The following is a 144,179-nucleotide window of genomic DNA, read 5'->3' as shown; positions in this document are numbered from 1 at the left end:
AACATCTTGCAATGCTCAGAACCATCCTGAATAGCAAAGAATTGTCCTGCATCCTGTGTGACTTGACTCTCCCACAGCTCCTTCATGTAGATGAAAAACCTGTTTATATTTACTTGATCCTAGAATCTATTTTATATATAAACATAAAGTGTTTTTCACACAGTTTAAGATATATTAAATTTTCCTGGAACATGTTGATAAATCAAATGGCAATGCCGTTCTTGGAATTTGAATAACCACTACAGTAAATTTTGTAGCTATTTCATGGTAATTCTAAAGATGGATGCCAGCATCTGACTGTTTCATTGTGTCTTTTAGTTTAGGCATGCCTGAGTACTTCCATATTGAATTGCACATTTAGTTTGTCCTTTATGTTACAGTTAAGGCATAGCTTTGAATTTTTTTAAAATTACATGTATAGGTACCTTATGACTTTCCCTTCACAATGTTAAACAAAATGTTACCCCGGTCAGGGATGGGAACCTGAAACTTAGGTATGTGCCCTGATCGGGAATCAAACCTACAACTGTTTGGTGCAGGAACGATGCTCCAACCAACTGAACCACCCGGCCATGTTTAATCTTATATGTTATGTCTGTTTACATTCTGAATCCTTATCATTTGTTTTCTCTTTTGCTTTATTATCTGTTTTCTTTGTTTTTGTTTTATTATTTTTATCTTACTCTGTGTATTAGTTATCTATTGCTGTGTAAAGAACCACCCCAAAACTTAGCAGCTTAAAACCGCACACATTTTTTATCTCACAATTTCTGTGGGTCAGGAATCCTGGCGTGGCTTAGCTGAGTCCTCTGCTTCAGGGTGCTCACAAGCTATAGATAGTCAAGACTGGACTGGGCTCTTTTCTCAGCTGAAAGCCGCACTTGGGAGGAAGATTCCCTTCAAGCTCACCCATGTGGCTGTTGGCAGGATTTAGTTCCTCATGGGCCCTTAAGAGTCTCAGTTTCCTGCCACCTGGGCCTCTCCACAGGGCAGCTCAACTTTATCAAAACAAGCATGTGAGAAGTGCCAGAGAAACCATGTAAGCAAGACAAAAGTGATAGTCTTTTGTAGCCTAGTTTCAGAAGTGAAATCCATCATTTGGCCACATTTTTTTAAATCCTCACCCCCAAGGATATGCTTATTGATTTTAGAGAGAAGAGAAGGGAGGAAGTTAGGGAGGGAGGAAGAGAGAGAGAGAAACATCGATATGAGAGAGAACATTGATTAGTTTCCTTCCGTATGTGCCCTGACCAGGAATCAAACCCTCCACCCTTTGGTGTATGAGATGATGCTCCAACCAACTGAGCCACACTGACAAGGACTGCACATGCTTTTTGTTAGAAGCAAGTCCTTATGTTTAGCCAACACATAAGGCTATGAATACCAGGAGGTAGAGATCATTGGAAGCCACTTTAGAATGCCACCTACCATACTGAGGTAGTTTGGACATGATAAAGTGTATTCAATAATATGTTTACATTTATATTTCTCAATTTACCTTAGAAATGATGATTAAAAATAATGAAACTGATCTACTTAGACTATTTTCTTTCCCTATCTTTTTATTAGTTTGGAGAACAAATATGACTCTTGTTTCAGTATATTACCATCAAAATATTTTTTTTATATTTTGTAACTTTTAAAGCATTATAACAATTATATTTAAATTTTATGACTTAAGAATACCAGTTATTTAAATATAATTTTAGGCACGAGTAGAGTAAAAGCTCATTGCCAATGACTTTTCCATTCATGAATTCATTATTGTTATTCATCTGTTGATGGCCTTGAATTTGTTTTCCTGATAAAATTTTCAGAAGTGCATAAATGTTATGTTTTTTCAGTTCTTGCATATTTGAGAATTTCTTTCTATTACCTTTGTACTTGAAAGGTGATTAGACCATGTAGAATTTTTTCCCCTTTCAATATTCATCAACCACTGTTGCATTTTCTTGTAGCATCTATCATTGCTTGGAATATGTCCAATTTCTCTGTTGTCAAAGATGGCCTTTACCCCTCTGCCTAGATGACTGCAGGCTTTTTTTGATCCTTGACATTCTAAAAAAAGCTCTTATTAAATTTTCTTGGAATTTGGTGAGCCCTTTCAAAATGTAATTTTAAGAACTGCTTTATTTCAGAAAATTCTTCTTTTATGCAAATTTTTTTCAGTTCCATGTATTCATTTTTATCTTCAAAGACAGCAGTCATTGGTATGTCACTTCTCCATTGTCTGTTGGCCATATCTTTCATCTTCTCTTTGATCACCTTCATTGTATGCCATTTCCCACTGCAGTCTATGTGATCTTTCTTCAACAGCTTTGTTAGAGGCGGAAAAACTTCACCAGGTGCTGGCCTCAGGTCAGCAACCTCAGTTCTTGAGTTCTGGCTAAGAGAAGAATTCAGAGCCAAGACTCAAATTATAAGAGAAAGTTTATTTAGAAAGTCACAGAAGTTGAAGAAGTGAGCCGAAGAAGAGGGGAGAGGGGAAAGAGAAGAGGGAAGAGGAGATACACAGAAAGGAAAATGCTGGGTGAAGACACAGAGACATACAAAGGGAAGACAGTGGTAAAGAGTGGAGTTAGGCTGCCTCAAGCCAAGGAACATCTGGGGCTACTAGAAGCTGGAAAAGGCAATGAAAGATCCTCCCCTATACATGTCAGAGGGAGCGTGGCTCTGCTAACACCTTGATTTCAGACTTCTAGACTCCAGACTGTGAGAGAATAAACTGTTGTTTTAAGGCACCCAGTCTGTGGTACTTTATTATGGCAGCCTTAGGAAACTAACAGTTACACTGCATTTCGTTCAGCAATGTTTTATATATGTTAGTTCTCTCAACCAAGATTTGGTATGTGTTGGACAGTAAAAAGTTTGATAAGTAGGTTTATCTGCTGATATTGAGGATGGATCCATATGCTTTAAATGAAAAAAACAAAAAACAAAAAAAACCCTAAACCGAAACCAAAAAACACCACCTGTAAATGTTGATAAGGTAAACATTCCTTGAGAACATTGCCATCCTTGAGATTCACACCTGGAAATGCTGGCTATCACATGTAGTGTAGTAAGGGCCAAGTATATACTTGAAAACAACTCCAGGTGTTTTATTTTATTTTATTATTATTTTTTTTAACAGCGTGGGATCTGTTTTGTAATATGAAATAAATGAGCATTGCTAAAATGATTTAGTTTAGAAAGTTTACAAAACAGGTGATACCCAACTCTTTACTGCAAGGGTTGGATTGACATATGATTACAAGCCATAAATCAGTTAGAAAATGCAGGATAATTTTAGTATAGATAAGCCAGGATTTATAAGAATGAGTAGATAGCAGAGCAAATTGTCTGTTAAAACTACGCCTATTTATTAAAAACTCATCAATACAGGGTACCTCTAGTGAGATAGAAAGGAGGGGGTAAGTCTCTGGGAGTTAGAAATAATCATAAACTCCTGAATTAAATTCACCAAGTTTGCAGCAGCCATATGGCCAACTGGAGACAGACTCTGTGACAGGAGAAAGATAAATTAAACAGCTGACATAGAGTGATGTTGGTTTACTTACAATAATGGTGGTGTATAGTGAGAGCTGGGCCCATAGTAATAGCTGGACCCAGATTCAGACATCTAGGGCCAGCAAAGGATCCAGTGGTATGATTCTTACGTCATATGGCATAAACAATTTAAAATAATGAAAATATTAAGTAAAAATATATAGAGGACTTCTCTTATTCTGAAGAACTTAACATGAGTGAGATATGTGTATATATATATATATATATATATATATATATATACACATATATATATAATATCTTTTAAATTCTTTTGGAAATTTAAAAGTAAATCGAGTGTGTTTAATAAGTTAAAATAAATTATAAAGAAATAAAAATGTGAGGAAGGAGAAACAGACTATAAAAATGTCCATTACATTTGAAAAGTAACAAAATGGAACTTCTAAAAATGAAAAATGAAAAGATTGAAATTAAAAAGCCAGTGGAAGAATGAACAGTAGAAAAGACCACAGCTGAAGAGAGAATTGGGAAGTGGAAAGTATAGATTGGAGGACCCTACACAGAGTGCAATGCAGAGGGACAGTTGCTGGAAAATATGACAGAGAATTTAAGAGTCATTGAGGGAAAAGTGAGAAGGTTTAATATGCCTCTAACCAGAATTTCAAGAAGAGATACTAGAGGAAGGGACAAAGCAATATTTGAAAAGACAATGTATGATACATTTTTGGAATTGATAAAAGATAGTAACCTCAGATTCCAAAACCCCAAGGATCCCCAGTGAGATAAATCTAAACACACACACACCTAAACAAGTTGTAAACTTCAGAATACCAAAAGACTAAGAGAAAGTATTAAAATTAGTCAAAGAAAAAAAATACAGATTACCAATCAATAGGAACAGCAATGAGGCAGCTGAGTTCTCAGCAACAAAAATGAAAGGCAAGATTGTTTGGTAAGGGCCCATCCTGGTTCATACATACCTGTCTTTTTGCTATGTCCTCACACAGTAGAAGGGACGGGAAGCCCTCTCAGGCTTCTTTTTAGCGCACTAATCTCACTCATGACCTAATCACCGCCCAAAGCCCTACCTTCAAATAGCATCACCTTTGGGATTAGGATTTCAACATATGAATTGGGGGTGGGGCGGCCACAAACATTAGTATCGTGGCAACACATTAGGAAGCTTCAGTGGCATTAGCAACACTGATTTCACTGGTTTTGCTGTTATGCTTTGTGTCATTTATATATATATAAATGTGTGTGTGTATATATATATGTATATATATGTATCATGTAATTTTGTAAGTAGCAAATATTTCATATTTCAAGAACTAGATGAAAACAAAAAGAAAAAAACCTAAATGTGACCAGACTATATCTTTGTATAATAGTGCTTAAAATAATTAACTGAGCTGTTTGAGATATTACAATTAATGTTGATGCTCAAATAAATATTAAATATGTTATTTCTACATAAACTCAGTAAATGGAAATTACTGTGAGCTCACGTGGTTTAATTGGCAGCTGATTCTTGTCCATAGAGTCAAAGCCAAGAAGCCAACAAAGGTGGCCATCTCTTGAAGAGTGGCCTGGAGGCCAAACAAGCCTTCCTAGTACATCTCCACACTTAAATACTGGTCAACACTGAGTGATTGATTTTTCCATGTATTGGTCTAACCACTTACAATCCTCATAGCAACCCCTTGAGGCAGGTATTATTATTCCCATTTTACAGATGGGCAAACTGAGGTCCACAGTGGTTAATTATCTTGCCAAAATCACTCAGCTAGGAAGTGGCAGTCCTGATTCAAACACAGTTTGAGTCCAGTGCCAATGTTCTTATCCATCACTCTATATTTCATCTCAATTGTTCTTTCACTTTATTGTAAATAAGATTTACACTGAGGTATTGGATTAAAATAGAGGGTCTTCTGACATAGTTGCTCTGAAGTTGGTATTCAAATGAGCTCTGGAATGCATTAAGTGGTATCTTAAGCATTTGCCACTAGTTTGACTTTTACTCAATTTACCCCTCCCACAAATCTGACCAAATCTCTGTTCAACATTAAGGCTCAAGTATAACCCTCTTAGATTAGTATATAAGGCTATTCAAGCCCTGGCCCCTGAGCATCTCTTTTGTGCCACAGGCATCTATTCCCCTAAACACTTTCTTTACTTCCATCAGATGGACCCTTTTCCAAAACAGTGCATAACACCATTTCACACCTCCATGCCTTAGTACACTCTGCTTTCTCTGCCCAGAAATGCTCTGCCTACCTTCTTCTTCTAGCTAACTGCTATATAGCCTCCAAACTTCCGAACCTTCACTCTACACCTCCTTTGATTTAGAAGCCTACCCTCTGCTTTGCAGTAACACCAGTATTGATTTAGAAGCCTACCCTCTGCTTTGCAGTAACACCTCATGCTTTTTATATTGTGGAGCTAATGTCACTACTTTGTAACCTTCAGTGCACTCAGATGTCTCCTCCTCAGATGGTCTATAATAACAGTAATAAGTGTTACTTACGGAGCAGCCCTAGTAAATTCACATATAATATTTCTAGTTCCCAGTACAATTCGAAAGGTATCCATCCATCTTCAGCTGCCTTTTAAGGCTGAGGAAACAGATTTAAAGAGTGGGTTAGCAGGTCCATGGTCATATCATTATAACGGCAACATCACACTCACATCTGGTTTCATAATGTCTCCCCTGTGCCTGGCATTAGTGCTGACACTTCCCTGGTTAGATGGATGTGGATGGATGGATGGCCTGGAATGCCACAGATGCAGGTTTAGAAGACAGAAAAACAAAGTGAAATTTGAAGTCACTGTGCAAACACTTGCACATAGATTCTGCCTCTGCTTCTACCTAGCTGTCACGATAGGAAAGTTCCCCAACGCTGCGAGTGCCCAGAGGTGATTACTATCGAAAACAGCCTTCTGAGTAGGGGAAGGACTTGGCTCTAGAGGCTGCAGATCAACAGGGACGACAGAAAGAGAGCTTAACCCAGACGCAGGGTGCCCTTTAGTGCTAGTTTTCTTTGCGGAAGAACTGTGTTGTCGTGCAATCTTTATCTTGGTTCCTCAGATGGGGAGATAGCGATTTGCTATCTCCGTGTGCAGCTGTGACCAGAGATTGATGTGGGTTTGGTCTCAGTGCGAGTGCGTGCACACCACCTGGCTTTTGGTTTATGTCCAAGGCTGCTGTTTTCTGAAAATAGAAGCTGATACTGCCTCTGACTCAGTCCCTTTCATCTCGTGTTCTTTTTGGTACATTTGTCCTAAATGTATCAATCCATCTCTGATTCTTTGCTTCATGTCAGATTAAAATTTGTGAAGTTTGTGAGTTATTACTGAGAGATTTAAGCTTTCTTTTATTAATTCCTGGAAGTTGGTGTCACGTGAATCAGAAGTAATATATGTCTTTGTTTATGTTGCCTCTCTAATGATATACAAGGTCATAGGGCCTCCTTCACCCTGAGTCTTTGAATAAGGTAACAGTTCATTAAGGCCACTCCTTGGGGTCCATCCCACCTCAGTTGGTAGGGGTGGGGGGTAAGGTTCTACTTCTGGATTAGCCGTCTTCTGCGACTAGCTGACCCCTCTTAACTCCCTCTCCAAGAGTTCCTCTCCACCCCGTCCCCTTTAGTATCTTCCCTTGGGGCGAGCGACTGTTGAACAAGGTCTTCTCTGCACCTGTGTAGCTGCAAGCGGCAATGCTGCAGGTTCTGAGCACCTGCAAAGGCTCCCTCTGTGTTCTAGCCAGTGGTCCCCAGTCTCCATTCTGCACCTCTACAAAGTCACCCTGAGTAGGGTTCTACTTCCCCTGTCTCCACCCCCAAACTGTGAGACAAACAATGATGATCACTTTTCAGCTCTTATATTTTCACCCACTGGCTAGGCTCTGGGCATTTAATTCCCTATGATGCAAATTCTGTTAGTTTTATGTAACTAAGTCTGTCTGTTTCTCCCTGACTTAAATGGGGCAGGCAGGTGTTTGGCACATTCAGTGACTAACTTTCTTCCCTTTCCTTTTTTACATTAGGTATTTTTATTATGAAAGTAATACATGCTCACCACCAGAAAACAGTGCAGAACTATGCAAATTTCCCAATCTCATGTCCCACTAACAGTGTAATAAATGTCCTTCTAGTTATTCTCTAGGCATTTGCTAAAAATAAAATAAATAAAAATAAAATCACACACAATACACACACAAAATGCACTTTATATATACAAATAGAATGCTATCAAAGATACCCTTCGGCAGTTTGACTTTTTTCATTTAATAATTACTATGATTATTTTCAATGCCAATATATTTGTTTGTTGTTCTTTTTAATACTTACAGAATAGCGTTGTTACTTAGAACACTCTGGTTTAAAGTTACAAAACCCAACTCAAACTATCTCAAGCCCAAAAGAGAATTTACTGGTTCACAGGAGTGGGAGGGAGAAAGGTAGGGCTGGCTTCAGGAAGGGACCTGTCCAGGGACTCAGTGGTGTCCTCAAGATAGCTTCTCTTTCCATTTCTCAGCACTGATGCTCTATTTTGGCTTCATTCTTTCCTAGAGCAAAGCAAACTTGTTTATGCCATGCAGTCACCCCAGCTGACATCTTCAGGCTTACATCACCCCAGATCAAGGAACCTACTGGTTGGGTAATGCCAAGCTCACTACTCAGCCTCTCTGAACTGCAACTCTGTCATGTAAGCAGACATTCTTGGGCTTCCCCTCCTCACCTGCTCCTCATGGCCCAGCCAGACTCCTGCCAGTTGTGGAAGCTGGAAGTCCAGAAAGCAAAGTTTCCCTCTGCTCCAGTGCAGGTCCCTGCAGGTGCAGAAGGCCCACTTCTTCTGGGAGAGGAACACAATCACATCCCTGAAGGCCACACATCTTGGAATTCATCTCCTCTTACCTGGGCCTGGTCTTAGGGAACCAGTGCTGGGCCTTTGTTTTATTGGTTGCACTTTTGAGAGTAGAAGCAGAGCTACCCAGACCGTAAATCCTTGATTGTCTCTCTCAGAATGAACAGCTCAGAGCCTCTCCCATGTGGTTTCTGGGAGAGGTTGCTCTTTCTTTCAGGAATTCCCAGAATTATGCCTCATTATTTCAAAGTTATGCTTCAGAAGCCCTAACACACTTGTGTCCACAGATGGAGCTTTCTTAAAATAAAGATTCCTGGGCCTACACCCCTGAGATTGAATCAGCAGATGAGGGATAAGGCCTTGGGATCTATAATTTTTAAAAGCAGCACACCTGATTTTATGATCAAAACAGATTTGGAAGGACAAACATAAATCTTCCTGCATAATTGTCTTTGTTTAACTTCACCTTCCCAAAGGGCTGCAGGTGGGTAAGTGTAGGCTCCTTTGCTGTGGCATAAATGATCTGTCCTAGACAGGTGTGCTTAACAGACAGGTGTGTCCAAGTCCCTCCCTGACTTTCACCCAAGTCAGGTATTTTTATTTCTAAGAAAGATCTAAGATGGGATGTTTGTCCCATGTAGGGGGAGATGTAGGCTTTGTTTGTCCTGAAGTTTACACAACTTGGAGAGGCCCTCTTTAAGAAAAAGAAAATCAAAGTACGAATTCAAAATGAGCACAGAGCCTTGGAAGAGGCCCATTCAAGCGAACGACCCTAAAACTTAAATTTTATCTCCTTCATGGCAGTTCTGCCCCTGAACAGCTTTCTTATTCTGGAGCAAATCAAAAGAACTCTGTTTCTCAAATTGTCTACACCTTCCACATGTATTAGATGAACTGAATTTGTGCAAATGAAAAGGGGAAAAAAAATCATAAAAATTGTTTTGGCCTAGAAGAGTCTGAAGCTGAGTTTTTAACTATACCATGGAGGCACAGGCTTTGTTTGCTGGTAAGTTTTCTTGTTATTGCCTATATTCCCTGAAACTGTAGAGAGCAAGGCATTTCCTTTACAGTCCACGTCCCATTACCTCTCTGGCCACACCTTCTACTCCCTCCCTCCTTGCTGCTTCTCAGCCTCACTGGTCTTCTCTGAGCCCACCGGGCATGCTCTCACCTTAGGGTCTCTGATTGGGTTCCTCTTTCCTGAAATGGTGGGTGTGTTTTTTTCATATTACAGAGAAAGACACGTGGGTGCTTTGACAAAGTAATTAAAACCGATGAAAAACATCCATAATGTTTTTCTGTTGGTCTCATTCTTGTCTCCCCTCTTTCCCGCATACCCCATCCAATCAGTCAGGAGACAATGTTGGCTCCATCTTCAGAATATGTTCTGAGTTCAGTCATTTCTTCCATCTCCACCATTACCCTTGGGTGGGGGCCACCACCACCTTAGGTTACAACCACAACTCCCATCTGGTCTCCCTGCTTCTCCTCTTGCCCTCCCCCCATAGGCTATCTCAACACAGCAACCAAGGTGGTCCTTTAAAATATAAGTTAGACCATGTCACTCTTCTGCTCAAAACCCGCTCATGGCTCCCTACTTCTTCCAGAGTAAAAGCCAGTGTCTTTACTAAGGCCTATAAAGCTCTACGGTTGTGTTGTCCAAGGCGGTAGCCACTTGCTGCTGGTGGCTACAGAGCACGGAAGATGTGGTCAGTCTAAATTGAGATGTAAAATACCACTGGATTTTGAAGAATTAGTTTTGGGGGAAAAAGAATGTAAAGTTTGGTGGTTACCAGAGGTGAGGGCTGGGCAGTGGAGGAAATGAGTGAAGGTGGTCAAAAGGTACAAACATCTAATTATAAGATGATTAAGTTCTGGGATATAATGCACAGCATAGTGACTATAGTTAACAATACTGTAGTGTCTATTTGACAGTTGCTAAGGGATTAGATCTTAAAAATTTTCATCATAAGAAAAAAATTATAACTATGTGAGGTGTTGGATGTTAACTGAACTTATTGTGCTAATTATTTTGTAATGTGTACACGTTGTACATCTTAAGTGAATACAATGCTGAATGTCAATGATATCTCAATAAAACTGAAAAAAATATTCAATGATTTTTACATTGGTTATATACTGAAATCATATTTAAAATATGTTGGATAAATAAAATATATTATTAAAATTAATTTCATGAGTTTCTATTTACTTTTTAGTGCAGCTAATAGAAAATTTTAAATTACATATGTGGCTCATATTTCTGGCTTGCATTATATTTCCTTTTTTTACATTTTATCTTATTTTATTTTATTTTATTTTTTCTATCACCATTATATTTGTATAGGACAGCACTGGTCTACAGTATCTGGTCCCTCCCTGAAACCTCTTCTGATCTTGCCTTTCGCTCGCTCTTGTGCTTGCTCACTCCAGTCCAGCCACACTGGCTTTCTTGCTATCTTTTTGAACATAGGAGCATACCAGGCATCCCCTTGCCTCGGGGCCTTTGCACTTGCTGTTTGCACTCCTAGAAGACCTTCCCTCTAATTATCTGGATTATTTGTCCCTTAACCTCTCAACTGTATTTAAACTTTACCTTCTCAACACAGTGTATTCTTACCAACCTACTGGAAATGGAATTTGTCATCCACTTCCACTCCTGTATTCACAGGGTCCATTTTCTAATTCATTTTTCTCCACAACGTTTGTCACCATGCAACATACTATAGATATATTTGCATTTATTTTTGTTTATTGTTTAACTTCCCCTCTAGAATGCAGGAAGGCAGGGAATTTTTGTTTAAAGCTATGCTTCCTGCATCTAGAACTATGCTTAGAACATAATAAGTGCTCAACAGATATTTGTTGAATAAATATTGAATGAATTTTAATCAACCACTGAATTATACAGTTGAAGAAACTGAAGATAAGTGGCTTTTTCAGAGTCTTACTGTGTTAGGGACAACTATTGGGTAGAGTGAAATACACTTAGTTTAGACTAACTACAGCAAGACCTTTGAAGCATTTCTTCAGAGAGACTGGGCCCCTGGCCATAGGACAGCTCTTTTCCTTCTCTGTTGGTGTTAAGTCCCAGCCTAGGTTGAAAATCATTTTCTAGGTGCCATCTTCATATTATCATCATACTTGTAATTACCATTTTTTGGATGCCTGCTGTATACCACACTATGCTCTGCACCTTTCATTCATTTATTTTATTTCATTTTTGAGATATGTAATATTATTTCCTTTTTATAGATGAGGAAACTGAAGTAGGCACTACTATTATTCCATTATATAGACGAGGAAATAGGCTTAGCTAGTGGAAATAACTTGTTGAAGGTTACACAGTGAGTACCTGATGAACACAGGTCTCGAATCCAGATCTTTTGACTGCAGACCCTGTGCCTTAATTGAACAGCCATTCACAGTGTGTTTTATAGAATTAGAGACACTCTCCAGCAGCGTTGGGGCGAGGTGGAGTGATGATTTACAACCTGACTGATGTTACAGACAACTAATAAATACAGCAAGAACAAGGTCAGAAATCCACACATGCATTGGTGTGGAGAAAGAGTCAAATGCCCCCTCTATCTGTTAAATTCATAGAAATGTTGGCATATTGGCAATGCTTGCTAACTTCTTCCTGGGACTCTTTCAATTTTTTGCTATATCTTTAAAAAAAAAAAAGTGAAGAATTGCTTTCATTCACTTAAAAACAACAACAAATTGTTCATTTTCTTGTCATAGGAAAATACAGTGTCTTGGATCCGCCAGATGGCCTTCCAAGCTTCAGAGTGATGCGGAGGGAGTTTTATCACAGTTTAATTTTCATTGGAAAGGAGAAAGGGGCATGGGTGGATGAAAGATGTCAGACAGATCATGTCTTTTGCTTAAAGAGGTTTCCACAATGGCAAATAAATTGGTCTGGAAATAGCTACCAGCCATTTCTTTATGCAAAACTCAATTAAAAAAAAATTCCTATATTGAAGGTTGTGCTGTGGAATTTAAGAGGAGATAAAAGGAATGGCAGTCATGCCCAGCTTCATAAATGGCTCCTAGACTATTCACTGTTAAAGGGAACCAAAGTTTTGCCACCATGAGGCTACCTTTTTGGGATATGTTAAGCTGTTTATTAAAACACTAAAGACTCAGAAAGAACCTTTGACTCTCCTCCATTTCATTCCAAAAGATTAAGACAGAAAAACCTGCTTCAGGAAGGAAATCTTAGGATGTTCACCTTAGCCTAATTTTTTTCTGTTAAAAACTATTTTTAATTACAGAAGTAATATAACCATATAACAGGAAGTTCAGAGAGTAGGGTAGCCTAATTTGAATTATGGCAAATAGGAAGGCTTCAGGCAGGGGGCTGGTAGCTAGACACACTCTGTGTCCTGTTATTTCTGAGTCTCCTAGCAAGAATTTACCTGCCATGTGTGTTCTACTCTTCCTCAACTTACCTGTAAATTGCCAGTCTCACTTTTGAAATCCAATAACTTGTTTCCCTGCTTTTTTTCTTTGTCCAAAATGTCATATATACCCAATGTTGCCTCACTGTCTTTGAGGTTTTCATGTTTATGTGAATTCCCAGGTACATGTATTAAAAATTTGATTTTCTCCTATTATTCTGTCTCTGCGAATTTGTTAGCCCAGATAAAAGAGCTTAGAAGGTGGGAGAAAAAGTATTTTTTTTTTCTTAGCCTCCACACTGTCCTAGAGAAGAAACCTCTGGACCTCAAGTTTCCTGTAGATTAGAGTGGGAGAGCACAGGTCCCACTGACAAGAAAAATTTCACAGCTTCTCAGCAGTTGTCTGGAATTTCCCCATAAAGCAAAAGACAGGCTAAATATAGGCTTTCACCTTGAAACGCCACAAAGGTAATAAAAACAGGGCATGGTAGTTTATGGTAGGTTGGTTTGCAATGCTCCCATTTTACATTTTATGTGAGTTTCCAAGCAACAGAGCTTATTGAAACTAGAGAAAGAGGGAGGTGAGTGATGAGTCCGGAGGGTTCGGCCATGCAGGTGCACCAGACAACTTTGGGCACCAGACAACTGCTCATCCCATCTCCCTGACCTGAACTCCTCCCCACCGTCCTGCCTCTCCACCCCACTACCCTCAGAAATCTCCAGCACATAGTAGCTGTTCAATCAGTGCTGGTCTCCTTGCCTTCAAGGATATGAACGAACATGCAGCATACCTTTGCATGTTGGTTTACTCAGGGACCATCCAATGTTAGTAGGAAAACAGGTTTCATCGTTATTTCCTTTGATATTTTTTAGTTAGGCAAATGAAGCAGTGCAGTATTTGGGGGAGTTCTAAGTTTGGGTTGAGTCATTTTTCAGCTTTTGGGACCCAACTCTCCCTCTTGTGTATGGCCCAAAGGCCTTAACAGAATTTCTGGTTCTGGTTTGGGGTTTCAAACATTAGCACTTCATTAAATGAAATTTAATTTAAACACATCAACTGAGTTTTCTTTCTCAAATAATTTTAAAACAGAATTCTTTTTACTTCTAACTTTCATTTTTCTATTGAATGAAATGTATATTCAGTGAAAGATAGAAAATTATGAAACTTCTCCAGTCTGGGTTAACAATTTGCGATTTGGTGCCTGTAAATATACTTGTTTGTACTAACATCAAATGAGCTAACTACTCACACATGGGCCAACTACACACACATGGGCTGTGTACACACAAGTAGACTAATACACACAAATGGGCTATGTTCACACAAATGGACTAACTACACACATAAGCTAACTATACACAAATGGGCCAAGGAAAGCAAATACTATGTAAAAACTGCCTAACAGGAAACCAACCCACATCCCAGGAGGCCCACAATAATAAAGTCAATTGCTGACTATATGAAGTCTTATATCACATGTTAGCACATTATTACCACATATCCTATTATTACTAAGTCAGTCATGGGAAATCAATTCAGGGCCAGAAGTCAGTCAGTCCAGGGACAAAGCCAGCCTTTAGTTTGAAACTCCTTCGCCACAACCAGAGACCTTTCAGGCTCTGGATGGTCAGCACCTACTGGACAGTAGGACGTTAGCAAATGATGGCTGAGTAAGACCTCAGTAACAATTTTCTGTGTGTACAACTTGTCCTCGTTTTCTATATTGTCTTTATAATTCTACTGTTACAAACTTTGCTTGCTGAAGGAATCATTTGATGACATTACTGAAATGGACATTGAGAGGTTTTCAGAGAAATAAAATCCCATAAATGTATTTCAGGATGGAATCAGATGTGTTTGGTATTGTACCTCCTTTTCAGGGAGACCCCTAGCCCTCTCTAGGGAGAGGAAGCACCCCACACCCACATGTGGCAGGAAGACTCAGGCCTCTGAGGTCCCGATGGAACCGGCCACAGAAGCCTCAGCACCTATCTCTGACTCTAATTTAACTCCTATAATCTCCCTTCAATATTTCTTGTTAGTTCTTACAACTTAATAACTTTATTCCCACTGAATAAAGTTATTTATTCTTCTTTCTTCTAACTTCTTTGATATCCTCTATTTTGTCTCCTGTGCTTTTGAGTATATTGATTTTTAAGCTGGTTCTTAAGAAACAAAAGACTCAGATCTCTTACCTGCCTGAAGAAACTCGTATAGAAAGGAAAGGAGCATTGGCGTAGCATCATCACATAAGCTAAATGTGGCAGGCGGAGGAATCTAGCCAAGCCCGTTTGAACTTCCCTCTGTGTCCCACTGTTTCTGGCGGCCCGGCAAGAATTTGCTCACCACATGTTTGCTTTTTTCATCCACCTGTAAGTTGCCTGCTTTCCTTTTGAAATCTCAGACCCCACTTCCTTCTCTTTTGTCTAAAATGGCATATAAACCTCAACTGCCCAGTGCATCTTCAGGACCCATACCTTATGGTTCCCCGCATCTACATTCGTAATAAATGTTGGACTTTTTCTCCTGTTAATTTGTCTCATGTTAATTTGATTTTTAGCTCAGCCAGGAGAACTTAGAAAGGTAGGAGGAAAATCCTTTACTTCGTGCTCCACCCCACCCCACCCCCAAACTGGAAATTATTCTCCTGGGTTTCTTACTCTGGCTGGAGGAATTTATGAATCTCCAGGCTACCTGGGTCCCAGGTGAGACATAATGTATGCTGTAAATGGTCTTTCATCTGACCAGCCAGGCCCAGAAAGAACACTCACATGCAGAAGAGTATTCCTAGTATTCCTTGCTCAGAAAATAGGATGGAGCCCTGCCTGAGCTGAGACCTCTGTGCCACCGAGACACCGATACAGACACAGACACACAGTGTGGTCCAGGCAATGCTCACCTGGCCAGTCACCAGTCTTACGAGTCTTGGTAGAGAAAATCACTTTCCCAGAAATAACACCTGGTCCCTAAGCTTTGTCATTTACATCCCCTTTTATTGCATAAGTCTTTTTAATCTTTCTGAGACTCCACTGCTTCGGGGCTTCTTGGGTGACATAGTAATCTACTGCTTGGGTGTAAGCTCACAAGATCCTCCATTCAGAGGCCTCCTCTATTGTCGCGAACATGCTGACCGAGAATGTGTACCCAGTGTGTCTGCAGAGTCTTAGTCTACCTTTTTTCCAAGGAAAAATGGGTATCTAATTATTTATTTATTATTGTGATAAAATATATATATAATTTACCTCTCTCTTTCTATCTTTTTTGTAATAACTGTCCTTCTGGGTATAAGGTGGTTTTGACTCTCATTGTGGCTTTGTCATTTCCCTGATGACCAGTGATGCTGTGCAACTTTTCATGCGCTGATTAACCATTTGTATATCTTTTTTTTGGAGAAATGCCTATTCATGTCCTTTGCCCATTATTTAAATAGGATTGTTTGTTTTTGAGTTGGATCAGAAATCTGATTTGTTTAACGGTCTTACCCAAATGTTGAACATTGGTTACTAGGTAAACATTTTTTGAAAGACTGAAAAAAATAACAAAACTGTGGTGGTCAAACAAATCATACCAGGTGGGTGGCTCTGGCCTAGTGTCACCTCTACCTTAGCTGGGTGCAGATGGCTCTAAGGCGTGTTGCCCAGAAAACAAAGCATGGCAGAAAGGAGCAACTGAAGAACATTCACTATTTAACATGCAGTTCTTTCCAGAGTCCCCTTTTCTTCCTTTCAGTAACAAAGCCAGAATCCATATTCCTTACCTGTGCTTTACAACAATGAAAGCAAATGACATACTGACTTTGTTTAAAGGAGGGCCTCACCTGGTGAGGAGTCAGAGAAAACTTCCTATTAACCAAATGTGAAGCATTAAAGACTTTTGTCCCACTGCACAACTTTTCACTGACGAATATTCCGTGATAAAATATCTGTTGACTCATTCACTGTTTACAGGAGGAGAAAATAGCACATTGATATGAAAGTATATTAAGTAGATAATTCAAGGAGACGGCCACCACCTCTGTGCTGACCTCTTCCAGTACTGATGGCAAAGGTGCTTCGGGTGGGCTCTGTGAAAACATCCTGGACTAGAAGGTTCTAGGATTGATTTCTGCCCCTGCTGCTATTTTGCTGGGTGAGCTTCCACTCTGAGCTCTGTTTTCTTTCCCTGTAAGATGGGCTTAGTTATACCTCCAAGGAGCGGGTTTGGAAGGATTAAAAGCTCTGTTTTTGAAAGTGGAAGTGTTTTTTAAAAATATAATGTTCTATGCAGTACTTAATTTTAAACTCTCATTTTTCTGTGTCCTCCTGGTTCGGGGACAAGCGTGGGGGTGGCTGACACGTGCGGTGGTGTTTGGGTGGGCCCATTTGAGTGTTGTAACTGAGTGCCCATCTCCCTGGACCTTGCCCTTCGAAGGCCAATGAAGTTTTTTAAGGCTGTGATCACTATTATCCTTGACATTTTCCACTTGGCAGCTTGCATGCCTCCTCCTGGCTTTCTTGAAAGCCGCAGCCACCCCTCTCTGACACATCCCTGGCAAAGGCACTGCTGTGGTTAGCCAGGGTGGCCCCTGTCCTTTGCAACCTCCACCACAACAAGCTCACTACTTGCTCCTGAAGCTCCTGTCCACACCCACTCACGGCTGAGAGGTATCTCCCCACCAGCGAGTGCACTTCTCCAGGCCAAAGTCTGAAACTCAAGCAAATTACAGGTCTTTTAAAGGAGGAAGCAATCTCACAGGCCCTGACAGTACATTTGAGGGCCTCCAGGAATCTTTGGATCCCAGTTAGGGAGCAGTATCCTAGGAAACCCAATAACAGAAAACAGGAGGGCATGTGACAGACTAAGGCCTTTACCCACCCAAACCCTCTCAGTTGTGTCACCTTGGGCAAGTTTGTCAGCATCTTGAGCTTCTATATCCGCTTCTATAAAATTGGGGTAATAATATCCATCTTATCAATATGATGAGAGGGCTAAATGAAATATCAAACTTAAAGTGCCTGGTGTTCAGGAGAAGCTTAACCAAAGTTTGTTCTTCAGTAGCTTCGAGGTGGAGAAAAGTACCAGGGACAAGGCAATGAAGCATTTGCCAGGTACCAGCCAGAGGTGCCACCTGCACATTCTTCACCTCCAAGGAGCCAGGGACTGGGAGGGATCCAAGCTCCAGACATCCTCATGCTCTCCAGTGAGTGTCCTGTCCTTAGTTGGGTGGTTTCTTGAGAGGTGGGAGGGTTGTGTCACCTAAAGTCAGTGTCATACAGGCCCTCTCTCTCTCCTGCACCACTTCTCCCAAAAGGCTTAGAAGCCCTGGTACAAATGCCTGATAGTCAAATTGTCCCAGAATGGGGAGGAAGATTGGGCGCCTCGCTGTGCCTTTCTATGCAAATGGCCACAGCTATCATTATTCAGGGCTGAGCCTGTGGAGAAAATTGCATAACTGTGCAAATTAGGCCCAAGACAAATTCATGGTTTTCAACACCAGTTAACCCTTCATGATCCTTTTGCCATGGATCAGCTCCTTTTCCTATTTCCCCCAGCTGTGCTTTCAAACCTTAACCCTTTCCACAAGTCTCCTACCTTCCCTCTACCCCATCCTCTCTGCATGTGCACTGGCCTCCGCTCTTCCAGGAAAGCCAGTGTGCTAGGTATTGACTTTCCCATTCTCACCCTGCATCTTCAGAGTTGTCCACTTTGGCACCAATCCTTCCCTCCTCTGACCCAGTCTGAGAAGGACAGAAGCACTGCCTTCTTTTTATGGGCATTCCCTCTGTAGTGGACTCCCTGCTTCCCTTTTTCTGGCCAAGAAACCAAAATTGCTGTTTTGGAACCATTGTCTTCCTTTCTTGGTCCATGTGGTGAGTTAATATTGATCAAACTCCAACTCCTGCTCCAGAGGTGGCCATGTGACCAGTTTGGGGCCATTCAAAACACCTCACCTCCCTGATCACAGTTAATGGGTAAGGAAGGACACATAACTGAAACCTACACCAATCAAAGTCAATCCAGAGAATCTTGGCAGAGCCATTGATTGAGATGCAGTCTATTTATTTTACTGGGGCTGTGAGCATTATGGACCACATAATGATGAAGTTAGTGGGCATCATATTTGCTACCACATGAGTGCAAGCTGAGAGAGAGAGAGAGAGAAAGAGAGAGAATATCCTGACAACATTTTGTTAAGTCTTTGGAGGTAGCCATGCCTGTTTGTGTGTTTTTTCTGCTACATAAGCTACTCTTTTTCTTTTAAGCTGGTGGGTTTCTCTCACTTGCAACTAAAGAAGACTGAAGGAAAACACACTCCCTTCTAGATTGTAAATATCACTAGGAAAGGATCATAACTGTGTCTGTGTTGTTCATTCTCAGTATTTAGGACATAGTAAGACTCAATAAATATTTATTGACTAATCCTACCTGTGACTAGCGTTGATGATCCCGTCTTTTCACCTCACCTCCATCTTTGTTCCTTCATCATTTTCTCTCTTCCACAGGTAATATGTATGTTCAAATCCCCTTAATTCTAAAAATAGAACCAAGCACATAACAACAAAATTAATAATTTTCCTTCATTATGAAATTTCTTTCTAACATCCTGACCTACTTTCCCATCTCAGCTGAGCTTTTCAAAAGCATTTTCTTCACTTATTGCAACCTGGCTTCTGCCCCAACTAGTTCAACATTGTCACAGTTGTTCCTGACATCACTGAAATGAAAACACATCGTCAGCACTGTCAGTCACTTACTACGATTTAAAAAGTCGATTGACCTTCCTTCTTCCTAGGAGGCAGGATGTCCATCAGAATCTCCAGACTCCACCCATCTGGATCTCAGCTCATGGCTCTTCCTTCCCCCTGAAAGTTCTTGAATTCCAGCCTTCCTTGAAATACAGAGCATTTGGAATTCTTGTCTTGCTTTGGAACTGCAGCAGCACAACACTGTCTCTCCTTGTCCTTATTAATTTGTCCCAGATGGCAAAGTAGATCAGGTCTGTGTCACACTGTCATCCAGTGTGTCCAGGGCCCACACTGATGTCACATTTTGAACTTCAGAGTTATAGCAAGAGAAGGAAGGCCACTGTGGCTGGCTCAAGGGTGCCCAAGGTGGCACTCTTAGCTTGATGATTTTCAGAGGCTAGTCTCCTAGCTCAGCCCTTTAACTATTAACTGAGGGTATTCTCTGCAACCTCCAGGATCAGGTTAGAGATAAGTTTCATTTTATGTAGTCTAGTGTACCAAAGGCATTTCAGGAATGGACTATGAAAGGAGGTACTTTGTCACACTGATCGGCGAGCCCCCCTGGAGATTAATCCTGCCTGGTTCTGATGACCTGACAAGTAGTGGGAGATTCCAGGCATCTAAGTAAGAAATTACAACCTCACCCACATAACAAGTGAATGAATTATTTAATTTATAGAGGCTTAAGAGATAAATGATTTCTGTTCATCCTGCCAAGCTTTGGAAAACAACAGAGTCTTCCAGTGACTACATTCATTTTATTTATTCATTCAGCAAATATTTGGCAAGCACCTACTACCTCCTGCAAGGAGTTTATTATCCACATGGGGACAAAAATCATGCAGATAAATAGCTTTAATAAAATGTGCCATTAAAGTTCAAATGGGTTTTCTTCTGTTAAAAGGCTGCAAGGAGCCTTAGAAGTAAGAGTCAAGTCAACAAATGTGAAGTACTTATTTAATCTAGTAACACATCAGGCCATCTCATTTAGGGATGGCTAAATTTGTCTCTGTATCAGAGCCTAACACAGTAGCCTGGGGTGGACCCCGGGAACTGGAATTTCTTACAATGTCCCTTAGTAGTTCTGACTGCCCCTAGGTTTGGACATCACTGATAAATTTCATCCTTTGTCTTCAAAACTGGACTTCACACCTCAGTGTCATTTGTTAGCATCACCTTGAAAATGATCTAACTGCACTCCCTCTGGTTTACTCCTCCCTCTAAGGCTTTCTCCGTCTCTTTTCCTGCCTGCTCCTTTCCTACCAGCCATGCATGAGTTTTCTATGTCTGTCATAACCTTCAAACTCAGTGGCTTGAAATAACACAAATGTATTCTTTTACAGCGCTCTAGGTTGAAGTCTCACTGGGCTGAAATCGAGGTGTCAGCAGGGTTGTGTTTCTTTCTGGAGACTCTCTGGGTGAATCTGTTTTCTTGATTTCTCCAGTTTCTAGAGGTTCATGGGCCTCACTCATCTTCATAGCCAGTAATGGCTGGTTGAGTCTTGCTCACATCGCATTATTCTCATCAGGCTTTAATAGTCACATCTTTTTCTCAGGCTCTCCTCTGCTTCCTTTCTCTCTACTTCTAAAGACTCTTTCATTCCTCTGTTTTCAAAGTCAGCAACATGGGGCTGCATCCTTCTCGCACTGCTTTCTCCTCTTCTGTCTCTCTCTTCCACTTTTAAAGACTTTTGTGATTATATGGGACCCATTTGGGTAACCCACAACCCCCTGCTTATTTTAAGGTAAGCAGAAGAACAACCTTAATTCCACCTGCAACCTTGCTTACCCTTTGCCGTGTATCCTAACCTCCACAAAGTCTATGCGGATGTGCATGTCTTTGAGGGGCATGAGTCTGCAGCTGAAGGCCCCTTTATTGTGGCTCTTCTCTACCCCTCTCTTTGCAAACTCAGGACTTCAGGGGCCAAATAGGCGGTGTGAGTGAAAATGAACAGGGAGACAAAGAGGCAAGCTTGGGTGCTTTTTAAAGGGGCAGCAGTTGATCAGGCCTGGCCAGTGGTTACTATGACAACATGCTCTCAGCATTGCCAGATATTCTGATTTTTTCAGAAAATCCAGAATTTTACATTTTCTTTCTTTGTTATATCTCCAAACTTTTAAATGTTGGCAATGCATGTAAATATTTAAAAGCATTATACAAACCAAACCAAGCACATCTACTACTATATTTGGCCTTAAGCTGCCCATTTGTGACTTCTGCTCTGTATGTTCCCCCTAAGGATTCAACTCCCACCTGTACTACGCACCATGACTCCCAAAACTATATGTCCATCCAGACCTCTCTGATGAGAACATCTCTGACCACATTCTCAGCAGCCACACTGACTCATGATATCTGCATATATCTGCTTCTCAAGCTTAAAACCTGGGAGTTCCTTACTTTCTAATCTGATGATCACAAAGTCCTGCAATTTGTCCCCTCCTCTGCACTTTACTTGGGACCTTGATTGCCTCTTTACTGGATTATAACACTTTTTATTCATCTCTTAGGACCCATTCTTCTTCCTGATTCCAGACTAAGCTCTCAGATACAACTAAGATCACGTTATCTTTCTCTTCTACTTAACATCCTTCAGTGGCTTCCAGTAACCTGCAGGGTGAAGTTCAATGATCGTAGTACGGCATTCCATGCCTTTCATGCTGTGACCCTACATTACCTCTCCAGCCTCATTTCTTACCCACCTTCCTGTTGCTATCCGGAATTCCACTATTACAGAACATTAATTTTAGTTCCCCGTATACATGGTTTAACACTTGCGGTTCCCTTTGACTGGAATGTCCTTCCCCCGACAGACCTAGAGGCAGACTCATCCTTAAACCAAAGCCAGAGCTTACGCAGTGTCCCCGCAGGCTTTCTGCATCTCTGCTTCCCAGATATCACTGTGCTTGGCTTATACATTTTTTTGCACCTGTTTCATGTGACTTTAATTACTTGTTCAAGTACATGTCCCCCATCTTTGTGTCTTATCATCTTTGTATCCCGAGTACTGAAGAGAGGGCCCTCACAACTGACATGTCTAATAATAATATTTCTGAATGAACAAATGAATGAATGAAGAAGCCATGCTAGGCAGATGGCATCTGTCCTATTTATAATCAAAATTACCCGGAGGAGTTGTAATTCTTTGATGAGTTTCTCGTCCCTCTCTTCAAATAAGTTTCTATCTTCCGCCAGCTGCAGAAGCTCTTTGACTGATTTAAAATGCAGAATTCAAAACTGGCTGCCAAGAAATGCCACTTCATTTCCTTTCTAGAATAACATGATTTTCCACATGACCCAGACAAAAAGAGCAACACTTGGCTAATGTTTTATAAAAAGGCCATTTTTTTCAGAGGAAAAGAGGTTAACTAGAATGGATGTTAGCTTTGCTCTTCACCACGGTGTTCCCTATGTGTTCCTGTCCAGGTGTGCAGGCACTTTCCTGTCTAGATGCACCGAGCAAGGCCACCCTAGGCCTGGCTTTTAATCTCATGGTGACGTCACCTCAGGAAGTACCAGGACCCTGTTAACCTTGCAGGCCCCTGCACTGTGGTCATAGATCTTGGCAAGGACCACAATTTACAAGGCATTTATCTCTCAGACAGAGAGCAGATTAGTCATCTTTCTAAAAATGGAAAGAACAGGCACAAAGGGTCACTTGTCTCCACAAGGAGCTTGGCCAGCCAAGCCCACAGACTGGAAGAGTTATCCTGAAGATTGGCCTCAAGAGCAGTCCCATGGTGTCGCACAACCTGCCCAACTGTAGCAGGGCAGATGCCGTGAGCAAAAATAAAACCTAGCTCCCCGAGGGAAAGGAGCAAGGAGGAAGAGAGTAACATCCACTGCATACCTATAGGAACCAGGAAGTGTGTTGGATGCTTCCCTTTTTTAACTTGTTTTAATTTTATTTGCATTTTTAAATCTCCATTTTACATGTGAGAAGACTGAGGACCGGAGAGGCTAAGCAACTTCCTCAATTCTGTACAACCAGTGAATGATATTTTAAAGCCCTTGCTCATTCCATTTAGGATGCTGCTGACAGAGGAAAATAGCTGTAAAATCCAATTTTTGTGCTTGTGTACCAGAATCGACAGTTTATGTTAGTTCATTTAATGTATGATTTCATTGGGCTAATGTGGCCAGAGTTTCCCCAGGCCACTCAATCATCACATGTTATGTGACAGGACTGCCAGGTTGATTCACAGGGCCATACAACCTAGTCCCTGCCTGCCAGGAATTACAGGCTATCTGGTGAGATGAAGAAAGGAAGGCGAGGCACTAGAGCACTGTGACAGCACAGGAGGTGCCACAGTAAGTGGCTTGGCAACCCTGGACATTCCTACCTTGACCTCTACAATGGTGATCATCTCATGGGTGACACACTCCCGTGGGTGTTTGTGGGGCCACATCTGTCAGTTGTGCTCTTTTGCCCACCCAAGAAAGTGTGTTAGAACCTTAAGTAACTGAGAGTATGCGGTGAAGGATATCCCTTGAATCCAAGAGGATCTTTGGTATTTTCATTATTAATAACAAAATGCCAGTTGCAATCTCACAACAGAAGACAGTACCTTGTATGTTTAGAGCTACTGTGCCTGAGAGTCACTGCAGGGGTCAGCCGAGTGTCTAATGTGGACAAAACATGCTGTGAGCTGAGAGGAGGGGGGTCTCAATGAGGCTGGAACAGAGCTGGGGTAACCTTCGCAAAAGAGCAGACGATGCAGACTCAGTGCCAGCATCGTGCCTGACACGTGGAGGAACAATGCTGAAGAGCTGCAGATGCTGTCCAGCCACACCCAAGGTCCAGCACAAGGGGCAGGACCCCCCTTCCCCAATGCGATGGGAACACACCAGAAAGCCTCTCCCTCTCTTCCTGCAGACATGTTATCTGAGGTAGAGAACCAGGTGGAGGGGAGAACTCTCAGAGGGACTGAATTTTTTCTAAAGGAGCTGCTTGATTTTTTAGTCTGGATCATGCGTTAAATTGAAGAGCATAAGGCTATTTTATTAGCCAGAGGATGGGGAACTGGTGGAGGGGAGAACCAACCGGACCGATAAGGGATCAAGTAAAGGAGCTACATATTCTCAACCCCAAGTGGAGTGTGAAATAAATTTTGTGACTCCATTACATTTATATTGCTGTTTGCTCACTCAACCTTAGTAAATCAGTTATTTTGTTATTATAATTCACTACGTTAGCATCCATTCTTAATTTAAAAACTAAAAAAATAACTTAGTAAATTATAAATAGAAGAAAGCTTTAGTAATGAGATAGTGGAAATATCCAAGAACTGTCACAAACATTTACTTTACAGTACATATTAGAAGCATTTGCATTTAGGTGAAGAACACGACACCATTACTATTCAAGCCTTTCTTGGGACCTTAATCAATGCAATAACATCAGAAAGATAAACAGGTGTAAATATTGGCACTAAAGGAGCAAAACATGTCTGTGTTGGACCACCTTTGAATTATTGGAGAAAGCCTATTTCAGTGTTTTTCAAAGTGTAGTTAGAAGTGGCTTGTGGCTTCAAAAGGAAGACCTATGAAATAATCTTCATAGTCATTTCACAAGTCTGATTTTATTTATTTATGGTGAATGCCTACTAAAATATTTGCTGATTCCTTTGTTTATTATTGCTTCTTGTGTCTTACTCCTTGTGGGCTCACTTAATGAAATACATTTAAAAAGTATTTCTCTTAGTAAGGGGCTGACTTTGAAAATGTTTTCTCTGCCTCCCTCATGCTGGAGAGCTTAACTTGAAATAGTTTATAGGTTGACAGATATTTATTCTCAGCTCTTGAAGATATTATTCTGTGATCTTCCAGCATCTATGTTTACTGATAAAAAAAAGTCCTTTAATTGTCCTCTTTTATAGGTAACGTTTTTCTTTCTGGTTGCTCTGAGGATTTTCTCATGTTCTTTGACGCCCTACAGCTTCTCTGCTGTATCTAGTCATTTGCTTTTATTCACCTCTCCACGGTCCTGATGTACTTTTCAATCTGAAAACTCATGCTTCTTTAATTCTGGAAAATTGTCGGTCATTATTGATCTGAAAATTGAATTTCTACTGCTCTCTCTTTGATATATTTTAGATTTTCTCATTTTATTCTACACATTTTTTCATCTCTCTGTGCTGCATTCTGAGTTATTCATTCAGTTCTTTCCAATTTTTAAATTCTCTCTGTACCTGTGTGCATAGGTTAGTATGCAATAATAGTCTGCTCTTTCTCTTCTCCATGACTATGTATTTTGTTTCGAGAATTTTCATTTGTCTCTTCTCCCAATCTTCCCATATTCTTAAAATTTAATTTTTGAGGATGGATTGCTTAGTTTTTTGGATCTTAGAGTGCTAATTTCTCATTTTGTTGTGTTTGTCAACTCTCCCTTGTGACAGCTGATTTCCTCATGTGATTTGTGATTTTTTTAAATATCACTTTTAGATTTTTTTCTAGGGAGAATATTGTGTGGTGGTGTCATGATTATATGGTTTTTCGGTTATATCTGATAAAGATGCTTAGTCCTAGACAAGTTTCTCTATTAATTCCTCTGCTTGAGTTTCCAAACCATACATTGTGACTTCACATTTGTGTGAGTTTCAGAGTTGGGGACATGATTTCTCAAGCTGTGTGTGTGTGTGTGTGTGTGTGTTTTAATGTCCCTTCCCCTTACCCCAAATGACCATTTTCTTTCCTCTTATTGGCCAGGAATGGAGGTTGGAGTTTTCCAGTACCCTTTTCATTGATATTCAGTCTTTAGGCTCTAGGCATTCTCTTTGTATGTGCCTAAGGCCACATTTCCTCTCCCAACATTAGTGGCAGTAAAATTCCCAGTGGCCAGTCCCTAGGACCTCTAGCTAGTCCACTATTCCTCTGAGCCACCCTTGCATCCCTCCTGCTTACACTATGGCTTTGAACTCTCTCTTCATTTGTAGCACCTTTATTTTATTATGAAATCATCTGAGATTGTTCACTACTGTTGTTCTATTTTGCTTAACATTTCTATTATTTATTGACCGGGAGAGGTCTTTCCACACTGGCTCAATCCCAAAGTGTCATTTCAAAGAATTAATATGTACATTTAGTGAAGGTTTTCCCAAGAAATCTTCATGATAGTCTTTGTTCTTTTCAGTAATTATTATGGAATATTTACAACATAAAAAATGTATAAAATATAATGAATACTACTGTATATGCCTTCCAATTTAAGAAAGGAAACACTGATAATACAACAGAAGCCCCTTGTGTTTTCCTCCTGAGTTTCATCTCCATCCTTTGTGTCATGTCTGCCCCAGAGGTAATCATTATCCTGAATTTGCTGTTCATCATTTTCACGTGATCTTTTAAGTTTATAAATAATAATATTATCCAAATGGGGGCTTAAAATGTCCCAAGCACTCTTATAAGGGCTTTAAAAGTGCTAAATTTTCATAAAATCTTCTATGATATAGGTAATATTATTTTAGTTATTATTATCCCAGTTTTACTAATGAAGAAAGCAAATCCCAGAGGGGTTGGGTAACTCCCAGAGACACCCGGATGGTATATATGTGTAATTTGAAACCAGCTAGTTAGTCTGGCTTCATAATCTTCGCTATTAACCACTATGCTGAGGTATATGTGTGTATAGAACCTTGGGTAAGATGTGCCATACTTACAGATTTTCCTGCAATTACCTCTTCCCTTTGTTTTATGCTCCTGAGGTTCATTCATGTTGATGTTTGTAGCTTGAGTTCATTTTCTCTCCTACACAGAATTCAATCATGTAAATTTACCTCTGTTTATTTATTCATTCTTATTTTTCTGGATACTTACATTGCTTGAAATTTTTTTGCTATGACAAGTAATTTTGCAATGTGTATTTTTGATACATATCTTCAAATGGACAAATAAGTTCCTCTAGGCTATATTGCTATGAGTAAAACTGAGGTCACTAGGCATATGCATGGGCAATTTTACTTGATTTTGCTAGGTTTGCCTTCTACAATGGTTGACCGGTTTACATTTCCAGCAGCAGTATATGAGAGTTTCGATTGCTCTACATCTTCACCATGATTATATTTTAAGACCTTCTAGCTTTTGCCCAGCTGATTGCACACAATAGAGTCTTATTCTTAATATTTTATGAAGCTATGCCTGCTCCAGTTGTCTATTTTTGCATAACAAATTACCCCAAAACTTCATCCCTTAAAGCAACCAGTTTATTAAGTTCAGAGATTTCATGGATCACAAATTCAAACCAGTAAGAGTAGAAATGGCTTGTTTTTGCATCAAGATGTCTAGAGCCTCAGCTAGGCACACTAAGCAGGTGGGAGTGACTCCATGGAGGGAGCTGGTATCATCTGGAAGCATCTTTACTCACATGTCTGGTGGCTGCTGGCTATTGGTTTGGACCTCAGATGAAGATATTGACTCTGATATCTAAATATGGTCTCAACATGTGGCCTGGGCTTCCTCACAGCATGGCACTTCAGGGTAGCTGAACTTTTTACAAGGTGACTCAGCCTCCAAGTCAGAGTATCAGTAAACAAGGTTGAAGTTGCGTTGCCTTTTATGACTTGGCCCTTGAAGTCACACACTGTCACTTTTACTGCACAGTATTGGTTAAGAACAAGTCTCTAAAGTCAGTACAGGTCCAAAAGGAGGGGACACAGACCTCATTTCTCAATGAAAGAAATGTTAAAAAATTCATGAATATGTTTATAACTACTGCAGAGCCCCGCAAGTGCTGTTTGGCCATTTTCCCTGAAATAACATTCAGTTAACAGGGTTTGTTTCGAATAACACTTTACGTTAATTACATGTTATTGTCAAATTTCACATTTTGTTAGAAATGTATTAAAGTCCCCAAGGAGTTTATTAAAAGATAAAAGCAGTGATAAAAAAGTAGCAATAAAAATAGCAAAATAAATACTCTACCTCATAATAATTTAAAAATCTTAAATAGTGAAGTAGATTTCAGTGAGAATATTAATTGTGAATCTATGTAAATATTAGGACAAGTAAATTTCTGAGTTTGATGATCTCACAAGCAGAATAAAAATAAAACTGGTAAGAGGGAAGAGCCAGAAAATTATGAAAGTAAGATTTTGTAGGATTTGCCCCTAGCGCATGATGTTGTTTATTAGGATAATTTCTTTTTCTTTTTAAAAAAAATACATCTTTATTGATTTCAGAGAGAGGAAAGGAGAGGGAGAGAGAGAGATAGAAACATCAATGATGAGAGTCATTGATCGGCTGCAGCCCGTAACCCGGGCATGTGCCCTGACCTGGAATCGAACCCCGATCACCTGGATCCTAGGTCGATGCTCAACCACTGAGCCACGCCCGGCCGGGCTATTAGGATAATTTCTTAATAATGGTATGGTACCAGTGAAGTTTTTATACTTATCACTCTGGTAAACTCATAAAATTTTTCCAGAACACACAAAGTCATTCTTTTCCATACAATTATTGTTGCTGTTGAAAATGTAGAAGAGATTTTTGTGAGCATTAGCTGTTTCTTCTGTCTGACCAGCACGTCTTTCTTCAGAGAACTCCTCTTTCCCGAATCCGCTTATTTCTGGTGAGGATGCCAATCAGGTCCATCTTCTTTGGGTATCAATATAGTGCATGGCAGACCTTCTCCTTTATCTGGGACCACAAACTCTGGAACGGATCAGCCTGGAGTGGCTGGTAGCTTTAGTTTCTCCCCCATGCAGAGGACCTACTGAAGAGGAAGTCAACTCTGAAGAAAGCAGGGCCAAGAGATGGAGAGAAAGACACAGAGTTCAGATGATATAGTTTGATCTTTTAGATCTTATTGTGACAGAAGTCCACCCTCAGACTTCCTGGTGTGTGAGTTCTCTGCTTCTGTTTTTTTTTGCTAAAGCTACTTTACCTTGTGTGGTCTGTCACTTGCTAATGAAAGAGCCTTGACTACTATCAATTCCAAAAGTAAAAAAGCAAGATTCAGCCTTCCTTCTTATATCAAGAAATGGTACCAATCATACCATATTAAGAAGTGTGCAAAACCAGCCCCAAGCAAATGACAAGTATGTATAGAGGGAAAGCAAAACGAGAAAAAAAAAAATCAGTGGTATACAACCTAGAACAATGTAGGCAAGACCACTGACGAGTAGTCTGACATCAGGTTTTAGGTGTTGAGTAGATGTGAAGGAGAAGTGTCCAGCAGCTTTTCATTTTTCCCTCACTTGGAAGAAACCTTTTGTTTGGTTAGTGGTTGTGTTCTGAGTCATGGTATAGACAAGAATGAGTTGTCCACAGATCAGTAAGCAACAAAGAAGGACACTGACACTTCAGTGGGATGCCAGTAACCACATACTCTATTCACAGAGGTCAGTCTGCACTAATTGAGCCATGTGCTTCCTGACTTTGACTTAGTATTACAGAAATAGTAAAAATCTAATAAGTTGGTTGTGTTCATTGAGTATGAGCTTTTAACATGCCCTGTGAAAAAATGAATGGGCAGCAAAGACTAGTCTTTTTTCCCCACATGACATTGGTCTGGCTATTAAAGAAAGAGTGCTCATGAGCTTTGGAAATAAGGAATGAGATGAAAACATTTTTAAAATGACAATAATTATGCTAGTGAGGCCATTTCAGTGACTTCTGGTGGCCTGCTCAAAAACATTATCAGTGAAATAGTATCTTATTTTCAATCTTGAAAGGAAGGGGTCAGTATTTCTCAAGAAGACTTAACTGGTCAAAATGCCTTAATTGCTAAGAGTAAGTCTCATTATATTTGATGCTTTTAAAAATGCATTAAAAGTATCAATGTTCTGTCATTGGGCAAATTTATTTTTGATTAATTAATTTGCATCAATTACATTAAAATTTGAGCAACTTGACAAAGCACAGAAGAGGAATTATAAAATAACCCATACCATCAGTAACATTATTCCAGGCTTCTCCCTGTGCATATATAGAGACAAGAGAGAGAGAGAGAGAGCTAGATAGAACAAATTTTATAAAAATTGTATCATTCTTTTTAATAGAAAGTCTTCAATTTAATTTTACTTATATAAAATCCAATTTACTGAAAGAAACTGAAATGAAAATAAATGTAATTAAATTTAACACAAGAAAAAGAAATTGAAGTGAAAGTGAAAACTGCCGATAAATGCTTCTTCCCCACAAAAGAATTGCAATATTATTTTTTAAAGTCATTGAGAAGTTAGAGTCATTATCTTATTTAACCACATGTACTAATTTTAGATTCTATTAGTTGACTTCCTGCCATAAAAGTTAAGAAAATTACCAGTCTCACTTCCCTTTCCCACCTTCCAATTTTATTAGTTATTTTATTCTAATTCTGTCAAGGTTTAAAACATTTACATTTGGTTCTATAATTGTCATCACTATAGTTGCTTATAATTTAGTATGACATTTAGACAGATTCAATGTTCACCAGGGGATTTTATCACTGTTTCCCCATTATAAAGTTTTTGATTCATATATTCAGCTGGATGTAAAGGGTGTATAGGTTTTCTATTTCTTTCTTTTGGTTGTTCAAAGGAACCTGTCTTGTGACTTTAAATTAAATGCAACTTGGCTGGGTATAATACTCTTGGCTCATACTTTCTTTTCTCTAGAACTTTATAGCCATTGCTAAATTATCTTTTGGCACTGAATATCGTTGTGAAGATATCTGAGGCTAGCCTGATTCTGTCTGCACCTTGGAGTGACTTGACCTTTTTGCATAAAGTTTTAATCATTAAAATTCAAAACCTTCACTAGAATATGGCTTGATATTGAAAGCTCTGTGTCATATTTTCCTGAAAAACTGTATCTTCTTTCACTATATAAATTCAATTTCTTACTTTAACAAAAAATTTCTGTATGATATATTTGAATACTTTTTTGGTCATTCATTCATTTCATAATTCAGAGATGACAATAGAGGATCATCTTTGTTCTCAATATCCATTACCACCTTTGAATTTTCTTTAATCTCTTTATCTTTTTCTTCTGCATGTACTGTAATTATCTCATTGTAACAAGAAAACTTTTTTTATGTTAGTAAGTCTGTGGCTTCAACCCCCCACTTACCACTGTGCATTCCTATGTTTGGGACTGAGGGTGGGAGAACAAAAGGAGAGTTTATGTATCTTTCAAGTTCCAGCCTGATCAGAATTCCCTTCCAATTTTTAAAGCTCTTTTGTGTCTATCTCATTTCTTATTCATGATGATATCTTTAGATCTCTCAGAAGCTAGTTCTTCTTTCTGGGACCATTTTTCTTCTTCCTAAAATACATTTTTAGAAGTTCCTTTTTGAGTATCAGTTGGTGGAAAACTTTCACAGTTTATTTCATTGTCTTTATTACAGCATTGTTGTTTCTTCTCTTACTGTGATGATTAGGATCACCTTAGTTCTCTCTCTCTGTCTTTGTTTCTTTTTACAACAGTAGGATCAGCCTTCATTGGTTGCAAAAGGAAGTGGAAGAGGAGGGGTTACCACAGCTTGGCTTCTGGGGCAGCTTCGGAGACTCCGTAGCCGCCCTTTGGAAGCTGTCCTTCTTTTCCTGTGATGGCTAGGATCACCCTTGTTCTTCTTGTCTCACTGTGATGGCTAGGATCCTTTGGTGGAAGGTAGAATAGGAGTGGTGATAATGGAAACATCAATCAGGGTCCTGTCAGAAAGATAAAAACCATTCTAGGTATTTCAACAGAGTTTTGTTTTGTTTTTTCATTTCTTTTTTCTCCCCCAAGGCCCCCACCCTACCTTAGGAACTACCAGAGTTCATCAAAGTAACCACAACCTACTGCTAATGAAATTTTATGAAAAATACATTTCACCCTCAGTCAAAAGATCTGGGCTTGATTCCCAACTTTGTCATTATAGTAGCTGTATCGCCTAGGAGAAATTATACACTTGAGTCCTTACTTCGTTTGACTGTAAAGTGAAACTAATAACATATCAGGTCTTCATAATTGAATGTTATTTTTCAGTCTTAAAATAAAAATTTGTTCACATGCTTCCATTGTACTTAAAGTAAGCCTTTACCTAAAACTTTATAACAAGTCACAATGTTTATTCATCCTCTTTGTAAAACATTTCTCAATAACAACAACCTTGTTTATTTGTTTGCTTGTTCACTTGTTATGTTAACGTCAAACACACTAGAATATTAAATGCATGAGGGTCAACATAGGAGATTTAATAGACGAAATTGGTTACCCAGGTGATGGAAGAATAAACAGCTGTACTTCATATAACAAAAGTAAGTACCAGTCATAATATTAGGACTATGAGCAGCAGTAGGGAGCTCTATCAGCCCTAGGACTGGAGGAAAGAAAGGAGCTGGGGTTCATAGAGCTCAGGAGCTACCTGGTGGAACATGGAACCATGACAGTGACCAGAAGTTGGGACAGTGGAGGACTCAGGAGATGGTACAGATCAAAGACAGGGAGGGAAACACTCTGATTATACCTTTCTTTCTGCTTCCCTTCCGTCTTTTACCATCAATTCCCATTGGCCAGGTCTATCTAAATGGCAGAGTTAGGGTACCTGGGAACTAGAGTCTCCCCTTTACCATGAAACAATAGTTTGCCTAGGTGTATAAGTCTAAGTAAAACAATCATTTGGAACTTTGAAGACATTACCAGCTTTTTGTCTTTTCCTTTTAGAACGTTCAGACAATTATCATGTCTCTTGAAGCTAAATTCCCATTTTTTAACTTATCGTTGATATTTTTCTATCTTTATCCTTTGAATATTATTTCAGAGAGATTTCCTAGACCATATCTTCCAGATCACTACTATAATTATATCTGTTCTAAAATTGCTTTTTTATGTTTTTTAAAAAAATCACCTTTACTAAGATATATATACTCATTTTAGGTATACAGTTCAATGAGTTTTGATAAATGTATACAACCAGAATATTTTTTTAGATGCATTCATGCTGGACTTCTGTTGGTAGCCTGCTCCTTTTTGTTGGTGAGTCGTATTCCATTGTATGAATATACCACCATTTGTTGATTCATTCACCTGTTGCTGGACATTTGGATTGTTTTCAGTTTGGGACTGTTATAAAGATGCTGTGAACATTCATGCCTTTGTGTGGACATGTGTTATCATCATCTTCTGTAAATGCCTAGAAGTAGATGGCTGGTCATATAAGTGAATAATTTTGTAACAAACTGCCAAAATGTTTTCCAAAGTGGTTGTGCCATTTCATATTCCCACTAGCAGTGCATAACCGTTCCAGTTGCTCTATAGCCTCACCAACACTTGGTATTATCGGTGTTTTTAATTGTAGTCATTCTATTGGTGGGCAGTGGTATCTAACTGAGGTTTGAACTTGTAATTTGATGAAGAACAGTGATGATGAGTATCTTTCAAGACACACAGAACGGATACTGCTGCTCAGTTAAGTTCTGTGACAAAGTACTTGACTACTCACTGCATGTTAAGCACTATGCCCAGGAAATTATTTAAGCCTTCGTTCTCTTTGAATTGTGAGGATTGTCTTTACTCCTCTTTTTCAGATAATCTTATTTTCCCCCTAAACTGACATTATTAAGTGTGGTAGTCAGTATAATTTCTCACCCCAGGATACCCATGCCTGAACGCCCAGAAACTATGAATGCATAAGGTTATATGGCAAATAAGGAATTAATGTTGCTCATCAGCTGACCTTAAAATGGGGAGAGTATCCTGAACTACTCAAGTGGGCTAAACTTACAAGGGTCTTTTAAGAGTAGAAGAGGGGACAGAAGGGGAAGTCAGGGGGATGCAGCATGGGAAGGACTCAGCCAATGATGCTGGTTTTGAAGATGGAGGAATGGAGATGTGAGTCAAGGAAAGTGAGCAGGCTCTAGGAACTGGAAAACTGGGGGAAACAGATTTTCCCTTAGAGCTCTAGAAGGAGGTGCAGCCTTGAATAACCTTGATTTTAGCCCAGTGAGACTCACTTCAGTTGTCAGACTTCCAGAGCTTTAAGATAATAAATTTGTGTTGTTTTGGCCCCCAGGTTTCCAGTAATTTGTTACAGTAACAATAGAAAATTAATACATTAAGGTAAATCACTTGCTGTGAGCATTACTACCCACTGAACAATCAGATGACAAACCACCTGGGCTTTTGTCTCAACCCTTTATCCCTACTCCCACTTTCCTTTTGGCTGCTTCATTAATGTGACCATTAAGATATGGGCAGATATCCTGCCGGGTGTGGCTCAGTGGTTGAGCGTCGACCTAGGTAGGATCCAGGCGATTGGGGTTCGATTCCTGGTCAGGGCACATGCCTGGGTTGTGGGCTCGATCCCCAGTCGGGGGCGCGCAGGAGGCAGCTGATCAATGACTCTCTCATCATTGATGTTTCTCTCTCTCTCTCTTTCTCCCCTCTCTCTGAAATCAATAAAGATATATTTAAAAAAAAAAAAAAGAAGATATGGGCAGAGAGACTCTAAACTCATTGAGTCTGGTATGTTCAATTTTATGTTGTACTAGCACGGCTTCAAGAGGATAGCTTGACGCCAAGGGTAAGTCTGACCAGGGGTTAGGGGTGGTTTCAGTTACTCAGGCTTTCCCCCACTTTAAGTAGTGATAGTTTCCTGTTTGCATTTCAGGAAAAAATAGAAACAAGATAGCAGGTGCATTAAGGTTTGTGATCACACTACTGACATCCAATTTTTTTTGAAATTGTGGTTATGGTTAGTTCAGTTTTAGCTAAGGATAAAGCATCTGAAGGAAGACCAATGCAAGCCTTTCACCATGGGAATACACTGTGCATCATGGGAGTGTGCTCAGTAGATGTACTAGTTTGTTAGGGCTGCCATAACAAAGTACCACTGGGAGGCCTAAGCAATAGAAATTTATTTTCTCACAGTTCTGGAGGTAAATTCCAAGATCACAGTGTCATTGGGGTTGGCTTCTTTTGAGGTCTCTCTCCTTGGTTTGTAGATGGCTGCCTTCCTCTTACGTCTTCACATGGTCTTCCCTCGGTCTATGTGTTCTCTAGGCCCTAATCTCTTTTTTATTTTTTAAAATATTACAGATGTCCCTTTTTCTCCCCAATGACTCATTCCACCCCATTCCTTCCCCTCCCCAGTCCCTCTCCACACCATTGTCGGTGTCCTTGGGTTGTGCATATATGGGTATAAATTCTTTGGTTAATCTCTCCCCCTTCCCCCCTCCCCCTCCCCCCCCTCTGAGATTCGTCTTCTTATAAGGACACGGGTCACTTTGGATTAGGGCCCATCCATATGACCTCATTTTACCTTAATTATCTTTTTAAATAGTCATATTCTGTGGTACTAGGGTTTAGACTTTCAACATATGAATTTTGGTGGGACACAATTCAGTCTTTATCAGAGGACAGAAAAGCTATTAAATAAGGCATACAGAAAATGTTCAGGAAAGTGAAAATGAAAGCATTTAACTTCATATTCAACATTTGTGCATAAAAAAGAAAAATTAAATGGAGTTCAAATAATGATAGTTCTGTAGTGAAGGTCTGTTCCTATTTTTAAAATTAGTTATACAAAGAAATGAGCAAACTGGAATTTATATTAAGCTCTAACAATGATAAAATGAAGCACTGGTATAAAAATAGTAAGCACCATGCTTTAAAATGTATCAATATGTATAAATGTTTGTAGTAATAATCACAGCAATAAAAAATGGTAAGCTATTAAAATAATTACCTAAAAATTATTTCCTGAGGTCAAGGACAATTATAGAAACACACACTAATCAACCTGGCTAACACTGGAAGAGGTAATGTGAAGCTCAAAAGCACTTCTGGGGAAAAATGTATAAATTCACAGTTTATTATTATAAAAGGATGAGAGATCTTGTAGTGATGAGCCTTTAATGATAAGTATTTTCTTAATTAGGTTAAGAGCAATTTACACTAAAGCATGAGGAAGAACTAGAAACACTCTTTGAAGCTCTGCAATAAATTTAGTAGTTTCTTAGTAAACACCCAGTTGGGGTAGCCTGGTGGGCATTCCTCCCCGTTTCCACCACCAAAAGACCAACCCAAACACATAAAAATTAGGGATCTATAAGCATCTGTAGTATCTGCAGAAAATAAATCAGGAGAGAAGGGCAACGACTAGAATTCAATACTCAAATTGTTTTATCCTTTGAAGATACTTTAATTTTACATTGATTAATTAAAAAACACAGCTGTTTTCAGCATTTCCTAGCTACAGTAGTGCATAGGAAATTCCATTCTAAACAAAGAAGTAAATGATGAAATAACAATACACCTTAACATTTTACATTGATAGGTTACAGGTTACAAGGTGCTTTCACATACTTTATTTCATTTGATTCTTACAATAAGCAGGGGGGGAAATCAGTGGGAAAGAAAAAAAATTTTTTTCAAGCTTACAATGAGCATTTTCAGGCCAATGGGCAGTCAATATGAAAACATATTAAAAACATGATAACGATACCCACAAGCCACGATATCTTTTTTTTGGTAGGTTGACAGTTTGATATCAATTGGTATTTAGCATCAGTGAAGGAAGAGAGAATTTGAATAGACACAAAGTTCTCATGATATTCAAAGAGTTGCAAGAACACTATAAGAGATAAGATACCCTAAAAGATCACCTTAACCAGATTCACTTCAAACCATGTTATTCCTTCAAAATGTCATAAAAAGAATCTTATCACAACATGTGAAAATTAGAAGGGACCTTAGAAACTGCCTAATGGAAATCTTCCATTTTACGGAGAGAACTGAGGCCAATGTCATGCTGATGCTGACAGACCAGGCCTGAAACACAGGTGTCTTGATTTCTAGGGCTCCCATGCCATCTACTTATTATTTACCAAATAAAAACATAATTTCTTCTGTTTTAAATAATGTAATTTGAGGTTAAATACTGATTTATGCCCCTTATTTTTTATTCAAATTTTCATATTGTCCTTGGCTAAACTGTGGCAGAAAATGAGAACTTTGTATAATTTTAAGATATTCCGTGTACTTGATAAGTTGGAAATAGACTCCCTTGATATATTTAAAAGCTTGCTCATGTCCTTTCAACAGAGTAAAATGGAATAGCTAAATAGCTCTCAAAACCAATAATGTAGTGCCTATGGGTCATCTACCCAGATAGATTCTACAGCAAGTAGTGCTGGACACTAGCAATTTCATTAAAAAAAATATTTTTAGAATTCATAGAAATCTTTTGAATTACTGAAAACTAAAATGTAATCATCAAATTGTCATCCCCATGATTTATTAAAATAAATTTTACAATAATATACAACAAAGCCACCATAGAATTTGTAGCATACATATAGAATACAATGATCAGCATGTTCTTGGGTCTAAATGAAATACAAAAGAGCTAATTAAAATATTTTATACAAATGATGTTTTATAAGTTTATTAACATGATGCTATATTTTTATTATAAACTTGCTACAGCAAAGTAGTTCATATTTTTCTTGCACATTTTAAATACAGGTGGACCAAAAGCTGAAATCACTATCAGCTTATAAATGACAAAACCATGCAGAAACACTTGACAACCAAAAGATGTACAGATTGATCCAGAGAACATCTCAGACAGGCTTTTCCAATGTCTTCAAAGGTTTTACAAGGTGTGGGAGAGATGAAAAGGAGGAGAGTCAGCGACCTACCTGCACCGATAAATGAAGCAAATAGAATGCTTATATACAGTAAGATCAGTTTGATTAAAAACAACTCTTATATGCATGTAAATTGATCATAAAAAAATGAGCACAGTTTATTTTCAGCTATTTTGGTGTGTTGTTTTAAGATAGGTCACTGACACAGAAAACCAGGTGGAAAAATTTAAAAGCAAAGGAAAAAAATATTTTAAAAACTGAGTTAAGCCATGGATTTCTTAACAAACGCTAAACTAAATGTGCAAAAGTGCTTGAAATTTCCACATGACCACAACATTAAGTCAGTTGGCAAAAGAGTATATTAAAAAACCTAAACTCCAGTGCTAAAATTGTATCTGCATGATCACACATTCTGTTTACTGAAAGAAAAGAGGCTGGAGATTATTACATATCTGAAAATAGCACTGCTCAAAATTAAAATACAACCGTGGCTGTTTTACAAAGTTGTCCCTTTCCTCGCTGATGAGGCAGAGCACACAAGCCAAGGTTGCCACAGTGCCTCTACCTCAGGCCGGCGAGTACAGTGCATCGGAGTAATCGCCGGAGCAACTGCCTTCGTCCTTGACTGAGACAAAGAGCAAAGCAAGAAAGACCGGAAAGCCTCATTTAAATAAGAGCAGGTCTATAGTGTTTACAAAAATTAAGCCGTTTGTTTGATTTAGTAAAGTCCACATTACTATTCTTTTTAGTTATTTTTCTTTAAAAAGTCTACAATGAGGACTTATTTGAGAAACTTAAAATTTTGTCACTTTCATTAGTCACGTTCTATTAAAATACTGGCTAAAGCCCTCACGGAAGAGTCCAGGTCTAGAAATCTCAGGACTCTTCTCTGACACCTACAGAAATGCTGATACCAAGGGAGAGGATCTGGGTGAGGAGAATCCATGTCATTAGTTTTTCCTGTGAATGAGGCACGTCTGTCATGCTGCACAGGCTGGTCACTTAATTACTCAAGGGGGGGATGACATAAAAAAAGAGGTGAGGGGACACAGAATGTCTGATCTGCAGGAATCCACATCGCTAGGTCTAGCTGCTCTCTATTAATCTATCCAAATTTATTGCCAGAACAGTGAGTTTTAAGAAAGTTATTGTTTTAATTTGTATACATTTCCTTGGTGATAAAACGTTCCTCAAAAATTATCAAGAGTTCTGGCAAAACTGAGGCTGAGCTACTCAAAGTAAAAATAATTATTAGAAAGTATATCTTCAAGCCATTGACCAACAAAAAATACTGACAAGAACTGCTAACAGCAACAGGTATCCTTCCCTTCGAGTATCACGCAGCCACAACACTGCCCATCGGAAACGCCAACAAAATGAAACGGAGCGCGGCCAGGAGAAGAACTAATGAAACGGAAGAGGCGGATGTAGGAGGAGGGGGCAAGACGAACCCAAGAGAAGCAGGGACGCGTCTCGTCCCGCGGGACGGCACAGACGGCTTCGGAGCGGTGCCTGGTTACACAGGTGGACGCGCAGTGCACACACAGGGGACGCACCAAGGCCTCGCTCAGCCGCGGGAATGAGGAGCCGGGGAACTGCTTCAGCAGGGCGGCCTCAGCTCCACCCTTACCTCCCGACAGAGTGCAAAGGCTGAGCTCGAGCTCTGATGTCGTCTCCTAGCTCATCTTTAAAATTCACTAAATTCCTTCCCACACTTTTCTGTTATAGAGACACGGATATCTTCCTCTTCATAGTCATCAAAGTTGCTGGTATCTCCAGAGCCTCTGAACTTTGGTATGAATGGAGCTTCAACCTATAATTGAGATGAGAGAAAAATAAATGTGATATTGGCGATTTATAAGAAGAAATATATTTGGTCTTCATTCTAACCTGGGGCACAGAGGTCCTAAGACCCTTGGAAATTCCTAAGTATTTAGAGGGGTAAAGGTGGCTTTTGTTATGTTAATGAGGCAGCTTCTTGGAAGTCCCTGGGTAACCTAAGGGTGGAGGCTGGATGCCAGGGGGATCAACCCAGAGATTAGAGCACCTATTTTCAACCGGTGTGCTGCAAGTATTTTTAAAACATGCAGTACCTGACTATTTAGTCCAGGGCACTGACTTTGTTTCCCTTAGATTGTCAAATAAAAAAATGACAGCAGCCAATAGCACAATCTCCGTCCAGTGTGAATGCTCTGTCTCAAACCATAAATACACAAGTCACATAATAGAGTTACATCTTATTTCACATCACATAATGAGGCTGCATCTGATTGGTTAATTCTTGGTACCTGAAATCCTTATATACAAATATAAGCACCTGATTTTTTAAAAAGTCAATTTGGAGCAAAAAGGGTAGGTAACTACTACTACTACTATTTTTCTGTAAGTCAACCCAAATTATTTCTCTCTTTTATTGTCAGATCAGCAACAATATCATATATTTTTTGGTGTGCCCCAGAATTTTAGTAATTAGTTTATGCATGCCATGAGATAAAAAAAGTTTGAAAATTGCTGGATTAGAGGATTGGAACATTCAGACATCCAGGGGAGGGGAGAGGGGCTGAAGGTGGACTTCAGTCCTGAAAGATCAGCAATGATTTAATCATTCAAGCCTATGAAATGAAGCCTCCATAAAACCCCAAAAAGATGGGGTTGGGGAGCTTCTGGATTGTTGAACGGGTGGGGATTTGGGGAGAGCGGCATCTCCGAGAGAGCAGGAAGCTCTGAGCCCTTCCCACATTCCTCGCCCTATGTAGCTTTTCCATCTGGCGGTTCCTGAGTCATATCCTTTTACAATAAACTGGTCATATAGTAAGTAAAGTTTCTCAGTTCTGTGAGCCACTCTAGCAAATTAATCAAACCCCAAGAGGGGTGTGTGGGAACCTCTATAGCCGGTTAGTCAGAAGCACGGTGACGGACTGGACCTGAGCCTGGCGTCTGAAGTGGGGGTGGGGGTTCTGTGGCCCTGAGCCCTTATCCTGTGGGATATGACGCTGCCTCCAGGTTGATAGTTAATTGTTTGGTGGTGAGGAAAAATCCACACATTTTGGAATAAGAGGAAAAACAAATGCCGGAGAGTTTCCAAACACTAAGGAAAATAAACTTCCACTTAATACACAATGGCATCTTTAAATGCCTGTAAGTACCTAAACGATAACAGCATTAGAAAAAGCAGCCAACAGTAGGTCTGCTATTAATTTCAACATTTGCATTCAAGGAATAGTACAGGCCAGCATGACACTTTTAGAGATTTCTACGATAATTTACTACTGGCATCAAATACTGGTATTGAAGGTTATAGAATTCAAGTTTTTCTTTTATCAGTTCCTTATTTCTAAAGCCTTTATTTTCCCATCTGCTTTTCCTTAATTTCTTTCTCCTAAGGTTACAGGTTAACTCTTAGACTCACTTTTAATCTCCTTCTTTTTTAAGTTCTCAAGTTTATTTTGTTTAAAATACCTGGCTATCAAAACTTTCTGAAAGTTGGAAAAAACAAATTTCTTTAAAAATTACAGAATTGTTGAATTCTGAATATTTTTCTCCTTGCATCCTAAACCTAAAATGTCTTTCCATGATTTAAAATGTGGTCTTTATAAAGATTATGTGGAGTATTGAATATGTTTGAGGAAAATATTTTAAATGCTGAAAATATAATACACCAACTTACACAGCATTGATAGTGTTCACAAATAATCATACGCATGGCTATAGCATTTCTTCCTCAATTCAACACTATGAGAGGGCAGGACAGGTGTCCTTATTACTATTTTACAGATTATAAAACAGAAAGTTGACCAAATTCCTGTGACTAATAAGTGGCTATAGCAAGTCTCAAATTTATGGTTCTCTACTACTGGCCCAGGGTCCTTTCTAATATCTACACCAGTGGTTGCCAAAGTATTTTGATTTATATGACTTTTAATAAAAGACGAAGTATATCCTAAAGAAAATTTTACAGATTGATTTCAGGCAGATACTAAAATAATAATAGGCCATGATTAAATGGTATTCACTTCAGGGATATGAGGCTATCTCACCAATACACTTCATCATAGTAATATGTCAAAGATAAAATACAGTATACTGGGTAGGAATCGAGGGTGTTTCCTTAAATTGATCAAGAATACTTATCCAAGACAAAGAGCTAACTTCATATTTGATGGTAAAATAGGAAAGGCATTTCCGTTCCAAAGAGGAACAAGTAGTTTAACAGCACTACTGTTTTAAAATATTATTCTACACGTTCTAGTATATATAATAAAACAAAATGGAAATAAAATACAAATATTGAAAAAGAGGCAAATGATACGTCCACCCCCTGTGATTATCTGTCAATAAAGTCCAAGGGAATCACTGAAAAGCTATGGAAATCAATAATAGGATTTAGTAAGGTGGTCAATTACAATAAAAACATAGAAATCCTACATTCCACTATAGTGGGAAAGCGAACACATTCATAATAGCAGGGGGGGAATAAATGGTGATGAATGGAGACTTGGCTTGGGGTGGTGAACACACAATGCAGTGTATGATGTGTTGCAGAACTGTGCACCTGAAGTCTGCATAATTTTGTTAACGGTGTCACCCCAATACATTCAATAAAAAGGAGGTAAAAAGAAAATATTTCTACTACATATAATTTAAACTCCAGCTTTAAAAAAGCTTTTGACTTGGAGAAGGGAAAGGCTCACCTTCCTCTGGTAAATAGCAATCCAATCTGTTGTGGCAAACCACTTGTGAGTCTTTATATCGCTCACACCATTCTTCAGATTTCCAAACCGCTTTGTCAAATCCACCTGCAGCAGGTTCCGCAGAAGGTCCTTGAGGTCGGAACTGAAGTGCGACGGGAATCGAACCTGCAGAAACGCACCATGCGGTAAAACACACCTTCCAAGACCCATGATATTTCTCTTCTGATTTCAGAAAGGTTTTGTTTTTTTAAAGATAGGTCATTATATAAACAAAAAAATGCACTGATAAACTTCAAATACTTTTCACTACAAATTTCAGTCCCCATAGTAGTCTTGCAATTCTTCTCCCAGGCCCTTGTTTTGGTCATGAGCCCTCTTCTCCAGAAAAATGTGCATGACACACAGAACTTTCCCAGCAGCGTCAGAAGGTTCACCATCTTTAAGGGAGACTCTTGGATCCCATGCTACAAAGTTCTGTCTTAGAGACGTACAAATTTAAACTTGGAACTTAAATAGAAAAGGGAGAATATAAAGATGTCAGTATGCACATTTTGAAAAGAGATGATAAAAAAAGAAGTCTAAAAATGATTATAAAAACCCACACTTCCTTTCACAGCACAGGAAACCATTTTCCATGTATTTATTAGTGGGTGAATTTTAAACATAATTCCGCTATTATGCAACAAGCATAAAATGATTTAGATTGACTTAAAAGCATTTTTTACTTCCTGAATTATGAAGTTTTTACAATTAGTTGACTAGCCTCCAGCCTTAAAAACAAAACAAAACAAAAACCACCCAAAATAACAGAAGATGTTATTATATATTAAGCAATCAATGAAATCAAGTATTAGTCATAGGAGATCAAGTCTGTTTTTTGTTTGGTTTGAGCCCACTCTCCTCTAACTCTCTACTCCAACGTAACTCCCAGTTCTGACCCTTTTATCAATATGGATACTAAAAAATTAAAATGGGCACGACTAAGGGACAATATTAGGTGGAAAATTAGATATATCTACATTTTTTATTCTTTTCTTTCATTACTCCGTTCTCTTCACAATCCTTTTCAACCAGTTGCTGTCTTCTCCATCACATGCAGGCATGTATGTGCACAGATCTATGTATGTACGTGGGTGCTCACGTGCCCTTTCACTCTAATCCCCTTTCTCTATTATGAATGCCTTGGCCCCATTTCATATTCCCACCCCCACTAAACACAAACACTATTCTCTGGATTATCATGGCATTGACTTCAAACTGACAGTAGACCTCTGTAGAAAATGCTTTAAAGGGTTAACAGATCCACTTCTGAACTGCTTGAATTCTTACTTTGCTTCTCTACAAGTACCACCATCACCTTACAACTCGAAAAGTGACTCATTACATCACCTCAGTTAATTTCCACAATGCGCTCTCATTTAATTATGCTGTAGTCTTTGTATGTGTCTGCTTCTGGAGGGAAGGAACTGTGCCATTTTTGTGTTTTTATTCCCAGAATTCATTAGATCATTTCGAATGATGTAGTTCATTGATTTGACAATTAGCTATTGAGTATTTGCCATGTACCAGGCACTGTTCTAGCTGCTGGATATACTGCAGTGAGCAAAAACAAAGCCTCTGATTTCATGGAACTTACATCCTAGTTAGATACGACACGCTCAGTGGATGTGGCATTAACTCTAAAGATGGAAAAACTAAGATTCAGAGACATTCCATAATTTACCAGGTCTGGGACTAGATGTCTAGTCTTATGATTCCTAGCCTCATAAATTCTCTTTGTTACACTGTCTTCAAACATATTTAATTCTGACTTTCAAAAAGCTCAACATATTTGACCTACATTCTTATGTTCTCAAAGTAGAAGTCACGAGTATGCACAGCTAGAGTCTATGGCAGGGCTAGATCCATAGCCACAGTCTTCTGAGTGCCACTCTCATGTACTCTATAGGTAAATGTTTCCCAAAGTGTGGTCCCAGGACCCACGTCCATTGGAATCAACTGGGAGAGTAGAGGGTAAAAATGCAGATTCCTGGGGCTTACTTCAGGTGATGGGGGCACTGCACCTGAATCTCTGAGCTCCTAGCTCCCCGTGACTCATGTACAAACATGGAAGCATGAGGAGCACTATTTGCAGCTCTATTTGCTTCCTTATGCAGAAATGTTTCTGCTAGTGACAGATAAAATGTTTTTAATGCAGATTCTAAACTAAAATCATCATCATACCAGAGGAAAACTAAATAATATTTGTGGCAAGCAACCAACGACTATTTGAAGGTTGATTTGACCAGGATTCAACTAGCTAGTAGATGACCAGGATTTGGGGGTCAATTCATATAAATTAGCAAGTAGAAGCTTCATTTTTGAAAAGCCTGTATTATCATAAATTATGAGGTTTTATGTTTAAAAAAAAAAAAAAAGATGTGAACTACCACCTTCTTTAGGTTTTACTTCTGACACAATGGCTTATTAGAAGTTAAACACAATGTTGAACAGTTTATAGCACTGGTTCATGAAATCCAAAACATAGCACTGAGGTAAATATTATTATTACCCCCATTTCAACGGTGATGTAGTTGAGACCTACGGAGATTAAGCAATTTGTCCAACACTACAGAGCTAATAATTGGTAAAGCTGTAATTTCAAACCAGGTACTCTGACTCCAGCATATACACTTTTATTTATTTATTTATTTATTTATTTATTTATTTATTTATTTATTTAAAATTTATCTTTATTGCTGAAAGTATTACAGATGTCCCCCTTTTTAATTAGTCTATACTATTTCCAGGATTCAATAACCTGATGATAGTTATTGTCAGGCACTTTACAAAGACTAAAAATTTCACCTTAAAAATACTTGCTATACATTTCTTCATTTATCTTAGTTGGAATAGAGCATAGGGGTTATTCAAAAGGCACATTGTCTATTTGCAAAATAACACAGTTTATCTATATACAGTGCTTATATTCTTTGTTTAGATCCCAAAGACATAACTTATTTGAAATAGGCCTATCTTTGTTTAGAACAGTTCTCATGAACTGTTCAGTGTAATGCATCAGTTTTCCTCTCCTTCACGGTGTGCAGAACAGTGGACAGTAATGCACTACATATAAATCATCTTCAGAATTCAGGTAATATGTGATGCAACGCATGAAGAATATACACGCCTAGGTAAAGTAGTTCTTTAGTTTGGAACGCAGATAAAGAGATGGTCTTGAATTAGCGTGTGTGTGTATCTGTTTAATCTTCAGAATGGAGACTCTCAAATGGGGAGTGGGAGTGGGGGCGGTAATGGGAGACAACAATCATTTAGGAGCCGTTTCAAGTTGTGGACACACCCTCCTCACCTCCACATCACTCCCTCTTCCCCAGAGACCCTGACTGGTAGCCCACACTCTCATCTAAGCCCCGTTAGTGATGGGAATCTGTCATAGCCTTACAGTATACCGAGGGGGAAACAATGAGAATCACTGGGAAAGCATTTTTTCCCACGATTGTTCTGAAATGCAATCAGACATCCAGTTCCTTTGTTGACTGAACATAGACCCGTGTTGATTCATCAAACTGAAATTAGCAAAACTAAAACAAAACACACACCCCAAAACAAAAGCAAAAACAAAACAACTTAAAATTATGTTTTAATTGCAAGACCTTTATTTATAGTATAGGGTGGGACAAAAGTGGGTTTACAGTTGTTTGTATAGAAAATAATACAATAAGTAATTAATAACACAAGAATAAACTGTGTTTTGCTTACCTACAACTGTAAACCTACTTTTTGCTACACTTTGGACATTAACATGTAAACACCAAAGATTTCTGTAATGGGAAGAATAACTAATTTTTCCTTCAAAACTGCATCAAGAATGGTATTATTTCTATCACTATTATCAATTATAAGTGCTGTAGAAAGTGAAGTCAGAATCCTGGAATATTGGAACCAGAGGAAGCTTAAGTTTAATTTAGTCTAAACCTTCATTTTAAAGATAAGGAAACTGAGCTCCAGTGAAGCTACCAATTGAGTCAGTTTCCCTGCTGGGAAAAATAACTGAATCCTCCAGACTCTTGCATCTTCCTGCCAGGCCATGCTGGGGCCAATAATGTGGAAGCAGCTGTAAAGAGCCAGATATGGAGAAGAGACTATCTAGACCCATTAAATCACTAGATCTAAGAGATAAGATGACTGGAAACTGGCCTTATTTAACATGAAAGAGGTGTCTGTGCAATACATACTTCCTAGAGTGTCTACTTGGTCTTTTTCCCCTAATATTTTCTATTTAGGATTTTTGCCCATCCTTTAGAGACCAAGTTACTTCTGAGTTTCCTCCTGGTATATTCTTGTGAACAAATCAATTTCTACAGTGAGGTACAGACAAACAGAACACACGGCGTGTATCAAAATTATCTGTGTTCATTTAAAAGACACAGACACTGGAATACACAGGAGACCAAATGAGTCATTGTCCCTGACGGGGCACCCACTCATGAAAGCTTCCTGAAGGCAGGGACCACACTGATCTGCTGTATCCAGCACTGGTATGGCATATATGATGAGCTCGGAAATATTTAATGAATGCATATATTCAAATCGGACAAATACTCATTGAACACCTTCAATGTGCTGGCACTGATGTGCTTTGGGTATGGTGGTAAACAAAATTCCCCTCTTCATAGAGTTTACATTCTAGTGAGGAAAACAGATAGCTTAGTGGTAAGAGTGGTATTTTAAAAACGTTGCCATCCTATCACTCCTCACAAAACCTTGCATTGTAAGGTCTTTATTTTTCACTCTGAAGAAAATGGAGAATCAGTGCAAGGTTTCTGAAAGGAGCACCAGGAACTGATTTAACATTTTCAAAGACCCACTCGAGTGACTCAGAAGACGGTGGTGGAGGCAGTAAAAAGTGGTTTAATTCTGCCTGTCTTCTAAAGATAGAGTCAACATGCTTTTCCTGTGCATTGGTGAGGACTCCAGGGTGTTTTGTCCTGAGTAACTGAAGGGATGGTGTTGTCATCAACTGAGATGGGAAAGGTGGTGGGAGGAACACAGTAGCTAGGGAAAACAAAAAGCTGTCAGTTTTAGACAGGGTGAATTCAAGATACTTATTAGACAGAGTGGAGATCTCAGGTAGGAAGTTGAATACAAGAGTCTGTAACTCATGAATCAGGTATGGACTAAAAAAGTGAATTTAGAAATTGTCAGCTGGCATTAAAAGTCATGAAACCGGGTGAGACCACCAATGAAGGTGTGCAGAGAGGACCGAGCCAAGGAGGCTGAGAAGAAAAGATCAGTAACGCAAGAACACAACTAAGCTGCGAGGAGTCACTGCAGCCAAGTGAAGGAACAGTAAGTGAAGCGCTGAACCAGATTCTGTTTCTTGCTTTGCCACAAACTTCCTAGTGCCGTTGGGTAATTCTGAGTCTTGATTTACCTACATGGGGGAGTTAAACTAAATAAAACCGAACATTCTCGTCATCTCAAAAATTCTACCACGCTCTTTCTTTAGCAGAAAGAATACCTGGCTTCCAAGCACAACTCCAGTTACATCACGCTCTGTGCTGTGGAGAAAACCCCTTTACCTTTCTGAGTCTCGGTTAACTCTTCTATAAAACATTGAGAGTGTATTTCAGCTGGCAGGTAGGAAAAGAAACTAAATCACTTTTATGAAACTGCCTTGCATCGTGCCTAGCATCTTGCAGGCACTAATTCAATACATTTTCATTTTTTCAACCTTTTCATTAGAATAACATTTAATGATCTGATGCTGAATTTCTGAACCAAAGAAGGAACTTGGAAGAGAGCAGTATTATCATTACGTTTCCAGACAACCAAGGACAGTTTGTGCTGGAAGAGTCCTGTGGAGAGTGCAGGAGGTCCCTCCTCTCTTCTTGTCTCATGCTTCACCTGTTACTTTACAGAACAAACACTTTCTTTTTTTCTTATGTGCTTAAAATTTGATAGAGAGAGGGAGAAAATGGACAACTGTAACCCTGTTTAGTAAGGACAACATTGTGAATATAGCTGACATCTTAAACAACTGTCAAATTACATTATGTAATAGTTAAACCAACTATGAAACAAACTCACCCCGAACTGAACAAACTCAACAGAATATTGTTCTGTTTTCAGCACCCATTATAAAATCTTGTATGTTTTGGTTTCAGTAATGACTATTATTTCCTAAAAATTTAAGAGGAAGTTGCATCCAAAAAGCGAAGCAGTTCATGTTTTATTGTATCCACACTGGGTAATTTAAATTAAATTCACTAACTGGTTTACTGACTTTCCTTTTTCTTTTAGGAATAAAATAAAGCCCAAATCAAATCTGTCTACATGCAGCTTAGGAACAAAAATTACAAAGTTGATCTTTGACTAAAGAAGAAGGGACAACTTTTATTGCTGTTCTTCAGAAACTGGCAGGGGAAAAGATCGTTTAACTAGTTCATTAGCTTTTATGCACCAGAGACTTAAATTTTAAAATTGTAAAATTTACTGGGCCAAAATGACTCAAAAGAGTTTGCACACAGCTGACAAATAATAATCTATTAACTTCTGTCCACAAGTATGTTGGAATAACTTTAAAGAAAGTATCTCTTATAAATTAAGTACAGTTCTTAGAAATCTGCAGTCCCAGTAAAGAATTTATCTAGCAAAGATCAGTACATACAATACTTAATTTTTCAAAAGGAGTAACTTTTCATACATTAGGCTTTCCATAGATGTGGTGCCAAGTTCCACGTTGCCTCATAGGGCCCTGGGAAATTTTAATCAACATGGATCCTACCTATAAACAGAAAGATCTAGGACAATAAAAAACAAACAAACACATCAATATTGGTACCACAACTGTGGGCTCTCTGATTTGATCTCTTACCATGCGGATACAGTGGTAGATACAAAAAATCCAGATGGTTGCAGAGGGCCCTTACTCACCCCGTTCTCATTCCCTCTCCTGCCAAACAAGTTACAAGTATTTGCCCACAAGACTACACTAGAGTAAAGGGCTGTCAAAGCAGGTATTAATAAGAATTTTAAATGATCACAAAGAGGTATGAAAAACGGCCCTAGGTTTTAAGCAAATAGAAAAAATGCTTTTGTATTTTATGAAAATGACTTCTGAGTAGCCATGGACAAATAGAAAATGGTATTTTAATTTCCCAAAGAGCATGACCAATGGTGTCTTAGACAAAGTGTAATGGTATACTTGCATATGTGAATGTCACTTAGGAAACAGAGCTTGTGTAGAGAGAGAGAACACAGCAAGCCTGAGAGTGCTGTGAAAGGCCTGCTTGCAAGTTTGGTCCCTGGCAAGTACCTGGGAAATGGAATGTAACAGTCCTCACATTGATATGAAACGTTCCCTCAAGGATATGAGTGGCCCACTGTCCCTAGGCTGTTTGTACAAATGATACGGCTTATCGGGAACATGTGCTTTTGTTCTGGGAGCCTGGCTTTTCAGTATGTGCTAGGAGAGGGTGCACAGAGTCTCTGATGAGCTTCCCTGGTAGACAACATTTCACTAGTGCCGTCACAATTTGTTCCTGGAGAAATTAAGTGCATCCTTGTGACTGCATTGGAAGAGGACTTGGCTTTTTTTTCACTTCAGAGTTTTTTCTTTAAATATTTTATTTTTCAATTACAGCTGATGTACAATATATCAGTTTCAGGTGTACAACCTGATTAGACATTTATATGACTTACAAAGTGATCCCCCAATAAATCTAGTACCCATCTGACACCATACACAGTTATTACAATATTATTGTCTATACTCCCTAGGCTGTACTTTATATCCCTTCGGCTGTTCTGTAACAATTTGTACTTCTTAATCCCTCACCTTTTTCACCCATTCCCCCAACACCCCTCCCGTCTGCCAATAGTCAAAATGTTCTCTGTATCTATGAGTCTGTTTCTATTCTGCTTGTTAGTTTATTTTGTTTTTTAGATTCCACATGTAAATGAAATCACATGGTATTTGTCTCTGACTTGTTTCATCCAGCACAATACCCTCTAGGGCCATCCATGTTGTTGCAGAGGCAAGACCTCATTCTTTCTTTATGGCTGAGTCATATTCCATTGTACATTTGCGCCACTTATTTATCCAGTCATCAACTGATGGGCACTTAGGCTGCTTTCATATCTTGGCTATTGTAAATAATGCTGCAACGAACCTATGGATGTATATGTCTTTTCGATTTAGTGTTTTGGGTTTCTTTGGATACATACGCAGAAGTGGAACTGCTGGGTCCTTCTTTGTCTCTTGTTATAGCTTTGTTTTAAAGTCTGTTTTATGTAAGTATTGCTATCCCAGCTTTTTGTATGTTTGTTTCTATTCTCATAAAATATCTTTTTCCATCCCTATGCTTTTTCAGTCTCTGTGTGTCTTTCGATCTAAAGTCAGTCTCTTGTAGACAGTATACGTAAGGGTCTTGTTTTGTTCTCCATTCAGCCTCTGTAGTCTTTTGATTGGTGCAATTAATTTATTTGCATTTAAAGTAATTGCTGATAGATATGTATTTATTGCTATTCTGTTATTTATATTATTTACCTTTTTTTCTCTTCTTCTTCTTAAAGAAGACCCTTTAGCACTGGGAGAGGACTCCTGAGAGCCTGTGCCGGGCTTCCTCTGGGCTTTGCCCCATGTGCCTTTTCCCTTTGCTGATTCTGCTTTGTGTCTTTTCCTAGAAAGGCACCTTACGATGAAGGTATGCGTTACAGTGTAAGGTATCCATTCCCTGATTATCACTATCTGCTGAATTATCCGAGTCTATCTAGTGAATCTCCTAACCTGGGAATGGTCTTTGAGACCCTGGACACATAAGGAATAGCCATTTGGCAGTTAATCAATTACCCTTCCTGTGAATGTGAATTTCCCTTCAGGAAAAATTAAACCAACTCTTTGATCATTCTATATATGCATATGTTTACAACTTTATTTTTTGTACAGTGTTTCCTTGTACATTTTTGGTGTTCATTAAATGTGGAATAATATTTACTTTACATATAATGAAGCTAACAATTTTTATTAAATTACATAAGTCAAGGGCTGTAAAGTAATGGTTTCCCCAACAGCTGTTACTTGACTGCCTTATTTGCAAGTATCATTTCTGAACGCAATATTAACCTTCATATTTCTAAGAGTAATGCACTCAAATAGAGTTGCTGTGGAAACCACCACTGATTATTGTCATAAAGTATATGGCACTGAGGCATGAAATTTAAAGACTACAGAAACGCAGCACATGCATTATAAGGATGAGGCATAAAATGCGAGAATTATTAAGACTGTTCTGTTAACTGTGCATTTTTAAGCTTGAACCTTAATATTGCATGAATAATTTGACATTCAAACACTGCCTTTGTTTTTTTAAAGGCAAAATATGTGTAGGAGAGAATCTAACAAGCTGACTGATCATCTTTCTGTGTATTTAAAAATACCAGTTTGAGTTACAATATTGTAGTAGAGAAAGTACTTAACAATCTAATGTTCAAATATATGTACTTTAGTGAATTAACCACTTCATTAAATACATTTTATTTTAAGTTGGATAAGTCACTGATACCTATAATCTTTATAACATGGTTTCAGAATGGAAAATATAAACATAAAATGCTGCTACATAAAATAATAATTTCTTTTTTTTAAATGAGAAAAAAATTCTGGATGAAAGTATATTTTTTTAAATGATATACTGCATCATTAAGACCATTAAAAAATTTAACTACATATATAGGATTCACAAATAATAGGCCATAACTGGACTTTTAATAACTTGAATAATTTAAAAAAATTAAAACTAGTTAGTCTCCTATTTGGCTTTTAGCTACTAAGCAGAGGGACATTTTTAAAAAATTTATTTTTATTGTTGAAAATATTACAGATGTCTCCTTTCTTTCCCCCATTGATCCCCTTCACCCCAATCCACCCCGCCCCCAGGCATCCCCCATACTATTACCTGTGTCCTTGGGTTATGGATATATGTGGGGGTGGGGGAGTGGGTGGGAAAAGGTTAATTAAAGGGACAAAACTTTTGTAATATGGAGAGAGACACATCTAAGTTTGGATTTGAGTGTTGAAACAGGTGATTTTATTGGGAAATGGTGAATATGATTTTATATTCAAATAATACAGGTCCTAGAGATCAGTTAATGGCAATAGTCTGCTTTCATGAGAGTTCTACTTTAAATGAAGAAAGGGAACGAAGAATGAAAATAACTTTATATCCAATATGGGGAGAGACAATCTGGCACCTTCAGTTAAAAGCAAAACACCCTATCATTTTCTAAATAAATGAAGAAAAAATCAAATATTGTGATATCACAAAATTTTATGTTGCTCTAAGCTAATATTGGATCCTAAATGTTAAAGTTTGATAGGAAATAAAAACATATTCATAAACACCTGAAAAAATGTTATGCAACACAGAATGATTGGCAAACTGAGGCCAATTCACACAGGTGAAGATATATTCATTTTTATTAAAGTAATTTTTCAAAGTAAATGAAATTTACTTGTGACAGCATCCTTGTCAGATAATTTGGTTCCTTTTAGAAACTTAAGCATAAATAAAAGCAATACAGTAAAGATTCAGGAACTTTGTGATTACCAGCAATTAAATCATTTGGAATTATTACTATTTCTGCATCCTTAGTCTTTGTATTGGTAAAATATGCTTCTTCCATTCTGCAATTTTAAGTATTTTAGTTCTCTCATCATTTTTCATATGACCTTTGGTTTTGATTCTCTCTTGAGAGTTTGCATAATCACTTTCCAAATTCTTAAATCACTTCCTTATCTATGAATTTGTCTTGGTGTTTTCTTTTGTTCATCTCAAAGATTCCTTTACTGTGACTTTAACATTCTGTTTAGTGAAGACAACTACAAACATAAGCAATCTGAATCCTAGAGAGCTACAAAGATAACAAGGACAGCACTGATGCTTAGTTACTTCAGTACTGCATTCTGCCTTTCTGTAAAATTTTCAATCCTAGCTTTAGTTTACTTATCTGTAGGAGGTATGTACTTTTCATAGAACTTTTCCCATAAAGTGCATTTAAATATAACTGAAAGTCTTTTGACCCCAGTAGACTGCATATGCACAATGAGATATGGGACATACTATATTAAGACGTGGAGCCTATGGATAGACTCATTTTATTGGTGTCTTACTCTTACAGCCCAGCTATACAGTGTCCATGATTTAAATCTGGGCCTCGGTAAAAAAGATAAATGACTATATTATGGACATTTAGGTTACCTTCTTAACATTGTAACTTTTAAGTTAACACTGCAAATTTTAAGTTCACTGGTGCTGACTACCAGCTTTCACACTGAATGTAGAGTGTGAACCTGGGTGTGATACAAAGAAAGAGACTTTTCCTCTGCCTCCTTCCAGACTCTTTAGGTTTATTAGGCTAATCTCTGCCTTAAAAGGTCACAAAATACAAAAAAGTCAACTACATCACATCTCAGGGTACTGACATGTCAAGATTAAAGCTCTATTTCCTGGTCATATTCTGTGTAATCTAAAAAACAAACAAAAACGAAAAGCCCACAAATAAACAGAGCACAGCACATGTAAGAATAGCAAAAGGGGAAAATAAGAAAAATATCCCTTTTCATAAACTTTATCATAAATATAGAACACCTCCTTCTGGGAATTTTAAAAAGCCTACTCTTTCTTTGCTGTACAGTAGGAAGAATCAGGCATATATATATATATATATTTTTTTTTTTTTTTTTTTTATTAAATATATCTTTATTGATTTCAGAGAAAGGAAAGGAGAGGGAGAGAGAGAGTTAGAAGCATCAGTGATGAGAGAGTCATTAATAGAGCCTGCAACCCGGGCATGTGCCCTGACCGGGAATCGAACCCTGATCGCCTGGATCCCAGGTCGACGCTCAACCGCTGAGCCATGCCCGGTCGGGCAGGCCCATCTATATTAAAATTGACTGTAGTATTTTTTTTAAATTTATCTTTATTGTTGAAAGTATTACAGATGTCCTCTTTCTTCCCCATTGACCCCCTTCGTCTCCCCCAGACCTTCTCCACACTATTGTCTGTGTCCACAGGTTATACATATATGCATATAAGTTTTTTTTAAAAAGACCTGAGGTATGAGCCAAGGCAAGAGCGAATGACTACTTCTAAACAAATACTTTTGGAAACAAAACTGGGGATTATAAATGTCAAAGAAGGAAGGTTTATGGGGTAATTACAAAATGTAAAATACTATATGACCTACAGTAAATCTACTCATGGTCAAGAAAAATTAATGTTATTTCTATATTTGCTAAAGATCAATGGTATTTATAATCACAATGAATGTGAACAATTGTTCATGTAACTTCTATGAATTTCTATCTTAAAAAATATCTATTATATATTTACTTTCAATTTTGTAGTGTTTGACATAATTCAAACAAGAAGTCTTTCCTGACAAAGCAAGAGCAATGCATATATATTTTTTAAAAAGCCCCTCAAACATCTCTCCAAGGAGATATCTAGATGAAGTGACTAACAATTTTTACTTATTTGAAGCAACACTGAGAATTAGGGCTATGACGCTGTGTTCTGTAAGTGATAAAAATACTAAAAATGGGAAATTTTATTTTTTGCTAATTTATCAAAATGCCCTTTTTTCTTAAGAGGTTTTGATGATTTAACGTTATGCTGTTATCTTTAATGAATGCTAGATGCGAGGGAAGGAACTTTGGGTGTTCCCACACTTTTTGAATTTAGGATAATATTATGATGATATCAAATGGCTTCAATCTATAAAGTTTAAAATTCATGTACAGAAATAATGAATAAGAGAAGAATAATAAAATGTATTTCTTACCTTTCCAGAAACAATCTTTTCATAAATCTGAATTGGTTGGTCTGCAAAGAATGGGGGGTAGCCAGCTGCCATTTCATAGATTAGCACCCCCAATGCCCACCAGTCCACTGCCTTATTGTAGCCCTAAGAGAAACCAACACCAAAGGTCAATTAGTAATTCACTCAGCAGAGAATGGAGTCATAGATGACTTTAAAGCACAGGCATTTTTTAAAAAGCAGTTACTGAGTTATTCAGGATGGAATAAAAAAAATGAACAAAATGTATCAGGTCAGGTTTAAATTGAATAAGGGGAGACTGTCCAAATATTGAAATTAGATATTAGAAAATATTATTAAATCTTCTTTCTAAAATCATTAAGAATATTATGGACAATAAAATATTCCCTATTTAAACTGGGATAATTCAATTGTTGCTCAAAAATAGGAAGGGGGTTAGGACCATGTCAGGTCTATGATGTTATGAATCGGGTTTTCTAGAGAATGCTTAGGAATGTCAAAAGTTTTGAAACAAAATAGTAGATATTGGACTTCATAATAAATAGTGGAGTTGACTTCAAACTACGCTTTATTGTTAAATTGCAGGAGGGTGAATATACTAAGGATAATCCTATCCACTTCATTTCCAAACACTTAATTTGGAACTTAATATATGCAAATATTTAACTATACTTTCCGTTAGCTATCTACTATTTTGCTTCTCCTCTCTACAAGGTATACAGAAAAGATCATTCATGGGGTTTTGCGAGGACTATATCTAATGAAAGGAAATAATGTACATTAACAAATGCGTTGAATGCACTAGCTTCAGCAGCACATATACTGAAAGGGCGTTATGAGCCAAATGTACAATGCTAAGGTTATTTTGCACAACCTACTAGCACAAAATAATTTAAAAAAAGAAAAAGAAAAAGTAGCTCAATCGTGGAGAGGGATGAGCTGAATTCTTGCCAGATCTTTAGTTAAATGTATCTTCTACCTTCTCCACGCCCCACATTTCAACCTCTTCTCAAAATTTTAGCTTTACAAACTATTTAGTTTTCAAAGTATTAGCTAAAATATAATACTATAAATAGATATTTTTTTCTTTTCCTTTCTGTTCTGCTTCTGCATGTTTTTTAAAAGGGAGAGGCAAGTATAAGAGGAACAGCAATTTGTTTTGCTAATGGAAATGGGCGCATCGACTCTGCTTATCTCTTAATTTAACTCACTAATGCTGTCATTCATTACAATATTTTTATTATAATAAAGCATGTAATGTTGAACCAGATCCTTTAACTAAACTTTGATTTCTGTTTTCGATTGTACGCTAATGTTCATTACAAATGTGCCAGATGCTTTTAATGCCCTAGGTACAGAGAATGAAAACAAATCAACAAGAAAAACTAAATTACTATAAGTATATGGGCAAAGGACATGAAATAATAATTCATACACACACAAAGAAATACCAAACGGTTATAAGTATTAAAACAAATCTAACAAAGACATGAGACTTAAAATAGTATTTATTGCCTATTAAATTAGTAATGATTTTAAAACTAAGAATACCTAGCGCTGCAGAGAGTGGTAAAACAGGCACTCTCATATGCTGCTGGTAGGGAGTATAAAATGTTAATATCTTTTTGGAAAGCATGTTGGCAATATGCGTCGAGAACCTTAAGAATGTTCATACCCTTTGACCCCTAATTCCACTTCTAGGAAATTTAGCCTAAAAAATTTGAAATGCAGAAAAAGCTTATGGACCAAGACATTTATCAGTTATTTATAAGAGGGGGAAAAATCAAAAAGGAAACAACTTGAATATTCAACAGCAGGAGAAAGGTGAAAGATTCTGAGGTTACACTTGCAAATAAGCCATTAGAATGATGTTTGCATGCTTGTTATCATTCAAGTGAAAAAAGCTGAATACAAAATCGTACATTCTCTATATCCCAATGATAACATGCATATAAAAATATATAAAAGGTTTTTTTTTAAAAAAAACACATCTCTGGGTGGTGAGATTATAGGGGTTTTGATTGTTTCTTTATATTTTTCTGTATTTTCCAAATTTTGTACAGTGAACATCTATTATTTTTACAATACATATACATTTTTAAAGTTTTGGTGCTTATTCTATCATGGTATTACAGGGTGAGGCAAAGTAGGTTTACAGTTGTGAGTATGTGAAACACAGAGTTTATTCCCATATTGTTATTCATTACTGTATTATTTTCCATAGGAACAGCTGTAAACCTACTTTTGCCACACCCTGTATTTGTTAAGTACAGTTAAAAAAAAGGAAATGTGTTAACAGCAATGATATTTTGATTATAAAAGACTAAGAAGTGAAAGATTTGGTGTGAAAGATGAGAGAAAGCGGAAAGAAATCTTATGTTTTATTCTAACACTTTTATAGGCCCCATGTTCAATTATTCAGGGGGTAGGTATTCAGTTTCTAAACTGAGGCATGTGTCCTATCCCTGTCTCTTTCCCTGTGCCTTTCTGTGCCCAGTATTGTTAATGTCTCCTTTCTCGCTGTCTACACCAAAGAACGGCCGTGGAAAAGAGAAGTTAAAGCATCCTTTTAGATACGAGGACAAGTTTCTCTCACCACATTTTCACAGTTTGGAGAAGTAGAACTGTCTTCAGTAAGACCATAGTTATCCAATTGCTATACTATATTTATGATTAAACTAAAATTAAAAGAATAATTAACATAAATTTCTTTCGTGTAAGTGGTAAAGTTGAAATAAAGAACTGACAACCAATACATATCATCTTTAGATTTGTCTCTTGGTGTAACCCAGACCGAGCTTCTTGCTCTCCTGTTACTGGGAATGATTATAAAAAGGTTATGCTTTTGGCTTCAAAACATGGATCTAGAGGTCAAATTTATTAACACTATTTCTACTAGACTCAGAGTTAATATCGACAGAGTTTATGGGATTAGTGGTAGATTCTAAATAATTTTTTAATAATTATGCAAATAGATTTAAATTTATAATTCAGATTAAATAAAAATGTACAATTAGATCAATAAACTTTTTCATAAAAGTCCACATTGATTCATGCCTTATATTTCTACTCCTTATGTAATGACGGTGTAAATATACCTTGCTGAGGATTATTTCTGGAGCCAGATATTCTGGAGTGCCACACAATGTCCAAGTTCTGCCTTTAACTCTTTTGGCAAATCCAAAGTCTGTGACCTACAAAAGAAAACAAAAATTGTGAATATTATTTTTTCACAACAAATGCATTTATTGTAGCGAAGTTGAAAGTTTAAAATCAGGGTTAAAATTAAAACCAGGAAAAACAAATTAATTCAATATAATTGAGGCTAATCCACGAGGGCCAGTGTTTAGTGAATGTAGTTGAAACAACCCATGCTAAATATTTTCCTGACTCCAACAACGGAGCAAATGAACCAGAAAAACGGCCTTAATAAAAATGAAGCAGTACTAGAAGGGTCCCTTAAATCCAACATGTCCTCTGCCATTCATTGTATCATCACAAATGCAAAGCATCATTGAGGAGATCTGGTAACTGTAAAATAGGATGCTTCCACTCTACTGACAGCAGAGATGGAAAGAAAACACTGTCTCCAGCCCAGTATTGGTAGGTGGGGCTCCTCTGGCAGCTGCCTTGTGGTGTTAAAAAGCATGGACTTGGGACAGACTGTCTGGGTTCAATTCTGACTTCACCTGTGTGACCTTGCTGTGCCTTAGTTTCATCAGCCTTAAAATGAGGATAACAGCAGTATTTATACTTCATGGTGTTATCAGTATTAAAAGAGATGCTACATGTAAAACACTTGGAATAACACGTGGCACTAAATGAGTACTCACAAATTTAGCTGTTACTAATTCTTTAAGCAGGAGCCTGTGCTTAGCTCACAACTACAGATTACAGGAGATATAAACAGGGTCTATCCTTGAGGGGACTCTCTGTTTTCCTAACAGCATTGGGAATAAGTATAAGCTCTGTTTAAGCTATTGAAGAAAATTGTCTCCTTAAAGAAAAAAATATTCCAATATTGGTAGCTGTGAAATACATACAACTTCTTACCTAGTATTTTCTCAAATACACTATATATAATATATTCAGTTCGTACCTGGATATAACCTTGGTGGTCAATTAAGAGATTTTCAGGTTTCAGATCTCTGTAGATGAGGTCTAGTGAGTGGAGGTACTCGAATGTTAGCACTATCTGAGCTGCATAGAACCGTGCATGGGGTTCACTACAAAGAAACAAAACATTGGATTTCTGTAAAACAGGTTAACACAGTAATTAGTAGATTATACAAAAAATTAATATAGGGTTGAAGTATCTGGGGAGTAAAATGTATTTTTGCTTTTAAACATAAGTAAAGAATCTTGCTAGTTTTCAAATATTTAGTAAATCTCTAAATTGTCTTCAAATAATGCTTTGATACGCTTGGTGGGCATCATACATTGAAGAAAAACATTACTTTCAAATTGTCATCATATTTTAAATTATTCTTGGCTATAGTAGAAGGTACTAATATTTTTATAATTATGTTTGACCTTGAGGATGATTGAAAAGCCAATGTGCCAATTAGATTGTCTATCACAGCCATTGCTAATGTTGATAGGCTCCATTTACATTTCTCATAAATTTCAAGTGCTTGAATAATTTTACTACATACAAAAGTTCTTTAATTGCAATAATCTGCAGATCAACACCATTTTTACCTAGACTGTTCTTATTACAAAAATGATATATACTCATTAGAGAAAAATTATCATAAAATATTAATGAAAAATAAGACACCCATAATCCCATCCAGAAGCCAGAGATGCAATCCTGGTGTCTGAATTTCCAATCTTCTACAATGCATGTTTACACAGACACATAAGCATAAGTATAAGCTGTGTATTTGTGTAAATATGCACAATTCTTACACGCATAGATCACATCTACTGATAGATAGATGAGTGTGATTTTGATGCCATGTCTGTATTATTCCAAAAGGATGTACTGACTTTTTAGTTTTGAGCTTCTATTTCATCTTTTAGTGCATACACTGAATTCTGCTAATCTGCCTGACAAACTGCAATGACTTTCAGATTTGTGTCCTCAATGAACAACCTTAACTATGAATAGAATTTCCCTCAAGATGGTCGGTATGAATTTGAGCTAGTAGGACCAGAAATAGAGATTCCAAAAAAAGACGATCTATGCGGCTCCTTTTGCTTATCACTATATTTCCTAGGGCCTAGCCAGACACAACAGGTGCTCAGTAAATATTTGTTGAGTGAATAAATATGTAAAGAAAAATACATTTTGGGGGCAGTATTTTTTAATAGCCTCCCAGTTTTGGTCCCATCTCAACACTGTCACAATATGCATTGTATGTTGTATGACAAGGAATGAAAACACTGTAAAGGGAAATTGGAAGAATTATCCTGGTCATTCATCCCTAAACTTGGAAACACCTGTCCTGGGATGTCCCTTGTTATTTCCTCCATCCACCTGTAAATGTAAGACGCACTTATCATCTTGTAAGTAAACATAATTTTATCATTAAAAATACAAGATACATTCAGCATTTTATATTTATTTCCACACCCTGGCGTTTGATTGGAGGAACACAAACATTACACAGATCTATAATCAAATTGTTGAAAGGTGAAAAAATATTCTATAGGAAGCTTTAAGTCTAGACAGATGCTATTTAAGTAAAGAATTATAAGGATTCTGCTGATTTTGATTCGAGATATTCAACAATAACTCAGTAGTCTCATTGCTTCAAAGTTTCTGAGATGGGAGTTAGCAACCTTTCGAGTGTATACGGGGTGGGCAAAAGTAGGTTTACAGTTGTTTGTATGGAAAATAATACAATAATTAGTAAATAATAATACAAGAATAAACTTTGTGCTTCACATACTCTCTCCTACTTTTGCCCAATCCTGTATGTAATGTGTGAAAGGTCAGAAAAGACAGTGTCTCAATGTCAATTAACTTGCTTTCCTCCTAGTACCAAGTCAAGTATTAAAGAAATAAAAGTGCGGAGAGTTGCAATTTTACTAATTATAGAAAATGGACAAAATATTTTTTGAAGACAGGCATAGGTGTGGTTCTTTAGTGCAAAACTTCGAATTATTATAGGGCAATATAAGGATTTTGGGATTCCTTGGACAAAGGGTGGTAGGAAAGAGAAAGAGGACAGCCTGAGGTGAAAGAAAATCATTAAAGATAAACAGAAGTTACTCTGCATTAGCATAGTGCCTGACACATATTAGGTACCCTATATATTAGGTCAAAAAATGCATTTTGGCTTAGGCCTCAGGTAACTAAAATAGCTCCAATGTTGGCCATTACTGAATATAATTTCATGATAATCCAATATCATCATGTTTTTATGAATCTAATTAACATCATGAGTCCTGTTTGAACTCATACTCTTATGTGTTAGTTATGCCAATATATACTGTACTGAATGAAGCTGGACCTATTCTTGGTTTCAGCTCCATTCTATTAGTGATTATTAATGAACAGTAGTAGCTTACAAACTATTATACACAGTAAAGTTAACAATCTATAACCTATTTTAATAATTGTGTAACCTTATCTGTAATAACCTAATGAAGTACAGTACGAAGTCTTTTAACATTGTGTATATATTTTTAAACCTCAACAGAGCAACAACATTAAGGAGAATTAAATTCATGCAAAACAAACTTTCTCATCACTATGACACCTTTATCATCTGTTCTGTATATTGCGTTTTAATCTTATTCTTACATAAACCTCCTTCTTAGAGTTGTGTAATTAATATTTGCTCAATAAATATTGGTAAGTTTAAATTCAATTAATTTTTGCATTTCTGGAAATTCTTCAAATAAAGGATTTCAAACAATAATAGTGGTAGAATATTTACATTGGTATCATAGTGCTTTTATTTGATTTTTAAAACCCAGTATGTGGCCTCTTATTAATGTTTCCACCTAATTCTGCATAGAGATAAAATATTACTAAATTAAATGAAATAAATTTTTACATTGACAATAACTTAAAAATTTGGTTTAAAAAAAACACACAGCAAGATTTGAGGAGAGTAAAGTATTAGTTACCTGAACCTTCCAATTCTTCTTAGATGTGAAAACATTTCACCTCCAGGGACATACTCCATAACCATATATAAATTAGAATTATCCTATAAACAAATAGAAAGGATAAATAAATCAAAATTATGGAACCAAGATTACTTCTCAAGAAAATATTTTAACATAACATCATGTTCAATTAGAAAAAAAAATTAAAAATCCATCTGATAGATTACTACATTTGGAAATCGAGAATAAACAGAAAATGCTCTAACTTTTCTACACTGGGGTATTAATTTTTCCCCTGAATTCTTGCTTTAATTTATTTTTGCTGTTCTTGCCCTTGCAGGGAACACTTCACCCTTAAACAATTAAAACAGTGTGGCAATAACTTAATGCAATAGTGTATGCAAAGGAATAATTAGGTAAAAAAACAGTTTGAAAAAGTTAGAACATTTACATTTCATGGACTACATTAGGTCCAAGAAATTAATAATTTTTAAAGTCATCAGGAATCCATCGGTCTTTATTTGATTTAAAGAATAAAGGAGAAAAAAGAAGATTAAAATGCTTCATATGAATCAATATTGCAGAGAGATGCCAAGTATCAGTCCAAGGAGCTGAAAAGCTGCCAACTTAAAGAAGAAATCTTTTGAAAGTTTCCGAGACACTCAGAACAGAGGGCCAAAGTCTGTTCTAACTCCTATGAATGGAAAGACGAGAGCACAAATCACTCAGTGAAAACGCTAGTGAGGCTGTGGCAGAAACGGTTCAGAGAAAAGGAAGGTACGTAGGTGCACTCACTTGCATGAATGTATGATTTGCCTTATTAAAATATCACTATGGATTTTGACAAATTGAAACATTTGATTTTATAATACCATCTCATGAAAAAGTATGCATTACCTTTAACAAATTCCCCAGAGAGAACTAAAACCTTTCCAAATGCTAAGTTTATACATGCAATAGGATTTAATTACGTGGCATCTAAATATATTACCTTTCGTGTGTTTTTTTTTTTCATATTCTCCAGGTTTATCACCTGGTTTAGAATCCTATACAGCTTTATATTTTAATAAATTATGAGGCTAAAAGTACTTTATTTGGATATTAGTGAAATTTACCTTAAAAGAATACTCCAGTCGAACAAGAAAAGGGAAATTCACTGCCTGCAATATTCTTTTCTCATTCAAAGTATGCTCTATCTGCTTCAGTTTAACAACCTGTAATGGAGATAGAAATATATTAAATGCATTTAAATGAAATTTCAAAGTTATGATAATTTTATAAGAGGAAAATTAATGTTTTCCATATAATAATGAACTTGGATAAAACAAAATCTCTACAGTTAGTTAGGTAAGGAGGACAGTAATAACCACCAGCGAGGCTTATCAGACTCAAATGAAAAAAACCTGACTGAGGGTTTAAAATTTGGTCTCAAGATGGCTTCTTCACTTTTAGTGAAGAAGCAAGAGCTAAGAATCAGACTCATGATAAATTACTTAAAACATTAATATGTTAAAATACGTAGCTCCTAATGATATATAGTCCACTAAAGGAGCTGATGCAAATCACTGCAGTAAGTAGGCATTGATTTAAATCTTCAGGTCAGCAAGGGAGCTGAGAACTGAGGACAATCCAATCACTGAAAAACAGTGGGTAAAAATGAACTTCCTATTAATTTCATAATACCTGAACAAATACAAGAACAAGTCCTAAAAATTCAATTTGCACAGCCACTAAGGAGGACACATCAAATATTGGCAAAAAAATGACTATGTCTTTAGAGCAAATGTATCATTTAAGGTTAATCAAGCTGCCTCTGGACTGTCTACTCAACCACGTTCACAGCAGGGGAAAGCAACTTATCCTGACTTCATGAAGACTGATTCTACCCTACATGATTCTATTTTTAATATAGGAAAAGGTGACCTTAGGGAGATATATAGACAGTTGTCTTGCACGTGTGTAAATCATTAGAAGGTCACATTTTTCTTAATAGAGGCTTATTGTCAATGTGGGGTAACCACAGCAATCAAGTGGTTGAACATGGATAAAAAAGGTAAAGATATCATCCAGCAATTAGTATATAAAATTACCGTCTAAAAATAATTGACTAAGAAGTCAGAAGATCTGTGTTCTAATCTAAATCTTCTATTCAACCAGTTTTGTGACTTTGGAAATGTTATTTTAACTCTCAGGATCTCAGGGTTGTTTTTTATCTGTAACATGAAGTGGTTGGATCACCACTGTCTACATTGTAACTAGATACAGAACTAATGAGTCCATTTTTATCATAATACACTATATAACACTACCTGGAGAATTCGCATTGCTTGGTGTTTACCATTTTTTAGTAGACTATTTTTTTAGCAGTTTCAGGTTCACAGTAGAATTAAATGGAAGGTACAGAGACTTCCCATATATCTCCTGCAGAGCCTTCCCCATTACCAGCATCCCTCACCAGAGTGGCGCATCTATTACACTCAGCGAACCTACGGTGGTGCACCATTACCTCCTGGAGCCCACAGTTTACATCAGGGTTCACTCTTGGTGTTCTACATTCTACGGGTTTGGACAAATCTATAATGACATGTACCCACCATTTACAGTATCATATAGAGTAGTTTCACTGCCCTAAAAACCCTCTGTACTCTACTTATCCACCCCTCCATCCCCACTAACCTCTGGCAACCACTGATCTTTTTACTGTCACCATAGTTCTGCCTTTTCCAGAATGTCATATAGTTGGAATTACACAGTATGTAGCCTTTCAGATTGGCTTCTTTCACTTAGTAATATGTATTTAAGTTTCCTCCATGTCTTTTCATGGCTTGATAGCTCATTTCTTTTCAGCGCTGAATAATATTCCATTGTCTGAATGCACCACACTGTTTACTTTCACTATTATAATATAGCAGGTTTTTTAGTTAGGCATAGAAAATGTGTTATCTTATAAGATAATAGAAGCTGCAACAGAGACGCTTTCTGCATTTCAGCCCTAAGCCAACTATGCATACGTGGGGCATAACAATTAAAAATAGAAATGATTCCAAGATATATGAACTGGCAAAGCAAATATGCTTAACTTTTAAATTAATTAAAAATTTAACTAGTTAAATCTAACTTAATTTTAAATGTCTATACTACATATAAGGCATAATAATAAGTGTGATGGAGATGAAGACCAAAGAATGCCTGCCTCCATGCTGCATAAAATCTGTTTGGAAGTATGATGCACGAATATGTGAATAGCAACATAGAACAGCTGCCAAATGAGTTATCTCGTAAGTGTTCAGAGGGGAAAATGAACAAAGGGAAGTCTGAGTATTAGTCCATAGGGCTGGAGCTGAGGAAAGTGCCTCTCACATTTTGGTAATAAATACCCCTAGGCAGAGAAAGGGCAGAGAAAAATGAACAAGTACCCCTAGGGGTTTTGTCTATGTTTTATTTCAAAATTCATATACCATGCTTACTTCTTAATATTTCTGTTGGTTTAAATACATATATGTAAAAACATTTAAAAATGATTACTTATGAGCTGATTTTTTTAAGCCAAGCACTGAGGAGGAGTTATGAGTTAGGGACACGGGTTATATATCATCACATACTCCCCTGCCTGACCCAGCCTAGCTCCATATACTTCTGTGGGTCCAGTTTCAAGCAGAGAAGTAGAGTAGATAAGACTAAAGTGGAGTTTGGAAAAAAATTATGAAGGTTTTGAAAGTAGGCTACAGAGTTCTGACTTCATTTAATAAGCATCAGGAAGCTTTCCGAGGGAGCCGATAGGATACGGTAAGAAAAATGTGTTCGCAATGAAGAAGGTGAATTAGTAGACGGAGAAAACTGATATTGTGGAAATTAATATGTTACTGTGAAAGCCCAGTTAATGCTAGAGAGGGACCAATTAGGTGGTAGCAGGAAAGATCTTAGGGATAACAAATAAATTTGAAAGGAAAAATTAACAAGGAGCATCGGAATAGAAATCAGACAAACCTAGGTCATATTCTTGGTTCCTCTTACTAGCTGTTTGACTGAAAATTTACTTAAATAGAGAGGTTCTTGGCTTAAAGGGGAGATTAATGCCACACAAAGCTGTTGTGAAGACTCACCGATACAATAAAGTGCCTCACAATGCTTGACACATAGTATGGAATAAAAAAATGGGATTTCCTTAGTTTCTGTACTGATTTCTTCCCCTCACCCCATACACCCTAAGATAGGAAAAGCCAAAAAGAGTTAGTTGAAAGATCTGTGACTTTATGGACAGAAAAGAAGGTTATTGTGGAGTGCTATTTTATTAGTTTTAGGAAATTAAATAAACTTGAAAAAAATCAGAATAAAAAGTCTATGTCCTAATTCTAAATAGATCCAGAACACTGCCATAGAAGGGCAATTTTCAACCTTTTTCATCTCATGGCACATATAAACTAATTACTAAAATTCTGTGGCACATCAAAAAATACATTTTTTGCCGATCTGACAAAAAACAACGTATAATTTTGACTCATTCACACTGGATGGCTATTTGTTGTTGGCTGTTGTCATTTTTTTATATGACAATCTAAGGGAAGAGAGGTCAATGACCCTGACTAAATAGTCAGGTACTACACGTTTTTAAAAATACTTGCGGCACACCGCTTGAAAGTCGCTGCCATAGAGAAATGGCTTAAAATGGCAGCTATTCTTCTGTGAAATACTCTTTTGCCATGATTTATTCCCAAGATAGCCTTCTCAGTAATTCAATAAGTCACTGTCTACCAAAAAGGATATTTAAAAATTCTCCCTTAAACATTTTAAGGTATAAAATTACTCTCTGTAATCCTTTTAATATTTTTATGACTAAAGTGCATCTTGTTAATTCCTTAAGGAAGATGAAATATTAGGGGCTATACAGATAATAACATTTTAATGACAAGTTTAATAAAAAATACAAATTTGAAGCATTTCGTTGTTGTGCTACCAACACAAGTATACAAATCACTTATCCTCTCCGAGACCCAATTACCTCACCTAGAAAATGAGAGCAAGAACTAGGCGTTCTTCGTAAGAGCTCCGTGCTCAGATCGTACAGAGTGCAGAGCTCAAGGATGAGTTGAAGTCTGGATGAGAGTACACAGGGAGAGTGTACAGAACAAAAATGAGAAGAAGGAATAGTCCAGAGACTGGGATTAGCAATTAGACAGAAGGAAAAAATAAAACTAAACAGAAAAAGAAGAGCCCAAAGAGGCAGCAACATAATTAGAAGAGCAACGGGTGCTAGAAATCCAGGGACAACATGGTTTCAAGGGAGTAGTCAACACAGTCTTAACTCTAAAAAAGTCCCATAAGATGAGTAAAAAGAGTCCACTGGACTTGGTGATTAGGACACTGGATTGGGGACCTTTGGCTGAGACATTTTAGAGGAGTAGCAAGAGGTAGGAGATAAACAAGGGGGCAGCTAAACTGTTGTGGGTTAAAGAATCAATAGGAAGTGACTTAGTGCATAGAGTGATTAAACTATTTTTCCAAAAAGCATGGTTGGAAAAGTTATGTGAAAGAGGGCAGTAGACAAAGATGAACAATTGTATGCGTGTGGGGGGTGTATTTAATTTCAGAGGCTTAATAAGCCATTACTCCTTTCATGTCAGAGGTTAGGTTTGCTTTTTGTTTTAAAGCAGAGATTGGATTAGAACCACAGACCGATGTAGTGCTATGCTGTCCAACATGGTAGCCACCAACCACATGTGGTTACTTAACACTGGAAATGTCGCTAACCCGTATGGAGATGGATTGTAAATGTAAGATATACATCAGATTTTAAAGACTTGGTATGAAAAAAAGAATGTAAAATATCTCAGTAATTTTTATATTAATTATATATTGTAATGATAATGTGTGAATACACTGGACTAAATAGAATCTATTATTAACATTAATTTCAACTCTTTCATTTTACTTTTACAAAATGAGGCTACTAGAAAATTTTAAATTACATATGTGGCTCATATGATATTTATTAGATAGCATCATTAGTCTAGCCACTATCTGTAACCCTGACTGTTTCATCTACATTTCTTATCTATATAAAAAATAATTCTTGGGAACATAATATCTATAAGATAATATATCAAGATTTGTTATTTTTCTTTTATTTTCCCATAATTATGAGTGATTACTAAGAAAACAGAAACAGTATTTAAAGCATGAATAATTCAGATATCCTGATTCTTTATGTATACCAATATGTGATAAATGCTTAAAAATTATTGTTAATTTTTTAATGTATAATTGATATGTAACATATTAGTTTCAAGTATATAACATAACGATTTGATTTTTTAATAGTATATAGGTTTTCAAATTTTTCCTGATTTAATTGACATGTTTAATTAAGCAAACTCAATCATGTTAAACAAGAGGGCTTCTATTGTCAATTAAAGTAAGTCATAAAATAAAATCACTAAATTTCTTTTACCTCAATCTAAGGATCAAGTAATTTATTCCTGCATTTTTCCACAAGACAGAAGGTAGTAGAGAAACCTGTTCTTCACATTCAATATTTTGTTAGTAAACATATATATACCTATTATGTATAAATAATTATTGAAATAATGAACTCCTATATACTAAAACTATAACTGTATCACACAGTCATAACAACGGTAATTAAATGCAACAATAAAATCATTTGAAGGTGTCAATGGTTAAGTTGTTATGTTGCATCTATATAATAATCTAGCTGATAAAACTGAAGTTTACCCTTCAGGTAAATGACAACAAACACTAACCTTCTGCTTATCTAAGATCTTCATGGCGTAATACTGCTCTGTGGCTTTGTGTTTCACCAACATGACTCTTCCAAAGGAACCTGTTCCAAGGGTTTTTTTCCTTTCAAAATCCTCCAGGCCGGCATTATTCTACATACACAAAAAATAAAATAAGCTTTAAATTTAGAAAATCTCATAAGAAGACTATGACAATGATAATAGATTTAGTGATAATCAGAATAGATCATTTAATTTATAACCACCCATTTAAAAATAATACAAAAGACTATTGAGATTTCAAGTTATTTGTTCTATTTTTTTCCTTTGAATAAGAAAGGATTTAATAATTCAGAAGAGAATTATATTGCAAAACAAAGCACAATAGTAATGGGAGGAAGTGAGAGCCTCAGCTGAAATATTAAAGGTTATATTCCAATATATATTCCTAGTATTGGATTTCTAACAAATTAGTTCCATATTTTAATAATTACAAACTGACCAGAGGTATATTGACCAAGACAATCATGAAAGCCATAGTCTTAGTGTACTTGCAAATAACTGCAATGAATAGATAAGCTGAGGGATCAGAGTTCTTTCACTAGAGCTACCTCTGAAGAGAGCACCGTATAACTCATTTCTATCTTTACAAGAGTTATAGAACTAGAGGATAACAGCATGAGAGATTCTAATAGCTTTCTCTCTGATGCTGTAATAACCCAGTATTACCTAAAACGGTAACAATAGGAAAGAAGAGTTCCTCACTCACACAAAGGAAACCAAGAGCCAGAGTAGCAGAACAATAATCAGCCTCTTTTTCTCCTTGAATAGATGCTTTGTTACCAGCACACATCTTTGTTTGGCTTTGACTACAGCACAGAAGCAAAGAACTGGAAGCATCAATCTATTGAATTTGTTGCTGCCACAACAAAATGAAAATTACTAGGAACAAATTATGTGCTAAATAGCAATAAGTAGTAATTGCTGACCCATTTTTAATAGGTTTTCTTTACAAAGATCTCCATGAAAACCTTAGAAAAAATATTTCCAGTCTGTACCGTGTTTGGCTTGAGAAAGTTGTGATGAAATATGATTCTTGTAGAAGTGAGGAATCTGGATAGCTACGGAAGTCCACTGTACCTCTGGATGCTGTCTCTATTGAAAACCAAATCTGGCCTTTGGAAACACAGCTTAGCTTCTTGTGGAATCACAGAGAGAGCAGGCAACTCTAAGTTTTTACTTATAAAACTTGTTTACATCATTTTTTTTTGCTTTACCACATATCTCTTTTTAAAATTTACTTTCCTGTTGAGAGTATTACAGATGTCCCCATGCCTCCTCCCTTTGCCCCACTCCACCCATCTCCCACCCCACCCCGGGCTTTCGCCTGTCTATTGTCTGCGTCCATGGTCTATGTATATATGCTTATAAATTCTTTGGTTAATCTCTTCCCATCATATTTTAATTTCAGATTTCCAATAATTTTAAATTGCTATGAGATTCTATGTCAATACAAAGAAAAAGTCCTTCTAATTCTGACTGAATTACTTAAATGTATGGGTTAATATTTATTTTTTTGTTTTATCAACATAGATGGATTGAAATGTTTAATATTAGTTCCCAGCTAAATAATGAAAACGAACTTCATTAGTAGACCACAAAACATCTCTTTTTGCTAGTCACTGTTTTCATATAAATATGCCATCTTCCTCACTTCCTTACTGTTTCATGTGAGATAATGAATAACTTTTTTTAATCACCAGAATGATTATGTTTTAAATTACTGACCTAGGTCATGCTCTAAATCTTGATAATGATGGCATCTTCATAGAACATAACATTTATTTAAAATTAAATTTTTTTTTTTGAAAAAATACTTGAAAAGATTTTTGTTCTAGAAAAAGGTTTTCAAAATTTAATCTACTATTAAAGTTTGTTAATTATTTATAACTTCAAAATGAGATTGTTTTTGAAAAGTACAGATGACTCTTTTTATGTAAAGTGTTTAGATCTTAGTTAAGATCCAAAGTATGTAAATTATATAAAACTTACCCCATCAAAATGTTTATGAAAAAAGGATCCCTGTGTTTGGTATGTTATCAATAACCAAGTGTTTGTGATTAAGAATTTGAAACTGCACAATAGGATCCCTATTGTTGTAATTAATAAAAATAATAAACATGCTAGCATAGGCATAAATCAAAATTATTGTATTAGAAAATATCAAGAGTTTGTAGCAGCTGGGAATTAGTATCAAAACTTATAAGCAGGTATACTGGAAATTAGTTCCTTTTCCAATTCAGGTATACATAAAATTATTAATTAATAAAACAAAACAATGTTAAGGCAAAAATTTCCATGTTAGATAACCCTATATTTATTAATGCTACTTAAAAATTAAAGTTTCTGAAAGTAGTAAATTATTTAGGCAAGAATCATGATTTTACTTAATACATTATTTTTAAATCATAGAAAATTGTATATATTCCTTACCTGAGCAGGATTTTCCCACTTTTTTAAAAAGTCTTCTTTGGCTTTGGCTAGAAACTCTTTCACTAAAAAAAAAAATATGAAAAAAATTGTCTTAGAGCAATATTCATATTACATATAAATATACATGCTTTAAAAATACAGATTATGTCAACTATGGTTGCTATAAAACGTATATTTACAACCAAGATACACTAGAGAGATATTCAGTTTCTCCAAATAAGAAGCAAACATTTTCCCAAATTTCTAAAACTCTCTAATACCTTTCTATATGGCGATCACTGTGATCATTTCAAATCTAATAATAAAAATACTGTTCCTGAAAACAGACCCGGAAGTAATGTAAAAAGGTTAGAACAATCTAGAACAAAATACTCATTGAACAGAGCCTTTAAACATCAGAACTGAAAATATCTGGAGAATGTGAACTTGCTGATCTATGGAGTTTTGAACGTAACCAATTTTGACAAAGAGCTATTTTCAGGTATAAGAACTTATGTTATTAGATTTGTGTCTTCTCTACCACAGACTAATACATAAAGAGAACCCACAGAGACTTAAAAACAAAACACAACAAAACACCACAAACAAAAACAAATAAACCCAAAGAGCTTAAAAGTCTCATTCTAAATTTGGAGCAAAACTAAATGTCTGAATGACTAATTCCAAATGTACACTGCAGTAAAGCAATTCCAAACACGATGCTTATATAGTGATTAAGGATAGCTATATTATTTTATAGAGCTGTGGTTTGAAGTTTTAGATTTGTTAAATGATAAATCACTTTAAAAGCTTGCTCTTTTTCATTGCTTTCCACAAAGATACTAACAATCACTTCTGTTTACAAGCAATTTCATGTGTTTAAAAACAAATAACAGACAAGAAATTCCAGAGAGAGAAAATGGCATAAACAATATGTATTCTTGTTCCTGGTTATATATGTGAGCAAAACCTGACTGTACAAGAAATAATTATTTTTGTCTTTTGCTCAGAAAGTCCCCAATATTTCTCTGATACGTGAGTCTATAAATAAAGAAGAAAATAGTGGAAAATCGTATTTAAATAATGTCCAAATAGTCAAAGACTATGCAAAGTAAATGAAGAGCGGCCTACTGGCATTTATTTCAGATACACTAACAGTGATGACGACAGTGCTGGGTGACGATGATAATGAAGAGACAGAATTTAAAGCGGAAGCGAGGGGCTCGCAAATCTTTAATAAGATCATCTAATAATGTAATAGTATTAAAGTGAGGCGTTTAAAGATACACGCTATGATTCCCCTTTCTCCTCAGTTAGTACCTTTCACGAAACCCTGCTACTAACCAAAAAGGCGACCGGCATTCTAAGCCTTTTGAGATGTCAAATGGTGACGACAGGCGCCGGGAGCAGACATTACTACCTTATGTAAATGGTCATCATTATATTTTGCTGTTAAAATGCTCTCAAAATACCTATTTTAGAAAGTTTGAGAAAAATAATTTTTAGAATTAGAATTTTCTCATTGTATGACAATTTCTTATCTCATCCACCCAAACATTGAATCGAGTAATTATATCAACCTAATCTGATTCTCCCCCGGGGTGGGGTGGGTTTAGAGGTAGAATATTCTTATATTTTCTTAGAGTTTAGGACAGTTTAAGTCATCCTAATTCTAGAAGTTAATGGACTAGTTACAACTGGTATTTTTTTGGTGAGATTTTGTGTGTGTGTGTGTGTGTGTGTGTGGCATAGAGCAGACACATCTGCACATGGCAGTGACTTGGAAATGACAGCTATAAAATAAATTAAGAACATCATTTATTGCTAAATGTAACTATGGCTTTTAAGAACCAACTTGTGATTCCCAAAATATACCTCTGATTTTTTTGAAAAATATTTTTAGTTATCTCCTATTCATAGAACTTGCACATCAAGTTGCAGTACAAATTCCCCAGATGCCTGCCTGGTGTAGATAATCGGGAGACAAGGGAGAGAATCAGAGAAAGAAAGGAAAAAAAAAAAAACCCAACATCCTGTTCCAGCTTCTCCTGTCACTCGCTGCTGAGTGGATCTGGAGTTAAGAAAACATAACTGGTCAAAGGAAGAACAGATGGCAGGTTGAGAGGAAGCTTCCCTGGCCCTGCTCGGTGAATGAGCTGCGAAAGCTCCGCAGGTGCTGCTCAACTGTCCTCGCTCACAGGAGCGCAGGAAATGCTCTGAAACGCTCCCCATCCCCACCGGTATTCCTAGTTTACTGCTAAGTAGCACTATAAAAAGTAAAGAACCCTTCTCATAAAAGTCTTAGAAATGGGTATGGGTCATCAGAAATGGCGATGAATCAAAGATATTAAACTTTGTAAATTATTTCCATAATTAAAGAGATTCTCTTTTAGAGTAAAAAATAAGCATTAATTATAATGCTCACTAAAGAGTTCCATGAAGAAAACTCGGTTCCTGAAGCACTTTTTGTCACATAAGAATATAAAACACTTGAGATGTCTAGTTCATATGTGCTCTATTTACAAGCAAAGATGAACATAGTTAACTCTTTCTAAGAATATCGGTTAACCAAAATATAGATCTTAAAAATGCAGACACCAAAAACAAAGTTATTTCTCAACATGCTGGATTATGAGCAACTCTAAAACAACAGGAAGTCCAGAACCACATGTATTTGCTTCCAATTTTATTCTTTTTAGACAGTGGTGAATTTAACTTTCTAAATGCTTTTTTTCTGGTTGCTTCTAAAATTTATAGCCACTGACATCAGGTATTGACAGCTAATTAATAAAATAAGTGGTGGAAGAGACAGCCAAATTCAAACACCGCAGCCTATTTATTTAATCCAGAGTTCCCTACAAAGCATAGACGAAAAGTTCTCAATGTTTCGGTTTTCTTGTTGTGTTCTAATATATAAGCTATATCTACACTTTACCATTTAAATCACTGTGATACCCTGAAGCAGCCAAGGTTTTAGAGCTTGGAGCATCTGAATTAGAACGTTGGCTCTAATACCTCTTAGCTACACAATCATGGGTACCTTCTACAAAGCATCTAACAATGATTAGGAAAAAACATCTCAAGGGAGGGTTTTTCTGCAAATATATTTTGTTCGTAGTGATTAATAATAGAGCAAACTAGGTACTACAAAACTGAGGACACACCACATGTTAACTCAATTTCTTCTCAGATGTGTACACTTCAATTATATTTATTTTTCAAATAAACTTATTTTCTCTTCGGTTTGTATTATTTAAAGAGTATAGCACGTTGAGTTCTAAAGAAGTCAGCCTATCAAAGGAATCTCTGTTCACTCAGGGTTGGTTTGTAGGAATGTTTACCCACATTTGCGAGACGAAGCAACTAGAAACAAAGTGCCAGTTTTTAAGCATTTCCACAAGTACATTAAAAACATAATTCTTATCACCCTCAAATATTTTTGAATATGCTTATACTTAGGACACAGTATAAAAATTAGATTAAAAAGTTCATTTTAGACATAAGAAAATTTACTGAAAATGCAAGTATGGCACATCTTTGTTCCATTTTATTCAGATAATTCTACAATGAGTACGAATTCTTTATTAATTACACTTGCTAAATTTATTTATTTAGGTGTTTTTTTGGGTTCTGTGTTAAACTACATTACTACATATTATAAAAAGAGCATGTTGTTATAGTATGCCATTATCCAATGCTTAAAAGAGGTTATCATTCATGTTTTGTAAGAATAGTTTAAAAATTACTATACAGATTACAACTACTCCAGATATTGAGTTCTCCAGTCTCTTTGTAATACGATAAATGCCACCTCCACCTTTTACACCTCTTTATAATGAAAGCACAACATCATTTAACTTTCATAATGGATGTTACAAAAGTAGAAAGGATACAAACAAAAAATAGAAAAAAAAACAGAATATAAACTTCCTAGGATAAACACTCAATTAAATATCAGCTGTTTTATTCAAAACTTATAACAGTATTTCCCTTCAAAAACCATTCATTATCCTAGGTTATCTAATCTTAAGCAGTGTGTATTCATCTGTCTTCTGCTACACTGTACAATTCCCACCTCTTCATAGTGCTGTATTTGTTGTTTCTATAATACCACTCAAAAAAACTGCAATATAAACCATTTCTATAGATAAACTTAACATAAAACTAAACAAACCATTTCCTTCATTAACTAAATGTTTTATTAACTCAATATACTTTATAAAAATATAACTTTTATGAGGAGCATAACAACTTGTAAACAAACATATAAAAAGCTCTAAAGGTAATTTTAAAAATTATTATTAAAAAGTAGTTAGTTGCCTACCAGATACTTCTGAAGAGGAGCAAGCTTGTATTCAAAAAAATAAATTAAACAATGATTAAATGACACTCATAAAAACAACATAGTAGCATGAAATCATCTATGCATATTTTCCCAGAATATTATATACAGATTTAAAACAATAATGTAGAAACTCATCTATTTGACTGAACACATTCCGATAGGACATTTCAAAATTAAATGGTAAAGAAATAAAATCAATAATTACTGCTTAGTGCCCAAATCAATACCATTCTAATTCTTCTTAAAACTACTAACTACTACTACTAATAAGTAGCATATACTGAAATACATATCATGTATAACTATTGCAGTACCATCTCTGGGCTTTTATTATAATTTATTCAGAACATTACTGAGGAAAGACGCTCTGAATTATAACACTTTAACTCGCTTCTGGGAGACATTAGCGCCTTTCAGGCATTTTGCTGTCTTGGTGCTGGTTGAGCAATCTTTTCAGCAACATTTGTTGAGCACTCTTTAGTGGTGCTGGAAACTGAGCTAGACTCTGGGAAGACTACAAAGAATAAATGCATCTCCACTAGGAGATGAGACGCTGATGGGGAGATAGAACCATTATACTGGAGTGTGACAAGGACAACTAAGAAAATTATAAGGTCCTCTGCAAGCTTGAAAGGGGAAATTCTTGGGTAGTAAAGGTAAGGCAACACAGAGGACACAGCACTTGTGCTAAATCTTGAAGGACAGAGCTTCTCTGGCATACGGGTTGATGAAGAAGACACTCCAGGCTGGGACGATCTTGTATGAAAGGCATGGAGGAAGAAGCGTGGTTTACCCAGGGAATGGCCCATGGCTTCTAACAGGTGCAGCGCCGGATTTAAGTGCAGAGCAGCAGTGGGAGGTAAGGCGTATGGGCAAGCAGTGTCCAATCCTGGAGGTAATTGTTCGCCATGGTGACACTTGTCAATGTGTGGGAAGGGACAGCAGTAAACTGAGTTATCCATAGTTGCTAGGCTCTCTTTCTTCTAATAAGAGGCAAGGTCACTTGCGAAGGAATAAGGGAGCCACAGTAAGGGGGGATAACTGGGGTTAGAGGCCTGAGTATTTTAAACCTTAATGATTATCTATGCAGTAAGGGACGGGCTATTCTTCTAAATTTTTCTATTAAGGAAAGAGCAAGTATTAGGTACTAAAGCAATTATATTTCTTAATAGTATCTTTTTTGTAATCATAGTTTAAATTTTTTTTTACTGAATAGATTATCATTCATGGGCTCCCTAATTACTTTGTAATTAAATTATTTTCATCCTTTGCCTTAATAAAAGCATTATTCTATTTAAGAGTTATTTAGTGTGTATCAGAAAGTACAAAACAGGATGGTAACTGATAAACTACCTATTAAAATACCAAGTCCTATCAACAAAGAAAAGTACAATCCCTTCCAAAACCCCTGCAAAGTGTAAATCTAACAGAGGGCAATAGCTTGCTTTCTGCCACCCCTACTACAAACACCCACCTCTTCAGAACTCTGTTACTGCTAAGAATACCCGCCCCCACACATGCTATACTACAAATATGTTTAGTGAACTAAAATATAAAACATTCTCGTTGCCACAACATTCCTCATAAAAACCCAACTTATAGCAATCAAAGTGACAGAATTATTCTGTAAAAGGTGGATTCCTACCAGATGCATCTGATGATCTGCGTGCTTGATCAAAAAGAATAAATTAAACAGATAAATAATAGATACAATAACAGACCCAGAAAGTTATCCACCCATCTATGTTCATTAATATATTTACACATAGAAATAGAATGAAAAATATTTGAGCATACAAATTCAAAAGCATTTTTTTATATATGTAAGGATTACAACACGTTCTTTGGATACATATATTTAACCAGCAAAACTCTATTCTAAAAATGTGCTAATGAAATACCATATTCTGTCCCTTTACTCTGAAGAGCAATTGTGTTCACTTTATTTGCTTCGCAATACTCAAACATATTCATTCAAAGCAAGTTCACTGTAACCTAAAAAGTGCTAATGGGTAAAAAAAAACAAAAAAAACCCTTCAATTACTGCCTATGAATCTGTGCAGTTCAGTGGATGGGACTATGCCTACTTTTGTTGCTTAAGGTATCAAGTAGTCATGCACAAAGTCACGCATGAGTGTGTGGAAATTTAACAGGCAATAAAAACTACATTTCCTATTGTGATATTTATTTTACTTTTCTTTCCTCTCCTACGCTCTTTTTAGTTAATTTTTTATCATGTCTTAATTACAGGTGAACAATACATTTGACTAACTTTTGCCAAACTGTAAAAAAGCATAAAAACTTTTGGTGAAATAACATCTATTGAAATGATCAAATTATAAAAAGAAACACATTAACTTGACTAGTATGTACATGGACAGCTGGCTATAGTATGAATCCGCAGTGTACTATTCCCAACTAATTACATGTACTGGCTTCCCCTCCTAACTTGCTCTCTATTAAGAGACGCTGTGGGTTTCCTAGGCCATCCAAGCCATGTTTGACTGATCGGAGGTATTCCCTGTAGGATCTTGTACTAAAAACTTAAACTAAGTATACAGTCATAAAACTAATGACCCAGGAAATCTCTGACATTTTTTTTGAAATGCATTTTACTTCCTTAATTGTTCACTGAGGCTGTTTCTCAGAGGGATAATCTTACATGTGCTAAAGATTTTCTATTTGGTTCTAAACTGAAATATTCTGTCTTGTTGACAGGCAGTATAGGGCTAGGAGTGGATCCCTACATGACAGGGTATACACATTTTCAACTTAACTAGATAGTAGTAAGTAGATGGAGAAATGGTTATGCCATTTTATATTGCTACCATATCCTTAATGCTCCACATCTCCACAAAATGCCAGACTTTCTAATTTTTGCTAATTTCATGGGTATTAAGTCGTATCTTCTTGTTGAAGATTAAGTAAACATCTTTTAGAACCTTATAATTTTCCCTTAAAGGTCTTATTACTATTTTATTAGATTTTGGTAGGTTTTGAGAGCTTTGGTTGATACTGTAAAAGGGAGATTTAAAAAAAGAAATACTGTTTCTGTTTGTTGCTGATATACAGTGCAGTGCTGATGTTTACATATTGATCTTATATCTGGCAATGAATGTTGCCAGAATAACATCCATATATTCTTTTAAATTTTCTATATAGGCAATCACATATCACTTTTAAATAATGACAATTCTGTTCCTCCCATTTTCACTTGTTTTAATGTACAGGTTATGGCTAACACTACAGAAACAAACAATGGAGCATTCTTTACCCATTTCTAACTTCAGAGAAAATGTTTCTAATTTTCTTTTCCCACGCTTTACTTATAAAGCTATATTAGACCACATAATTAATACAGATTAAAACCTGAAATCTACTGGAGGACCAGCAATTGATTACAAACTCTCAGGAGAGGCATCCCACACACATAAATGCACAGCCCTGCCTAGGAACCCAAGCCAAGAAATACAAGCTTCCTTATTTTCTACCACTGTCAGTGGAGAGGTTTTAATTTCTAATCTCTTCTCTCACTGAGGTGGTAATCCTTTGAGGATCCTGGCTTTATATATGGGTCTAAGAAATCCCACATTGCATGGATCAAATAAATTGTCTTCTGCCTCTGTGAGGCCATTTAAAATCAAAGCCCTTTGGTTACCAAGGTATGAAAGTCTCCTCGGGGTAGTCAGTGTGCTCCCTCTTACAGTTCTGTTTTTCACTTACCATTTCACCTTCTGAACACTGGGGGTTTCTGTTATATTCTTGTAAGTCCAAGTATTCATTTAAGGGTCGCTGCTATATTTTATTCAGCATTTCTAGGTGGTGGTGTATCATCATTAATTTTTGCTCTAGAAGGATTTTCAAATTATCTAGTCCCCAATTTTTGAATTTCTTTTTCTTTACAAGACAAGCTTTGTGTTAAGTATGAGATACAAAGAGCTCTGCAAGTTTCTAAAATTCATTTTTTTAAAAATTATTAGAGTTCAAAACTTCCATCAGGATATATTTAACTGTTGTTTTCTTTTGTTAATCTTTGTCAAAACACAATGAGCTCTTTCAATCTACAGATTCAGGTTTTTCTTCAACCAAGAAGTTTTCTTGAATCATATATGTGTTTTTTTATCACTGCTTCTGTTCTTTTAGTCATTATATATTCTTTGGGAAAGCTGTTCATTCAATTAGTAGAGTTTCCTACTTTTATCCAACATGACTTTCACCCCAAAGTTTCCAGCCTCTCCATTTCCCCTACTTTCTGGTAGGTTTTATCAAGCCGGTTTTTCACATCATTAACTTCCTTTCCTGTAGTGATTATTTCAGTCTTTACTGCCTCTAATGCAGCTTTAGATTCTGCAAATGCCAGGTTCTTTTCGTACACAGCCTCACCTTATATCATCAGTGATTCTTTTCTAGTCCTGCCTCTTAACCAGCTCTCTTTTCATCTAGTCACTTGTGTTATCGCTCATGTCCAATTTCATAAATTCCACGTTCACTTGAAAAATTTTAAGAGCTCAACACAGACGCTAGCTATAATTTCTTATTTTAAAATCCTCCCCCCCAAATATTTTCTAAACATAACTTCACTCTCTTCCTTTGACTCTATCCTGTGATTTGATTCTTTAATGACGCACCACCTCTTTTTGTAGGCTCCATGTTGCTGCTCCTTTTGTTTATACATTCATAAAGAATGAGACGCCTTTCGAAACTTCAGAATGTCCCCCTAGTAAGGTGGATCCTCTCCTCTCCTATTTGGGTGTGTCAGAATCAACTTCTCAGATCTTTTAGTTGACACATATTTTCATTAACAGCTAAACAGTCCAGTGACCTTCTGAAGCAGGGATGAAGCCAGGACCACAGGGTTTCTTGCTAGTGGTGACGTCCCCCCACTTCAGGGAAGAGCCTTGTCACATCTGGATGAAGAAAAGCCACTTTTCCAGCCTGGAATAGCCTAACGCATTTTTGGTTGTCCCACTATAACTGTTTTAAATGAAAGTAATCAGCATACTGGATCTGCCACTTAGCTCACACCCAGTGTTTCACAGAAGTCTCATCCCTCCATGGTAGTGAAGGTGAAGCTACGGTTTCTTTCTTTTCCATGAAGCAAGCTGCTCAGAGCAAAGCTGCTGAACTTTGGTGTCTGATCGTGAATCTGATTCTGTACATTTCTGGGCAAGTATCCTTCCTTAATTTCAGAACTGACACACTGTTTTCCCAGTTTTGTGTTCTTTCATATTCAATAAAGATCGTTTAGTTAGGTGCTTGTGCTCAAGTCTATAACTGTTCTGTAATTCAGAAAGGTTAATGCCTTCCTTGGAGATGTGCCCTCGCAGGGGGGGTAAGCAGAGTTTTCATTTGGAAAGCTGATATGATGATGCTATTCATGTTCCGATAAGCACATGAAACAAATGGACAAAAATTTAAAAATGGCTGATATTTTTCATTGATAATGTTAAGAAAAGTATTCAAATATGTAAAAAATGGGTAATTTTTAGATATCCATTTCTTCTGCAAGAATTTATGGGCTCATTACTATGTTTGGGGAACTGGGGTAACTACTGGAAACAGATGAACAGGGCACTCTTTGACTTAAGAAGTTCGAAGGTTGGAGCCTGGGAACTGACATGCTATTATGTAATTTCATTATAATACAAATAATTTTTATAGTTTATAAGCTTATTTTGGGAGGACAGAGGGATCACCAACTCCATAAAGTCAATGACAGAGACACTAAAAAGCATAGGTAGTTTTCAGACTGTTTATGATGTGATATAAATGTAGAAAGGTAGCAAAGAATAATATGCAGCGTGGTGCAGTATGGCTAGGTCAGAATTATACGAGAGGTGCAAATGAAGCCCGAAGACAGGTCACGGACCCTATAGTCCCTTATCTGAGAGCCAACAGGAGTAACTAAAAGTTCTGTGTTAAGAAGTGGCAGCATGGAACATGGTCTGAAGGGCTATAAAACTAAAAGCTGGGAGACAGTGAAGCAGGTACTGCCATAGGATTGAAAGATCCCGAATCCTGATCTAAAAGCATGCTCAGTGTCAGTGAGACGAGCAAACGGGCTTCTGAGCCATTTCTGATGGAGACTCAGTAGAAATGAATGACTGCGTGCATGTCTGGGGGGTAAGAAAAAGCCAGGGCTGACTGTCAGGCCTCCGTTTCACGTTCCTGCGTGGGCAGTGGGATCATTAACAAAAATCAGAATCAACGGAAAAGGAGCAGATTTGGGATGAAAAGAGAGAATTCACTTCTGAATTCAGTGTTCAATTCAGGCAACGAATGAAGATGCAGGCATGGATGAAATCACTCAGGGAGAATGTAGCTCTAAAAGAGGGGCAGAGATAGATTCCTAAGAAAACTAACACTGCATGGGGCAGGAAGGAGGAGAGGAAGAGCTTTTCAAGTAAGAGTGCCACATGCACATGAATACCACATGTACAGCTACAGACTTAGCATCTGCTTATTTTTACAAACAAAACCACACTCCATTTGTAATTTTCCACATTTTGAAATGGCTAAATGTTTAACCACTGATAACATGAGTAAAAATGGAACAATCCTGAAAAAGTCAGAATGTCTAGTTGTGATTACTCTGACTCCTGTAGTAGAAAGGCTATAAGGCTACAAGGGCATGCCGGGGCGATCCAGGAGATCGAGTCTATCAAACACTATCTGACTAATCCAAAGCCATATCAAAAGAGAGACAACGTGATAAAGAAGCAGCAACGATCTTCTTCAGCTAGAAACCAACACTTCCACTTGCAAAACCTCTAGGACACCACAGTGGTTACCTAAAGATTCTGTCATATACGAACTTTCAAAGAGAAAACACATAGTGGCCGGATGCAGAGAAATCTAACCTTTTAAGTATGATAACCAGGTATGTTCAGTTTTGATATCCATAGAAATCCCAAGGAACGTGAACATGCTGATTTTGTAATATTAGCCCAAATTTAAAACACTAGATCAGAAATATCTATCTACTAACAGGAGAATAAGATGATAATAACCATAACAATTAATGCTTAGTATCTTGCATGTAAAAATGTTCTTTTAATGTCTAATATCATTCCATAAGCAAGTATGTAACAGTGTGGATGAGGTTTATGTTATACGGTAGCAGGATAAAAAATGCTTATTGGCAATAATGAGGTGATCGTCAGTTACAGAAGAAAGGTTCATCTATTTCGAGTTCTATCATTATACAGCAAAAATTTAACTCTCTCGGGTTCTGAATTCCAATTCCACACCTTTTAAGTGTAAATTACAGACTGTCTTAAGAAAGACCATATAATACTTCTTTTAGAAATCCGATTCAAAGGTTAACTTATAAATATCCTCTTTTTAAGTTAAACAAAAAAGATACTAATGAATTCTAAGCAAATATTTCTCACACTAACAACAGGATATCTATTTTTAGTTGTAGGTTTGGCTCAAAATGAATCACTTTCACCCTGTGATAAACTGTAGTATATACTATAGTATATTTTCTCAAGAACCATTTTTAGAATATTAAAAAAGTCATGTTATAAAAACAAAAATGAAACTGATTATCATAAGAGCACTTATTCTAACAAATGCTTTTCCCCAAAATATTATTTCTGAAAAATTTTAACAAAGCCTCCAAAACCATATTTATTTCATCATTAAATCTCTATTTCTCAATGAATTGTACATCAAAGCAACCAATAAGTCAATAAAATTTTGGCAACATTTCATTCAAGATTAGTATATTTTATATAATCAAAAAGAAGCTAACATAAATTTATATTAGAATAACATAGCTAATAAAAAGAAAGTTTATCTTCAGGATCAGATACCAAAAAAAATCCTCTTATGATGGTGAGTCTTTCATTCACTAATTTATAATACCATTAATAACAACAGTACCTCCTAAATATAACAAATCAAACCTAATGAAATTTAGGAACTGATTACTGGCATTGACTATTAATAGCATTAATGTTCACAGTTCTTAATGGATTTTAAAAGCAAATTAGTATAATGCCTACATGCAAAAGCATCAACAGAAAATGTAATTCACTGTAGCTCTGGCTTTACAACTGCTCCTTTAAATATATTTTTCCTCTTATAATTAAATATTTTTTAAAAATACATAGCTGCAGAGTCTCAGAGAGCATACTTACCACTCATGATGAAAACCAACCTTTCCAAAACATATTGCTCAAAACAACAATCCAACAGCAAAGGGAGTTATGCTAATCTCTAGAGGTGGAAGCCGATGGTGTAAACACACACACTGGAACATGCAGCACACAGAAAATGAAAAGAGCTTTCTATTGTTTTAGAAAGAAAAGCCCCTGGAAGCAAAGCTTAACTGCACAGCATGAGAGATCACTAGCAAACATCAAATAATGCCAAAGATTATATATAACTAGATTTCATTTCTTTCAAGCTAGTTATCCATCCCAGCCTCCTTCATATTCCACTAGAGCCACTCAAAATGGCAGGGAGAAAATATTCGAACCAGGATGTATAAGATGTTCTCAATTATATCAGCATGAGTTGTTACCACGGCAACATTAGACCAGAATTATCGGTTCACTTGTAACCAAGGAGTCGCTTTTATAAAGCTTTAATCAACCAAGACAAATACAATGCCTTTTTATTTTAGAGCCACATGATTTTAAAATTACCACGTCTCTTAAATTTAAGCACTTATCTATCCTTCTTACATGTTTCAAAGATATAAAAAAATTGCTGTTTTCTTCAAATACTCACACAATCCCATGTTGAGCCTGGCAAGGAACAAACAGCAGAATGATTGCACCTAAACGTCTTTCAATTACACCAGCTCTTGCTGCTCGCTGTGGACCTCACTGATATTAAAATGCTGTGTGCTGTTGCTAGTGACTATTGGCGATGAATCTTATTGCCCAGATCGCTGATAGCTTTCATTTTTCATGAGCCAGAAAGCTATACTGCAGCACAAATGTTAACCATTTAAACATTCTGTATTACAGATGAGACAAAATATAATTCTTTGCATATCTTTATTTGTAAAGAAGATTGTAAAATAACTTATTCATACACTTCCATTAAATTCAGCCTTACAAACAGCGTCAGATGCCACTTAGGTGGTTTTCAAAGAGGGGAATACACAAGAACGTTACTGGCAACCACTGCTGAAGTGTGCAGTTCCTTACATCAAACAGGATTAAGGTGACGGATTGGGTACCAAGGTGGGCAGACTGGATGGAATGGTGGACAGACTTTTCTCACTCCCAGAGACCCAAAATTTGTAGCAAAATGGTACAAATGATCCACACAATGGTGCCTTAAGTGGAACTTCAAGTGAACTCGCCATTTTAAAAGTTGCCAGGTGACACAGGACTTCCAGTGATGGGGAAATGAGTAAGTCAGCAAATCTTCTCCCCAAGAAGCAACTATGAAGCTGGACAAAATTGTGAGAAACAACTTCATGGCTCTGAAAACTCAGCAATCACAAACAACAAACTGAGAAGCATTTAGTCATGAAAAACTGCTGACCTCTGCATAAGAACAGTGGGACTCTGGGGTAGTCTTGTTTGGCGCTGCTCCTGTTCCCCCACAGCTCAGTCGGTAGACTACTTCTTTCTACCAGGGTGGGGGTGGCCAGGACAACTACCAGCTTTGCTGCCAGAGAGGGTTGACTTGATTTGAAGGGGAGGCCAAAAATCCCCGAATAAGTGATGGTGTTAATAAGAAAAAAAAGACAAATTGTAGAAAAAGGACAGGGAAGTGTCCAGGTTTGATAATCTGAAGTGTGGCCTTGGTAGGGGTAAGCAGCAGACTGGTGGCCTAGCAAGAAATTTAACAGGAAATGGAGATTTGAGAGACACAGAGGGCCTAGATAAACTCTCTGGATATCCCTGGCTGACTAGGAAGCTATCCCATAGAGGAGACCCAAGAGGGCCCAACAGAAAGTTAAAACTAGTACAAACTTTAAAGTTACCTAAACCCTGAATTCATACCCTTACCCACAAACCGCTCCATCAGCACAGACTGGCCCAAAGTGTGTCATGCAACCTTTACCAATCTGACTAACCACAAAGCTTTGCAGACACAGGATAATCCTAGCAGAGAAATCAGCAAGCAGTCACACACCATGAGGGATGCAGTCCACAGATTAAAATAAAACAAAACACAAACAAAACCACCCTTTGGGGAAGGAAAAAAATCAGAATCCAGAGCTGCTACAAAAATATTAATTTAAAAAGTCTATTTTTTGATACAAATATTATATAATCCATAATGAAGAAAAAAGGCAGTCAACAGAAAATGTCTCTGAATGGGCTCAGATATAGGATTTAGCAGGCAGAAGACTTCAAAATAACTATTATATATATATATCTCAAAAGAATAAAAGAAAATTGTGTTTAAAGAATTAAAGGAAAATATAATGGCAATGATACAACAAAGATTTAATATAGAAAGAAAAGCTATTTAAAACAAAAATTATAGACTTGGAAAGTAGAATAACCAAAATTTAAAAACTTACTACACAGACCCAACAGCAGATCTGAGGAGGGCAGACTGAACCAGTGAACTTGAAGAATACAGAGAACAAATGATAGAAGAAAAATGAGCAGAGCTTCAGAAATCTGTGGGATATCAAGGTTACCAACAAATATGTAATGGGAATCATAGAGGGAGAGGATAGAGAAAAAGGGAAAAGAAAAAATATTTAACAAATACTGGTTGAAAATGCCCGAGTTTGATGGAAAATATTAACCTACATATCCAAGAAGTTTAAGTAATGCCAAGAAGGATAAGCAGAAAGAGATCCATACCTACACATCATATTCAAATAGTTGAAAGACAAAGACAGAGAGAAAATCTTGAAAGAAGAGAAAGATGACTAATCATGTACAAGGGAAAAGCAATACAATTAATTATGACTTTAACAAAAATAATAGAGGCCAAGAAGGCAGCAGAATGATATATTCAAAGTGCTAAAAGAAAACAGAAGTGAACTCGTTTACAGTTCTCTACGTGGGAACACTACCCTCCAAAAACTGAAGTAAAATACGGAATTCCCAGATAAACAATAACTGAGAATATCTGTTGCAAGCAGAAATACTTAAGGAAGTCCTACAGGCTAAAAGAAGATGACATGACACTAGCCAATACTCAAGTTGACGGGAAGAATTGAAGAGGACTGGAATGGTAAATATATAAGGAAAAGACTATATAAGTACATATTTTTATGTTTTCTTAATTTCTTTAAAGGACTAAACATTTTAAGATGCAATAATTATAACACTGTGTTGCTGGGTTTATAAAACTATATGTAATATATGTGAAAATAATAGCAAGAAACTGTAGAAGAAATTGAGTTATACTGGATCAAAGTAGCTATATTTTACTAGAATTAAGTAGTACTATCTTAAAGTAGATTGTGATAAGATAAAATTCATATTATAGCAACTAAGTCTACTATTAAGAAAATATATTTTAGATATTTAGTTAAAAAAATGAAACTCTATAAATATTTAACAAAAAAGAGGGGAGTAACAATAAAAAAAAAAATCTCTAAGATACAGAGAAAACAAACAGAACAATGGAAGATGTAAATCCAACCATTTCAATAATTGCATCAATGTGAGTCGAATATAGACCAAGAGGCAGAAATTATCAAACTGAATAGAAAAACTGAGGTCCAACTATATGCTGTCTATAAAGATCCCATACTTTAGATTTAAAATATAAATAAGTTGAAAGTAAAAAGAGAGAAAAGAATACAACATGCAAACAGTAACCATAAGACATCTAGAGCACCTATATCAGTATCAGACAAAATAGACTTTAAGTCAAGAATTATTACTAGAGAGAGAAAAGGACATTTCATAATGACAAAAGGGCCAATATATCTGGGAGCTTTAACAATTAGAAATGCACTGAACAAGAGTCTCGAAGATACTAAAACAAAAATGACAGAATTTAAAGAACTAGATAATTCAAAAATTAAAGTTGAAGCCTGGCCAGGCGTGGCTCAGCGGTTGAGTGTCAACCTAGGATCCAGGCGATCGGGGTTCGATTCCTGGTCAGGGCACATGCCTGGGTTGTGGGCTCGATCAATGACTCTCTCATCATTGATGTTTCTATCTCTCTCTCTCCCTCTCCTTTCCTCTCTCTGAAATCAACAAAGATATATTTCTTTAAAAAAAATTAAAGTTGAAGATTTCAATATTCCTTTCTCAACAAGTCATGAAAAAACTAGAAAGACATATAAGCAAGGATACAAAAAAACTTGAATAATATCATCAAAAATGTACATTTATAAAACACAGCACCTAATATCAACAGAATAGACATTCTTTTCAAGCACACATGGAAATCTTCCATATTAACCACCATATGCTAAGCAATATAACAAATCTCAATTCAAAATAATTTAAAAATTACTCAAAATATGTTCTTCAATCACAGCAGAATTAAATTAGGAATCAAAGAAATTTTGGAAATCCCCAAATATTTGGATTTAAAACACAAAGAAATCCCAAAGGAAATCAGAAGATATTCTGAACTGAATGAAAAAAACCTACAAGAAATCATCATTTATAAGAAATAAAGCAGAGCTCAGAGGGAAATGCATAGCTTTAAACACTAATATTAGAAAAGAAGGTCTCAAATCAATCATTTAAGCTTCCACCTTAAGAAACTCAAGAAAGAAGAGCAAATTAAACCCAAACCAAAAAGATCAGAGCAGAACTCAATAGACTAGAAAAACAATAGAGAAAATAAATGAGTCCAACAGTCTTACTGATAAACATTTAGAAGACTGACAAAAAATTAAAATTAAAACAAACACAAAATAAGACAAATTTAGAAATGAAAAGACAACATGCCAATTTGATAAGATAATATAGATAACCCTTTGCAGTCGTTTATCTACTCTCAGCCACCAAAGCTTTTTTACCGTTCTGGTCGTATGTCTGCTCTCAGCCACCACAGCAAGGAACCGTACTAATCTTAACTCTATTCATTCATGTATCAGTTCATAATTTCTCTTGTTTATCCTTCATAATCTTGCATGTTATGTATCACTGCTCTTTCAATGGAAATTAATTCCGACCAGTATGACACCCATGTCCAAATTTAATACGACCGCAAAGGGTTAAAAATAGAGAAATTCATAGGACACAAATTACCAAAACAAACTCAAAGAGAAAATCTGAAATGACCTATAAAAAAATAATAATTAGTAATTAAATTTTTCCCCATGAAGCTTAGGTCCATATGGGTTCCCTGGGAAACTCCATAAAACATTTAGAGATATAATGCCAATCCTACACAAACGTTTTCAGAATATAGAGGAGTATGTAATACTCCCCAACCTATTCTATGAGACCTGATACCAAAGTGAGACAAAGATCAAAAGAAAATTACACAAACTGGTATAGCCACTATGGGAAACACTATGGAGGTTCCTCAATAAATTCACAGAGTTACTGTATGACCCAGCAACCTTTCTTCTGCATATCAACCCCAAAAAATTGAAAACATTTATTCACAAAGATATATGCACTCCTATCTTCATTGTAGCATATTCACAGTGGCCAAGACATGGAGACAACCAAAGTGTCCTTCAACAGATGACTGGATAAAGATATGGTACATATATATAAGGAATACTACTATCATAAGAAAAGATGAAATACTGCCTTTTGCAACAACATAGGTGGATTTTGAAAATACTGTGCTAAGTGAAATAAGTCAGAGGGGAAAAAGTTAAGAGCCATATGATTTCATGCATATGTGGGATATGAAACTGAAAGCAACAAATGAACAAACGAAAAACTAACTCATAGATATAACAGTATGGTGTGGTTAGCACAGAAAAAGGGGGTGAGGGGAACGTAGCAAAGGGTAAAGGGGGTCAATTATACGGTGACAGAAAGAGATCTGACTTTGGGTGGTAAACAATCTGAATAAAAATACAGATAATGTCTTATAGAATTGTACAGTTGAAATCTATATAATTTTATTAATCAATGTCACCCTAATGAATTTAATTTAAAAAATAAGAAAATTACAGAGTAATACATCACAATGCAAAAATCTTCATCAAAATATTACCAAAACTAATACAGCAGTATATAAAAAGATTTATACACCAAGACCATGCAGGATGTATTCAAGGATGGCAAGACTGGTATCAATTAAAATCAATTAATGGAATATACCATATTATGAAATAAAAAACAAAACTATATAATCATCTCAATATATGTAGAAGAAGCATCCAGAAAATCCAATACCTTTGATAAAACCTCTTAACAAACTAGGACTAGAAGGGAACTTCCTCAGCGGATAAAGGCCATGATTTGTGCTTGTGCGTGTGCGTGTGCGTGTGTGTGTGTGTCTGTGTGTGGTTGGGGGCACCTTGGGTTAGACAAAAATTTGTTAAGATTTGGTACCAAAGGTACCATCCATAAAGAAAAAAAAGCAAGCAATTGGACATCACTAAAATTACAAACTTTCGTTCTTCAATGACATCATTTAAGAAAATAAGACAACCCTGGCCCGTGTTGCTCAGTGGTTGAACATGGACCTATGATCCGGAAGATTGCAGTTCGATTCCTGATCAGAGCACATGCCCGGGTTGCAGGCTCGATCCCCAGCAAGGGGCATGCAGGAGGCTGCCGATCAGTGACTCTCTCATCACTGATGTTTCTGTCTCTCTCTCCCTCTCCCTTCCTCTCTCTAAAATCAATAAAAATATTAAAAAAAAAAAATGAAGCCCAGTCAGCAAGGCCCAGTAGTTGAGCATCGACCTATGATCTAGGAGATTGTGGTTCGATTCCCAGTCAGGGCACATGCCTGGGTTGCTGGCTCCACCCCAAGCAGGGGGCATACAGGAGGCAGTCAATCAATGACTCTCCCTCATCATTGATGTTTCTCTTTCTCTTCCCTTCCTCTCTCTGAAATCAATAAAAATATATTTTAAAATTAAATAAAATAAAAAATAAAATAAGGCAAGTCACAGACTAGGAGAAAATATTTGCAAATTATGTATTTGGTAAAGAATTTGTGTTCAGAATATGTAAAGAACGTTTAAGACTTGATAATAAGACCAAAAAAAATCCCTCAATTTTGAAAGTGAGCAAAAGACTTGAAAATACATTTCTCCAAAGTAGATACACGAATGGCTAATAAGAACAAGAAAAATATGCTCGACATCATCAATCATTAGGGAAATACAAACTGAAAACCACAATGAAATACCAGAATAGCTATACACACACCAGAACAGCTATAATAAAAAATACTGATGGTACCAAACATTAACAAGGATGTGAAGAAACTGTAACCCAAATGGAGGGAATGTAAAATGGTAAAACCACTTAGAAAAAAACAAAACTGGAAGTTAAAAAGATAAACATAAACTTAACCATATGACCCAGCAGTTTTACTCCTAGATATCTACTCAAGAGAAATGAAAGCATATGTCCACCCACTCTTGTATACAAATGTTTATAGCAACGTTATCCAAATAACCCCAAACTAGAAACAATCCTAATATTCATAAATTGCTGAGTTGATAAACACAATATGTCATATCCAAACAACACTACAATTCGGCCATAAAAAGGAACCAACTATTGATATGTCCCATAATATGGGTGAACCTCAAAAGACAATTCTAAGTGCAAGGAGCCAGAAACAATTGATTATATACTGCATAATTCCATTTATACAAAATGTCGGGAAAAGGAAATCTGTAGGAAGAGAAAACAGATCAGAGTTTGTCTGAGGTTTAGGTGAAAGTGGGAACTGACTGCAAAAGAGTACAAAATAAATTTGGGGGTGATGGAAATGTTCCCAAACTGAATTATGGTGAGACTGCACAACTCTATAAATTTACTGTTAAACTTATTAGTAACTGTACACTTATAATTAGTGAGTTTTATGGTACATAAATTATACTTCCATTTTTTTAAAAAACTGTCAAGTGCTTCTCTACCTAAGTAGAGACAGCTGGCTTGAAGCAGATCTTTGCTGTGGGAAGAATCACTGCAATGGACAACTTAATTATGTAAATGTAAGGCTGGTAGGCATCCATTACCTTGGGGGAAAGAGCCAACAAAATCCTCTGAAGCTTGCTCAAGGCTGTTCCTTCTCAATACCCCATGGTACTGAGATCAGATGTACAGTCTACTTTTCCAGACAATATCTTATTATATCTTTTAAGTAAATACTAAATTTTCATTTTCACATCTTTGTTATTTTCTTATAGTAAAATAACCTTTCCTCTCTGAGTCTGAAAATTCTATTCATTCCTCAGTATTCTTGAAGGCCCATCTTCTCTTTAGTGTTAATTTCTTCGTACACTAAACTCCCACAGCAAGCTACTTGCACATTTTTAAGCAATCACTTCACTCTGCCTGGAATTGTTTGTATGCTTGCTCTTCCTACTCTTGTTTCTGAGTGTAAGAACTAGATCTTATTTTTCCCAGAGACCTGTTTACAGGCTGATGTTTAGGAAATACTCAAAATCTAAGTTTCCCAAATGAATAAAACTTGATGATGATCCAGAAGCCTACGGAATTGTTGCAGGTGGAAAAGATAGATAAAAGGTAATGTGGAAGGTCCTTTAGCTTAGAAGTTACAATGATACAGATTCAGTGGTCTAAGAAATAAGCATGGACGTGAGTTGTCTTAAAGACTGTATGAGCTTTGGAGAGTTGTAAAACTGACTAAAGTGGTCGGTTAGAGTCTACCTGAAAAAAATCCATATTCAAAATTGCTCATTTGTTCTCGATAGTATTTAAATCTAAGATTCGCTAGCATGGATTTGTACCTGCCGGCAACTAGCCTGCCAATTCACGGGCCTGCAGGGCAGGCAAGGCAGGTCTGACAGCAATGCGCCGGTCCAGTCCTTAAAACGCTGGAATCCGGCATTCATTAAATGGATCAAGTCCAAGATTTAAAATGTGGGAAACTTCATCAAATTCATCATTATATAACTTAATACACTGTTTGTGATCAAAGAAATTATTAAAAGTTAACCATAATACATCTGCTAGAAAGAGAACTCAATGAATGTTAAGGCTCCCATTCATTTTGAGTCAGAACGAAAAGCAGAATTCCTCCATGTTTTTCTTTTGAACTTCATGGACTTATATGTGCATGGAATCAGCTGTTAAATATTTATGTTATCAAACAGGAATTCCTGTAAACACTATGCGGCCTTTATTCTGCATTTCTTCCTATATTTAATGTCACCGAAGAAGAAAGAAACTTGGATTAAAACGTGTTACCTTTCAAACATGCCTAAATTGGTAATTCATCTTTACTCCATAGTTTATGAACCCACTTTTTAAAAAATTACTTGTAGCTTCTGTGCTTAGTTGTTGCTTAAAATAGCACTTTGGGAACAATCATATTCCAAGTATTTATTATCGGAAGATAGTACATTCCTTTTACTTGTCAAACAAGTTGTGCTTGTCAGCTGCTTTGAGTAGCTTTGAAAAATGTGGTTTGTATAAAATCTTCATACAGTCAAAATTCCTTCCACAGCTTATTCTATAAATGAATAAAAATTTGTGTTTTTGCCACAAAAATAAACCTTGGAATTTTGCAAAGATAGGACTCCTCTGTTTCTGCTGTATCAGTCTTTTCTCCTTGTTATCAAAAACTTCCATAATAGGAAACAAGAGTTCCAAGTTTACCACACTCATTATTACATATATGAAGTTACTGTGTATATCTGATATTTGGCAGATATGAAAGAGAGTTAAAGAATACCTGATTCATGAACACTCAGTTACTCTTCTGGTGTTTCTTGTATCATGCCCATTATTTGCAGGTTACAAGTTTCACCTAATTTTACTTATGTACGTGATCCTATTTATTTTATTTTGTGACATCACGATGAAAATATGTTAACAGCATTTTATCAGTCTGTTTTTTCCCAAAAAGAAATCATGGCTCACGATATTATCTTCCACTATTAGATTTTAAATTGTGTTTCAGAAAACATCAGGGGCCCCATACATTTTTTAAATGGTGAAAATAAAGTTCCAACATAATCCTTAATTATTAAAAGCCCATGATATTCATTCAAGATACAGTTATTAAATACCCACTATTTGGAGGAACAAGTATTAGTGAAACAGAAACTAGTTCAGTATTGACCTCATTCCTCATTGAACTTTTAATTAAAAGATCCTTGAAATGCATAAAAAAGGCTTCCAAAAGATAAATTAGGAGATGACAATTTAACAGAAAGAGCAAACAGAATGAATAATAAACTTTTGTTACATGGTAAATTTTAATAATTTACTATAATTTCAATATTCTTTAGTTCACTACCTTGAAGATATTTGAAATTCCTCATCTATTAACTAGGTAGTAAGAATTAATTATAAATAATGAGAACCTGTGGAGTGTAAAAAAAAACAACTGTACAAATTCTTTACTTTCTCCCTAAAATAACTTGAAGGTAAAAAAAAAAATTCTGATGGAGTAAAAAAATAATTCAATAAGCTTCTATACAACTATGAAGGTACTGTATAAACCAAGGAGTAAATTTTGTAAACCGCTTTTGTTGTTTGTTAAAACTGAGTTGTTTTTTTCCTCTTAACTGCTATGGAAGATATAAACAAAAGAGGCAAAGCCTGGTGCTGTTTGATGATCAAACAAACATACCAAAAAGGGCAAGACTACTAGGGGTGGTTCTACTGTTCCTTTAATCAGTGACAAAAATACCTTGGGGAAGATCCAAAGTTACATAAGGAATAGAGGCACTGGTATTGTCTATATGTGAAATATATCTTTTAAAGTACATGTCACCAAACATGGTTACATACAACTATTTTAGCAAAGCAAGCACTAAGTCCAAACATTGTAACATGCCTGGAAAGAATGTGATGCATGCATAAACAATTTCCCTCTTTCACCATAATTCTAAGTAACATAAAATATAATTATGAATGCTTTTGATTTTTAAAATGTTGTAAGATTTCACATAGACTAATACTATGCTTGATATTAGAAATCCTGCTTACAAAACTGAAGTTAACTTCCACACGTGTTTAAAAACAAGTTGGCAAATATGATAGAAATTTAATTAAAAATTCAAGAATCTTCTTCCCCCTTTCAAATTTTAAGGCTTATACACCCAAGAAATTTTTAAAAATGAACTGATCATTGTTTCTAAAATTCAGACATTTCACTTTTTATATAAGAACAAAAAAATAAAAGCAAACATTCCCCAGAAATATACACTAGAAATGATGCAAAAAGTTTGTAGAAGTTTCCTACTGATATTCAACATAACTAGTTATAGATAAAACAAAATAATGAACTACACGGTTCGGCTCAACTTATAATCAAGTTTTTGTGGAACTCTTTCAAGTTCATCTCGTAAAATGTCCTTGTTCAAATCACAGAAAGAAAAACAAAACATAGTTCTTTATGTTTTGGCATTTTAGCTTCTAGTTACAATGTATTATTAAATAAAAACTTACTTGATCTGTCCCATAAGGCAGTATGTTCAGAGAAATGAAGGCTGTCATTTTCCAGAGCTGTTTTCTGATCATGTGCAGCACCTTTAGAGTGTCTATGAAATAACCGGCTAGCAAAACCTTCCAATTTCTGGAGAGCAGTTGTACCTGTATACTGGTTACCGGAGAGGTCTCTATAAGCTGCCATTCACGTGTATTTACACTTTACTTAAAGTAGCTGAAAATGTTTCCAGAAGGAGCCCAACAACTTCTTACACAGAAGCTAAGAGCTCTGCATGTGTCAAACTTCCTGTTTGCAGGGCATTCAAACCACTACTGCTGCTCTGTTTCCTGTTAATATAAAACAGCACATTACGGAGCCTTTCTTAGCAAAACTCTTCATCTCAACTAGAGATGAGGCTTTTACAGACTTGAAATATTGACCTAAAAGGCTCTATGTTTAAGGGTGTTTTAATATTAATACACAGGTTAATAAGAGCATTAAATAGAAAGTTTTATATACACATAGTAGGCTAATTTTTTTTAAAAAAAAGGAAAACTAGTTAAATATGAATTATTACCCTATGCAAACAATTTAAGGTCCAACCACTCTCCAAATAAAATATGTTAAAGTGGTTGTGTGTTTTTTCCTAAGAAATCAGCTAATGTACAGATTTTATGAATCCTTATAAACAGTTAACTTTTTATCAAAAACTGGTATGGAATGGATATTACAAAACTTGTAAAACAAATTTATAACACATTTTAACTAAGAAAAAAATCTGAACTAGCAACTTAAAAAAAGAGCTGAATGTTCCTAACTCACTGACTTAAGTAATATATACAGGAACTTCAAAACCTTAGTACGTCAATATTGCTCATCAAACTTATAATCTGCTAACAAGTGCCTATGAACAGTACATTTTAAAACATTTAAACTTTTTTAAAAGAACAAAATATAAGATTTAAAATTATATAAAATCAGCCATAGCAAGAAATTTCAATTAAGAAGAAGAAATTCCTTCGAGTTGACTGAGACATGTTAACTTTTAAACTTAAGACACTGAACTACAGCTTACCTGATCCCTGATTTAGGGGTCTCACTTAGAGACAGCTCCTTTGATTAAAAGCAAATAAAATTTGCCACTGTCCATTTGCAGGAAAAAAAGTAATCTATGACATAGAATAATGACTTTTGAGTACTTGTCTTTTTACACTAATTAAAAAAATGAGAAGTTTGTGTGGTTTTCTCTTTAGAAGCTCTAAATAAGGGAAAGAAGGGAAGGAGGGAAGAAAGAAAGGAAGGAAAGAAGGAAAGAAGGGAAGGAGGGAGGGAGGGAGGGAGGGAGGGAGGGAGGGAGGGAGGGAGGGAGGGAGGGAGGGAGGGAGGGAGGGAGGGAGGACCTTTTTTAAAAAAATCTATCTAAAAAATATCTTGTCCAAGTTTCCTGCCAGATACTTGACAATCAGAATAAATAGGAATAATGACAAATAGAGTACATAGGAACAAAAATGTAAGCAGATAAAAACAATACAACACACACACACACACACACACACACACACACACACGCACGCACAACATTGACTAATGAATTTTGCCAAGTAATAGCTCATTTATGTATACTTTGTTTATACTTCGTTTTGTGTAATGAAATTAGTATCAATCTAAACAAATAAACGACAGTACATCTAAGACTAAACAAACTTGTAGCTTTCTTTACGAATGTATATATAATAACAGATCACCTGTTTTAACATCTGACAGTGCTTTAACACAAAACAGACGCTGAACAAGTGAGTCTGCAGTCTTTAATAACATCTACAGAGCACAGACTGACTCTATGGGCAGAAGCAGATAAAATTCCTGAATTCTTTGACTTACTCTTGAGAGAAATTCTGTTTCCTCAAGACTCACCACAAATCTCACCTCCTCACTGAAGTTTCCCACATACTTCCTAGAAAAATAAACTGCTCTCTCTTGTTTCCACTGTTCTTGTAATTTTATGTCAAAATTTGCTGTTTATATATGTATACTTCAAACTGTAAATTACTCGAGTTCATAAGTGCAATGCATGTATTACATACTCAAATAAATATATGTTGATGTATCCATTCATTTTTAGCAAACTAAAGGTCTAAGTAGAATCATCAAACACTTGAAAATATTTTAATTTTATTTGATAGGACCATAGTTGAAAATTATCCAAAAGCACCAAATTGCTCAGATATAAAAACAAATTAAACAGAATTAATGCCATTTAATTCCTTTTTCTCTATATTCAGTCAGTTACTAAATTTTATTCATTCTTTGAGTTTCGATTTTATTAGTGCAAATGTGAATTTCTAAAATAACTTGTTTTCTCTGCTTCCAGTCATTCCTTTCAATCACTCATCTCTGACATATTAACTTCCCCCCAAATTACACTCACAGTATTCTCTTGCCAATGCACAAATGAATCCTAACATTTCAGCCTCACCATTTTTAACACGTCTAACCAGACATATTCAATGTTGCTTGAGTTTAGTACAGATATTTCAGATTCTTAACTAAAACACTAAGATTAATTTATTTTTTAAAAATCTGTAAACCTTACAACAAAATTACTATAGAAAAAAAAAAGTGAGTAAGCCTCATTGAATGAGTATCGAGAAAACACTGCATTTGAAATGTTTTGTTTTTTTTTTAATTAAAGTGTTTCCATTTGTTACAAAGTCCTTACAGAAAGTAGGATCTTTGGTCCTCAGAGCAATGTTTCTATATATGGTAAAGTGACCAGGAAGCTGTTGCTATGGAAGTACTTAGGTATTTGCATTTTATTAAAAAGAAGAACTCTACTGGCATCTACTGCTAGAAAGAAACAACTACAGCTCTAGCTAAAACAATTCCTTCATAATTCAAATTAATCTTAAGAAGTATATTGCTTGTTATTCTGATGGTGTTTTCAGAATTTTAATTTGTACTAAGATGTCTAGTCATGTATACCCCAAATATTCTGTAATAGTATGTCTTATACTTTATTAATAGTTTAATTAAATAATGTATGATAAACTAAAGGGTAATCAACTTTAGGTTATAAAGTCCTTATTGTTTATTCTGCATTAATTTTAGAAATTATAACAATTTTCAGAGTGAACTTCTCTTGCTTGCCATAAGATACCACAAAATACTTTTTTTTTATATTCAATAAAATAACTCTGAATTCCCTCCTATGTCCCTTTAATACACAACTGTGTGCGCGCACGTGTGTGAGCACTTCCTTTCTAGAGCTATAAAATGTCCTGTGCTCATTTTCTATGCTTCCTGCCCTAGTCCTAGAATCAGCCAAGGAGCCCTCATTCTGCTTACTGGAGAAGGTATTAGAAACTGAGAATTGATTTATCATGGTGAATGTTCCAAGCAAGCTGGAGAAGAATGTATATTCTGCTGCTGTTGAATGGTAGATTCTATAAACATTAATTAGATCAAGTTGATTGACAGTGTTTGATAGTGTCTTTCCAGACATCTATATACTGATTTTCTGCCCGCCTGATCTAGCAATTACTGAAAGAGGGGTGTTGAAGTTTCCAACTATAAGAGTGGGTTTGTCTATTTATCCTTTTAACGCTATCAGCTTTTGCCTTATGTGTTTGACACTCTGTTAAGTGCATATGTTTAGGGTTGTTAAATTTTCTTAAAGAATTGACTGACAAATCATTATGAAATGTCCCTTTGTATCTCTAATCATTTGCATTGTTGTGAAATCTGTTTTGTCTGAAATTAACATAGCTGCTCCAGACTCCTTTTGGCTAATGATAACATGGTTTACCTTTCACCATTTCTTTCCTTTTTACCTGATTCTTTAAAATGATTTTTTAAAGAGAACACAAAACTGGGTCTTCTTTTATATAACATATATACATATATATGGACTTTTTAATCCTCTCTGACAATCTCTGTCTCTTAGTTGATGTATTTATGCCATTTACATTTAAAGTGACTATTGACATAGATTTTTCACTATGTTGTCATTGTTTTCTACTCATTGCATTTATTTTCTTTTTCCCTTTTTTTGTCTATTCTGATTTTAATTGACATTTTGTAGGATTCTGTTTAATATCCTTCCTGAACAATCAGTTATGCTTTAAAAAAATTTTAGTGGTTATCCAAGTGTTTGCAATATACATTTTAAATGATCTAAATCTACCTTTAAATGGCACTATATTGCTTCACTTGTAGTGCTGGTACCTTATAACAGTGTACTCCCAAATCCTTTCTTCTATCCCTATGACACTTGTCATTCATCTCACTTATCCATACTCTATAAGCATCTAGTATATATTATTACTATTATAATTTTAAGCAGTTATCTTTTAGATCAATGATGATTAAAAATATTTCATTCTTCATATATTTTCTTACTTAATGATTTTTCTTTCTTTATATACATTCAAGTTTTCAACCTATATCATTTTCCTGCTCCCTGAAGAACTTTTTATCATTTCTTGCAGGACAGATCTGCTGGCACTAAATACCTTGAGATTTTGTTTGTCTGTGAAAGTATCTGTCTTACATTTTTGAAAGATAATTTCACTGGATATAGAACTATAGGTTAGCATTTTCTCTCTCAATATTTAAATATTTTATTCCACTCTCTTCTTACTTGCATCGTGATGAGAAGTCTGTCATAATTCTTATTCTATTCGTCTCAAGGTTTTTCCCACCCCCCTCTGGGTTCCTTCCAGATTTTCTTAGTATCTAGTTTTCCTAGTTTGAATATGATGTGCCCAGGTTACTTTTGTATTTAGTTTGCTTCATACTAAACTTTCCAGGCCTGTGTTTTGGTGTCTGCCATTTAATTTTGTAACATGCTCTACAGTAATTCAAATATTTCTTCTGCTTCTTTTCCTTTCTTCTGGTATTCCAATTATGCATATGTGATAGTTTTTGAAGTTGTCCCATAGTTCTTGGATGTTCTGTTCTGGTATTTTCCCCCAATATTTTTTCTCTTTGCATTTCACTTTATGCAGTTCCTACTGATCTATCTTTAACCTCACTGATTCTCTCCTCAGCTGTATCCATTCTGTTGATGTACCCATCAAAAGTATTTATTTCTATTATAGTGTTTTGACTTCTAGCATTTCCTGTTGATTCTTTCTTAGAGTTTTTCTCTGTTTACATTACTCATGTATTCTTAAGTATTGCCCACTTTTTCCTTTGGAGTCCTTAACATATTAATCAGTTATTATAAATTCCTTTTCTGATAATTCAAACATCTATAATACCTGAGTCTGGTTCTGATGTTTTCATTGTCTCTTCAGACATTTTTCTTGTCTTTAGGCATGCTAATTTTTTTTTTTTTTTTTTTTTAAGTTCACCATGTAACATTGTGCAATAGGAACAGAGGTAAACAGACATTTACTATGTGACTCCATTAATGTGGCCAGGAGGTAGGCTGTGTTTAATGTTTCCAATGGATGTCAGAAGTTTCAAGTTCCTCCAGTATCCTTGCTTGGTTTATCTTATTGACTCTGGGTTTCCCTCAGTACTCATCCTCAGAGAGAGTCCATGCCTTGCAACTCTTTCTGCTGTTAATTCATTGTTATTATACTGGAGCCCTGTTACGTATCTGCAGTTTCCCAGTTCTTTTTTTCTTTTTTTGTGTTGCTATGAGGGGTAAGGTGTGGGAGGAGAAAAGCATTCTATAATGTTAAGATTAAATCTCAATTTTTTACTTGGTCTATTCATCTGGGCTGTGAACTTCACAGGTTTTACTTCAGTGGTATAGCTTTTTTTCCCATCTTAACTTGAGATGAGATGGTTAGAGGGGGCTAGAGTAGAAGGAATGACCTCTCCAAACCAGGACAGGGCTCTGGTAAAATATTTGCCCTCAAAGAGAAGTCCTTTCTCAGAAAAATGATCTAGGTATATTTCACACAATTACTCTTCCTTCCTCCTCCTGTGAGAGTTACAAGTGGACTTTTCTCGGGCTCTTCATCTTATAGGGTTCCTAGATTTTTATTTTTTAATATATTTTTATTGATTTCAGAGAGAGGAAGGAAGAGGGAAAGAGAGATGGAAACATCAATGATGAGAGAGTCATTGATCAGCTGCCTCCTGCATGCCCCCTGCTGGGGATCAAGCCCACAGACTGGGCATGTGCCCTGACCAAGAATCGAACTGGGATCTCCTGGATCCTAGGTTGACGCTCAACCACTGAGCCACGCCAGCCAGGTAGGTTCATAGATTTTTAAATACTGATACAATTGAGTATACCTCCTGCAGAATTTCATACAACAGCATTTTTGTTTTCAGCTTTCATTCTCCCTTCCAACATATACAGACTTTAGAATACCTAGTTCTATGTGTTATGGGTATTTTTAAGAGACGGGAGAAAATCAGCATGCTTACTAACGATACGTTTAAACCACCTGTTTTTCAGATTTTGATAGATCACTATTTTCTAATTGTTAAACTTAGCAGCTTATTCTACTCTTTGGTTTTCCTCCCTTACACATCTTCATCTCATGTGCAAACATACAAATTCTAAACTGTATTTCAGGTAACATACACAGTGAAATGTATTCCATTTCTCTACATGCACTCAAATAGGACATACTGGCCATGCCTTTCTTGAATCAGGTTCTACAACTGAATATTTTATTTCTTGGGAGAACAGCATATGTTTCCCAAAATAAATTAGCTTTATTTTCTTTTCTGAAAAGAAAAATGTGTTTGGTACTAGTATACTCATTCAGAAGCTTGGACCAGGATTTCTTTCTTACCTTTGCCAACCTTAAAGAGGCCTCCGTTTAGTTCCATTTCACCAATTTATATCACAAACAATAACAATAGTAACTTAACTTCCATTTCTTGAGTACAACATGCCCTTTCTTAACTCTCTGCTTTTGCACATACAATCTCCTGCCTTGGTTCAAAACCATCTTTGAAAGCTAAACAAGGGATTTGTGACCCCGCCCTGCCCCCATTTGTTCCATCTATCCCCTGGAATCTGTAAGTATATTACAATACATGGCTAAAGAGACTTTGCAGAGGTAATTAGGTTACTAATTAATAACCTTAAAATAGAGTCTTGTGGATTATCTAGGCGCTCCCAATCTAATCACATTACGTCTTCAAAATAGAGAACTTTCTCCAGCCTGAAGCAGAAGAGAGCTGGGACAGGAAACTGTCAGATTCCAAGCATGGAAAAGATTCAGCACACTACTGCTAGCTCTGAGACACTGTCCATGTGCAACGACTAGATAAAGGCCTCTAGGAGCTTAGGGCAGCTCCCAGGTGACAGCCAGGAAGGACATAGAGACCTCAGTCATACAACCACAAAGAACTAGATTCTGCCATAAATATGAGTGAGGGTGGAAGTAGGTTCTTCCCCAGAAATTACAGATAATAGCCTCCCAGAATTCTGACCTACAGAACTGTTAGCTAATAAAGAGGTGTTTCAAACCACTGAACTTATGGTTATTTGTTAAGGCAGTGACAGAAAACTAGTACAAGTCTTAAACGTAATTAGGTGACGGGGGTCAGAAAGTAGGATTCTATTTTCAGAGTATTCAAATATATAAAATATGAAAATATAAAACTTCTAACCATAGTTGATGCAGGCACTCTCTCCCTATAGACCTTATAGCCCTTTACGTTGATAGAACCTCCCTACTGAATCTCTCCTGACTCACCAGCCAAGATTATGGCCAGGAAGCCCAATATCTAAATCTCCATAGAGGGACTTTCTAAATACCTGACACGGAAGTGAAAAAAATGAAACATATCCCTCCAACTTTCATAACCAATACACAGAGTCACTCCCTGCATTCACACGAGTCTTCATCAGCATCGATAAAGGCAAGCTCCGGGCCTCAGGTATCTGACTGCAGTGAGGCGGGTATGGTTCCACAGAACAGGAAGGTGAACACACGGGACTACGGGCTCAGGTGGCAACATTACAAGTGCTCACCCAGAAAAACAGTTTACCTGTATCCAGAATGACCAGGATGGAAGCCTGGTTTTCCTCACTGACACACAAATGCTCAAACACTCATTCTCCAGGTGATGTGTGACAAAGCATTCTGGGTCTGACCGTCCTAACATGCAATGGGGGAATGTACAGGTCAACCAGTGTCAAAAACCAAGCACAAAAGTCCCACCGATGTGTGAAAAATAATATAAACAGAGTTGGTGCTGACACCCCAGAGGAAGTGCCTTACTCCTCAAACCTTTGCAATATTTGAAATGGGCAAAATGACCATCGGACTGGGCCAAAGCAACACTGCATCTCAAACAATGGTTTGCAAAGCTAACAGAAAAGCAGACATTTTGACTATTGGTCTGAAAAAGACATTCTTTAGAATTAGCACCACCATGTATAGCAACAGAAGTTTCTTCCTTGACTTATTAACACCAATAGAATTCATTCCTTCTACTCATGCAATTATTCCCACTCCCTTTCTTATAAAACCCCTTGCCTTCACCCCCTAATCAGAACTCTACTTGGGGTTCTGCCTGAGTCCCTGTTTCCCAAAGAGCTATTCTTGGATCTCAAATACTTGCTGCCTCTCTCTTTGGCCTTTTATTTTAAAGTTAGCATATCTGAGATGACTTTCTCCTGGCAAATTCCTACTTGTTATTCAAAGTCTAGTTCAATGTTATATCCTCTGTTCTAGCTCCTAAAATATATTAATACCACACTGTTGTACTGACCACACTGCGTAACAATTACATGTTTATATGTCTAACTCTTCTTGTGCGCTTCTCCCGTATTGTTTATCTACAGAATCCCACACAATGGTGACCACATAGTAGACATTCAATACATGTTTTTAAATGAACTGATTTTCTTAGAGATACCATAGTTCTTTCCTGAGGTAATTTTAGGTTTCTCAAGCGAATGAAGAGTTACGGACAGAAACACAGGGCCTTTGTTAGCCCCAGTATATCACATACAGTTCTCCTTTAGAAGGCTATGCATTTCCATTATCTTCCCTTTCTCTATTTTAATTTAGTATTGGATATAAAACTTTAAAAAAATATATAAAACTTATTGTCTAGGATATTTTGGAATCTATTTACTTATAATATATAAGAATATATAATATATTCTAAATGTTGTAAGATTGATAACACTGACTTATTACATGTTAGGCATTATTCTAATAAGTCTACATAAAGTAAAGAACATATTTATTCTCCACAACAACCTATCTTTAATACGAGTATTATTATCTCATTTTCCAGAGGCACAGAGAGGTAAAGTATGTTGAAAGGTCACAAAATTGCAATATTCTATATTCTGTTTTAATTCCTTCTCCCTACACTCTCCCCAGAAATATATCATATTTATTTTAAGTGAATTACATTTTCAGGTTTTAAACCTCTACCAAAATCTTTTTTGAATGGAAATACATGGAAGAATCACAAAACCAAGGACATACAGTACTAGGATTTCACTAATGTGCATATGGTTTCTCCTTTTAGAGTTTTAATAAGTCATTACTGAATACAACATTAGTTTCTCTATAAGAACTTAGCAGTGGTTTCAGTAACTTTCATTTCTATATCACTCTCCAAATAACTTTGATATAGTTTTAATATCAAATAATATCTGAAGAAACTTTAGTATTGTGGAAAAGCCACAAGTAGTTGTAACCACACACTATTAGAATAAACAACCTCACGCATCATCACGTGGTACCCTATTCTATAAACCTGAACACATTTTAGAACTAAGAAATAAATATGAGCCTAAGTCATTAGAACCACATTATAGCTTAAACTGACTGCATCTGAAATCTCCCAGGACCCCAAATAAACGATCTGGTGCCAACCGTGCAGGAACAGTTAGATGACACACAGTTCAAAGCAATATGAGATACGGAGTCAGCCAGAAGGTGGCAGGATGGAGCCGCTTAGGCTTCACATACAAAATCAGAAAAATCTTTTATTCTCATTTCCTTAGGTTTTAGCAGCATACAAAATGCACAATCTTAGATCCTGTACAAATAAGAATTTTATATACTAGATATGTGTTAGAGTAGTATTGCATGTATACAAGTGATATCGTAAAATTCCCACAGAGATGACATTAGAAACGAATCCCCATCCTGTCTCTGAAAAATTGACCCTATTTACAGAACCATATAAAAAAATGAAGTCCTCCGAAGTCCCCATATCATTCCAATATTCCACTTAAATTCACTAACAATTTAATGAAGAATTATTGTAAATGTTATTACATAATATATTTAATTCCATAAGTTCAAGCATAGTTACTATACAATGGCAAAGTAAAATATTTTGTAAAATCTCATATAACTTTAAAGAAAACAGTTGTTTTCACATTGGGTATTTAAAATGGGGTTTTGACACTGGCTTAACATGTGGCAGATTAATCATATTACTCTTCATACTACCTATTCCATGTTTGCAATGGATCTGTTTATTTTTGTATTCCCAGTACCTATCACAGGACCTAGAACACATAAGCCCTCAAACACATTCGCTCAATTGAGTATAGGATTTCCAGGAGAAAACAGGGCTGAAAGCAATTAAGCAGATACCTGAAACACCAACCTGTATTAAAAATGGTTTTCTTTACTTTTCCAGGAGGTGACCAGCCCTCCAAACTGAACACAAAACAACAGGTGCTAATTAGAGCCAAGTAGGAATTAGGCCACCGAGAGAGACAAACTAAGGGATCATAAAACCAGATCTGCCAACGTTAGCTGATTTACATCAGAGGTAGTACTTGTAGCATCCTGGAGAGAACTGTTATAGAGCAAATTGTGAGGTAGGCAACATCATTTAGGTATTTCACCGTCACCTCAGATCAAATACAGGGTTTCTAGGGAACCACTCAGAGACGTGACATGTATCCTATCCTGTAGTGTCCATAGAGCTACAGGCTGTTTGTGGGGATTCACCAAATGTAGGTACTAAATGGTAGATGAAGCCACCAAACCCAGTGGCAGAATAAAGAGTTGTTTTGAGAGGGAGCCCTACTTGCAATGGCAGGAAAATGCATCCATGTCTGGACCCCAGAAAAAGGAGTGTGGACAGGAGAGTGTACAATGTCCAGTCAGACAGGCACTCCCTCATAAGGAGAAATAAAGGTCTACAGCAGATTTACTGCGATGCTGAAATTTCAGCACCTTCAGGTGGGGGGGCAGGGGAAGGTCAGACCCTGGGACAGACTCAAGCATTATATGCACAAGGATATATGCTTTTGTAAGACTTGCAAAAGATATTTTAACTACAATTGGTTAAAGCTTCTGTCTCTTTTTGTCCCAACTTCCCCTCAATACTTCCCACTATGTCAGGTGTTAATGGAGTGGCTGTAGGTATTTTAGAGACCTCATTACTTTATTATATGTACCACTTATAAAGAAAAAAGTACAGTAATTAAACTATAAGATAATACTTTATCAGTTACAATTTTTCTTTAAGATAACTATTTTACACCTATTTAGTCATAACTTTCTATCATATATCACTTGTGCACACAGTAAATGAAAAAGTATATAAACAAAAAAATTGGTTAAGAAATTCCTAAAACTCCTTCACAATCTGAGTTTGACTTTTAGGAATCATTTTTGAGTCACAATTATTGTGCTTTACACAATTATTGTCCTTCATGATATCAAGAATTTGTTGATGGAGTATTACTTGAAGTTTTCTACTGCCACCTCCGAGGTTTTCTCCCAAGTTGCCGATATCAGTTTTAACATTTGTGCATGTGGAGACAATGACTAGTATGTCACAAGTACTGCCTGACTAATTACAAGACGCCACCAAGTTTAGTAAGCATGCTAATTTCAGATACATTAAAATGTGAAAAAAGCATGTACCATGGAATTAATGAAATACAGTATCATATTATCCACTTGAAAACTGTTTCTTCTCCGTTGATGATTTGGACTCTGATGATTTAGAAATCTTAGTACCCTTGCAAGGGATACTTCTACCAATGGGACATTACAATGCGCCCCTTGAAATGGAAGCTAAGGGTACCACCTAGGTATTGTGGTCGCCTCACAGCACTGGAATAACAGGCAAGAAGGATGTGTTCTTTTAGTTTGGGTAATTAATCCTGGGCATCAGTGAGACTTGGGTTCTTGCTATAAAATGCAGCAGAAAATAGGACTGAAACCTAGGAAACCTTGTGGGCTATCTTCTTGTAATTTCCATACAGAGTGATTAAAAAAAAATAGGTTACTTCAGCAACCCAATATAAGAAACACTACCAAGGTCTCAATTACTCAAGAATGAAGTTCTGAACTACCATCCTGAACTAGAATCCACCCTAGATTATATGCTGGCAGAGGGAACAGCGAATGAGCTATAGAGAGGTTATATATATATATATATATATATATATATATATATATATATATATCTCCAATTTCCAGGCAAAACAAGGACTATAGCAGCTATCCATAAATACTGACTTGCTCTGCTTTGTGTGCACATATGCATGTGTGTATATATAATCACATCAATTTCCCTCTCCCTGTTCCCCAATAATTTTACAGAAGGTATGATACTGGTGGTGAACTTTATAAGTTAGCCCTAGCACAGCAGAAAATCACTGTGATATTATGGCTAAACCGAGATGAGTACTGTCGAGAGATTGATACAGGGATTGATGGTTTTTGAGTTTCTCCCTTTTGGGTAGAAGTTGAACGTGTTTTCACTTATATGAAGGATAGTAGCACTAAATTAGATGAAGCATTTTCTAACTGCCATTGTTGTTGGAAACGTCAATAGAAGGGTATATACAGGTGATGAGCAGCCAAAGCAGCGGACCGTGTTGGATATTGCAAACTGGCTCGTTTGACATCCTTTCCATTCTACCAGAGTAGGAGAGGCTGGAAAGCTATAAACTATATTTCCTGAACTCTCTATTCCTAAAGTTTGGGATGCAAATAGAGTTCTTCCCACTCGATGCACGTCTACAAAATCTGAAAGGTAGAAATGGGGCGCTTTTTTGGATATTTTTTATAGCAAGCATGGTCACGGAAATGAAGTTTCCCAGAAGCAGTATTTCGGTGACTTCTGGCTCTAGCTTCTGATCCTGAAAGAAATCACATCAGTAATATAAAACAGGAAAAGACAGACACAGAGAGACAGATAAATCTACTAACATCATTTGAGGTCCTGGATAACTCAATGCCTAAAGCCAGTTTCATCCCTCGAACGTTCAAATTACTTTAGAAAATTCTCTTTGTGTTTCAATCAGGTTGAATTGGGTTTCTGCCTCTTGCGACTGAAAGAAACTCACTTACTACATCTACCCAAAACAAGCATATTCATTTGGATTATCCCACTTTTTGCAAAAGTCAACTATTTTCTATGAGTCAACTCATTTTAAGAGCTGCTAAGTAGTGAGAGGAGTGAGTCCCCCCATTCCTCAATGGAGGAGGTGAATGTGGTCTGAAAGACTGTCCAATGTTATAAGCAAGATTACTGTTGAATGAGAAGTAGAGGATGGCAAGAGTGTCTCCTGTGGCTATCAGATGTTCCAAGTACAATCATATGGAATGTTTTCTTACAGCACTATGGCCCCTGCCAATAAAACGCATGATCCCCAGGACCGTTTACCCAGCAGAGCCCTAGGTTTTCCTGCTGTCGTCGCTGACGCTCTTTTCCAAAGGCCAGTGGCCTTGCCGGGAAGCCGCTGTTCTGACCTTGCTGCTGTTCTCAGGTCTGCTTTGGCTCACAGGGTTATTATAGCTGCCATTTGGGGGGACTTTTTTTTATTTTCAGTTTTACCTTTTTTTAAAAAATAGCTGCATATTAGGTAGCCAAAGAGGAGGATGGCATTTCTGTATTTGTTTCTTAGGTTCTGAGTTTTCTCACCCTTATTTCCACCACCCAGAAACACCAGTCCTGGTATTTTGAAATGTTTGCTTCAAGCCCACTTGTCTGCTTATACTTTTAAAATGACATGGTTTTGAATACAGAATCTATTTCAAAATTCAAACATTACATGCAATACTAACGGCGATCCTGATGTCAACCCTCATCCTGATTCCTCTGCTCTGCTCCCTGGAAGCAAGCACGATTCTAAATTTGCTTGTAGCCTTCAAATTTCTATTTTTAAAATTCCACAGAAAACATATATAGTACTTTTTAAAAATACACCTGAATGGTACCATGCTCTGGATATCCTTTTGCAAGTTACTTTTTACAAATGCATCATATTTCACTTAACTGGTTCTCTATCGATGGGCCTTTATATTATTTCAGTTTTCAGTATTACAAAAAAATGTGATGATAAACATCTGTTCCTCTCTCTCCCTCCTGACTTCCCTACCATCCTTTAGCAAGTTTTTTTTTTTTTTTCAAATGCACCATATTTTATTTAGCTGGTTCTCTATTAATGGGCATTGAGGTTATTCCAGTTTTCATTATTACAAAGAATGTGATAATGAACATTTCTATCTCTCCATCTCCCCACCTGCCTACTCCTCCCCCAAGCCCGTGTGTGTGTCTGTTCCATTATCTTTATTTGTTCTGAAAGTCATAATATGCCTCTGGTCGTAACTTCTTCCAGTTATCCTTCATTCAAGTGTTGACCTACCATCTCATGCTACAGTGTTTATGAAGTCTTCAACTATTAACCATTTTTAACAGTTTTTTTTAGATATAATTTACATACCATAAAATTAACCAGTTTTAAGTGTACAATTCAGTGGGGTTCTTAAAGTAAATTTATAGAGCTGTGCCATCATCACCAGAAGTTAATTGTAGACCATTTCCCATCACCCCAAAAGGAACCTCATGCCCATTTGCAGTCGGTCTCCATTCCCACTACTAACCATTAATCTATTTTCTGTCTTTACAGATTGTGTCTTTTTCATATAAGTCAAATCATACAATACACAGTCTTTTGTGTCTCACTTTTTCTAGTTAGCATGTTTTTGAGGTTCATCCATGTCATAGCATGTATCAATACTTTGTTACTTTTTATTTCTTAACAGTATTTCATTGTATGGATATAGCACCTTCTGTTTCACCAGTTGAGTTGTTTCTAGTTTATGACTATTATAATAATTATGTATGGATACTATTTATATCCTTGGTTAATTCCTTTGAGATGTTTCTATAATGTCACATAATGGAAGAAAAAATCAGGTACAGTAGATCTGTAATAATCCATGTTAATGGAAGATATTAATGTAGATAATCCCAAGCAGGAAAAAACAGACAAAATCATTTTTAGTTTTAAATTAACCCCATATAGTTTTCCAAAAGTAGAATGATTTGTTTTACTCAAACCAATTAAAAAATTGATTTATAATATCTTAATAAATATTATCTAACTGTACAGAAAGAACCATTTTGTATTTGGGGCACACTTCTGAGTATAGCAACTTTGGGTGTTAAAGTCAGCAACAATACCAATGCAATCATAGTAATAACAATGTTTTACTGTGTCTTAAAAGGCACTATAAGGAGTGGGTAGGAAGGAAATTAAACAAGAGAAAGGGGCCAAATAATGACAGGCCTTATGCTAGGCTAAGAATAATCCTACCCTATATGCAATGGAGCACAGTAACAATAATTATAGGTAGGGAGTAAGCAGATCAGACTTGAGAGATGGCGAAGATAACTGAAAATGGAGAGGTTGGTTAAGCAACTATTTTAGATATCCTGAAAAGGGATGATAAATATCTGAACTAAGCTAGAAAAAGTAAAATTGGAAATGATGGGATAAATCACCGATAAGACCCAATCATCAAAGAGAAGTAGGGATAAAAAAAGAAAGAAAGAATTTAGAATGATTCCCCAATTTCTGGCTGATATGACTGGGAAGTCTCCATTTTTACCAAAATAGGGGATATAGAATTAGGGAAAAGATAATTTCCTCAATTTGATTTTCCAAGGAACACATCCAGTAAAATCAGATATGCCTGGAGGACAGAAGCGAGGCATGTGTCGGTCACAGGGTGAGAAATACAGCAATAGGAAGTAGCTGTAGCTGAAGTACTTGAGTGGGTGACTCATTTGGGGAAACATCAGAGTATGGAAACTATTATAGAATAAAGGAAAAAGTTCACAAACAGAAACAACTCCAGGATCACTGATGATGCTTGACAGAGCAGGAAGGAATAAAAATCAAACTGAGGATTTGAAGTATAAACAGAAAATAAGAAAGTGGAAGCTGTGAAATTAGCCTATTAATGAAGAAGTTTAGTTTTCAAAGGAATTTGAGAGAAAGAAAATGATACAGCATAAAGGAGTAAGTTTACTTTTTTTTTTTAATCCTCACTTGAGGATACTTTTGCTATTGCTTTTCAGAGAGAGTGAAGGAAATGGAGAAACATTGATGTGAGAGAGACAAATCCATTGGTTGCCTCCCACAGGCGCCCCAACTGGGGGGCAGAGAGCGAACCCGCAACCCAGGTGTGTGCCCTTGGTCAGGACTGAACCTGGGACCCTTCAGTCCATGGGCCGCCGCTGTAACCACTGAGCAAAACTGGCTAGGGCATAAGTTTACATTTTCATATTATTTTTCAAATGGGAAAAACTTGGAGCATACATATAATGTGTGCATATGTACACACATACATACATACAAACAAAAATAGGAAAAAGAGAGCAGAATGAAAAAGCTGAAAATATGAACAAGCCTTTTAAAGCACGCTATCAAAGTGCTTTTAAAAAACTGTAAAATATAAACTTGATTACATAAAAACTTAAATTTTAATAATATTTAAAGATAAATAGGAAAAAATTATAACATATATAGCCAGCAAAGGGTTAATAATGGTAACAAATTAATACATTCACAAACATTTCAACAGAAATATAGGCACAGGATGAGAACAGCTTATTTATTAAAAATATAAAATTACCAATAAACATTGGTAATGTTTTGCTGGAAATCAAAATTAATTTAAATTTAAAATATGAGATGCTATCTTTTACCAAGTAACTAGAGTTGTAAAAGTTATAACTCATTCTTGTAATATTTCAGTCAAACAAACACTAATATTATTTGTACAACTGTGTGCACATGAAACACATATCAGAAAATTTTTTAAAAATCTACAAGAATATTAATCTCAACACTGTTTATATTTTTTCAAAAAATATATGTCCAACAATAAGAACTGCCTTTTAAAAAAGATAGTACATAGCTATACAATGGAACACTATATAGTCCTAAAAATGTTATTGTAACACCCATCAGAATGACTAACACAAAAAAAGAATGAAAAAAAGACAAGTTGGTGAGAATGTGGAACAATAAGAACTCTCACAATGCTGGTAGTGATGCAAACTGGTATAGCCACTTTAGAAAACGATGTGACCGTATCTATTAAAACTGAATGTCTACAACTGAATATATACTCAGTAGTAATGCATACATATATTCATCAAAATGCATGTGCCAGAATGTTTATAGCAGCACCATTTATAATAGCTCCAAAATGGAAATTTATCGCATTTCACCACAGAATCAATGAATTGTGATATAGTCAAACAACAGAATACTATACAGCAAAGAAAATGAACAACTTCCAGCTATGCTCAACAACAGGGATGAATTCTACATACTGTCAGGCAAAAGAAGCCAGGCATGAAAGAGTACGCACTGTATGACTACATTCATAAAACAAGCAAAACTAATCAATGCAGAGAGAATGGTTACTGCTGAAGTGGAGTAAAAAAATTCATTCTATACATGTTATTATTTTAATAAACTTAACATACTGAATGTAAAAAATTTTCCTATAGACTGTATGGAAAAAATCATAACATAAAAACAAAACAAAATAAAAGCAACGTATAAGTCAGTGTGTTAATGGATGGCGGGTTAGGTTAATGGTTGAAAGTGCAGGCTTAAATTCAAGACTCCCTGGATCTGAATCCCAGGTATGTGAGCCTGGGCTAGTTACTTAACTGTTTCAGTTTCTTCACCTGCAAAAGGGGTTAATAAAACTATAGACCTCACTGGGTTGTGAAGTGGATTATATGAAATAAACCAGAGTAAAACGTCTATAACAGTTCCTGACACATAATAAGCACTATACTATTATCACTATAATCTTATTTTTATTAAAACTCACCCATATATTTTTAAAAAAGATATACAGTAGTTCCCCTTTGTCCACTTGTGATAAATTCCAAAAATTCCAGTGGATGCTGAAACTATGAATAGTACTGAACCCTATATATACTAAGGTTCTTCCTATCTATATATGCTTTTTTACTTAAAGGAAGCGCTCTGTGGCATCTCTAGCATATCCAGGTTGCCAGCAACACTACTTTTGTGCTTTGGGGCCATTATTAAGGAAAATGAGGGTTACTTGAATACAAGCACTGTGATACTGCAACAGTTTATCTGATAACTGAGATGGCTACAAGTGACTAATTGGAGGGAGAATATACAGTGTGTGGATACACTGGACAAAGAGATGATTCATGCCCTGGAAAGGACATGAGATTTCGTCTCACTACTCAGAATGGTGCACTATTTAAAACTTATGAATTGTTTATTTCTGGACTTTTTCATTTAATATTTTTGAAATGTGGTTGACTACGGGTAACTGAAATCTTGGAGAGAGAACCTGCAGATAAAGGGAGAATACTATATTGAAGAAAAAATGCTAACAGTGGTTATCTGTGAATGGTGGGATTCTGGTTGAGATTTCTCTTCTCTTTTTCTAATATATAAGTAATGATAAGTGGAAACTTTCAATTTCTTAAAAGTTGTTATGAAAATTCCTTTGTTGAGAAAAAAAGTTGATAAATTGACTCTAGGTTAACAACAACAACAAAAAAGCCAAGCATCAGTGCCTTGATGTCAGATTGGTTTTTCTGTGAGAAGTTTCTCTGCATACTAAGAAGGTGGGAAGGAACTGGATGTTCCGGAAGAAAATATCCAGAAGGGAGACGTGACTGGGGTAGAATTCTCTTCTGGAGAATGGTGAAGAAAGAAGACCTCTAATCGATAGGGCAATCAGAAGGACAGCTGAGACAAACTTTAGTGTCACATGAGGACGACGCTGCTTACTTTTTGATATATTATATAAATTATTCTGAATTTCCTCTAAGAAATTTTAAGTCAGTTGCACTTTGCTAACTAAATGCTTTTGTGTGTGGGATCTGTTTTACAAAACACTCAGAGGGGAAGGTCCCACTTGAGATTGTTTAAAATAGTACCCAACTGTACGTCAGATTGTTTCATTACTCCATAATTAAGTCAAGGAGTTATGCCAACCATAACTCTCCAACTATTAATTGTAAGGTGCTAGGGAATAAGCCCCCATGACATGGTAAACCTACATGTACAGAAAGGTTTGCTAATGATGGAAAAGGGTTGTAGAGAGTCCTCTGGAAAGAACAGGAACACAGGCAGTTAAAAATGTGATTGATGACAATGGCTCTTACTATTTCTGGGCAGGTGATATGATTTTTCTGTATTTCAGTCCCTTCATTTGTGTTTCAGTTGTCTATCGCTATGTAACCAATAAAAAACCTTAGTGTTAAAACAATCACTATATTTTGCCAACAATTCTGTGGTTCAAGAATTTGCACAGGGTAGGAATTACTCATCTCTCTCTGAGGTCTGGAGTCCAAACTGGATGCCTCAAACAGCTGGAGTACAGCTGGAACAGCCTGACTCGGGTCACACACCTGGCATCTCAAGTCTCACTGCTGGCTGAGTCACTCACCACCCACAGATGAAGGCTGGGCTTCACTCGCTTGTCTAGTGCCAAGTGCTACGATTCCATGTGGCCAAACTCGCTCTTGCTCTCGCTCTCGCCCCCTCCTCTCTCTCTTTCTTTCCAAGTGGTTAGTTGGGCTTCTAACACCAGGCTGGTCTCAGAATAGTCATACTTCTAACATAGCAGCTAGCTTCTACGAGAGCAGAGGCTGTGAGTTCTCTCAAAGGGAGAAGCCTAGAACTGACCCAGCATCACATCCACTGTATTTTATTGGAAGACCAGATTCAAAGGGGTGAAGAAATCAACTACGCCTCCGAATGAAAAGGGTGGTTAAAAACTTGCAGCCTTCTCTATTCTGCCACAGTCTACATTCTGGCCACATATAAAATATACTCAACCCCTGCCAAGACCCCCAGAAGTCTCATCCCATTACAGCACTGGCTCAAAGTCCAGGACCTACTCTAAAACAGGTGCAGACGGAGATGAGGCTCCTCAGATCCAGATTCTTGGATGCAGCTCCTCAGGTATGAATCTTCTAATCTGAAGACCCATGAACTAAAGATTCAAGTTATCTGCCCAACACATACCCAATATAAATGGCGAGACAAGAATAAAAAACCGCAATGGGAGAAATTGAAAAGGGGAGAAACAAGAGGCCAGTAATAGTCATTGGTCAGTAGCAATTCTGAAATCCAGTTGGGCACATGTCACCAGTTCCTTGATTAGGCCCAGGAGTGACTGCCCCCTACTCTGTGGCTCCTAGATGGCATCCCCTGAGTGAAGCTTCATTTTCCATAAGAAATGGCCTATATTTAGAGCTGAATAGCTTCTCGGCCTTTGCTGTCCACAGGAGGCTGAGGGCCCAGAGGCTTTTGTTCCTTACGTACTCTCCGTCCCTTTCAATTTAAATGATACAATTCCTTTTAAAACTCTGTGGGTTTCTTATTATCAAATTATAATCAACTCCAACAGACAAAAACCATATTTACAGTTTTTCCTGAGAAGCCCTCTTTATCTTGAACCTCAGGTAAGGCTGCTGCTATAGGACAATGTCATTTCTAGAAACCCCAACTGTCTAACTGAGAGAGTCTGTGAGACACACACTTAACAATCTTATAAAAGCCTTTTAATTTAGTTGAAAATCTAGGATGCACTGCTTTAAATCTTCTATGTCTTAGTAAAAAATCTTACAGCATTTTAAATTTTATTTATCAAAAGAGCATAAAAAGGTAAAGATATAAATAGATATTACATATATCTATATGTATATATATATAAAACCTCAGGCAGCTGTCTGAACCACTCCTTCTTGCACCTAAGAATCTAAAGAGAGAAAATCTAAAGAGAAAATTCTCTCTTTTACTAAACACTAATTATCTCATCAATTATGTGGGCCAATGCTCCTTGTATTTAATAGATTAAATTCCTGTTAGAATTCCTGTTAGAATTTCAGTGAATTTAGAGGTTCTATACTGTATAACTCCCTTGCTGAGACAGCTTAAGGACTTGGGTCTGGGAACAGAAAATACCAGGTATCCAGGAAGCCAGGTTAAGACCAGGGGGTCAGAAGGAGCTCAGAATAAGCTGACCCCAAAATGTCACCACCCCTCCACTACCTGATCAAAGGCACAGAGGTAGCTGATTTTATCTCCCTTCTAGCTGCCTGCTTAAACTACTGAGCCGCATGCATAGCTAGCTGATCAAGGTTGGCGATAATGAGCAGTCGAAATCGTGTAGTCACCTGACACTGAAATGGAAAATTTCACAAGCCCACTTTGCCCCCATCTTACAAAAGCAGCCAAGCAGAGCCAGCCTCCAAGTCAGTTCAGAGGGCCTTCCTTTCCTCTGTGCTGCCTCTCTTGTGCTCGAGCATAAGCTTAATAAAATCTGTCTGTAAATTTCTGAGGTTTCCTCTCAATTTCTGTCTTCTCGGGGGGAATCCAAGGACCCCCAACACCGGTAACACTACCTTGTAAAAAGTGCTAAGTTTTATGCTCAAACACAGTAACCAGCCTCAGCATAGGCTTTCTGGTTCAATCATTTCTGTACCTTTTCTTTTGAGGTTTGTGTTTATTTTTAAAGGTAATACGGTTTATGTACATTGTGAGGGTGACGGTGGAGTTGAAGAGGTGATAGGAGTGATCAATAAATAAATGAAGGTCAAAACTCAGCTAGGGTATAGTCTCCAGTTATTCAAAAAACACTACCCAAGGTTTTGATGTGAAGGTATTTTGTAGATGTGATTAAAGTTCATAATCAGTTTACTTCAAGTAAAGAAGGTTATCCTAGATAATCTGGACATTCGGCTATGGAATGTAGCCTGTGTCCCAGAGTTCCAGCTTGCCCTTCCTGAGAGCATGCTCTATGAATTTTGGACTTGCCTAGCCAGACCCCACAATCAACAAGTCAATTCTTTGCAAAATATCTGTTAATATTTACCCTACTGATACTGTTTCTGTGGTGTAACCCTGACTGATACACTGCCTTAGAGAGTAATGAGTTTACCATCACTGGAAAGATTATTATGAAAGAAATAACTCAATGAAATAAAACATTTACAAGTTTTTAGAAAAGTAGCCAATATGGCATGTGGTTAAGAACACAGACTCTAGAGTCAAATTGCCTTGGTTCAAAACCGTCCTTTACTGCTTACTAACCATGTCGGTTTTGACAAGTTACTTAACCTCTCTGTGCCTAAATTTTCTCTTGTATACAATAAAACCAACCAAGTTTCTATATCAAAGGGTTATGAAGTTAAATCAGGCATTATACACATAATACTGACCACAGTGCCCGGTACATAGGAGAAGTTAAGTAATACTCTAAAAAGGTGATAAGGTAGGTGGACAGATCTTCTAAGGGCCCTTTGGATTCTAGAACAGTTTCAAATGCACAATTTTTAAAAGAAAATTATCATCAACACGTTAGGGGAGCAGTGCAGCATAGTGGTTATGAGGGCGGAGGATCAGGTTAACTAAGCTGCATTACACGAAACTCTGCCATTTAACTAGCTGTGTAACCTTGTTTAACTTTTCTAAGTCTTAGTTTTCTTACTAGAAAAAAATGATGATGACAGTATCTATTACATAGGATTATTGTGGGAAATAAATAAGCTGTTTTATGTAATTTTTAAAGTTTTGATGGATAACTTTAAAATTTCTCCCTGAATTTTTGTATCTTTTTATTCGGGGTGGTCATGAGGTTATGGATACAAACCACCTCCTATAATCTATAATTACTCCAGTAGATTAGTTCACTTTTTCTAGCTGTCCAGTGGGCGGCAATTCAGACTTGTTAAAAAATGTGCCCAATCTATATAAACAGTGGTTAAGGATTTCCCTTAAAACACTATAGTTACTATTTACTGATCATTTTCTAGGTGCCACAAGAAACACATCACACACCTAAATCTCACAATTTAGCACTATCTCCATTTTGCAGATTAGGAAAGATTTTAAAAGTAACTATGTGAGCTTATAGAAATACATTTAACACCTATAACTGCTTCTTTTAAAGTACCTTTATTACTTCCTAAATCTCAGGGTGATCCAGATACCAGGTTAATACTATTAAGTACCCAGGGCAGTAACTTCTGATCACCTCAGTAGCTAGGTTCTAAATTCTCAATGGACAGTCAGTGAATTTATTTTTTAAAAATAGGGGCAGGGATAATTCAATTCCTTTCTACATTAGATAAATTAATATCTACTGTTAATAAAAGCTACATTTCCACAGAGAGTAAGAACACATTCCCATTTAAATATGCAACTATGGCCCTGGACAGTCGCTCAGTTGGTTGGAGAGTTGTCCCATACACCGAAAGGTCATGGGTTCGATTTCTGGTCAGGGTGCATACTCAGGTTGCAGGTTCGATCCCCAGCTGGGGTGTGCGCGGGAGGCAACCTATCAATGTTTCTCTCTCTCTTTCTCCCTCTCTCTTCTCCTCTCTCCCTCTCCCTTACTCTCTAAAATCAACTTTAAAAATTAATTAATAAATAAGTTTGCAACTATGTATATTTTTAAATTCAAGAGACGATGCATATTTAAACTCAAGTGCATGCTCACCTGCAGATCAGTAAATCACAGCAGCAGGATGAGGAAGGCAGTGGTGGAGCTGAATGGTGTAAGCCTTGTCTGCTCAGGCTGCTCTAACAAAGGACCACAGGCGGGGTGGCTTATAAACAGAAATTTACTTCTCACACTTCTGAAGAGGAGCAAGCCCAAGAGCACGGGGCCGACAGCTGTGGTATCCGCTGCAAGCCCACTTCCTCACCGACAGTCGTCCTCTCTGCAACCTCACCTGGCGAAGGGGCAAGGGAACGCTCTCAGGCCTCTTTTATAAAGACACTGATTCCATTCACGAGGGCAGGGGCCTCGTAACTTAATTCCCTCTCAAAGGTCTCACCTTCTAATACCATCACCTCGAGGGTTAAGATTTCAACACATGAATTTGGGGGAGACACAAACATTCAGACCACAGCAGGCCTCAAATGAGCAGCAATTCTCCAAGAGGCTGGGAACATAATAGTTTTCCCTGATCCAACGTCTTTCTATTTGAAGCCTGAGACCTACCAATTAAAAGTGATATAATTTTGACATATAAATGTCAGATAAACTATGTGCTAAGAAGAGAGGGAAAGAGGTATTCTCTTATCAAGTAAATCGACTACTCTACCCAAATAGTCAATATATTACAGAGAAAGTACCTGCCAACTGAGGGGAAGGGGGGTAAGCACTTCTAAAATAGGCTTGGATTTTTTATCCGTTTAACTATCCATGCTTTTAGCTTCCACCGTTAGCCAGGAATTGTGCCAAATTCTATGGATTAAAACACTAAGCAAGGCAGATACTGTCTCTGACCTTACAGATGCCAATGTGTAGTGGGAAAAACAGCTGAGAAATCAATGTTGGTGTAAGTGCTACAAGGACAGATGGAAATATCTCCAAAATGGACTCAAAGCATTTCCATTTCAGTCCATTACAATCTACTTCCCAACATGATCTCAGGAATTCTATACTTATTCCTGTATAAACGACGATGCTTTACTTTCACCCAAGTATCCATCTCAGGCACCTGTGTATCATTGTAATTTTAACATAAATATCTGTATGTTTCTGTCCCCCAGCGTAAGAAACTGAGTCTTACTTTTTTACTTGCATGTTTGCATTTATGGACAAGCACAGTGCCTGGTACAAGGCAGGCACTCAATGAGTAGGGATTGAGAATGACTAGAGAATTGAATGACTGACAAAGAAAATACTTCAGTTGAACTATGGTAAATTTAGTAAGCTGAAGACTACAGCCTAAAGAGAAATTCATATTCTTCCCCAATTTAACTTTTCATGGCTCCTACTCATCTAGAGAACTGAGCAAGGATTGGGTTGGAGGAGCTAAGTTATCAACAGAACTGGCTCCTACAGAAAAAGCTAAGTAATATCTATATAAACATGTTCTCTCAAGTTTGTGGCTCACATACAACTAGGGTCTGCTGATGCTATATGGTCAACTACTTAAAAATACTAATGTGGTATAGAAACTGGGTACTAATTTTGTTCAGTAAGACCCCACAATAATGAGATCTCAAGACAGTATCTTTAAATTTTTGAGGACAAAGTCGAGATGGAGAATACAGATTTGCCAAAGACTTAAAGGTTTAGTTTCAACAGTTGCTTTATAGGAAAAGAAAAGTTTCAAAAATCATTAAAAAGTTAACCTTATATGAATAGTAGGCAACAGGGAATACAATCTTAAACCATGACCATAAAGTCCGTGACTTAATACCTTATTACAGCAAGTCAGATAGAGATATGACATCTACGTTAGATTTTCTAAGGCAGTCCTATTGTCAAATATGCTAGTGCTTCATTCATCATTGTGAATTATCAATTAGTGAATATTTCTTTTTATGAGTCCCAAGTTTGATTCAGAAAATAATCTGTATAGATACAGAGCATTACTGAATCTAATTTACATTACAACCAAAAAGTGACAACCAACTTATTACCACAGGAAACATTCTATACTATACTTCCTAAAAAATTCTCATTTACTTACCTAGATCTTCCAATAGACTATGAGCTACATAAAGACAACTCTTTAGCTCCCATCCTCCGGAAATTAAAAAAAAATTAGATAAATGGATGAATTATAGCAGATTAAAATATAAAAATTTATACTACACCTCCACATCACGGGAAATAATTTATTATTTGCATTATAGTAATAAACCTCACTATTAGAAAGAAAAAAGGGAAGATCTATTTGTTAATAGTGATGATTCTTTTGGTAGCAGTAAAAGCTGAAGGGGTAACAAAACCTACAGAAAGAGAAAAAAACATTAAGTTTTTCTAGCAATTGCTAAAAATACTATCTGAATTTATAAGCACAAATGTTTCACCTTTAACATAAATGATGGTGAATCAGTTAAATATATTTATCCTAAGCCTTGTTTATCAATGTTTTACTGTATTTCCTTTTACTTGCTCTCCAACTGGCTTTTATGAATTTTGAGGAATAGCTTTTATGAATTTTGAGGAATTTTATGAATTTTGAATAGTATTCAAAATTTAGGTGAAAAATCCCAGATTTTCTGTCTATACTACTTTACACACTTCAATGATGTAGCCCTAATCTTTCTAGATTGAAGTTTGGTGTTTTGTTTGTTCGCTTTTTTGTCTTTTAGTTTACCCTCATACAACAGACCTTCCTTTCTCTTACTCCTATTAGCTACCCCTGACCTTTCTCTGGATCTGCTATATAAAAAAATCACAACTACACATTGTGTGCTAAGGGTTTTACATTAAGAGTAGAATGAATAAGCCAGTAAGAGAAAGACAAATATCACATGATCTCACTTATATGTGGACTCTAATGAAGAAAATAAACTGACAAATAAAATAGAACCAGAGGCATGGAAGCATGGAACAGACTGAGGAATTTCACAGGGAAGGGGAGAGGAGGGCGAGGAAGAGATTAACCAAAGAATTTATATGCATATGTGCGTAACCCAAGGACATAGACAATAGGGTAAAGGTGGGCAATGGAGGGAAAAGGTGTGTGTGGGGGGGTGGATCTGTAATACTCTCAACAATAAAGATTTTTAAAAAAGAGTAGAATGTTCTATGTTTTATTTCCAGTATACTCTCCTGATGACTACCACTCAGACAGTCCCTTTATCTGTAGAGCATGAGAGTGCCTTCAAAGATCAACACAGTGATTCATAAATTTCTGAAATCAAAATTTAGAGACTACCATTCTTTAAGTATTCAAACATTTTCTGTAATTAATTACCTTATTTTTCCACCTGGAGGCTCTTTTACCACTTCTCTACCTGCATTATTTTGTGAGAACCTTCTATAACTTATTCCTAAATCTTACTCCTTTTAAAAATGTACATTCGTTCTTTTAATAAATACATTGGAATCACTGGATTATGAAGCTGGAAGAGATCACAACCTCATTTTTAAACCCATCTTTCTTAATTTTATAGTATAGCTTGGAGACATTAAAACACTTGTCCAAAGTGAAGTAACAAAGTGTATTAGGAAGCAGATTTTAGATTTTTCTTATTTGAAGTGCATGTTCTTACTATTAAATTACATCTTAACTTTTTAATATCTATTTTAAGACGCTAGGGGAAGAAAACCAACATTTACTTAATACCACATGTGTTTGCACTATATTTTACATATTCTTTCCACTATTCCGCATGACTCTACAATGTTCAAGAACTTACAGGATGCACATACTTCAATTATGAAAGTAATATTGTATCTGACTTTACATTAATTTGTGTCTCTAAAAGTTACACTGTTCTCATCAGTGCTTTGGCTTTTACTGTTTTCAAAACAAAAAAAAAACTTTTAGTAAGCTATAGTTCTTAACTTATAGAAGTTATATCAGATGCTACAGTTCTATAGTTTCTAAAGAGCTGGTCTTAAAAGGGGAAGCAAAATGAGGATTACATGTAGAAAAGATCCCTTGACCATCCAAGGTCACGGCTGGGGGAATAAAAGGACATCCACATATAAAACCACCAATCAGGTATCATTTCTCAGAAATGCCGTAGGCGCCCGAGTTCAATAGGCCCCCCAAACCTGCTCTTCCCCTTGTATGCATTTCTGACTCCATTACAAGCATCACAACCCACCCGCCAAGACACAGAAGCTAAAAACTTGGGAGCGATTTCTAATTCCTTCTTTTCCTCATTCCCCACATGCTACCAGCTAAGTACAGTCCACTCATTTTCCTTCTCGAGTTTCCCACGTTTCAGATCCTTTCCTGCATCCCTCCCTCTAGTACCTTGATTGAGACCCTGAAGCCCCTCACCTGAGTGAGGCAGTCTTCACGCGGCGCTCCCTCTGCTCAGAACACATTTCCCCTGAAATCCTGTGCTGAACATGCACCGTTTCCAAAGCTCAACTCAGGGCTCACCTCCTCTTTGAAGTCCTTTTTGAACCAGTGTAACTGACTATGTTTTCAGCGGGTTCCCCCACTGAACTTCTATGAAAGCACTGTAACAGCTGGGTTTTGTTTTTTTGTTTTTTTCATTAATTTGTTGACATGTCTGTCTCCTGCTGGAATACAGGCCCTCTGGAGCAGGTCCTGTGTCCTGTTCAATCTTTATTTTCATAGTCTTGCTGAGAATCTGTCATATATCAGAAGCTCAATTATGTGGAATGAATGAATGAATGAATAAATGAATGGACAAAGTAAAAAACTATACAGGATACTCTTGAAGGAGTATTTTAAAAATTAAGATAAAATACTCAAAATTATATGATACTGACCTGGGCATATTTACCTCCCATAAATTCCACATTTTTCTATTTAACATTTTTTTTTCCCCATTAAAAACTTAAGATGTATTTCCCCTGAGGAAATCTGGTCCCATATGTGAACTGACATTTCTCATCACCTAGATGTATAGATAATCTTGTAAACTATACTAATTGTTTTACTTTATTAATTTAATGGCATATCCAAATGACTTATGGTCAACTCCTGACCATGACAGGGTCTTAACAGCGACCCTGGCTCACCTAGGCCCTTCCCTGCTGCGGGGCTGCCCCTCAGCCACGGTGCCCTGGCTCCCTGCTGGCCTGCACCCCGCTGACCGCCGCGGCCGGCAGTGATCAGCAGCGATCTGGCCACGGCCATGTGGAGGACGCTGACCAGGAGCATGAGAAAAAGGGCGCCTCAGCATCAGATAATTGTATAAAGTTGATAATCTGCACAAAATGAACCAGAGAATCACAAAACTGGATGACGTAGTTTGTATTTATCAACCAAATAGCGTTGCTGTTTGTTTTAACTTTTTACATTCTTTTTCTTACTTTTTAACCCAAGGGAGACTAAGGTCTTCTGCTAATCCAGTGAATTGGAACAAATATCTGCTACTGGTTTTCCTTTTAAAATAAGTCTGTAACTGAAAGTTTTAAACATATGAGTGAGCTATGAGATCCCTAAATTTGTTCCTAATTGACATTAAATCTACAAAAATTTTCAATAACAATATATTCTCTGAGATTCAGTATTGAAAACTACAAAATTTTCTTTCTAGTAGAGCCCAATAAGAAAATGAACTTTGTGGTTAACTTTACAAATTATATACAAATTACTAAATTATAATAATCTGATCACTAAGTTTCCTACCTAGTACAAGAAAGATAAATCCAGCATTTTGTTGATCTACACACACTTGTGAGGATCCACAAATTCCCAAAAATGATGGAATGATGCATTGGCATTTTTATTTTATGTAAAGACAGCTATGTTCTACACCTGTGCTATCCAACATAGCAAATACTAACAGCCACCTGTAAGTTAGAAATTGAGTTCCTCAGTCTCCCCAGTCACATTGCAAGTGCTCAATAGCTGCCTGCAGCCAGTGTCTGCCACAATACCAGGAACATTTCCATCACAGCAGAAAGTACGACTGAACAGTACTATTCTAAACCATGGCAAAATGCAAATTTCTAAATACTTTAAAAATATCAGTACAAGTTCAAATAGTAATTAGTAATTTTTTTGGTTGGCTATTTAATAGGAAGGAAAGGCATACATTACAAATGAAAAAATAATTAAATACAAATAGCAATAAAGACAAAGGTTTTCAGTATATAAAATTAATTTTATATGGCTTAATTTGAAATTACACCATGTTGATTCTGAAAAGACTTTGAAAGTAATTTAAGCCTTTGTCCTCACTGTACCAATGAGAAAACTGAATCTAGAGAATGATACAAGAAAAAGTAACTCTCACTTAAGATATTTAATATACCCAAATAAAGGCATTATTGAAACAACCAAAATGTTCTATAACTGATAATAAACTGTAACAAAGTAAAGAGTAAGCTATGTGTCTCAAAATCAGCTTTTCCCCTGGATATAGAAGCTGTTCAGCAGAGTTGTTAGGATTTCAGGTTCAGGGGTCAGGCTACCCAGATTCAAATGCTGCTCCTTGACTTAACTAGTCCTGCAACCTTAGGCGAGTCATTTAAGCTCCCTGACCCTCTATTTTCTCAACTATAAAATTTACAAATAACGAAACTGCTTCATAGAGTTGAAAAGCTTAATGAAATTATTTATGCAAAGTGCTTATTAGTGAGAACCTGGTACACAGTAAACCTTAAAAAAATGTAGTTGTTATGAAACTTGCATTTTGGTTGAACCTAGTCTACTGGTGACTTTCTTTGATTAATTTCTATTCTCCTTAAGTTCTTAAGACAGAGAGATTTCTGGAAAACATTCAAAAACCATTACGCAGACACAAGGTTACACAGTGTGGCTCTACCACTTGCAGTCATGGGAAAATTTACATCCAAATCTCTACCAACACTTTCCTCACACACAGGCCTCAACACCTTTGCCATGAGAGTGTAATATAAAGCTTCACAGGCAACCTGTGGGGCCTATTTTTTTTTTTTAATGAAATAAACTAACAAAATCCCTCCCAGGTTATAGTAAGTGGCATGTATTTTTTATGTTGGTAATTGTGGCTAAACTAAAAAGTGAGAAAATGGAGAGTTAAAACAACTTTGAACAAGAGTTTAAAACTTCTCTGAGAATTATATACTCATATTTCTAAAACATTATGTTTTGGGGTATTAGCTGAAGTTTAAATAACTACACTGAAATTTTGAAATGCATATATTTTTGAGAGTAATTTTTTTAAATGCACAAAACAAATATGTAATGGTAAGAGTTATTCTTTCATTAAGTTTTAAGACATATCAATACAAATTCCCAGTTCACTACAGTACAATAGGTGCCTAACGTAACGTTATCTCCAGAAACTATGGAGATGAGAATGGACTCTCCCTAGCTTTTAAGCCTTACCCCAGAAAATGTTTAATTTTAATAGCAGAGGAGTAAGTTTCAATAGAGTACAACAAAGGCACCAGACTGTCAAAGATAACCAAGACCTTTTTCAAATATCTTTATGCCCAGTTTCAGTCTTCTGGAATAGTTTTGGAATTAAACTCGAGTCACCTATATGAAACGCAGTCCAAACCAAACCTCAGATCTCAGCCAACCTGATATTTTAAAATTAGCTTTTCAAATCAAACATTTTCCTATTGGTAGCTTTCAGAGTTCCACTTCACTTTCCATAATGTTAGCACTTATTATATATTGCTTTCCAGTAAACCTTTATATGTACATTGTCTTTCTTACACTAGATAGTAAATTTCTTGAGCTTTTACTCACAGGGTGTAAAAATGAAACTAAAACACTTGGTAGACATTTTGAATATATATTTATTAGTTGATTATTTAGTGATGCAGAATGGAGTCAGGACACCAGCCTCTATTCCTTACCTTGATATCACTAATACTATGATCTCAATTCCAGCTTCTTCAGTGGTGAGGCACTTTGGCTTTGAAAGGGAATGATTACACAGGCTGATCTCTAAGATCACTTATATTTCTAAAACTTTATCCACTGAAGTTTAAATAACTACAATCAAACTTTGAAAGGCATATATTTTCAAGAGTAATTTTTTTAAATACACACAAAACAGTTAGATATATATGGTAACATTGTTCTTTCATTAAGTTTTAAGATATATCAATAATATTTTTTTGTTCCCTACAGTAGAAAAGCAGCAACACGTGCCTGATAACATTGTTCCAAATACAAATTACAAACTGATCAACCCATTGCATTTCAAATAATTGTCCTTATGAGACACCATTTGATATTTTCTTTTATCATTTCACAAGATTTATTCCAACTGCCATATGACCTTCAGTTTTCCACTAACAAACTTACATAAAAAGCTGGCAAATATACTTAAGAATTAGGCTGTCACCAACAGTTAAAGCTTAGGAAAGAATTATTCATTGGAACAATTTAAATATATTTAGATAAACAAAGTTTCCATTCTGTTTTCTGTAAATATTTCAAGATGATCCCATAGCTATGAGCTTCAAATTGTTACTGTCCAGGAGAGAATTGGTTTCACAACTTAATAACAGAAATGCAGGAGTTCCCACTATCCACGGGGGATACATTCTCAAGACCCCCAGCGGATGTCCAAAACTGTAGATAGTACTGAACCTTGCATGTACTAGTTTTTTCCTATACATACATACCTATGATAAAGTTTAATTGATAAAGTAGACACAGTAAGTGATTAACAATAGTAACTAATCACGAAATAAAAATAACAACAATATACTGTAATAAAAGTTATGTGAATGTGGTCTCTCTCTCTCTCAAAATATCTTACTACACTATATTCACCCTTCTTTTGATGTGAGATGATGCAATGCCTAAGTGATGAGACGAAGTGAGGTGAACCACACAGGGTTGTGACATAGTTCCAGGCTACTATAAGGATTTCTTGAACACAAGAACTGTGATACAATGACAGTCAATCTAATAACCAAGACGGTACTAAGTGCCTAACAGGCAGGTAGAGAGTACGCTGAACAAAAGGGATGGTTCACATTCTGGGCAGGATGGATGAAGTGGGATGGTGCAGAATTCCATCATGCTACTCAGAATGGCACACATTTAAAATTTATTGTTTTATTCTGGAACTTTCCATTTAATATTTTTGGAATGTGACTGGCCGAGGGTAACTGAAACCACAGAGTAAAACCGTGGATTAGGTAGGACTACTGCATATAGGTCACAGAAGAGTCTACTCTCACCATGGAAAATATAAGCACCATACAGGCCAGCACTTGCTAACAAAAATCACTGATATGATTCAATTACCAAGCACACTTTTTGGAATACAATTAGCACATGATTTAGCTTAAATTAATACAGCTTTAAATTAAAAGGGAAATTGACAGTGCATCAGACACAAATAATCCTTTACACTTTCTGCATTCTTTATATTTTATATTATAGTACAGTTAGTTACTACATTTGTACAATAAAAAGACAATGAAAGTTCTACCTCTACATCGGCTTTTTGAAATCTCCATTATCACTTTGGTCATAGAGAACATTTTATGGATTTGACCCCAAAGGTAAGGGAAGTAAAGGTAAAAATATGTGAATGGAACATTATCAAACTAAAAAGTTTCTGCACAGCAAAAGAAACCAATAACAAAACAAAAAGGCAACCAACTAACTGAATGAAGGATCATATTGTGCAAACAACAGCTCTGACAAGGGGTTAATATCCAAAATATATAAAGAGTTCATACAACTCAACAACAAACAAACAATCCAATTAAAAATGGGCAGAGGACCTGAAGACACCTGCCCCCAGAGACATACAAACGGCCAACAGATATATGAAAAGGTGTTCAACTTCACGAGCTATTACAGAAATGCAAATTTAAAAAGTATAATGAGAAACCACCTCACAGGTAATAACAAGTGTGGGAGAGGTTGTGGAGAAAAAGGAACCCTCCCTTCACTGCTGGTGGGAATGTAGACTGGTACAGACACTATGAAAAACACCATGGCAGTTCCTCAAAAAATTAAGAATATAGTTACCATACGACCCAGCAATCCGTCTTCTGAATATCTACCCGAAAAATCTGAAAACATGTATTCGCAAATATACATGCACCTCTATGTTCATTGCAACATTATTCGTGGTGGCCGAGACAAGGAGACGGCCAAAGTGTACTTTGAGCTTTCTAGCTCCCTGGCCATCTTGGCAGCTGCTCTTGGTTGGGGGCGATCTACACCTAAGGCAGGAAGACGGTGGCCACAAAGAAGACAGAAAAAGTCACTGGAGTTGACCAACTCTAGGCTCCAGCTGGTTATGAAAGGTGGAAAGTGCATGGTGGGGTACAAGCAGACTCTCAGGATAACCAGATGAGACAAAGCAAACCTGGTCATCCTTGCCAAAAACTGTCCTGCCGTGAGGAAACAGAGCACTAGCCATGTTGGCCAAGACTGGCGGCCTTCACGACAGTGGCAATAATACTGAGTTGGGCAGAGCATGTGGAAAATACTACAGAGTATGCACATTGGCTGTCATTGCCCCAGGCAATTCTGATATCATTAGAAGCATGCCGGGACAGACTGGTGAAAAGTAAGTCATGCGAAATTTTTCTTTCATAAAACTGGCCAGAGTTTGGTTTAAAAACTGCAAAAACCAAAACAAACCGAAAGTGTCCTTTGATAGGTGATTTGATAGAGAAGATGGGGCACATATATACTATGAAATACTACTCAGCCATAAGAAAAGATGAAATACTGCCATTTGCCACAACATGGATGGCCCTTGAGAATACTATGCTAAGTGAAAAAAGTTAGTCAGAAAAAGCTAAGAACCATATGATTTCACTCATATGTGGGATATAAAACTGAAACTCATGGACACAAACAACAGTGTGGTGGTTACCAGAGAGGGAAGGGGGTAGGGGGATGTAGAGGGTAAAGAAGCCAGATGATTTAACTTTGGGTGGTGGGCACACAATGCAATATACGGATCATGTATCATAGACATGTACATTTGAAACCTATATGACCCGATTAACCAATGTCACCCCAATAATTTAATTTTAAAATAAAATCTCCACATCACACACTAAAGCATGTTCACTGATAATTTGCATGACAGTATAGCCAACTTTTCTGGAGCTCCTGAAAAGTTACACCAAAACCTTACTGGTGAGACATACACCATATAATCTGATCTCACTATTCATAATAAACAAAATGAATGACTAAATCCTTCCAAACCTTTGCTTTACTGACACAGAAAAAAACTTTCCTTCATGCTAAAATACAAAACTAGCCTAAAACATGTTACAAACATAGAAACATTAAAAGATACACTTTACACAAACTGGTGTGATCAGGCATTCCCTCAAGTGCTGAGAGATGTAATTTACTGGTGGAGATATAACCAATACCATTTGTTATTCGGACTGAATTTTAAAATCTGAGATGAACCCGACAAAGGCAAATAAATATTTTGTACACAACAATCCAGATATACTGAAGGGGACCAAAGTTTTGCCACCCCAAAAATGTCCCTTCTGCAATATAAATTTTAAGATGATTGTTAAGAAACAAAAGACTCGGAACAGTTGACCCTCCAGCTTCACTGGCTTAAAGGAATTCAGATAGAAAAACGTGCTTCGTGGAAAGGAGCATCACCTTAGCATCCTAACACAAACTAAAAGCGTCAGGCAGGGAGAAATGTAGCAAAGCCCGTCTGTTAGACTCCCCTCTGTGTCCCACTGTTTCTGGGCGGCCCAGCAAGAATTTGTTTAGCACCTTTGCTCTTTTCATCTACCTGTAAATTGCCTACTTTCCCTTTGAAATCCCAGACCCCTGACCCCTTTCTCCTTTGTCCAAAATGGCATATAAACCTCAACTGCCCAGAGTGTCTTCAAGTTTCATATTTTATGGTACCTCCAAATGTACATCAGTATGAATTTTGGAGATTTTTCTCCTGTCTCATGTAAATTTATCAGCCCAGTTAGAAGAACTTAGAAGGTGGGAGGAAAATTAGGTTTTTTTCTGCCATCACTATATATCCGTGTAGCCATACAGAAATTCAACTGCCATGATTTCTTACTGTTTGGTGCAAAGTGCGGCCTGCCTGCACTTTCAGCGCTCAGAAGAAATTCACCGTGTTCTGGGAAGCTCTGGGCTCGGAGTGACCTTTAAGTTCTACCTTGTAGTAACAGATTCCTGAACGTCCTAAGAAAAGGCAAGCCTGCACTGCCTTTTTTCCTCTCGTGGATAAAGTTGTCTTTCAGTCTTATCATATTTTCCATTCCTCCTCCGAAGAGGGAGGATCTCTAAAACATAGTTTTCCACTCCGGATCAGCGTCGCCGGAGGAGCCAGACGCGCGGCCCCTCGCCGTGCGCTCGGGCCGGTTTGAAAAGGTGATGGAGGGAAAGGAGCCAATCCTGGCGGCCGCACTACCTGTGGCTCCCAAAAAAGGCGGGGCGGGGAGGGGGGGCGAGAAGGTTGGGATGGTACCGGGCACTTCTTTACCAGAACCATATTTGGGGAAGTGTTTCAGAATGTGGGAGTCCCCCTCGCTCCGGGAGGAAGGGGCGTCGCGGGGACCGCTCCTCTCCCTGCTCTCCAACCCGCCCTGGGCGCTCAGCCCTCGCGCGGGACCGGGGGGGCGGGGGGAGGCAGGCAGCCGGTCCCCAGGGCCCCCTCGAGCAGCTCCCGATCGCCGCTGCAAGGCCTGGACCAAGCCCGCGGCCTCGGGGCGCCGACCCCGAGGGGCGCTCCGTGCCCCGCGCGCGCCCGCCCGGAGGGTCCCCGGGCGGGGCCCCGCACTCACCGCTCTCCACCTCGCTGCCTTTCTTGGCGGTCGCCGCGTTCCCCATGCCTGGGGCGACGGAAAGAAGGGGTCAGGGAGGGGAATGGGGGCTGGGGCCGCCCCACCGCTCCCACGGGCGGAGCAGCTCCCACTTCGCGGGTCCGAGCGGTCGGTGCTCCGGGCGCCGAAGCCCCGAGTTCCCGGCGGGACGGCTGGGCCGGATCCGAGCGCCGGGCTTCGGCAAACTCCTCTGCCCGGGCGGCGGCGGCGGTGGCGGCGCTGGCGCCCGGGCGGCCCCGGGCAGACACTCCCCCTTCCCCGCCCCGCCCTCCCCGCGCGCCCCCGGGCAGCGCGCGCCGCCGCCCGGTCCCCGCCCCTCCCCGCGGGCGCGCGGGCGCGGAAGTGACGTGCGGGCCCCGGACGCGGGGGGCCGCCCGAGGGGCTCCGTCCGGCCGAGGTGGCCCCGGGCGGCCGGGACTGGCTGGCCCGCGCCCGCGGAGCCGGATGTTGTCGGCGGGGCTGGTGGCCGGAGGCTCATCCCCGAGAGACTGGCCGCCGCGGCGCCCGGAGCGCGGCCTGGGAAGCCGAGCGGGGGCCCGGGCTGCTCTGCGCCCCGCGGCGCGGCGCCTCCTCTCCCAAGGCCGCCTCCTCCCGCAGCCCCTGCGGGCGGGAACCGCGCCGCCGGGGAGAGACGGCGGCGGGGGGACGTCCCCGGGGCCTGGGCACCGATCGGCGCCCGCCGCGGAACCCGCCGCGAGCCTCTTCGCCCCGCGGCCGCAGGTACCCGCCGAGCCCCCTCCGCGGGGACTTCAGCGCCCGCCACAGGCCCTTGGTGTTCACTCGCCGCGTTTTCACGGATCACTGTCTCAGGTTTTGTCAGACCTCCCAGGCGGAGAAAAAGGGAAATGTTAGTGTTTCTGCAGAATGCCTGTTGCTGTTCAGCGTTGTCTGTAGCAGCCTTCTGTGTGGATGTCAAAATAAACGCCTTCCCACTTGGTAGTTGCGTTTTTATTAATACGCCTCTTAGAGCACTTAAATTTGCGAATGGCTTTCCCGAACGGGTTGTTTGTGTAGCGCTATAGTACTTTCTGTTGCATGTTTCTTTGAACTTTGCGCTGTGAGCATTTATTCCAAATTTAGTGTAGAAAGACTACCCAAGGGACAGGGAACACATAAATTATTTTGTGTCCCCAAGGCTGTAGGTGTTTAATGGATATCTGTTGACTTGAAAGTAACCAGAAGAAATTTCTCAGAATTTTTAAAAAACATTTTGTATGACTGTCAAAAATGGAGAGGTAACTGTGGAAGTTTGTCAGTAAGCTCTTCCTGCTATTTCTTATTACCTATTCTGTTAAATCAATTTAATAAACATAACACGGATACTGCATTTTAAGTACTATATAAATGGTAGCTCACTTTATCCTCAAGAACCCTATAAGTTGCTTTACTATCACTGTTTTACTTAGGAGCAAACTGATCTCCACAGTAAGCCTACATAAGCAAAACCAGTTATATTAGCCCCTAGATAATTATATTTTGATTTTACTAGTATATTTTATCAAAACTATGGCTAAATTTTTGCTAGTTTTGTGCTGTACATTCTTTGACAGTACCTGTAAATAAAAAATACCCAAATTTCCAAAACATTTGCTTCTTTATCAAATTACCAAACAGATGGGGCAAGAGCTTTCATGAAATCTCTGCTTTATAATTGAAGCCCATCTCTGACCAAGGTGAATCTGGCCCACTAAATTAAAATTATGTTCACATTATTGATAGTGACAAACCAGAGTGGTATATAGTGAAGCTGAAGTGGTTTGAGCTTTGAAGTCAGAAATGTCTGAGTTTATGCTATGGTATAGCCACTATCTGTGACCTTCACATAAATTATTTCATTTTCTTTTTCCCTAGTTTTCCAAAATGTGAAGTTATGTGGATTAAATTAAACCATATATGAAAAGCACCCAGGATAACTTTTGTTACATAGTAGGCACTCAATAAATGTAACCCTGTCTTCCACTCCCCCAATAATATTCTGTGTCTCCTGCATTTATGTTTCGGTAACAATCACTTAACAAATAAGATTGCATTAAATATAATGAGTCCCTACTATATGCAGAGCATGATGGGGGTACAAAGATGAATAAAACTGTCCTCTGCCCTCAAGAAGTTTTTGTGTAAGGCAAGAGGGATGTGTAAGTAAGTGATTCTATAAAATAAGACTAACTTTGTAATATAGTGTAAATATAAACAGGTCACTGAGGAAAGGTAAAGGAAAGTGCTGTTAAGTCATCAACCACAGAGAATTTAGTGTTGATTTTGCTGTTAAGCAGATGGGGAAGATCATTGAGCACTAAGAATAGCATGAGCAGAGGCTTGCATGACAGTTCTCCCAGTTCATATTGTCAATGTAAGAAACACTCAAACCTGTAGAGAATTTTTGTCAGTTTGAGTGAAACTGATGACAATTGCTGGGAAGCAAAATTTCAGCGGATTGAGAAAATGCTCCAGAGAATGGCAGTTTTGTACCTTATTTTATATATTACAATCAAAAAAGAAGACATAAGTGGTTTACATGAAATCCACTGGTGATAGATTAGGGAGGTGGGAGAAAGCAAAGTGGAGATACTTCTAGGATTGGCTATAAAGTAAAATGATAAACACATACTTCCTTTACATAGGTGGGTACAGGAGAGTTAACAGTCAGCAGTTAACTCAATAACAATGAGGGGATTTGTGGTCTCTGCTCTGGTGCAATATCTGTTCTTTGAAGGGTCTGGAAAAAGGAAATTACTTTGACATTCCAAAGGTGTATTATCATAGATGAAAAAAGACAATAGACAGGCTCAGTGAAGGTAAAGATTGACCTTTGTCAGGGAGGATACTAGCCTAGGACATGACTGCCTACCACAAACTGCTTTTTAATTAAGAAAGTTTTCATTTCAGACCATCCTTTGTGGTTACTTTAGGTCTCTGAGTTTGTAAGGCTGCCACGCAGGCCTTCCCTGAGCTAGTCGGGTTAGAATGGGGCCCCTTTCGTCCACACACCCTAATTCTGTGTATACATTGACTGTATTCTGCCAAGAAGGCTCTTTCCACATGAGAGATTGACATCCTCCCCGTTAGCAACTTAAAGAACAATGTCTTCTCTTTCCCAGTATCCGCATGTTATAAATATACTATACCTGTTGGTTCTGTGTGAGTCACATGACCATTCCTGTGGAAGCAGGGTGCCATGCTTGGCGTGGAATAAGAGAAGCGCAGTATTCTGGAAGAAAGTGTCAAATAAGGTAGACAAAAAGAATAGATGCTTAATACAGTGAAAATAAGAAAGACTTAAAGCTCTCAGTCAATTTTCCATCCTGGGTGACTGGATAACAAAGGAAGGTAAGGAATGAAGGAGAGAAAACTAGTTTTTTAATTAATGAGAGGTGTGTCTTACAGAGTTTGGGTTGGTAGTGTGGCATGTATATGGGGATGAAGAAAAGCAGGGAAATGTAACAGGTCAATACAGGAAGTTGTGAATACAGTGTAAAGATGGGACTCAACGCCACAGCTCTGAGTGGAACCTCACAAAGACAAAATGCAAAGGAAAACGGCAGCTAACAATGGGCAGTTATAGAAAAAAAGAAGGGAGTCCTAAAAGTAGCCTGGAGTCCTCAGACAAGCTGAAAGCGAACCAGAAATGCAGTCACAGAGGTCAAGAGAGAAAGAGGGGTATCAATTTGATTAACTGCATGCTAGAAATGGACTCTCAGTAATGGAAGCAAAACAGAAATGTACTGATAGAATATACAGATGCTTGTAGAAAGGAAAAGAAAGCTGAAGAACCAGGCTTGGCACACTCAGGAACCAAGCAGCTCCCAAGATCAAAATAGTGATTGCTGTGTGACGTTTCCCCTCGAAATAGCCAGTGGAACAAGAAAAGATACTGTTTTCAGTCTTGTTCCTTTTCCCACACTTCAGTTTCTAGGGAGAAAATTCAATTGGTCTACCTTGGGTTAGGTTTCTGCTTCTTACCCAGAACAAGGCAACTGATTAGCAATCTCAAGAGACTCATCAATAGGGAAGCAGAAATTCCCCAGCTACAAAAAGAAGATGGAATAAAAGTTGAACACTCAATAAAACAATGTTTACTATAAAGCACTTATTTTACAGAGTAGTAAAGACAAGTATTTCTCCTCAGTGGATCTGCAGTAGGCTACACTTTCTCCCCTCCAAAAAATGTGGTAGACTTTATCATAAAATAAAAAAAAAATTTTTGTTAAATATGCCAGAAATATTCTGTCACCTGATTTGGTAGACAAAATAGTGAGCTTAGCTAGGTTGCATGATACTGGGCCATTATTTTAAAATCAATTGTATTTTATATTTTAGTAATAAACACTTGGAAATTGAAATTTTAAAAATACAATTTACAATAGCATGAAATAAATGAAATACTTAGGAATAAATCTGACAAAAGATTTGCACGACCTATCAAACATTGCTGCAAGAAGTTAAAGAAAAACTAAATAAATGGAGAGATATACTGTGTTCATGGATCAGAATACTCAGTTTTGCTCAGATGTCAATTCTTCCAAAATTATCTATAGATTCAATGCAATTCCAAGCAAAATTATAGCAAGTTTTTTATAAAATTGACAAGCTGATTCTAAAATCCATATGGAAATACAAAGGACTTGGAATAGCTAAAACAACTTTGAAAAAGAAGAACCAAGTTGGGAGACTTTACCTGACTTAAAGATTCATTATAAACCTATAGGATATTAGGGTTCTTCAGAGACACAGAACTGCAAGCTTGAGAAACCAGGAAAGCTGGTGGTATAATTTAATCTGAGTCTGAAGACCTGAGAACCAAGGGAGCCAATGTGGTTTAAGTCCCAGAGCTCTAAGTCCTAAGAACCAGAAACTCTGTCATCTGAGGGCAGGAGAAAATGGATGTCCCACCTCAAAAAAAGAGAATTCATCCTTCCCTTTTTTGTTCAATTTGAGCCCTTAACAGATTGGGTGATGCCCACTTACATTGCTTTGGGTGAGTAGATATTCTTGACTCGGTCTACTGGTTCAAATGCTAATCTCTTCTGGAAATACCCTAACAGACACAGCCAGAAATAATGTTTTATCAGCTATCTTGGCATCCCTGAGCCCAGTAAAGTTGAAACATAAAATTAATTATCATATATAGTAATCAACACAATGTGCTATTGGTATAAAGGTAGACAAGTAAATCAATGGAACAGAAGGGAGAATCCAGAAAGAGAGCTATACATATATTTTTAATTGATTCTTGACAAAGGCACAAGAAAGTTAAGTTGCACATTCATTGGAGAAAGGTGGTCATTAAACAAATGATTCCACAGTTAGATATCTGTATTTAAAAATATCTGACCCATATGTCACACTATATAGAAAAATTAACTCAAAATGTATCATATGCATAAAGTAAAGCCTAAAACGTAAGACATTTTTCTAGTTAGATTTTATGACTAGTTGCTAGTATTATTGCATTGTTGTCAAAGTACATTCTCTGTATTATTTCACTCTGAATTTCTTTAGAGGGAGATTATGGCCAGTTATATGGTCAAATTTTGTTTATGCTCTAAGTCTGCATGAAAAGAACTCTTCCACTAATAAGTAAGAAATCAGTTCCATGACTGTGTCTCCTACTGTCAGCCCTGAGTTATTGAGCTCGCTGGTTCTCGAGGATTCCTCATTGCCTTAGTGAATAAAGTATCCTCTGGGCTCTCCCAGGAAATAAAGCCAGGTGAGGTTCTCCAGTCTCATAATTATCTATCAAGCTTCACACACCTGGAGCCAGCTGAGCTTTTACTTAGTACTATTCCAACATATTTCCAGTATTTCCATCTTGTTTATGTAGGCATCATCATGTCCAGGCCTCAAAATGCCATCTCAACCCATATTAGGACTGGTTCCAGAGGTCTTTGCCAGAATGTTGAATCACAAGGCATGGGAGAGTATTGCCCATGTCAATAAAATTTCCTCTATCCAATCATATTTCCCCAACTCCACTTCCACCAATCTATTCCCACAGGTGTTCCCGTAGTTCCTGCAAGTACTTTTTAGCCAGGACCTGAAATTCTTTTTGTGTATGCTGTGCAGCCAGTTCTTGTTATTTGAAGTAGTTATGTTCTATAAAGTCACTGAGCCTTTACTCCTAGGTTAAATACAGGGTTAGATTTCTGGCTGCCTTGGATCACAATATTTTCCTTAGCTGATCAACACATAACTTTGTTTTATATATGTTGCTGTTTAAAGACATTTTATTTAATATATGTGGTTGATTCATTAATGTTGAATAACTCATGTCTGAATGAAGCTAACCTAACACATATTTTCTCCATAAGGCACATCACAGTATTCTTGCACTTAGAAACATTAGACAGAATTTCAGAACTATTTTGGGGGGCCATTTTAAACAGCAAAATCACCCAAAACAAACAAAAACAAACAAAACAAACAAAAAACCACAAACTGTGAAAAGACATGGCATTAGAAAGACTGGAAAAAGGACACTTATTTAAAGTATGAGAGCTGAAACAAGAAGGTAGAGTGTGGCCTTGTTCAACCTCATACTAAGTATCTGCAACTAAGAGCTCAAATTTTTTGCAGCAATGCATAAGACGGGAAATGACCGTAAAAGTGCTGTATTGATTTGGGGGTTACAAATTAGTGAGTAGGCAAATTTGCAAATCTGGAGTCCATGAATGATCATGATCAACTATACTGCCAGTTCAATGCAGTGAGGAGTAGAGAAAGTAGATCTTGAAGATGATAAGCATTATCTTTGAGGCACATGTCTCAAGTGAGGTCCTTGAAAGATTTTTAGCTAAGGGGAGACTGCTGTCTTTTAACAAGGGGCAGGGGTCTGTTCTGTTGTCCAGAGTAATCTGGTGATGTTAGTCTCAGGCTTGTCCGTGAGTCTTAGGATTCTTTTCCTGCTAAGACCATCTTTGACATTGAGGACCTGGAAAGACTGGGCCTTCCATCTTTATCATAGTACTGACACTCTTACAGAAAGATCTTGAGTCTAATTTTCATATAGCCTGCAGGAAACAAGGATCACCTTAAACAATACTATTGGGTTCCAAAAATATGAATTAATGGTTGGATAACCTGAGCTTGTCTTTTTCTTCTTCAAGGCTTCCAAAAGTTGACAAAAGCCGGTATCAACACAATCCTTATAATTACCATTGTTCTCACAGCTTTTGAATACCGTAGCTACCCTAAAATCCAATGTTTATATTTCATCTTCACCCACCCCAATCCCAATTCACCATAGCCAGCAAAATTCTAAAATAAAAAGCAATAAGATAACTTTATCAGATGTTGAAATATATTTTAAATGAAGGTGGAGCGATGTCCCTCTTTTTTGCCCCCCCTTCACAACAACAAATATTTTGGCATCCATCCACAAATAAAAATGCCTTTGTGGAAACTGTGGGATACAGCACCACTCACCAAGTGACCCAGGAAAAGTCTTGCCCTTCTGTGCATTAGGTAATAGGCAGACAGACCTCGGTCCTCGCTGTGGACACTGCAGTGACCCATGAACCAGCTCCAGCTACACTTGACCTCAATTGAAGAGTCCCTATACAAGATTTACTTAGACAATCACTCACGGGTAAGAGACCCTTTGCTGAAGTCCAGGTTTCCAGAGGAGAGGACGGTGCCCTCCATCAGAACAAAAGATATATATGAGTTTAAATACATTGGAATGGGTAAGAGGAACAGTTTGACTTTACCTGAGCCACTTCTGCCCCCAAAGCAGCATAGGTTAACGCCAAGAGAGATCTTCCTTGGCCCAATATTTCTCCTATAGGGGAAGGAGAGAGCATGTAAATGAGTACCCAGCCTCCCCAGCTATATGGATGGTGACAAAGAGGCTCATTTTTTTTTCTTGCTCCATCCAGAGTACTAAGAGGAAATGTCCATGAGTGGGGAGTGGGAAGAGACTGGGAAAGTTGCACATAAGACTTTTGGCGGGCATTCAATAGACAAGAATCCTACTAACTGCTTGGTGGACTCCATCAAGAAGCCTACCAGTGAACCACTGGGAAAGCCCCACCTGTGGATCACCCCAGTTTGCCCATGGGCAACTCTAGCACCCTGTGTGCCTCACCTACATACACACCCACTCTGTGGCCAGCACTGTGCTGCCAAAGGTGACACAGCCTGAATGAAGATTCACTCAAGCAACAAGGATCTTTAGAAGATGGCAGGTGAGCATGCATAGAAAGCAGGCCCAACTCTAAAGGACAGCAAGATACCACAAACTTGTGCTATAGCACCACTGTTGGGAAAACAAAAGAGAGACTGTCAGCACTCAGCCTGGTCCATTGTAAGATAGAGAGAGGGCATACAAGCTTAAGAATTCTGCCACAAGAGGGAGCAAGAATGTGTCCATAGAAGGTCTGAGAAAGCCTCAGAACCTAGCAGGGCTGCTAGAAGGTATTTTTTCCCCTGAAGGCAGTTAATAAAGATAGGAGGAGGTGACTGCTACTTCAAATGCGAAGACAGCCACACAAAACTCCAATGAACATGAAAAATTAAGAGAACATGACACCATCAAAGGATCACAATAATGTTCTAATAACCAAAGATATGGAGATCTATGATTTGCCCAATAAAAATTTTGAAATAGCTCTTTAAAGGAAACTTAATTAGCTACAACAAAAAACAGAAATACAATTTAACAAAATCAGGAAAACAATACATGAACAAAAGAAGTTTAACATAAAGATAGAAATCATGCAGAAGAACCAAACAGAAATTCTGAAGTTGAACGGGTCAATGAATGAAATGACAAAATGCAGGAAAAAACAACAGCAGACTCATTGATCAAGCAGAGGAAATAATTGGTGAGGTTGAAAATAGGAACTTAGAAGTATCTAGTCAGGAGAACAAAGAAAAAAATGAAAAACAATGAAGAAAGCATATATGGGATACCATTAAAAGAACCAATTTGTGAATTATCGGAGTTCCAGAAGGAACAGAGAAAAAGGGGGAAGAAATCTTCTTTAAAGAAAGAATGGCTGAGAACTTCCCAAATCTGGGGAAAGATTTGAATATCCAAGTTCAGAAAGCTTATAGGTCACCAATAAAATCAATTTAAGTCCTCTCCAAGTCACATTATAATAAAACTGTCAAAAATAAAAGACAAAGAGAGAATCTTAAAAGCAGCAAGAGAAAGAAAAAAAAAAGCTTGTAATTTACAGGGCAACCCCATAAGATCATAAGCAGATTTCTTAATAGAAATCTTACATACCAGAAGAGAGTGGGATGATATATTAAAAGTGCTGAAAGAAAAAAATTGCCAACCAAGAATACCTGGCAAAGCTGTCTTTCAGAAATAAAGGAGAGATGAAGACTTTCCCATACACACAGAAGCTGAACGAATGAATCCATTACCACCAGACCCCCCCCTTACAAGAAATGTTAAAAGGATGCTAAGTATATATGAAAATATATGACACAGTGGCAAAGATAAGTACATAGTCAAATTCAGAACACTCCAATACCATAATATGGTGGTGTGTTGACTCTAATTAATATCCAGTAGATTCTTGAAACCACAGATAATACTTAACCCTATATATACTATGTTTTTTCCTATACATACATACCTATGATAAAGTTTAATTTATAAATTAGGCACAGTAAGAGATTAACAACTAATAAAACAATTATAACAATGTACTATAATAAAAGTTATGTGACTGTGGTCTTTCTCAAAATACCTTATTGTACTGTGCTCACCTTTTCACTTACAGGAAGCACTTTATGGCGTCTCTTTGGCATATCTAAATTACCAGCATTACTACTCTTGCACTTTGGAGACCATTAGTAAGTAAAATAAGGGTTACTTGAACAGAAACATTGTGATACTGTGACAGTAAAGGAATGATTCATCTCCCGGGTGGGATGAAGATTTCATCCTGTTACTCAGAACAGCATGCAATTTAAAACTTATAAATTGTTTATTTCTGGAATTTTCCATTTAATATTTTTTGGACCATGGTTGACAGTGGATTACTGAAAATGCAGAAAGTGAAACCATGGATAATGGGAGACTACAGCCAGACTTTTAGTGGATATTATATCAAGAAATAACTTGTCATAATAAGAAAATAGATAATACAGTTAAGTGCAAAGTTTACCTTACATCCCCAATAAGACTGCTTAAGTGACCTTTCCTTATGATCTATATCAATGGCTAGATCAAATTCTTATTTATTTACATTAGCTCAGAATTTAAATCACTTTTCTCAAAAATGTCTCCTTGTACTTGAGCCAGGTCACTACAGTAAAGACAAGAAATTTCTAAGCACATTATGTCACTCCTTACTTAATTACCTCTAGTCTTTTCTCACTAGTTATAAAATAAACTCCAAACTCCATGGTCTTCCATTTAGCTGCACAGGAATGTTAGTCTTCGGGGCTCCACAGAGGAGAAGATTCAAGAATGATGTTTTGAAATGGCTGGTGGACATAATTAAGTAAGAGAGATTGGAAGAGTACTATGGGGGATGGGGAGCAACCTAACTAAAGATTCATTAGCAGAATTATCTTTCACTGGAGTGCAAAACATGGGCCAGAATACAGAAGAAAGTGAGTTGGGTGGGGTTAAATTCTAGAGGGCCTATAAGGCTTTTATTAAGAATTTTAATTAGATTGAACTGATAACTTGGAAATCATTTTATAGCATCTGAAAAGGGAAATACAGGTATGATAAAAATTCTTTTTTAGGAATTTTGTTCATACTGTAATGTACAGGTTAGGTTGGTCCTGAGACTACTATCTTTTTGAGGCTTCCAATTCAGTAATGTAAATCAGAAACATCAGGAATATTTGTAGTTGATTTAATTGCATATATCTATTTCTTTTGAATAATACTGCAGTTCTGATGAAAATGAGAAGCCTCGTGTGCGTGTGTGTGTGTGTGTGTGTGTGTGTGTGTGTGTATAAATATAGTCTCAATGAGAGAACACACAGAATATGATAGTGAAAAATCAATATAATGTGTTCCTGGATCCATGCTTTTGTGTCTTTTTAAAACATTTACTTTGAAACTCAAAAATAAGAATAAAGTTTGATTTTCACTCTTCTTGGTGTGTGTATGTATGTGTGACATACTAGGTTTTGAGGACAATTACAAGGGCAAGAACATTTTTACTCTTTGGCTTTAGTTAGCCCAGATACTGGTTAAAGGTAACTAGGACAAAATGCATTTGAAACTCTCATTGCAGTATTATATTAGATGACAACTTGACTTTTTATAATATTCTTGAAGGCGTTGATATAATGATGAAAAATAATTCCTGAATGGAAATAAAATTGGTATATTCCTTGGATTTAACAAGGTCAGGAGTCCCCTTCAATGGAAGACATGCAATATTTACCAGGAAGAAGACTCAAAAGCAGAGTTTTGTGATTCCCTTTGAAACACTACATCTAATTTCTGAATTCTAAGCTTGTTTATGTTGTTGGTTTTAGAAAAATAAGTTGACAGAGTGAATAAGTAACTTATATAGTTTATCCTTCTAAAACTATCAAAAGATTCCATTTTTATCATTAGAGACTAAAAGTTTTGCCCAAATAGTTGTGAAAAATAGAAAAATAATCTCTGGGCTTCAAATAAGAGGATCTGACTAAATCTAAAACGCATGATTAACTTTCATTTTTCTCATCAGTAAAATGGGTGAAGTTAATACCTACTTTATGGTATTGCCATGACGATCAAAATGGCTTTGGGCCTAAAGTCCCTTTAGGTGAGCTGGCCTGGCAGTTGCAGAAAGCTTGATGAGAACTGGAGGGAAGCAAGAGCAAAGTAAAACTTGCAATGATGAATGGAACCCATGAGAACAAACTGGGTTTCATGAGGACAACTGGAACCTCCATGGTGTGAGGGACCTGCTGGAGAAGGCATTCACTACCGTGGAGTTTCACATACACTTTTCCCAGGACACTAAGAAGAGAAGCCATGGACCTGGTAGCACCCCACACCAACAAGGTAAACTAGAATATCAGCGATAAGTACGAGCTGCCACACTGCCTAGAACCCTACACTGGACTTTAGGACACAAAAATGGCAGCTT

At 37.0% G+C, this 144,179-nt stretch overlaps 1 protein-coding gene and 1 pseudogene across 4 annotated transcripts; one reads left to right on the top strand and one right to left on the bottom strand.

Moving 5' to 3' along the window:
• Window positions 1-36,592: 36,592 nt before the first annotated feature.
• PRKACB (protein kinase cAMP-activated catalytic subunit beta) lies at window positions 36,593-132,263 on the bottom strand. 4 transcript variants are annotated; one of them, XM_087820555.1, is made up of 11 exons: window positions 132,082-132,263; window positions 76,199-76,222; window positions 71,896-71,957; window positions 69,427-69,555; window positions 63,781-63,879; window positions 62,684-62,766; window positions 59,700-59,826; window positions 58,699-58,794; window positions 55,604-55,726; window positions 42,758-42,922; window positions 36,593-39,879 (listed from the first exon to the last, which is right to left on the bottom strand). In XM_087820555.1, the coding sequence occupies exons 1-11, from the start codon at window positions 132,125-132,127 to the stop codon at window positions 39,754-39,756; spliced, it is 1,080 nt and encodes a 359-aa protein (XP_087676681.1). In that variant the 5' UTR covers window positions 132,128-132,263; the 3' UTR covers window positions 36,593-39,753. The 4 variants fall into 4 exon arrangements, with proteins under 4 accessions (XP_087676681.1, XP_087676682.1, XP_016076130.1 ...); XM_087820556.1 differs by lacking the exon at window positions 76,199-76,222 and having other exon boundaries at window positions 132,082-132,260; XM_016220644.2 differs by lacking the exons at window positions 76,199-76,222; window positions 132,082-132,263 and adding an exon at window positions 95,698-95,903.
• On the top strand, window positions 129,363-129,861 carry LOC107543169 (large ribosomal subunit protein eL30 pseudogene; annotated as a pseudogene).
• Window positions 132,264-144,179: the final 11,916 nt, after the last annotated feature.

The sequence above is a fragment of the Miniopterus natalensis genome, chromosome 9 (genome assembly GCF_054644295.1).
Source record: "Miniopterus natalensis isolate mMinNat1 chromosome 9, mMinNat1.hap1, whole genome shotgun sequence".
Taxonomy (NCBI): domain Eukaryota; kingdom Metazoa; phylum Chordata; class Mammalia; order Chiroptera; family Miniopteridae; genus Miniopterus; species Miniopterus natalensis.
This window is presented reverse-complemented; position numbering and strand designations above follow the sequence as displayed.

What these genes read in the sequence shown, in the direction of transcription:
- PRKACB (XM_016220644.2), bottom strand. Translation starts at nt 95,881, where the DNA reads ATGGCAGCTTATAGAGACCTCTCCGGTAACCAGTATACAGGTACAACT. An exon ending in TGCCTTATGGGACAGATCAA is followed by an intron (nt 71,958 to 95,697) that starts GTAAGTTTTTAT and finishes TTTTTTTTTTAG; the next exon opens with TGAAAGAGTTTCTAGCCAAA. An exon ending in AGTGGGAAAATCCTGCTCAG is followed by an intron (nt 69,556 to 71,895) that starts GTAAGGAATATA and finishes TTGTGTATGTAG; the next exon opens with AATAATGCCGGCCTGGAGGA.